Source organism: Melospiza georgiana, chromosome 5, assembly GCF_028018845.1.
Source record: "Melospiza georgiana isolate bMelGeo1 chromosome 5, bMelGeo1.pri, whole genome shotgun sequence".
Lineage (NCBI taxonomy): Eukaryota > Metazoa > Chordata > Aves > Passeriformes > Passerellidae > Melospiza > Melospiza georgiana.
In genome coordinates this window covers 60,033,529-60,156,633 of record NC_080434.1, presented here as the reverse complement: position 1 = coordinate 60,156,633, position 123,105 = coordinate 60,033,529, and the positions used below count along the sequence as shown (strand labels likewise).

The window sequence follows — 123,105 nt, the reverse complement described above, 5'->3', positions numbered from 1 at the left end:
GGAGTCTCTTGAGGTGTAGCTGCAATGAAAATGAACCTTTTGTTGAACCTCTGATGGGAGACAATGTCCCTAATGCAGTAGCAGAGGATACACCTGTTGGGCTGATGAAAAAATCTGAGTGTCTTTAGTCACTTTAAATTACTTTAACACTGGAGTAAAGTGAATTCTGCTGCATTTGAGGTGATGCTTTGTGCTGCATGTTCAGCCATTCACTGACTGACCACGAGCTATTTGGCTTCCATGTGGGAACAAATAAATTCTCCAGCCAGTTTTTGTGCCAGACCCTCATTTCTCAAAAGCAAGGACCAAAGCCCCAGTAGTGATTCTTTGCATGGATGCTCTGCTAATGGCATCAGAAGGCAAAGGAGGCATTGAAGTCACCCAACATCAGCTCCAGCCCTTCCACTGCTGGGCCTTTCAAAGCCTGGGCTTTGTAAAGAATCAGGGAAGAGAGTCCAGTGCACTAGGCCAGAGCAGCTGGAGTGCCCTGGAAAGCCAATGTCAAAATTTTGATCTTTCTGGTTCTATTCTGCTGCTGTTCCCCCTTGTTGCTGTGTGTTGGTGCTTGTCACATAGTCCAGCACCAGTGGCTGGGTTCCCTGCAGCTTGGTGCCAGAGCTGAGGTTTGTCCTGTGCCCTGCTCAGCTGTGTCTGCTTGTTTTGTTCCAGGGCTCACTGCTCACTCGTTTTCCTTAATTTTTTAATCTTGTTAATCAAGCCTGTTTCACAGTATCAGAAGCTGGATAGAGCTACTGATTCTAGCTCAGGTCCTCTCCAATGCAGTGTCCAATCCTGATATTAACATCTGTCTCTATCTCAAATTACAATATTCTTGAACAGTAAATATGTACATTGCAAATGCTGTTATTACCTTCCCGCTATCTGCTTTATGTTTTCCTTACTGAAATTTAACCCTCCCTACTTTTTGTCCATCTGTGGCATGGAGAATAGATTTTGCCTCTCCCTCTCTTTTCTTCTTACATCCCTGGCAGCTGAGACTGCTTTGTGTTTCCCTTCAGGCTCCTGCTGAACCCCCACAATGAGTTCAGCTTCTGTTTGTGTGGAGAGTGTGTCCCATGCTCGCTCTGAGCACAGAAATCCAGCTGATACCTTCCATAACAGCTGAGCTGAACCTGAGCATTACATCAGCCAGCTTTTAGCTGCCATATCCTGGTATGGAAATTCCCTCTTAAAAACAGGATGCCACTTCTGACCCAGGAGAGTTTGAATGTGCTGCAGGAACTAGATGCTTCCAATGGAACTGCCTGATTATTCCCAAGCCTGCACTCGTGCTGTATATACTGCTGCCAAAATGTAAAATCCTGTATTAGAGCTGCTTCAGTTCAATTTTTTTACCATCTGTTTCTGTGGTCAGTCAGGTTTGTTTTGAACTCCTGTCAGGTAGTGTATCCACAGCCTCCACCTTTCTCTGGCACCTGCCCAATATTACTGATTAAAAACACTGAGTGGCAATGGAGCATGAAGAGACCCCTGCAAAACCTTACTGCTGTGTGAGGATGAAATGGTGATAAATATTCCCCAAGCAGGATTTCACAAGAAGCTTTATCAGCTGCTCCAAGCAATTTTAATCTCTACTGTTTCCTTAGTTTGGAAAGATCACATGAAAGAGTATCAAAAGCCTCATAAAAGTCAACATATGTGATTATCTGCTGCTTCTCACCTTATGGTGTGCTGTGTTGAAGGGAAATGCACTGGTTTGAAATGATCTCACAAATTTATGCTGGCTTTCATTCATCATCACATTACTCTTCAAATGCTGAAAAGAACAAAACCCAAATCTGATTATGTGCCCAGAAAAACTGTGGAAGACTGCAGTTGGTTTGATCTATCATTTCCTTTTTCCCTTTTCCAAAGATTGCTCTTTTAAATCACAAGAATTCTGCTACCAACTTCATTAGCCACTTTTCAGAGTTTTCTGTTTTGGTGCCAAGGATAAGACCTAAGCTGAGTGAAAAATCTCACATCCCTCCATACTGATGTGTCAAGATCCCCATAAGTTCCCATGAGATTGCTGGTGGTATATTTGGTAGGGAGAATGGTGGGTTTGAACTGCTGTGTTCTGCCTTAGTGTGGGGTTTCTACAAAGAAGGGTGATATGAATAAGGTAAGAAGCTCTCATGGTGTGCAAAGCCCTGCTAATGTGCCTTTGATTACCTCTAGGGGTAAAAGGAGAACAGTGCCACCAGCACTGATGTTTTCCAAAGGCCCTCCAGCAGTAGAGGAGGTATGAGATAAATCTCTGAAGCATTTTGTGATGTCCTAAGTGCCCAGTGATGAGAAACAAGAAAGCCAAGTCAAAGTCAGCTACCATGACCCTCAAACACAGGGTAAGGGCTGTGGCTCTCCCTCTGTCCTGGTGCTTTGCTATCTCAGGGAGATGGAGTGGTGTGCAGCTCAGGCAGCATCCACAAGCACCTGAAATGTTCAGTGGAGGCACATTCCTACCTGTCCTTGCCTTGGATTTACAGGAACTACCTAATTTTTTTCTGGTCCTTAGGCTTTAGCTGGGATTGAACAGTTACTGCTTACCAATGGGCTCCTGATATTCTTTTCCTCCCAAATCTGACTAAAAGCCTCCCCATCCTGGAAAGCCGACAGACAAAGCTTCCCTTGTCAAGAGGGTTCTCATCTTCCTCAACAGCTCATGCAATGCCACCCCTTGGCTGAGGGTGACAAAGCCACCTTGGGAACATCGCCTGTGTGCTTCCCTGCAGGAAGCTTTTGGCTTCACCTGACCTTAGAGCAGAAGGCTCAGGATTCCCAAGTCCAGAGCAGCATCCCTACTGTTTTCTCCCCTGCCCTCTGTTGGCCAGCATCCCTTCCTGTGTCACTTGGCTGTCCTTGTGCTGCTTGGGTGCAGAGAACACATCTCCTGGGCAGGAGCCCTTCCATCACACCCATCTGAACCTTTCACCAGCCCCTGCTGCTTTTGCATTGCAGTGGTGACTGTAATTTGTTTTTTTGGCAAGCCATTTGTTCTTTTCTACAACAAAGAATGAATTTTTACTTGCTGGCAGGATACTGGAGCAGCACAACAAACCATCTTTTTTGTGGTGAAACCTGCTAGGAGCGGAAGCAGAGGAAGCCTGTGATGCATTAATTTCCTTTCTCCTTACCCTAGCAGGTAGAGTGAGCAACAAATCACTTTCTTCCAAATTACATTTTCAGTGGAGAACTGTAATAATAACTCTTCTTCATCACCTCTTTTCCTAGGCTAAATAGCTTAAAGTTCTTTCCTCTAGACTCTTCCTAATTTATCTGCATTGGTCCCAAAACTGGAAGCCATCCTCCTGCCACGGCTTCACAAAACCCTTCTGTTGGAACGAAACCAACAGTGGGATTCTTCCTTTCCATGTTTTGCTCCTATTGAAATACCTTATAGTTGATAAAGCAAATCTGTCATCAAGTTGTCTGTGTCAGCATAAAGTTTGGATGTTTCTCATGTAGCAGCGTGGCCAAATTGAACCAAGTCTGAGCTGGACTTTAAAAAGATTTAGATGGTAATTAATTTTATTTAAACACCTGAATAGTTTCATGAAACTGATCTCCTGTATATTCTGTTGAGATTGGCACTTCTTATTATTAAGGTGTAATAGCCATAAATATGGATTAATGGTTTGGCTTTGGGACCCTGACACCTTGATTACAGATAATCAAACATCACTTTATTCCAAGACCTGGAGCAGGCAGCTGAGGTGCAATATCAGCTCCACTTACAATGCCACTGTCTTGACATGAAATCCCTGATCCTGTGAAGGGGAGAGGAAAGCTGCAAGCTTTGCCCAATTTCCTTTGCACTTCAACAATCTTTACATTTACACTTCCAGCGAGGTGTCAAAGATCTGAATGTTATACTTTTGGATGAGAATTGAAATAAAACACTTCAGGCATGAAGTTAAATCCTTGAGCCTGAATTCTCAGTGAAATACCAGCAGACCACAAAGAATCAGAGACATACCTCACCCTGACAGGTTTTCTGTGCATTTAATGTATTTTTATACAGTGCTAATTTAGTGTAAAGACTCCAATCTTGTGAATAAAATAAAATGGAAAAAATAAAATTAAAAAAAAACATAATGAAAAAACCTAAAGGCAAAAACTTGTTAAAAAAAAAGAAACAAATTCCACACAAACAAAAAAAAAAAAAAAAAAAAAAAGAAAATGATAACAAAAAAGCAAACAAAAACCCATAAACAGCAAGAGCCAAAACAAACAAAAAACTCCACAAAACCCATCCCACACTAGGCAAATGATAGTAATTTCAAGGGCATTGCAATTTACAAAAATCTTCCAAATTATGTGGGGCAGCTCCTCAATTGTAGCTGACTTTTCCTAATTAAAACAAATTCAATTAGTAATTTCTAGGTTGCAAGTTGAAAGCACCATTTTAGCTTTCCCTTCAGTGCAGTAACATTTAAATATCCCTTTAATCTGAAGTAATTATTTAGGAAATACACTACAGATCATCCTGGGACACTCCTCTAGCAAACAACTGTCGCTGCTTAAAAGTTTGTGTCTGCTTGAAAGTGATGCACTTATGAAAACCTACACCTGAAATTCTATAACAGCTTTCACCTAAGCCACAGTCCTTTCTGCTTTGTGAAATGTGCAATAAATCCCTGTGCAAATGTAATATCACGCTTTCACATTTCAGTCAATAATCTCAAACCCAACAAATCTCAATTGAGCCTGACAGCAGCCCGTTCTCCCACAGTGGGACATGGGAGACTATTTCTGCTTAAGGAATCCATGGAATGAAGAGCAGAGAATCTAGCTCACCGACCCAAAATCTGACTCAGAGAGAGGAACAAGGCCAGAAGGACTTATAGTGCTGGTCCATCCTACAGAACAGCACTTGCCTGAGGCAAAGAAACTCTTTATTTACTTTAGATTTACTCATTGTGTTAGGCTTCACCAAGGGAATGTGCAGGGCCATTTCAGAGCAGGTCTCAGGATTACCCATTCTCTGGGGATAAACTTCAGGGCAGGTTCACCCCTGTCTGAGGCACCATGATTGATGCACACTGTGAGGTTTGAAAAACAAAAAGCTTTGAACGCCACTTTCTTTTCTTGGACCTCCAGGACATCTTTTTTATTAGTGGTAATTACTTGGAGGCTTTTGTCTGTAATCCTAAGAAGTGGAGATTTTTTCTCTAAAATAAATACATAAATTGCAGATTGCTGTACAATCAGATGACCCCAGGAGTTCCAGCCTTAGGAAATACAGCAAGCACAAGTGTTGAGAGACTGGAGTGCAAAAACAACCCTTGCCACCTTAACTAAACATTTTCTCCCAGGGTGAAATGCTCCTTTAGTGCAGAGAACCCACAGAAGAAATTTTGCATCATATTATCATATAATTATATGGGCTTATTAAGAGCAATCATGGTAAGAACTGAATACCTCCTAATTCCCAAGTCTGTAATGAGCAGGTTACAGAGCTGCCTGGGCTGTGCACAGCTTTCTTTCGAGGCAGCAATTAGAGCAGACCCAACTGGGAGCAGGGTTAGCTGACATGTGGCTTGCAGAACAATTTACTTTGACTGAACTGTTGTCACAAGTTGTTGAGTTTACAGTCACATGCAATTCTCTAGAGCTGGTAATAACCTGATAACACAGAGAACACTTTTTCTCTTTCCTTCTTTAATGCATATCTGAGGATTCAGAAATCTAAGTTTAAAGAATAATCTTCCTCTGTCCTGACCTTATGGTTTCTCTGTGTCTTTGAATGGTACAATTAGAAGTGAGAAGGCAGCTCTGCTCCAGGTCTGATGTACAATTAGACCAAATTTAGTATAGCAATATTAAAATGATTGTGCCACTTTGGTGAGGTAAAGTACACATTATTCATACCTAGCAGTGAAATTCTGGCTGGCAGCTGTGCTCCACTGCAGCTCCTCTGTCCATCTGGCAGGTGTCATTGTCTGTGCTAGAAAGCAAAGAGTAAAATTCAGGTTGGGTAGCTACTGAAAAAGCATCTTTTACTTTATTTTCATTTCATTTGAGCAACATTCTCCAAAACACATCAATGTGTATGTGTGTGCCATCCTAGGCATGGTTCTTTAGCATTAATGAATTCAGCTCTGCTCACATGCTCGGGGATGAGCACTGAAGGCATTTCCCTCTCTAGCAGGGGCATTTCTCATCTGGTGACTACAACTGTACTGAGTAGAGGCCAACACTGTGCTACAGTTTCAGGGAACACTTGAGGATATAACTGATGATCTGAAAACTTGGTTTGGGCAAGCACCATTTGCTTCTAGCAATATTCACCTGCAGAAGTTGAATGGGAGCATGAAAAAAATAACAGCACAGCAATCCTCTTGTGTTAAAGAGGGCAGTTTTTGTCTGTCCAGGTGTTTTGATAAACCAAATCTCTTCCATAAACTCTTAAGTAAGTTGTAGTTCAAATTTATTTGTTTTCAAGAAAAATCACAAAATGCAAATCAAATGCTTCTGTCTCAAAATCCAAACATAATACATCTCTAGCTTATAGAATTGATCAAAGATGTACTAACACTGTATGAAAAAAATGCTGTTTTTCACACATTCCTCAATGCAAACACTAAAGATTCCCTTAATTTCAGAGAGCTTTATTAGGAGGCTTTTTTACAAGAGTCAGAAAGAAATATAATGCTCATCTTTGTTTTCTTGTTCATGGTAACACACGGACAAGCCCTAAAGCCATGCAGATTGTTGTGCAGATTTAATTTGTACCTCAGGGAATTTCTTAACATCTTCATAGGTCTCACTCTGGATTGCTGCACCAGTGAACCAAGACAGTGAGAGATCAGAAAGGTGTCTCAGGCTGTTTTAATTGCAGGAGGGAGCTGAACATCTTTAATGGGATGCTGGCAAAGACTGGCACTGTTCAGCAGAGCCTGAAAAAGACCAGAGGGGATGGTGTCCTTCCTAACATCACATCAGCCCCAGTCCTGCCTTTAAAGACTCTCTTTCAGGGCCCTGCTATGTGTGACTCGCTGAGCCTCCCGAGGGTCTCCCAGGGCAGACAGTGCCCCCTTCCCCCCCATCCCATGGGAGATAAGAGCAACCTACTGCAAAGGACAGCGAGATAAGAAAACGAAAGTAACATGTGGAAAATGCATGTATTTTATGATTGGCGAATATTAAAATGAATATTATATGTGTTGTGTTAGAAAATAATGCTGTATTAATTTTCTCAAGTACTGTGTTAAATATAGCTTTAGGTTATAAAAATTGTTAAAATAGAAACTATGCTATGTAAGATGCTTTGTTTAACAGAAAGGGCTTGCAGCGAGATAGCAGCCACAGGACACCTAAATCTTTCAGAGAAAGGGAATTTATTGCCTTCTTATCAGAAGAAACGAACTTCTTCCTGCCTTGGAGGCACTGTTAGGATTAGGAGGAAGAAGTTGACACTGACCAGACAGAATCCTGTATTTGAATGGAATTTATGCATCATGTATGAAGTGTATGAATATGCAACAGGCTGTTGTTTTCAAGGGTTAATCCTTTGTTAGCAGGTGTCCTTTTTCGGGCCGTGCTGCCCAGAAAAGGTACCCGGACGTCCGTAACTCTTTGTTTCTATTGTCTCATATTGTCTTAATTCAATTTGTCCAAATTGTTATCACTCTAATTGTGTTACTATTTTTATAACCATTTTATTACTATTAAACTTTTATAATTTTAAAAACAAGTGATTGGCGGTTTTCACATGACAGCAACCATATTAATAATAAAAGCTACAAGACAAAGAGACTATTTACACAGAAAGGACCACGACGAAGTATCAGCCAGCTCTTCCCACCACACCATTTTTCCCTGCCCTGAAAGAGTGAGGCATCCCTTACTCCTGTACCTATCAGTGATGTGAGATGGTACCGAATCGGCCACCGTAAAAAATTAACCCTTCCCTGGCCGGAACGGGGGCACACATCCACTTTACTGCAGTCACTTTACTGCAGCCGTCCTCCTCCCTTGCTGGGCAAGGTTTCAGTGCTGGCAGCTGATGGAAACAAGGGAGCTTGAGCTGGACTGCCAGCGCTTGCTGTGGGGCTTCACACACATTCTCCTCGCCAGCCTGTGAGCCTCTTTTTAACACCCAGCCCCCCCTCTCAGTTTGTTTATTTCCTGCTACAAGGCCCTTCTAACACCTGAATAACCTCATTTAACCTAACGGGGTCCTGTTTAACCTGTGGGTTAACAGAAGGACCCACAGGGAAGAGTGAGGCCATCAGAGACAAGGACAGAGCCCTGGCACTCCAAGGAGCAGCTGCTTTCCCAAAGAACACCCTGTTTCACTGGCACCAGGGAAGGGGATAAAGGAGATAAAGGCAACGTCAATTAGTGTACAGACCGGGCTGTCAACAATTTCTCATTTCCAGACAGGACCACTTTTTCCAGAACATCTGGTATTGATACTAATCAGTTCTCCATCTTTGATTTTCCAATATTTTTTACTGTTTTACTGCTATCTCTTGCACAATTAATGCAGATTGTTTGTCCCCGTTTATGGCCGCCGTATGCTGGGAATGAGAGCTCTGAAGGCAGGCTCAGGGCAGCACAATCTGCTGCAGAGCGCGAGTGCAGCTGCTGGAGCTCGGCCAGGGGAGGCTCCTCTGGGCCCGTCCTGCTGCACTTGCTGCTGCCTCTTTCCCAGGCTCAGTAATATTCCTGAGGGCTCCAGTGGTCGGGGAGAACACTTGCACAAACACAAGCAAGTTCCCATAATCCCCACGGATTGTCAACAATTGAGAGACTGAGCTGGAATGTGATATCTGTAAAAGACTCCAGTGAGAAATTTTCCAGGTTTATGTGCTGCTCTATCCAGCAGTTGTTTGATGTCCAACTCAGAAATAAAAAACACCATTGTCACCAGAAATTCTTTTGATGAATATCTGAAAAATGCTTCTAGCAGGATCACCATTTCCTCTGATGTCTCTATTAAAAAAAAAAAAAAAAAATAAGGCAAGTTACTCAGAACACAAATTAAACTTCTTGTGACAAGAAGCCCAGTCAATTCCCAATGTTTATGCAAGTATTCTGTCCAGAAAAAAATAGTCTTTGCATCTGGGATGTATAATTTCCTGGCTGGTAACTGGTCTGTTTTCAAGCTACAGTACAGGAGATTTCCTGTACAGGCGATTTCAGTGTAACTGCAAAGCCACAGTGCCTGAATTAGAGTCTTGATTCCTTCTGTAACAGGGACTGCAGTCCTGCACAAGTGAAGGCAGCACCAGCTCTGCCTGTCTTAGATGCTTGACAAAGGCACAGGTGGAGCATTTGGCTTGCAATTTTTGGATATCAGACATCCCTTCTTCCTGTGGAACTTCTTTTTGATGCCCACTGGCAAATAAAGGGAAGCCCCTGCTTCAATCTTTTTTAGAGGTGTCCATACTTTTGCTTTGGCTATTGGCATCAGAGGCTTGGAGTTCTTGTCCCACTGTATGAAAAAATACCTTTATGTAGAACACAATTGTGTAAATAGAAATGGTTGGTTTGATTCTGAGAGCATGGAGGAGATCTCCCTGATCAATGAATGCCCCAAGGGATCAATATCCACCCAGCAGGGGGAATAGAGGGATGCTGAGTGATGAGGGCACAGCATGATATGGACTATGACATTGAGTAGAAATATCACATGAGTGCAAATAAAACTCAGATTTTTCCAGTCAGCCAAACTGAGGTAGTAAGAAAGTAGTGGCCATAGGAGATGAAACACCAAATAGCTAATTTTTGGTGGGTTTTTTGTCATGGCATAAGTACAACTGGGTTCATCCAGAAAAAGCTGGGAAAAGATTCCAGGCTGAAAAAAAAATATGTTTCTTTGCAACTGGAAATTGAAATAACTGTTTGGTAGGGTTTGTTTGCTTTTTGTTTTGTTTTGTTTTGTTTTGTTTTGTTTTGTTTTGTTTTGTTTTGTTTTGTTTAATGGCTTCAGTGTTCCTGTTACTCCAACACAGAGGAGGGAGGGTGTCATCTTCTGCCTTTAAGTGATGGTGAGCACAATGAACACTGAAAAACAAGACTATTGCAGCATGAACCAGTTGTCAGCTTGAGGATGGACTTTTCCTTTTTTTAAATCTTTCTCCAAACAGGTAATGGGAGAGGCTTCAGCATTGACATTTTCGTGGGGAAGAAGTAGTCCTTCCTGCTCAGGAAGAAATCCTGAGGAACTGCACGAGTGACACTTATTATTTTTTTTTCTTTTCTCTCTTTTAAGCATTGTTATTTCTGTGTCTTTAAGCAGCTTTGCACTGTGGATCACATCTCTTTTGAAACCTAGAGACTAAGTTATGTCTGAACATCAGTTAGAGAACCTGAGTCTTTATCAGCAAGACTCAAATCCCATTAGTATTACATTTTGCATAAAATATTCAGAATGAATTACATATATTTGTAGGGCAAAGGAGCTGTAAATTAGTAAATAGGAAAAAGAATGATGTGGGAAAGCATGGCCTGAAGTGTGTATCTGAGACTTGGGAAGTTATGCATAATGAATATGTAAGTGTGCTGCTGAATGTGGATAGTTTCTGTAGGTGGATGATGGAAAGTGCACAGCACTGATGTGTAAATAATGCACAATCCCTGAGTGACTCTGACCTGTTACTGATGAAACAGAGGAGAATGTGCTGGGAAGAGCCTGACAATAATGCTCAAAATCAGTCTCTGCAGGAACATCCACAGCTCCCAGCAGCCATTACAGAGGCAGAATGACAATTTGGGGATGTATTTTGATGATTCCTTCACCTCTCCTGCCCTCACTCATCACAAGGGGCTTCTTGCAATTCCATGGATGAGGGCTTCCTTTGCAGGATGTTCAAATAGTGAACTTTTCAGTTGCTGGAGGGAAAATTCACCTAACATGTGTGTCCTCTCTATGTGCAACTGAAAACAAGTATATGCACAGTCTAATTTATTTATAAAATTTCAGAAATGGGCATGTGCTGCTGTAGATGAATCTAAAAGAACAGCTGGCTCAAGCTAGATGCTGAGGATTGAAATACTAATTAATATTTTTCTAAAGGCTGTATCTCATACTGAAATTCACCCCAGGACTAAGGAAAAAGATATTCACAGCAAGAGGCTGAGCACTGCCAGTGTTTGTGTGCTATTGAAACTTCATTCAAAAGCAGCACAAAGTTACCCTGCGCTCTTCCTCTGCTTCCACATCCCTAAGTGGCTCTTTGCAATTGACCACAGTGTTTGTATCTGGAGCAAAACAATTGTAAATACAGAAGCCAGTAAGAAACTAGTGTTTTCTGCATGCTGACATTTTATCTACTGCCTCTCTGCTCTGGTAACTGCCTTGGTGCTGGCAGTGCAGGGACCCCAGGTAACTCTGCCCAGCAGGAACATGTAAAGTTGTGTCGTCTCCAAGAGGGGCCACATGCTGGGGAATCCTACATGCTAAAATAACCAGATCTTTTAAAATCTGGAGGAAATAAATCCTCTACATATTTTTTCAATTACAGAGGACAAGAAACCCCCTTTACCTTCTCTTTGGTTTCCACAAATTAACTGGAGGGGACCAAGTTGAAGGCCTGGGTGTTTCTCCAGTTGGCAGCACTGTTTTGGTCTTTATTTCAGCCTCTGAGGCACCAGGACTCCTGCTGTCCTGGCAAGTCACTCCAGAATAAAATCATGCTGTGGCTTTGGTAGCTTCCCATTGGGCTTTTTATTGCCCCACTGTGAAGTGTCCCTTCCTTGCTTGGGGAGCCCCAACAGCCTCTCTCTGTTTGTTAATAAGCTCAAAGGAAGATCTCTCCACAGAACCCAGAGCTTTGCCCCTGTCTGACATGCTGTCTAAAAAAATCGATAAAGGAATTAAATCTTTCAGGAGACACCTTAAATATTTGTGATATTTGTGCTTGAAGGTGATGTATCTTTGTCTCTGAATATGGAAAGCTAACTCCTGTCCAGTGCATTCAGAATGGATAAACAAGTTGTCATGCATAATTTTAATGGTGAAAATAACTTTCCATGGGTGACAGAATGAGGATAAATGCATTTAATATGAAATCCTTGTTTATATATGGACAGATAGGCTATATTTCTGATACATGGTGATGTATATTCTAAAGTGTTTTTAAGGATTTTATAGCTCCAGTTCTGCTTAAGAGAGAACTCACCAGACCATATGGAAACTCTCCCCTTCTTTGGGAAGTTTAATACATGGGCAGAAGAAGCAGCTGCTGAAGGCAGAGGCCTGACAGGGTCAGCAAACCCCGCCATGAGGCAGCCCCTGCCTGCTCTGCCTGCAAGAAGAGGAATTGCTGCTGTGGTGAGGGCTGGGGGGCCTGGCAGTGCGGGCAGGGCTGCTCTGGTGGGGCAGAGGCAGCTCTGCCCCATCCTCCCGTGGGGCTCATCAGGAGGGTTCAGCTCCCACGGCGAGGAAATGAAGTTCAGCTCTTTCTGCCCTGCCAGGAAAACTTGCTCCAGACCTGTCCTGTCGTGACCCATGTAACACTGAACCTCTGTGGAGGATGAGGCTGTGCTCTAACACGACACTCTGATCTCAGCTGAGCTTCTCTGATCTGGTGGGGGAAGAAAATAAAAGCATGGAAAAGGGAACGAAATATATTTGTTATCTTCTACCCTGATGTCAGTGGCCATGATAGCTGCACAGGTGCCATGCAGAAGGCAGCCTCTTCTCAATCAAAACACAACAAAAGGGAACAATTCTCAATGTCAACATTGTCATTTCATTTCTCATGGCTTTCCTACTATCTGAAGCGAAAGCCCAGCACTGCCAGAGGGCTCTTGAATGGTTTTGAGTAATATAAACAAGTATTCAGATGTGATTCTTCCTTTGCAAGCTGATCCCATCGTGTACTTACCTAAGCCATTCTCTGCTGGGGGTAGCTTGATGACACACTTCCAGCATAAGAATCACTAAACTAGATTTAGTCATGCATACTTGAGTCACAGTCTTGTGTTACTTAATTTAGTACAGGCCATTAAATATTTTTACCTCTGTATTGGGGTCAGGACAGGAGAGCTAATCAAGAGAGATTCACAGAGGCTTTATGTGTCATACAAAGCACTCAAGCTAATCTTCCACACTCAAACTTACTCCTCACCACACGTGACTGAGAGAAAAACCCACAGAGGTCACACATTTCATGTACATACATACGTATTTACATGTGAGTTTGCTAAGACAAGTGTGCATGTGTGCAAGGGAAATATTAAACATTAAAACCATCTTCATTTCAAAGCAAAGCATTTCAAGGTGAGAATAAAGATGTTCAAGGTCAGCCAGAGCAGAGGCACAGAATCCCCAGCCTGGTCTGACCTGAAGATGTTTTGTTGATACACCATGGAAGTATTGCAGTGGCACAAAATACTGCTTAGTTCAGCATTGCTACCTTGGAGCAGGATATGCTTGTTGGGGTTTCAAAGCACATGGTTTATTAATATGTTAAGAGATAGTTACATGGTGCAAACATCCTTGCTACACAGAGGCCCAAAGTAAAAAGACACATTTGGCATAATCATTTTGGAAATCTTAATCTATTTATCCTCTTTAGTATTCATCTTGTTAAACATGTACAGCACTAGATAAATTGGTGCTGCTTAAATATTTATCAAATGTCTCCCTGCATGTTTAAAGAGCAAGCAGGCAGCCAGTCATAAACATCAACATTTTTTTTATCATTATTCCAGGATCATCTACATTCCTTCTTTGCCCCTCAAAGGCTGAGCATCACAGCCAGCCCAGTGCCACAGAGCAGGGAGAAGGCAGGCAGGGACTGAGGGCTGTGCCAGAGGGGTGGGAGCAGGGCCTGGGACCCACTTGGGGCTGAGCCCCGGGTCCCTGGCACAGCAGAGCAATCCCTGAGTGGGGCTGCAGGGCTGGAGCTGTGCTCAGCCCCTTGCACAGTTCTTGCTGCTCTGCAGGGCTGGAGCTGTGCTCAGCCCCTTGCACAATTCCTGCTGCTCTGTGGGGCTGGAGCTGTGCTCAGCCTCTTGCTCAGTTCCCCATTGCTCTGTGGGGCTGCAGGGCTGGAGCTGTGCTCAGCCCCTTGCTCAGTTTCCTGAGGCTCTGTGGGGCTGGGGCTGTGCTCAGCCCCTTGCACAATTCCTGCTGCTCTGTGGGGCTGGGGCTGTGCTCAGCCCCTTGCACAATTCCTGCTGCTCTGTGGGGCTGGAGCTGTGCTCAGCCCTTTTCTCAGTTCCTGCTGCTCTGTGGGGCTGGAGCTGTGCTCAGCCCCTTGCTCAGTTCCCCACTGCTCTGTGCTCAGCCCCTTGCTCAGTTCCTGCTGCTCTGTGGGGCACCAAGCAAGCATTCCAGCACATTTCTATTCAGAACAAGTTTTGTTTACCCCCATGGTTCCAAATCTCACTCTGGCTTCAAGCTGTTGTATTATCACAACCTTTTTCTGCAAATAAGCATTAAAAACCTGGTTTGCATCACTATCAGGGAGCTTAAAAGCAGAAGGGAAAGAGGAGAACTGTTTTAATACGAATTACAAAATCATAGCAACAACCGTGAAGACAATCTGATCCCACCCCCTATTTCACTGGTGACTGGTACATTTCAGCAGTGCTGAAGTTTGTGCCAGGTGCATGCAAGGAATTGCAATTAGAATTTGCTTCCAGCCACGTTTCACACTGCACCAGTGCCAGCCCAGCACAAACATGCATTCCACTGCTAGAGGGAGAAATGGAAGCAGAGGGTCCTGGGCACACCAGGGCATGGCACAGACCTGGGCTCTGACACCAGTACTGGATGTCCCACAGCTTCCCTGGGCCCAGCCTGGTTTGTTTCAGCTGCATGAGTGATGACAGGACCAGAGCACAGCCAGGACATCCTGCACTGCAACAGCATCTCCCCCTGAGGAGCCATGCGCTGCACAAGCATCTTTGCTTCCCTTTTCAGACAAGGAAATCGGTGGAAAAGAGATTATAATAACTTTCTGCCATGTATGTATTAACAGCTGGCGAACCAACAAAATCAAACCTCTATGACTCCTAGTTTTGTGCTATTCCCACAAAACTGTGTTTAACTGTGCTCCACTTGCAGCCAAGAACACTGATGGTGCAGTATTCTTTTCATTGTGCACAACAGGACATTTAGTATCAATGGCTTAGTGACAATATTTGAAGTGGTTTCAAGTAGATTTTTTGGAGGCCCAATTCTGTACCTTCCAAAACTTTCCTTAATGATACAGATAAAGGAGTGGGGGGTGTCCTTGTTAAATATGCAACTGATGCCAATTTGAGAGACAACAGCAAGCATTTTGGAGACAGAATTATTCAAATTAGTCCTTAGAAACTGGGAAAGTTCTAAATTAAATATATGAAATCAAATAAGGCAAAGTGAAAAGGAGGAAAAAATCAAACACACACCCAAAAAACCCCCCAACCCTGAAAATACATGCCTTACCAGCAGTATTGCATAAGAGATTCTGGATATTGCAGGAACCAACACACACTGAGTATGTGCCTACCAAGAAGGCAGATTCACCAGTGCATGAAGAAAAGGCTCTTTATGATGTGGGATGTTGTTAGGATGCTTTCCTCTCAGCTGGAGTAGCATATTTACACAGGGGAGCTATATGTTTTAAAGGACACATGCAAATTAGAGGTCACAAGACAGAAATGACAACATGACTCTTAGGATAGCTTTGAAGAACTGGGCTTTGATCCAGAAACCAGAAGACCAGAGAAAGGACATGCTAACATGTTCCACTGCATGTTTCAGTATTCCAAATACTGTTGGAAAAAGGACAATCAATTATTCCCCATGTCCACTGAGGGAAGGATGAGCAGAAATTAACCTAATTTTCAGCAAAGAATATTTAGGTTAAATATTAGGAAAATTTTCTTATTATGAGCATAATGAAGTGTTGGAGCAGACTGCCTAAGGGACGTGGTGTGAGGCACTGCCTTCCATGGAGGTGCTAGAGTGCAAGTTGGACAAGTGCCTCAGGATGTTCTGGGAAGAGTTTGCAGCTGGGAGGGGGGACTGGGGACCCTTCCCATTCTGTTTCTCTACCCATGTGGCATTTCTCCTGTTGTGAGATCCACTGACCCAAGGAAATGTAATATTCTTGACACCACTATCTGTCCTAATAGTCATCTGGTCCTCACAGCAGCTTCTGGAGCAGGAGAGGCTACAAGTTTGCTCCAACTGATTAAACAACTCAGTTAATAAGCTGAATAAAAGTGCTCCAGACAAATTATTTTGGTCACAAATAAGTTCAAAATGACTTCATACTATGATCAAAGCACTGCTAAATCTGTGCTAAACCTCTTCCTGCCCACCAAAAAGAACTGACATTTTGCAGATTTGAAATACAGCAACTGAGGCAGCCTGGATACAAAGGTTAACCTAGACAGATTAATATGAGCTTGCATAAAGCTCTTAATGCTATTCCAAATGCTAATAGTGACTGACATTATAGGGTTTCCTGGAACTGATTTAGAAAGACAAGAATTGTTTGCAATAAAGTCTGTTTATCTTACAAGAAGAGCAAGAATTCCTTGACTACCCCGCAATTTAACCAATTATGATCTCATTTAACAGAAAATTCATTTCTAAACATGGCATTTATCTGTCTGATTTCCCAAGACACTGTACTGTACCATGCACTGCCCTTCAAACAGGGCTCCAGAAGCACTGCTGAAATATATGTTGGCAAAAAGCTGTGGAAAAAGCAAATTTTATTTTAACCATTTTATCAGGCAGTAAAGTGAATTGTTTCCTTGAGGTGAGAATGAGTGGGACAGACATTCCTAATGAGGGGTTTCAGATTCTCAATGTCTGTTCCACACCCTGGGGTGGACAGCTCCTGGTTAAGCAGTAAATGATCCTCAGTGCTCTTCAGCACACAGGTGCTCTATGGAGTTGCTTTTGAAGATTTTCAGCCATGCACATTTCTCCTTTTTATTTCAGTCAAACTCATAATTTTCCCTTCTCTTTTTTTTTTTTTTCTTTTTAGTGAAATAACACATGTGAGACTATTGTGAATCTGGCAAAGGCATAAGAGGAATTTCGAGAACCTCAGGGAGCTGAGCCATTTCACTGAGAATAATCTTAGCTCACAAATAGAACAGCAGTCCCTGGTAGTATTGCAAATCCTGCTTCAGCAGCAAAAATATCTTAGATTTTTTTTCCCCCTCTTAAAGAAAGAGAGGAAATAATATACTTTAAATATTTAAGTGTCTCTGCCAAGAACTTTAGACCAGATGATCCTTGAGGTTCCTTCCAATCTGGTATTCTAGGATTCTGTGATTTAGGCTTCCAGTTATGAAATACTATCTCCCCTCCTTCATCACAGAAGAACCTCAATATTAAAAAAGAAATTAAACTTCTCAGAAAAAAATCAAAATACAAGGTACTTACAGAAAATAAATATCAAAATGGCTATAATATAAACTAACTTAGGCTGGAAATTCAACTGGAAAAATTTTTTTAGTGTATGTGGTATTCTGTGTCATTAAGTACAAACTAATTACATTTGATGTATACCAGAATTCAAATTTGGCCAACAGCTGAACACACATTTATCTCTTCTTGTTGAGTTCAGAGTAAACTGTATTCATTCCCATCCAAGGGAATGTTTCCTAGTATTTCTTGGAATTTTCATAAATTCACATAGGCAGGAATTATTTTTGATGTGATCTCTCTGCTCTTTCTTTGCCAACTCTTGGGCAGAATTACTATGCACACTTTTTTATAACATTTTGCTGGATTTTGCTCTGTGCATTGAGATATTCTGCAAACTACTTAAATCCAATTACAAAACCACTGCACTGTGCATGTTTCATAATATGAAACAGCTGCTAAGGAAAGCTCAAAATACATCTCATGTGCACTTTTTAATTACATGCCTTTACTGTACCAACTCTCAGCTCATACACAATATATAAACTAATACATTTTACTGCAGTGAATTGTGGATTACTTTTTATAGGATGATTGCTTCTACAACTACAGCACAAATTGGGAATTTGTTTATTTCCATACTACAAATAGCAGAGGGTAACAGCTACAAATCTGAAAAAGCAAACATTCAAGCCTGTAAATGGCAAATGCTAGGAGGAGCAAGGTGCAACATAAATAGAGAAAGCTTAAACAAAACATGGTGAAAATTACTACTATTTGGACTCTAATTCCCTTGTAAGGTCTTTCTGTGGTTGCCTCATCAAATGGGCAGAAATAAATGCAGAGGAATTTAATGAAGTGTCCATGTAGAGAGAGAAATAGGAACAGGAGTTTGGAACCTAAGCTCTAAGCTATTAGACCCAAGTATCTGTAATTCAATGTACAGGGAATTAAAGAGCAGAAGGACTGCCCCAGTATCATTGAGGGTCAGATTTATAGATAAAGCATTAGAATAATAAATAATGGCTTCCAGATTTGTCAAAAGGCATTTTGCAGCTGTGGAGGATTTGCAGACTTCATATGCTGAAGGGAATACTGCTGCTTTCTAGTTGGAATTGGCACCAAAATCCTAATCTTTTATCTGTCATGTCCACTTTGGACCACTGAGTGTTCCAAGAACAGACCCTCTTTTTAAAAATTTGTTTCAGTTTCATTATTTAACATGTTTTTTCCTAATACATTATTAAGAAAAAAAAAAAAAAGAGAAAAACATAGAAATTCTACCTGGCAAGATTCAAGAATGGTGCTACACTACCATAATATCTTCAGTTTGTCAAAAGACAGGACTAAAATAACCTCATAAAGGTCAAATGGCACCACAAAGTGTTGGGCCAAGATGCAGAGGTCAGACTTGAAGACTGACTATCACCACTGAGTGGTACCACACCTAATTCTTTGGTATTGCCTGGTACTGTGGACCCACACACTGGTCATCACTATTGTGAGGCTGTTCAAAAGAGTGAAAAAGAAACAGGAAAATTAAATTAGACTACTGAGGTGAAGGCTAAAATTTTAGTCTTTAATGATGAGAGATGTCTGTTCAGACATTTCACAGTACACCAAAGTCTACTCTCATCTGACACCCAGGTACCTCTTCCCAGGAGTCTGCCACACCTGCTAGCTTAGTATTGAAACTAGTATAAATCTTCATGGATTTGTGTATGTTGTACATATGAATCACATGCAAGGTAATCAGAACAGTCCAATCAGGCTCAAAGGAAAAAAAAATAGGCATTAAGGAGCCTATGAAAAAACACCTGACCATTCCTTTCTTCACAAGATGCAGCACAGACCAAAGAGTGCCAGACTTCCTGCAGTCCCTTTTATGAAAGCAGGTGATGAGAAAACTCGATCAAAGTCAGTCTCTCAGTTTTGCTCAGGTTATGGATTATGTGTGCAATGTCTGTTTTCTGTGTATGTGGGGGCCTCTATTCCCAGGCCACAGGGTGCAGGGTGTGCTCAGGGGAATGACCTGCACCCCCAGACTGCACTGTTCCTTGAACTGTACCAGTCTGGAGACTCATGTGGAATCATGGAGGCAGAGACCAGACACCTGGGCACAGCTCAAACAAGATAACAGAGTGGATCACCCTGGTGCACCCACCAGCCCCACTGTGAGCAATGCAGGGAGCGAGGCTGCAGCAGGGCACAACCAGGAGGCAGAACTCTGTGGCTCTGGGAGCATGAGGCTGATTCCTGCTCTGCTGCCTGCACAAATACAGCTGTGTGCTACCTCAACTCAGGCCACATTTTAAGATTACGGATTAGCTTTAAAACAAAAAACCTCAGGTGTCCTCCAACATACATGTTCTCTGTTCTCCAAGGTTTAATGTTGCCATGAAATACTTACAAAATGAAAATCATTTGATGTTCTGATATGCAAAAAGACAAAGAAACAGGAATAAAGGGCAACTTTTCTCTTTTATATCTTACATGCTTCAACATTTGAAATACTTGACAATTTCTTGGTCTATAGCTTATTTCTTGGCTTATTTCTTGACAATTTCTTGGTCTACAGCTTAGCAGCAGGAAGGTAAAATACAGGAAATAAATTAATGTGAACATTAGGGAAAGAAAGAGCCAATCTTCACAAAATTCTAAAAATATCTTCCTAGGAAAGGAAAAAAAAATTAATTATTATATAGGAAAAAATGTCATTTTGCTTGGGTCATGTTATCATCAAGGCAGGAGTCTTTTCTCAGCCATAATGAATGGTTTTGTATCAAACTTGAGAAGACCAAGGAGGGAGATGGAGCTGTGAGGTGGCAAAGGGGAGAGGCTGCACCCCTGTTTTGTGTGATAACAGATTGTGGATAGTAGGCTGCTAACCCAGAGGTTTAGTGGGAACTGGGATCTTGGGATGGGGACAGAAATGTTGGGGGAATTTTTAAGAGTGGAGCTGAACACGCGGAGAGGGAGGGAAAAGTTCATCACCTAGACCATAAAACCTGGACAATCATAAAAATTGCTCTCTACTCACAATGGAAAAACCTTAGGGATCAGGTGCTCAGCACAACTCTGTGAAGGACTTTTAAAACCCCAGCCTTTACTATCCTGGTAATAAATTTACAGTGGAGATATAGTCTGTATCAGATAAATAGTTACACCTCATATAGTTCATTTGAGGAGACTTGCAGTAGGTGTAAAGTTAATAATAGAAACTGGAGCGAAGGGGCCCTGTCAGGTTAATCCTATGAAGTGTGTTGTTTATGAGCTTCCTACAACATGTTGTAGGTGGTGGTGTCATTCTCCCTGAAAACAATAAATGAATGCCTTCCTTTCTTGTGTTTTGTTGTGCTACAGATTATTTAATACTGATATTAAAAATAACCTTCTTCCAATCTTCTTTACTCACGTCAGACAGCATTTACTACAGAGCAAGCAGACAAAAGAAGGTCACTGCAGCAGCTAAGCTCCTGAGGTAGGATTACATATTGTGGAAAGCATGGGATAGTCACCCTGTGCTGAGGGGGCTCCTGCTTGTCAGAGAGTCACAAATGGAGATGAAAACCAATCTTCTTTTTCCTGAAAAGTGACTATCCAGATCAATGACTTTGCTTCTGTGATAGCGTTCACGTATGTACTTGGTTTAGCTGATTAAATATTTTTGTACTGTTCTGTTCCTACTGATATACAGATACCTTTATTGGATTCATAGTTTGTGTAAACAGCCTTTCTGGCTTCTGCCCAAGCAGTCCATCTCAAATCCTGGCTTTCAGAAGAAATTTATAAATGCATTCATTAAAAAAAACCAAAATAAGTGAGCCACAAGAGAGAAGAATCTGTCAGTTCTAATCTCCAGGTGCCCATGCCAGTAGCCTGAGGTGAGGTCACTGGCTGGGCTTGTGCTGTCCCACACACAGCTGCTGGCCACTTGCACCATCTGATGAACTTGTTAGCCAGGACTGAGCGTGGTGACTGTGTCTGTGGGACCCATCCCAGCTGAAGCCTGTATATCCCCCACAAGATTTCAGTGTATCACAAGAAAGAGCTGTACTGGTAGCAATGCTTAACAAGCAAGGAAATACCAGCATTGAGAACAGTCCTATGTCCCGTGGCAGTACCCCGACTTCTGAAGGGGAGGGAACCAAATTTGTGTGTTCATATTTGGTAAACAGGAGCATCCTCACTTAAAATCTCTTTATCAGGTGAAATTACACATATGCAGGAGGTTTGCAGGACTTCATCTGAAAGCATTCATCCAAAACCATAAGTTGCTTTCTAGCAAACTGAAATGCCATTGCTGATATGGCCATGTTGTCTTCTATCAGACAACTCATTACATCCAGCTCCCACAGCAAGAACCTTGGAGATGCTGACCAGGACCATTTGTCACCTGAGAAGTGTAAGGTGCTGGAGCTGGAACCAAAACCCGGAGTGGTAGTTGGCCATTTCAGCCCAACCTGTTACCAAACAGCATCAGAACCAAGTCAGGAACTTGAAAAGAATGTGAAAATGCAGACAAGAAGAGCATGGAATGAAACGGCAGAAAATCTTCACTTGCTGGAGCCAAAGACATTTTGGTTTTCTTTTGGGTTACTAATTTTGTTCTAGTGTCAAAAAGACATGTGCCTTTTCCATTTTTGTTTCAAGCATTCCTGACTTTGTAGTTTACCAGGATGCCAAGAGGCAAAGCTTGCAAGCAGAAATAAAACAGGGCAATGATGGAAAAACGGAGTGAGTCTGTATGGGGGTGTGGAGGAGCTCACAGAAGAAGATAGAAGCTCCAAGTACACGCATCATATAATCCCTGTCATTTTGTATTTTTGTTTAGCTGTGAAATCTGTTATAGCAACTACTACTGGTTTGTTTCCTCAGATGAAAAACAACAAATATAATTTTTGAGTTCCCTGACGAGTTGACATGCAGATTTATCACAGTCACAAGAAAGGGGCACAACAGAGAGTAATGGCAAGACATGTAGCTGACAAAACATCAACTCTCTGAAGGGATCCTAAAGTGATATAAATCTTCCATTCAAATGAAGGCAATCCTTACAGAAATCATACCCTAAAATGGCATGAATCAAAGGTTTACAATGAAATATCACACTGTTTTCTGAGCTTGAGAATTAATGTGAGTAACATTGTCCTTTTCATGTTTTTATTTTTCCTTGGGAGTAAGAAATTAAGCAAATACATGGCAGAGTATAGCACACAGCAATTGTAGTTTCCCATCATTTTTATGGATTCCAATAATTCTTTCAAATTTTGCATGCTTTGTGTCTAATACAGCAAGATGTTCCTCCTGCTTGCTCTAACTCAATTTTTCTTCTCTCACAGAGCCTGCAGAGCCTGGGTGAGGCTGGCTGCAGCCTTGAAGAGCTCACAGCTTGGAGTTCGGGTTGTGAACTCATCCAGCCTGTAATCCTTTAAGCCTTGCATCCCACAGAAGAATTAAGGATGAGGAAGGCTGCGGCTGTGGATGTCAGAGAGGAGAGAAAGGGTGAGTGTGGGGAGCTGGGCAGAAGGAGGCCATGGGCCATGCAGGTAGCTGGGCAGTGCTGCTGGCCAGCCTCTGCCAACTGGGAGGGCTGGCAGAACCCAAAGGGCTGAGCCAGGCCAGAGGGGAAGCGTGGTATTGAGGGGCAGGAGGAAGGGCAGAGCTAGGCAGGGCACACAGAGGACAGGGAAGGACTCAGGGGTGGTAACCCACGGAAAGCAGAGCAAAGTAGGCAGGCACTGGGCTAAAGGGTAGAGCTGGTTCAATTTTGGGATGCTGGCAGAATGCTGGCTGCTGTCACTCTGACAAGTTCTTGGCAAAGGGTGTATGTAAATCACATTTCTCCACAGCCCTGGTGCAGAGAAGGCATGCTGCTCCTCTCCCACACTTCCATGCACCCTTCTCTCCCTAAACAAACATCCAGATGAAACTCAACACAATATAAGAGGTCCTTATACCTTGTACTTTGTCCTTTTTCTTTTTTGGGAGGTGGAAAGTTTGCAGTTATGATTCAAGTCTCTTCAGGGAATACTATACCTAGCTGGACTCCAACTAATGAAAAAGGCTATTTATCTAATAGACCTTTAATCACAAGCTCTACTTAAAAATCAATTACATGATACAACCATTATAGTTAAGCTCTAAATCTCATGTGTCTTCCTGTTATCTGAGGATTTTCCTCTGAGATAACAGAGATGATTGATATGCAGCCAGATTTTCAAACGCTCACCACAGCGTATGGGTCAGGTTTTATTCTTCCAGCTGTTACTGTTTTGGATGCTTATCCAGCAGGTTTTCAGAGGCCTTATCATCTACTGTGCTGTGGTTTGAAAGAGTGCTTCCTATTTATATGAGCAATTAGGGTTCAGCTGCATCGGGAGCCTGACCTCAGCTCTGAGTGCTGACATAATTTAAAAGTTTTGGCCACAAAGAACAGAGCTAGAAGGCATTCTGATTAAATTTAGCCCAATCACCCTAAAAAGGCACAAAGGACCACAGATAGAAGATGATGCATTCCCTCAAGGACAAGTTTTCTCGATGTCTCTGAGCTTGCTAAGATTCCATCGTGTTTTCACACGTGGTGCCTCCTGAATGTGACTGCTCCACATGCAGGCAGTGCACAGACCAGCACATCCCTCACCGTGCCCACAGGAGCGTGGGCTGAGCCAGCCCAGGCACAGCTGGCATTTGGATGGCAGGGACACAGCAGGGAAAGGGCTGCACACTGGTGCAGTATTTCCCTCTTTACAGCTGTCTGCCTCTACCTGATGTGCAGTTAGCAGAGAAGAAACATCAAGGAAAGGTCAGCAGCTGCTCAGAGCAGTTTCAGGTCAGACACATGCTTGGGGCTGCCAGCAATGCAACGGGAGGCAGCTGAAGAGGTCATGCTTCCATTTGCCAGCTCACAGTGACCAGCTCTGACATCCTAACTAGGTGCTACTCAGACAACACACTTTCAGATATAAATTACCTTAACTCAATCACTTCCAGGCACCTTAGGCAAGTCCTTTATTTCAGGCTAGATCCCAATAGCACAGAGAAACTCAGAAATTGCTGGAAAGCTTTCTTATATTGATAGCAACATCCATGAAAATAAACAGGAGATCAGTCATACATGGATCATATAATCATAAAATAGGTGTTGGCTTAGCTCTAGTTTGCTGAAGAAATGCCTCCATTAGTAGTGTTGGTCTTGATTCAGGTTCAATTTTTGTCTGAAAGCCAGTATCTTTTTCCTGTTACTCTAGTTTCATGTCCTTGTTTATGCACACTACAGACATTTCTCATCCAGAAGTACTGTGGTAGCCTACCATAAATGGTAGAAATCACTTTTATCACTTGTTTCACATCACTTGTATAAATTAGTAACCCAAGAGAAAATCTAAATATCTTTGGCTCCAGCAAATGAAGATTTTTTTACAGCTTCATTCCACACTCTTCTCCTCTGCATTCCCACATTCTCTTTGAGCTCCTACAGACTATTCCATCCTTGCAGATATCTATCACTACAGCCATATGCCTTCACTCCGCATTTTAAAATCAGTCAGTGAGTCACTGAGGTCAGCAGGACTTGGCCTTTCTGGTTTAACTCTGAATGGAAGCAAGGGAATCAAACTCACCATATTGTCTCATTAACAGTGTTGGGCACTCACAGCCCATTATCTGGAGGGAATACTTTCTTCTATTTTGAGAAAGATTCATTCAAACCTTAAGACAGGCACTGAAATTCTCTTTGTCAGACTCACTAATTTAATACATTTGTCCATCAGTCAAGGTGTTCTGTTTTCCCCAAGACCCTTGTTGTTCCTCTTTGACATCTGGCTTAGGGTGCCTATGACAACTACAACAAGAACTTGGGAAAGAGCCTTTCTCTGAGCTCCGTACCGCTCCATTTTGGGCTGTGCCTTTACATATCCTCCTGCTGAACAAGCTAAGATTAGCTCTGTTCGGGATAACTGTTCTGTGTGCAGCCAGTGTAGCAACTTGTTCTTTGATGTGCATTGCTGGCAAATGCCCCGAGCTGAAATACAGGTAGAATTCAGCAACACGGAATACTGCCTGTGGGAAAACTGTTCGATGTTTAGCCAGGCTTCAATTAGCAATGCAGAGTGGTGCCATAGCTGTAGCCTTGATTTGTTTCTGCCTGCAAAAAGGAGACTGCCTTCTCCATCAGTTTTTTTTTACTGATTTCCAAGGAACCAGCATAACCTTGGATGTCCAGCAAAAATTCTTGCTTTGTCTTGCAATGCATTTGTGATGCTGAATAACAGAGGTTGTAGTAACAGAGGCAAGAATCATGTTCATGTTTTACTGCTGCAATAGAGGAACCACATTAATACACCAAAGTTGCAAATAAAAATCAAAAGCACAAACAAATCTGCACAAGGCAGAAGGAAAGCACAACAGCCTTTGAAAGTGTATATTACTGTATTGCAACCTGTAAGAAAAACACTTCTCATTTTACCAGTAAATCACTGGCCTTCGGGAACAGAGAACACTTAGGAACATAGATAACAGCCCTAAAGGAAATGCTAAACACATCAGGAAATCTTGAGAAGAGTAAAACAAGATTTATTTTTTTCAAAAGCTAACGGAGTAAGTCATCTTGATGCGGAAAGCAAACCCGTCTGATCTCGAAGGAACCCCAGAGGCACAGGCCAAGGGGAGATGGCCCGGCCATGCCCGGGGCGGTGAGGCGGGATGAGCCCCGGCCGGGGGTCCGGGAGTGGCGCAGCACCTTGCGGGCCGGAACAGGGCGGGAGCCGGCCCGGGATGCAACAGGTCCCCGACCGCAGGCTGTGGGCTCAGCCGGCTCCGCCGCACCGGCACACAGCCTATCCCAATCTGCACTCCGCTCGCCCAGCACATCCCGCCGGGGTTAAACCCCTCACGCTCCTCCTCTTCCTCCCCCCCACCATCCATCCCGGCCTGTCGGGGTGGTCCTGCAGCCCCGGCCCGGGGCAGAGCCCGCCCTCCGTAATCCATGCGCGGGCGGCACCGCCACCACGGCTGCCGCGGCGCTCTGAGGCGGAGCGGGCTGCGCTGTGCTGGCCGTGCCCCGCCGTCTCCGGCTCGCTGGCCCCTTTCGACCGGTGAGTGCTGCGGGCGGGCGCGTACGTGAGGAGGGGTCCCGGGCAGCTCCGGCGGGGCCGTGGGGGGCAGCAGGCGGGGATGAGGCTCCTCCGCCTTGTCCCGCTGCGGGCGGGAGGTCGTGGCCGGCAGAGCGCGGCTCCTTCCCTCCCGGGAGAGCGGTGGCGGGCGGGGGAGCTCCGTGAAGCCGAGCGACGGGGGGAGGCGGGTGGCCGTCGAGGGAGGCGGGTGCCCGAGGGAATGGGGCTGCCGGCGGGAAGGGCTCCCAGGGGGCTCAGCAGAGGCTGGGAGAGCGACCTGTGGGAGCGGCGGGATGGAGGCGCCCTGAGAGCGCGGGGTGAGGCGGGGACAGAGGAGCGGCCGGCGGGCAGGTCAGTGCTGCGGGGGGCTGGGGAGCGGATGGCGGGAGAGACGGGTTTGGCCGCGAGGAGGGGGCTGCGGCACGGCGGGGGATGCGGCCGGTCCGCGGGGAGCCAGGGCGGGTCCGCTCGCCGAGCCGAGCGGGGCGGCGGGCACGGGGTGCGCATTCGCTCCCGGGGGTCGTGTGAGGCGGCGGCGGCTGGGGAGAGGTCGGGGACAGCTGTGAGCTACCGGCGGATGAACGGAGGGGAGCGGCGGGAGCTGGGCGGGCAGAGCCCCAGAGATCTCCGGAGGGAGGGGAAGCCGCTCCACGGAAAGGAGGCGGAGGGCACCTGCCCGGGGCGAGGCGGGCGGTGGGGTCATCTGAGCCGCCTCGGGGAGGCGGACGGGGCTGTGCTGCCCTCGAAATCGGCTCATCAGGGGCGGGGGCTGGGGGAGCAGGGAGGCGACCCCCGGCCTGGGCTCTGCGGTGGATGCGAGCGGGGAGAGGGCCCGTGCGCTCCTGCGGGCTCCGCGCTCCGCACGGCAGCGCTGCGGCGGTGCCGCCCGCCTCGGAGCAGCTCCCTGAGGCGCTGCCGCCGCCGCTGCCCGCTGTGCATCTGGGCAGATCGTGCCCGCACACCCCGGCTGGCCGAGCGTCTCCTCGGCCGAGGTGAGCTCTGCAGTGAGCCGGGGGCCTCGTCCGAGAGCTGGGGAGAAGGGGCAGTGTGGTGGTAAACACGGGCTGTGTCTTCTGCACGGAGATGCAGATGCGCCGGTGTGAAACTACCACATCGGTCGGTATTCCAGCAGAGGCAGAGCTGCGGTGCCCGCGCTCCTCTGCAGTTTGCAGATAAGGACAGCCTGTTAGAGGAAGAGGTCTCTGAGTAATTGGAAAGAACGTGAAGGAAAGATTTGGTCTCCGCTACTAGTGGGAAACGTGCGTCGTGTTGCGGTACCTTGTTGTAGGGACACGTACACAGCGCTTATCAGTTCACACTTCCCAAAACCTGCCTGTTATGGGCTGGACTTACTGTGTTTTACAGTTTTCTGTGTGATGCTGGAAAGTAATTTAACAAAGAATGATCTATGGATTCTGGGGTAAATGCACCACTTAGAATCAAGTTAAATAAATTATTTGGTTAGTGAAAATGTACTTTAAATATTTATGCAGTCAGCTGAAAATCAGACCTGCTTATAATTGGGGAAAGGTATCTCACCTGGAATTTTTACTTTGGCTTGCAGGTGGCTGTGACTTGTAAAACAGAAGAATTTTTTGATGTTGCTTTTTTAGTTTATTATTTTGAAATTAGTAAGAAGCTGTTCAAAGCAAACTGGATTCTGAATATTCAAATTTTCCTGACCCAATCCAATATTTACTTAGTTGATTTGAACATATAGCAGGCAAGTCAGATGGGTACCAAGGCTTCCTTGTGTGGAAGATGCTATTTGTTTAGTTTCTCTCAGTGCTGCCAAGCTCTGTTCTGCAGTCCCTGGTGTTTATTATGTTTATCTGCTTCTCTGTCCTCCTATGGCAACAGGTTGTGATTGTTGGTAGGCCTAGGCAGATTTTGTAACAGAAAACTATACCTTTTTAACCTGCCAGTGTCTAACTTGGCTAACTGTGTTGAGTCTCTAGAGTGGGAAGGTGGTGGTGTGGGTTTGGTTGTTTTTTGGGGTTCTTTTTCCATACTTAGGAATTTCAGTCTGCCTGTAACTCTGTTTTGTGGCTGTTTTAATTTCACTTCTGGTGGTTGCTGGCATGGTGGACAGGGATTATGGACTTGGATTTTCAAATGTGTGATTGAAAAAATGTAACGAATGTACTCAGAACCTTTGTGTGGGCTTCCTATGGCCAACTGCACCTACCACCCTCGCAGCCCAGCCTGGTTCACTGCCAGCAGGTTCCCCCATTGAGCTTCAGCAGTGCAGCCCTGGCTGATTGAGTTTCAGTTCACAGGGTTCATCATGGTTGCATCGCTGCACTGCAGTGCTGGGTTTGCATGGATTGTGGTGCTAAACAGGAGGCCAGTGCCATTGGAACAAAGAGCTGCACATCATGCTGCCTCTGAGCTCTGTTACTCACAGCTGGTGTATCAGGGACGTTGCTGAACTAAAGCATCTAGCTCTCTCTCATCTTCTCGTGTTAAACTTAAAGCAGAGGTTGGTTTTGGAAAATACTTTTAGTGACAGGATAGCATTATCATCTCATATCTGAGATGATAATGCTGCTGTATATTTGAGTGATGACTTTTCCACAGGTAGTGTTTAAAAGCCCAGGAGTTATGCTTAGTGATTTGCACATATAGAATATTAGTGTCAGCCACAGAATAAAATGCAAAAGCTTGAGTCTCTTCCAAATGGACACTTGCAAACCACACACAATAATGAAAATCTTTTAATTTATTTTAACTTGTTAAGTACTTCACAGGGTGTGTAGTAATGAAATTGGTAGCTTGTTTGATAATTACTGTAAGCATTTGCAAGTTTCACACAGCTTCTCTTCATTCACTGTTTACTTGAACTTGAGGAGGGTTGTACTGGCAGTTGCTGTAACTCATTGACTGCAGTGATGCCACACTGTGTGTGAGGAAATGAGATGCCCACATGCTGCAATGAAGATTAGCATAAACTGCTGTTCAGTTCTCTGTATTTGTGTCACTCCTGTGTATGTCATTTCTGAAGTTCTCAGAATTACAGATTTCAGGGATAGATTTTACCTCTTTAATGCTGTTTGTCTAGCATATTTAACTACTAATAAGCTCCCAGCTAAGTTTCTTTTCAATATCAAGAAAAGGAGAAATGCTGGGAGCTTTTTACATCTGAGTTATTTTTAGGTAGGTTGAATACATATTAGATGCTCAGAGGCATCTTAAGTTACAGGTTTAATAGTGTTTCTGCAAGTTCCTGGTTATTATTATTAATGCAACCTTGAAAACATGAGTGTTTTATGTAGCATAGAGGAGAACTGGTGTCAGTCTGGAGGAACTGCCCAGTATAGATTGTACACGCCATGTTTACTGTGATATATTTGCCAGCAGAGGGAGAGGAAGAGAACATGGTCATAAGTCTGCAGATTTATTGATTTGCAGGAAACTCACTTGAATTTTATTAAAGCCTGACTGAAAACTGTGTAGAATTGGAAACTTGGGTTTTTCCACTGAACATTGTTAGTTTCGCAGTACAGGAAGTGTCTTTGCCATTTCAATAGTGTCCTTGTCTTAAAAATGCCCACTTGGTTAATGCATGACTACTTACTTCTAGAAGGTGTAGTGATTGTTTTCCTGTGTTGGGAGAACATTTTAAATACTTTATTTGCCTGTTTGTGTAATTAGATAGACTTTAAATTGTCTTTAATCTAAAATCTTGCAAAAAAAACCAGTTGTGTGTGTACTTTATCTTCTTCTGCTCTCACTCTCTAATACAACAGGACACTACAGAGAGCTTTGCTTTAAGACACCAGTTAGAGAAGTCATCAAGTCATCATCTTATCACTTTGATCTTTCTCAACCACACCTAACCTTTCACTGAAATGGATGCTTTTGCATCTGTTTCCTAAACTTTTGGAATCAAGGTTCAGCCACCATGTGTGAGCTTTTTCTCCTGACTCACTGAAGTGCTGCAACTTCAGTACTTCAGAAATCTCCAGAAAACTCAACCTGACTTAGAAAAATTGTTGAAATCTCTTTTTAAGGGGAAAAAAAAAAAACTGTTGCCTTTGAGTCCCTAAAATCAAGATCCAAACAAGGTTAAGGTGATAAAAAGTGGTTACCATTTAATGAAGGCCTCTCCAGGTGCACAGCACACTGACATGCATGCTGAAATTACATTGAAAATGTACATGTGATATAGGGCTTTTATGTGCTGTAGGGCTTTTACACTTTTACAAGTTTAGCAAATTAGCATAATTGACGAGAAGCCCCAAATAGAAATACAGTTAATGAAGTAATTCCCCTCTTGGTTTGACCCCTTCTGAAGCCCCTCCCCTCCTTGCTACTAGCTCTACCTGGTTTTGTATCTAAAACACGAGGAATTGTCTTGAGAGGGTGGCTCAGCCTTGATTGCCAGAAGAAGCAAGATCAGAACAGGCCTTCAGGAATTTGTGTATAGGAAAAGCACTGGAGTTAGCTGGGAAACTATACAGCTATACAATAATAGTCCACAGAGCTATGAAAGTATATGAGGAATACATGTAAAAACAAAGGTGATTTTGGCATCAGAACAGTAGTGTGTCAAACTTGCACAATTTTCACTGCTCTGCCATAAAGCAAAATAAATTTTTTTCACCTAGTTGTGGTCTTGCAATATTTTGTCCTGTAGGTCTCTCGAGGTTCAATAATAAACTGCAGCCTAAGCAGTTTTCACTTTTAGACCATTTCTGTGTTCAGCCTTATAGTAAGATGTGCAAAACTTCACTAAAAAGTATCTTCTAGGCTGAAGAAAACTAGTCTCAGTAAAAAATTAAAGGAGGAAAATGAATATTTTGGATTTGAACTCTTTTTTTCTTTCCTTAATCTTTAAGAGAACATTATTTTCCATGGTAATAGGTGTTCTAAATTAGTGTGTGCTTGTGTTGAGCATATTTCAGAAGGGTTGCTAACACAACCTTTCTCAATAAGGGTTGGATAATTGTGCTAATCATAGCATTATTACTATTTATTCTTCTTGGTTTTCATAAGCCATGAGGAAGAAAGATAGGTTTGAGTGTTCCCTCCTAACTCATTTGAACAGTGGAGAAACAACAGTCTCTAGGTCTTTGATCTGATCCTGTATTTCTTTGTTCCATGTTTTTCTTGACCTGTCCTCTGAGTGCAGCACTGACTACTAAACAAGCTTGCAATGTGTTTTTGACCTCTTGCAAAGTACTGGTTTCCAGAGAGGTAACTGGCATTTAACCAGAGACTGTAAAGCAGGGAGAGATTTAAGTCTCACCTTATTGCAGGTTTGAAGTGTCTTCAGCATCTCTTTGACCTGGAAGTACCTTGGAAGCCAAGGTGTTGGTGCAGCACTGGGCTGGCTGGAGCCATGAGGAGTTTGTGTATTTTGCTGTCTTTCTCACTGGTGAATGGTCCGAACACCAAGGTGGGGATGGAAAGCTTTTCCCTTGGGCAGTGCTGCTGGAAGGGGCAGCAGGTGCTGTGCAGCTGGTGCTCTCTGGGTGGGAGAGATGTCCTGCCAGGGGCAGTGAGCTCCACAGGGCCCTGCCAGGGCGCTCTGGGGATCGGCCAAGACCAGCCGGGCTGAGGGTGGGGAGGTCAGTGCTGTGCTCACTGGCACACCCATCAGGTGTGTGCAGCCTCCAGGACCAGAGAGTGGCAGCAGCCTCTCTGTTGCCTTTTATTGGGTTGGTTTTGGTCTGTTTCCTCAGACACTGCTGTTGCAGTGAAATCAAGGAGTCTTCCCTGGCTTCTTGTAGATGAAGACATGGTCACTTCTTTTGTTGGGAAGCCAGGAGTGTTTCTGTTACGTTTCTTAAGTAGTGGTAGATTAAGCTGATGTGATTTCATAGATTCAGAATATTCTTAAACATTTTTTACCATCCAAAGTCATCTTAATGACACTCAGCTTTAGCAAGCTGTAAATAAAAATTGTTTACTTCTCCAGTTCCTAAGGAGAGCTTTGAGATAGCTTGAATTAATAGAAAGTAATTGCTGATGCCCATTGTCATCTGTCAAGAGGGTGATGTCTCGTTGGTTTTGGATTTTAGTTTTGTTTTGGTAACTTTTCCGTGCTGTATAATTTTTTTCCTTATTCTTGGAAAACAGTTAAGAGTATCTAGTACTGAAGGTTTTGCTGAAAGGTGTAAATTCAAGAAATACAGGGTATGACTTGTAATAAGTGTCATCAACTACAGAACCATCAGGTGGTAATTAAATGCATTGTGTAATTGTTGTGGCATGACATATTGTACTTAGTCTGAAGCACAATTCATGCAATGCTCCTTTAGTTTTGTTTCCCTTGGAGCTGTATCAACGTTCTCTTTGTTTGTGAGAACTCACTGACCTGGAACTGTGCATAATTCTTTTTCCACCTCTTTCAAGTACAATGTATGTAGTATAACATTATTCACAAGCCTCAAAATGCTTTTCTTCCCTGTCCTGTCAGGCTCACTTTTGCAGCTGTTGATAGGTTCAGTTTCCACAGGAGGTTGCAGCTTGCCTTGCACTTTGCTGTTTGCTTGCACACGTGTTAATGAGCTGTTTCTTCTTTTTGCCAGAGATGTGCGCCGAGTCATTTTCATGAGAGGCTGCTGTTCCACTCTGAAGTAAAAATACATTGAAGATTTGCAGGTGTGAGAGTGCACCAGCACTGTCCTGGCTAGACAGCCACTCCTCAAGTGAATGTATTGAAGATTTCTAGACTTGGTTGGACAAATACCTCTACCTCCAGTTTTATGAATACTGCTCGCTATGGCTGTGGAACTCTGTCTGCTGCTGCTGCTGTTTTGTGGAAGTACAATTTCAGAGGTACAGCCTATATACAAACCACCTCCTGGAACTTTGGATTTTGGATTTGTACCAGCCAAGACCTATGATACAGGTGCATACCACGAACCAGGGGCAATAGGAATTTTGTTTAAAATAGTACATGCATTCCTGTACTTGGTGCAGCCAAATACTTTTCCTCAAGGTAAGTGGATAAACTACTTCTGTTTAAAATACAGATTTGTAATTGATGTTGTTATGTTGATTTGTTATATTGATACACCCTATCATTGATATCAAGGCCATAATCAGGAGGTAAAATAGATGAAGGGCTTTTTATGTAGCATGTGCTGCAGCTTGAAAATCTGTACAGTTGTGTATAAGAGAATATTTTTCTGCTAAGCATAATGGGGAGGAGGTTGTTAATGAAAATGAAGTGTTGGTGACCTTTCACAGAACTTTGCTTACATATCTCAGAGCTGTCACTGATGGGTTTGAGGCTTGTTTTCTTAACTGAAGCATCATGAGATAGAAGTATAGGATAAGCTGCTTTGTATTTACCATTAAATCCATTAGAGACAGCTGAATTTTTCACACTGTGATAAACAGTCACATGGTTATAATATCATAAGATTTAGCCCAGGAAATTTGAAATAAATTTCATTTGTTTCCATATATTTGCATCCATGGTCAAGTTTTATGTAAGAGCAGGTCTGTTACACAGCTGTGTGTAGTTTCTTGTTCCTTTGAAAGCTGTCAGGTTAAAACTTGAAACTGCACTTGTTTTAATGAGACTTTTTTTTCCCTTTGTTTCTTACTAAGCTGTCCCTTCTAAAGGAAAACTTAAGATGTTGGAGAAGTGTGTGCAACTTTATTGAGGTTGCATTGATTAAAAGATGCTTTTGGAAACTGTGGATTTGGTAGTTTTATCAACTTTTCAACATGCTTTTTGTTTCACTTAGCTCTTAAACGTGCTAATGCTTCTGCATAATGCTGGCATTTAAAATTGTATCAAGGTGAACCTTTAATTAGATATAAGAATGGCTTTGGTTAGAAACTGGTGATTTAGCTGCAACTGTGTATAAAAGGTGTTTCTATTATTTTGTAATACAGCTTTCAATTTAGAAATTTAAACTTTTATTAGTCTAATGGGTCACATATCTATATGATATCTGTGAACTGCTGTTTGCTTGGATTTTTGACATTTCTTCGTGCATCTCTGGCATAACTGTAGAAGAATGAGCTCAGCTGAACTTGAATGAATGAATTCTATTTAGGCAAAAGCTCAGAATCTGAGGGGTTAACCAACAGAATATTATTCTGCAATGGGCCAGAAAAAATGGCCTTTGTGAAAACAGGCCAGCAAAATGGCCTGTTTTCCTGCAGGATGTGTGTTTTGAGCAGATCTTGCACAAGGTGTAATGAGAGCAGTTGCATGAAGGTGACAGTAATCTCACTTTTAAGAGGCACTGTTTCCAGATACCTCTGCTTCTTTTGCCTCTTTCCTTCTGTTAAATGATCAGGTGAGCTGTTTGTGTCTCTGTGAGACCTGATGGTGAGGATTGCCATCTGCATTCAGCTCCTGGAGGCAGGCCTCTACTCTGCCTGAAGCTCTGCTTGGATATTTTGTTCTGTTACGCTTGTGGAAACTTGATTTCACTGAGACATTTACTGTCCCTTTATATTACCAAGAAGTTGTCTGTAGTCTTGTATATCAGAATTAATACCTGATGTCCTAAGCATGTGAATAATTAGTGAGTATAGACTTTATGGTCAAGGTTATTTTCTGGTGGGACTGCTCGTAGTAACTTCTACATCAAGTTGGTATTGTGACCTCCAGCATTAAAGAAGTAAAGAATTTGTTCTTAGCTTGTAAGCTTTGAACATCTCATACTTCTCCCTACTTGCTTGAAGATACTTTTTGCCAAATCAGGTGTTTTCAGAACTTTGCCTTTGCTATTTGCATTAAGTGAAGTCATGTTCCCATGGCCCCACATGCTGCACTGCAAAACACAGATTTGGCAGATCATGTCAGTTTGAGTCATACCATTTAATTGGCTAATCCCCATAATCTCTTTTGCCATATGCTGTTCTATTTTCACATTCACTGTATTAATGGTGCAGTTACATATTTAAAATGGGTGTTTTGTTTTGGTTTTTTAAAATTGAAATAGAGTTAATTCTGATTCAGAGGTGAAAATAAACATGATGACAAATGGGCACAGAAATCAAGCCTTTTGATGTTTCTATTTCAGACTTCATGGTTCTGGTGGGACTGGTGCTTCAGAACAGTTAGCTCCACGTTGATGTCCCAATCTATTGCATATAACCACAACATAGAGAAGTGTCATTTGTGTGTAAGCCTTGGCAGCAATCACTTAGACCTTTGATCTTGGTAGTCTTTGATTTTTTCCTAATGTTTGGGAGTACTCAATGTTCATTTTTCCAATGTGTTAGTACTCTTACCTGGGAGGAGAAGTGATAGGATTGTCTAATTGCATGTAGATACTCCTGCCTTTGTAAGTCATCTTCTGATAGTGCTCTGATGGGTAACATCCACAGTCCTTCAGTCCAAAGTATGCCTTTATACTTCATGCTTTTATGCTTTATATTGTATAAATATATACTATATATTTATATATATACGCTGTATAAATATATATAGTATATATTTATATATATACTATATGCCTTTATGCTTTATTATTGTGCTATGATAAAAAAAGATTTTAAGTAGATGAGAGTCTTTGGGAAGTGTTATTCTTAATGGCATGCTGCTAAGACTCAACAGTTGAAAGGAATCACTTAAAGGAAAAAATCAGTCAAGAAATATTTTGTGAGGTTTTTTTTTCTAGTTACATCTAGATAAGTAATTATTTATTCCCTTCTAAATTTGTTCATGCCATCAAGTTTGTGGAAATATAACTTTAATCTAGGTTTAGAATTAATAAGTAAGTTATGAATCAGATTAAATATAGTTCTCATGTAAAATACAGTAACAGAACCAGGGCAAGGAACTGTAAAGCCTTTAAGATTTTTTAAATTGCTGAATCTTTAAGACCAGCACTGGGCTCTTTGGATATGGCAAGGAACTAGCTCAGAAGAGGTGAATTAGGATATCTGATTGCAGTGCTTCAGTGAGTCTAAATAGATTCTGCTTTCAATTCCACCAGTCAAATATTTTTGTACTCATTACCAGATGATGCAGTGCTGTAAATGGGAATGAGTTAGCTCTTGTTCAGGGAAGCAGCCTCCACTTTGGTTAATGATACACTAGAGTGGAAAGGACTGGTCACTGGTTTGCTACCTGAGGCTCAGCGGGTGACTTTAATCTCAGTGTGCCTTTGTTCCTCCATGGTAATGATTGTGCTGCTACTCCTTTTGTTGAGGGCTGTTTAAGATAGAGGCATCGTTTTCCTTCTTGTTAATAACACCACTCAAAGAGATGATAATAGGAAAATTACAAGCTCCTTCTATCACTTAGCTAAGAAGGAGGACGTCTAACAAAACAGATAATCTGTTTTTCTTACATAAAAATTCTCAAACTGTAGCATTGATCTGTTGATAAAGTTGTCACTGCATGGTTGTGAGATGGTTCATGTCATCTGTTGTGCTGGAAACCATCAGATATGAACTTGGGATGGACAGGGCATGGTCAGTATGATGCTGTGGCTGCTGTGAATTATTATAGTTTTGTCCTTGTTCCCATGCAAACAGTTGTTAGTTGTAATAAGAGAATGTTAATCTGAGTTTCCAGTTGCCAGCAGAGTGTGCCCAGCAAATCTTTGGCTTCTCAACTTGTGTCTTGTAATAAAAATATGAAGCCTTCACAAAGGAAAGAAGCAGGGAATAAAGCTCCTGCTCCTATTTTTAGGAGAAATATGACAGAAACTTACAAGCCTGTTTACCTTACCCTACTGTGGCTGAACAAACTGCAGAAAAGTGTTACCAGTTACCTTACAGCTGCTTTTCTCCAGCTTCTGACTTTTCCTCTGGAAAAGCATTTCTGCTGAAGCAGGAGTTCAGCTTTGATGTAGAAGTCAACTGTTGAATGCAGGTACATTCTGGGCAAAAGACAGTGTGAAGAGTTAAATGTACTGTTTGCTGTGGGGAACAAAACCACGATGATTTTTAGACCTGGACTAAACCTCTCAGTTCTTTCTGACTGCAGAATCTTGCTTGCTGAACAGTTTTATCAGACTGATGATCAGAACTTGTCAGGTTCTGTGTCTGACCCCGTTTGGTCTTTTCCTCCTCATCTATTCAGCCTTTAAAGCAGCTGCAGATTGTGAAGTTCAGCAGGTTGGTCTTGTGTTATCTCAGTAATAAATCATATGAATGTATTCAGTAATTAAATTATTTCTAGATATTTTAAAGAAGAAACCTGTAACTTGATGTGAAAATAAACTGTATCTGTAGCTAGTATAGCTGTTACAGAAAATGCATATGCAAAACCCTTCTGTTTTGGGTAGGTTTGATGAGCTCCTAGAATACTGACTTTGTAAATCTATTGGCTGTGCTGAGGCTCTAAAGCAAGTAATCAAAACACTATCACCCCCTCACTTAAACTTAGTAAGGCAGAATTACTTTGTATGTGCTTGTGTCAGTCTTCTCTGCCTTCTGGAACTAATTCTTCAGTGCTCATTTTTATTTAGTTTCCTGTTAACAATAAGTCTTCCACAGCTCCCCTACAAGAGCAAATGTGTATGTCTGGATGTTGGAGCTAAGCCCAGTTATTTGTGCATGGTAGTGCCCTTTTAAACTTAAGATTTTTCCCAGGAATGTTGAGTATGTCTGCACAAGGTGAGAGGAATTTGAGAGGATTGTGGTCTGGCTCTGGCTCTGCAGGTGCTACATTCCAGCACCACAAGATTTTGCACAGGTACCTACAGCCATTATAACATTTCATAAAAACATAGTTTAGGATATCCTTTTTTCCAGTAGTGTGAAGACTCAGTTTTAGTTTGGATGTGATAAACTCCTTTTTTTGAGCTAGTGTTTGATAGCAACTCCCTTATGCAGGTGGGTTAGTTTTCTCAAAGCTTACGTCCTGAATCTGGGTTGGGAGCACAGGTGGAACTGGTGCAGGAACTGAGAAGAGCAATCTGCCCATTAGTAAGTTAGCTGTTGGATTGGCTCAGTTCTGTTGTCAAGTGACAGTCAGTGCCTTCCCCCCATCCCTCTGGTGTTTTTCCACAGCTGTGAGTGGAGCTGTGGTGTGAATTTAGAATAATGCCTTAAATGTGAATATGAAAAATGCAGGTGTGACAGGTGCGCTGCAAAATGCAGTGATAGGTGTGACAATGGTGGTGGGGATTTGGGATAACAGTGTTCCTTCAATTGGAAATACAGGTATACATTGAAAGAAATTTCTTGTATGCAATGTTGGAAATACTGGGGAAGATGGAGCAGCAGGAAGATATGAGATAACTCAGCCTCTTCTTTTCTCTGCCCACTCATATGCATTTAAGGAAATAGTGTTAAAAAAATCACTGCTCATTTTGTGTTGGGAAGTTAAGAGCTGCTCTGCTTGGTGACATGCCCATGTAAGTGAGGAGCAGTCTGAGAACATTTCTGAAGCAGATTTAAGGCTGGCTTTTTAATTTTCTTAGGCGTCAGAAGAGTAATTCTTTCCCCCCTGATTTATTCAGAATGGCAGAGTAACAGATTGCTTGTCGAAAGGACTTTCTGTGGGCAGGGAGGAGACAGGGGTTTTAGGGAGCAGAGGCTTATATAGATGATCTGCTGGAGGTTACCACAGAAAACTACAATTGCAAAGGTTAAGGCTTCTGTGATGCCTTCCTGCCCACTTCTTGTGGATTATGTAAGCAAGGAATCTCTTTTGCAGAGAGGCATTTTAGGGAAAATACGGAAGTAATTTGTTAATCAGTATAGCACAGTTGATAATTTGACATTCTTGTTTGTTATGTCTAGCTGGAATTCTTTCTCTACAGTATCCTCACTGCTTGCCCTGATCTGGTGTAATTCTGCCTGCCAGCTCTGCCTAGGAGGAAAAACATGCTTTGACAGCAATTGGAATCATCAGTTCAACTTTACAGTTTCAACACTTAGGACAGAAGGGAGAAACTGGAAAAAACAAACCTCAGGTAGAGCTTGAGGGCATTGGGTTACTTTCCATGGGAAGGGTACTTGAAAGTGGCATTAGCACAGATGGCTGTGGTAATTCCTGCAGGGTACCTCAAACAGCCATGCCTCTTGGAGTTTAATAATAATCAAAATTAAAGAGGCTTGTTGTGTGCTATTCAGCTCCTGCTTCCCCAATCTAAACTGCCTGCTCCCCATTCCATATGAGGCAGCCCCATGCTTTCTGTCTGTGGGAACATCTCTGGCCAGTGGGTTGGGCATGTTCTGTGTGGAGTACTGAGGAACTCAGGAAACCTGCTGATAGTTACAGCATGGACAATCCTTAAAGCTGTCCTGACCCTGTTCTGTTTGTGGGTGTTAGTGGGAGACACCAGGTATAGCCAGAGTGCTGATCAGCATTCCCTGCTTCAGCATACATACACACACACACACACACACACATATATGTATATACACATACATGTGTATATATATATCAGGGGATATGTTCTGGATGCAGCTAAATCCAGGGGTGCTGACTACAAGGAAGGGAGGGGTGTGAGTACAGCATGGTATTGTGAATGGACATGGCCTTGTTTGTTTGTCATACTAAGTACAGTCTTCATTGGTGGGGTTTGCATTTTATTTTTTTTTAAGCTGAGGTACTATGTTCTGGAAATTCATTTATTTATGTAATTAGCACTGTTGTACTTTTAGTACCACTAAAAGCATGATAGCTTGTGTGAGACTTGCAGAGCATACCTGCAGCACCTCCTGTAGTGAGGAGTGGGACAGAACAGGTTTTGGATCAGCTGCATTGTCTGGCACCGTGGATGGACCTCTTGGAAAATCACCAGCAGCTGCAGACATCTTGTGGGTTTTCAGGCAGCTCTGCTGAGGCACCATGTTTTTCCCAGCTCAGCAGTGGCCACTGCTGTGCTGTTCATCCTGCCTCTCCATTTAATTTTTACAGGCTTAGCTATCCACATAGTGCTGAACCTCATTCTCATTTCTAACTTACAGCTCTGGAACTGATGGGGAGAGAAGGGGAGGGGGAACATCACTGAATTTATTGGAATTATGTTTGCACAAGCTTCCAAGGGACTTCTCAGTTCTTTCATCATCTTGGCTGCTATGAAGCATTTGGAGTTAATCATATGAAATACTGTACAGAGACTGCCTGTTATTGGAAAGACAGTCATTTGAGCTCTCTTTTCTTTGTTACAGACCATCATAATAAGATAGCACAGCCTAGCACTATTATATTCCTCTGGTGATTTGCTTAGGTGGTTGTTCACAGAAAAATAAACCCCTAAGTCTTGTTCAGTGATGGCTGTTTCTTGAATGATGTCAGCTGAAGTAAGGACAGCTTGATGGATCTGTGCAAGGAATCTTTCCACCGTCCTGCTGGTCAATTTTCATTACACTGAAAATGACAATCAGTATTTTTTCCTCTCCCTTTTTCTCATTATTGTTTTTGCTTCTCAAGATGGTCTGTGTAACTTTCAGATTGTAACCAAAGCGGTGCCTTTTCCAAGTGAATATGCAACATTCAAAAGTTGCTGGAGCAAAATAAATGTGTAAATGTGAATTATACTTTTAACAGTATTGAAATTTTCCATATATGCTTTTCTTCTGCTTTTCCAAAAGTGAGTTATGTTAGAAGAGAAACCAGGTGCCACAAATGTCAGTCAGTGTAGTTTAAGCTGAATAATCTATCAGTATACACATTTTAGTGTAAGCCTGCCAGTTATAAAAAAGCCCCACAAACCTACTTTTACCTTTTTTTTCAATAAGCACATAAATTTCTTATCTAAAAACACTTGTGTGATTAAGTTATGACTTGTATTGCATCATAACAGAGTCAGGATCTTTCTTTTGACAGAAAATACACAAAATTATTTTATTTCGGTGAACTTAAAAATGTGATTACAGTTGTGAATGTGAATATTGCTACTACTATCAAATATTGCTACTACTATCAAATATTGCTTTGGCAGTTTAACTCAGCTGAGAGATACCTGTACCAAATAAATCCGAGCATCAGGCCTAATGAGCTCTCTTCAGAGTAGCAATCTGCTTTTGCTTTGATTTTTGAGTGCAGTGATGGTCTCTGTAGTACTTTGAAGCAATATGTATGCCCCAGTTATCAGACATATGTGGAAATTTGTGGCTCTTGCAGAAATGGGGAAGTGGAGAAAGGGAATTCTGAGGAGTCTCAGGGAAGGTGCCGGAATGCCAGTCACTGAGGTAATCTGGTCAGCAGGTCTCCAGCATGTCATTCTCAATTAATTATCTGTGTTCATATTTCTGAAATCCAAGTTATGCAAGAGAGGATTTTCTGTGCTTTCCTCAGTTTACAGCAACTCCTGAGGAGATAAAGGAAGAGGAAAAATGTTGTTCATACAGTCCAAATATTTCCAACTTTGATCACCAAATCCATTATGTGCACAATCCCAAGCTATGCAGAAGTTGCTGAGCCTGTGCAGCGTGCTAAAGCAGACAGACACACAGTGCACCCAGTAAATCTCTGCCTGTAATCTGCTGTAAATCCTTACCAGATGGTGCCTAGGGAGAACTTGAGGTAGCTACTGCAAGCAAAGCAAGTGGCAGAAAATAGCTGTCATGGCACAGTGTGCTACAGAAGTTTTGTTGCCTTCAGAAAAAGAGAGAATGTACTTTCTGTGTGGAAGACTTCTTCAAAGCTTTCAACTTCATTTTGTGTCTGCGTGATGCATGCAAATTCATTGCAGCCTCCTAAGGAAGGATTTTTCTAAAGGCTTCTGTTTCTTTTTTCTTCTTCCAAAACTTCAGCAAGAACAGAACTTCCTTTGTACCAAGGAACAACTGGAAAGCCTCTGCAAAGGTTGTTTTCAAAGGAGAAATCTTTCATTCCATGCATCCTGTAACGGTCGATACTGTGGCTGTTCCTTTTTTCTTCAAACCTTTTCCTTGGCCAGGCTCTTTAACCTTGTCTGGGAGTGTCAATGGAAAGCAGAATGTGCCTAAGGAGAAAATGTGACTGTGCTGAAGAGTAACCTCAAGTTTGGGGCAGCTGTGTGGTATGAGGATTTCCTGTGGAGTTTGGTCCTCCTACCTTCCATTTTTGGGAATTGGGGACCTTTTTCTTGTGTGTACACTAAGTTCATTAACTGTAACTTTTATCTGATCCACTGCTGTATAATTTATTTCTTCAATAGACTAGTGTTGTTTTCTGTTAGGAAGGGTGTAAAGAGAGTCTCCCTAATTTCACATTCCAGTTACCTTGGAAGCTTTGCTGCCATGCAGTTCCTTGTCTTCAGCAGGTCCACCATGCTTGGTCCTACCTGTGCTCTGGCTAAAGCTCTCCCTGTTAGGCCATTTCTAAGGCTTCAACCCTGCTCATAGCTTTTCATCTGCTCATTACCTCCTTCATATTGCATTTCTGTCTCTCATATCCCTGCACTGCATGCAGTGCAATCTAAGGTGCACTTCTAGGTCTGGTAGCTTGTCTTTGCAGTTTTGAATAAAGCAGAATGCGCTTTACAAATCTGCTTAGACGTTAAAAATGTATTTATTGTGTTTTTGCTTGTGTCATATTGTGTGTTGTTGAATTTTGTGACAGCCAGAGTGCTGTAGGACAACAATATGTAATTAAGGAATGCAGAGTCAGAGAATGGGAATAGACAGTGGTCATGTTGATGAGAGGAGACTGCATGCTGAAGGCATGAGGAGGGTGACAAGGCAGATTGCCATAGCAGATGACAGGTTAAAATACTTAAGCAATTTAGTATGTACTTGTTGGATTTTGAGGTCCATTCAAACAAATTTTTCTGGCATGGTGTAATAACAGGTAATAGGGCTTTATTTTGCACGTTAGTGATGAAGTACAGCAGTGAAGTTCCCTTCTTAATTGTCTTTTTCTCTTGTCCCAAAGACATGGTGATTTTTTGCTCATTATTTCTTTAATGCACATGAATAGGTGGTTGAACAGAGAATTTCCTTTCACCACCTCTGTGATGGAAATGGATGATGTTGTGTGTGGGCTACTGAAGCAAGGGGAGATCAGTGTGTTGCTCAGGAGTTGTGCTCAAAAGGAAGAGGGTCAGAATTGCCTCTTGAAAGGATCAAGAGGGTGGAAGCTGAACCAACCTGATGTTCCCAGTAACTCAATGGAAAGAAAAAAAAGTGAATTGTATATAGAGAGACTTTGCCTAAAAAGAGGGGGAGCAGTTGTCTAAGGAGGTTGGGTTTTTTTCTTAGTTCTCTTCTAAGCACAGGAGCTATGTTCCAGGGCTGTCCAAGGACAATACTGTGAAAAGGGGAGTGAAGCTTTTCAATCTGAAGCTGGAAAGGAATAGTCTGGACTATATGAGTGGATGCCTGGATTAGATTCCTTATCTGTGCACCACAGTCATCTCTTACTGTGTGGGAATTGGGAAGATCTCCTTGTCTGTGAGACTTCCCACCTGTCCTACAGAGTGAGTTTTCTTCCTGCTGTGCACAGAGGGGACAGAGCACACAGGGTGAGCAGAGTGAGTGTGCCAGCACCTCCCTCTCTGCAGTCACCAGCCTTGCATGATGGATCCTGCGCTGCCACCAGCATTGCTGAGCTCTCACCTCGCCCTGCAGAGGGGAGTGATGCTGTGGGATTGGGGACAGCAGCAGTGAGCAGAGCCCTCGTGGAGGCAGGGACAGTAAAGGGGACCACAGCTAACCTTGGATTACACCTAAAAGGAGACCTCTTCAGTGGGAGCCAAATCTGGCCATGGTAGAGGCTATGGCTTGAGCCTTTGGGGAAACAACCAAAGCCCCATTCAAGTCAAAGAAAGTATTTTAAAATGTCAGTAAACTGAACTTGCTGTAAAACTTGCTTTAAGATACCTAGAAGTTTTTTGTCTCTGGTAAGTCTGAAAGGCTTTCCTGGTTTTCTTGGCTTTGCAGGAGATGTTCATTAGTGTGACTCATAATTAAGAAAAAAACACAAGTCTGAAGTAATTTTAATTCATTAATGTCAGACTAATTGACCTATATTCAGAGAGGTTCTGAACTGTTCAATGTGTATGTAGTCCATTGACTATCTGTTATAGATAGACAAGAATGGACTGAAATACTGTTTTATGCATAGAATGAGATAAGAATAAAGTAGTTACTAATTGATCATTTGTATTATCTACATAATTCTCCCTGTTGTTTGGAAAAAAAATCTTATTGTAGTGCAATATGAATGCTTCAGTCATACTTCTTATTGGCTTGTTTGAAGACCTTTCTGAGTAGAAACCTAATATATTATATCATGTATAATTCTCTAATATATTATATTTGTGCACAAAAAGACATTAATTTCTGGCATAAATTGATTAATGCTGGAGTTGCACTACATCTGAACTGGCTCAGTGGAATTTTTTGAGTGAAGTGAAAGCATAGCATTCCCAAAGGTTTTACTCCAGCTATTTTCCTGTCACTAGATATGAAAAGCTTCCTTGCCAGAAGAATTTGTAATTAATTTATGTTGGTACTTAATTGCCAGACAGATTATTTTTAAATCTCTATTATTTTTGCTATCCCTTTCTGTAGAGCAGTTCTAAAAAGCACACTTAGTGATAACCTCATTTTCCTGCCAGAGTAATGAGGTATTGGACTATAGACACAGCACTCTTGCAGTGCAGGAGTTAGTGATTATGTTTTCTTAACTGGAGATCCTCAGAGGTTCTTCACAAATTGCATTGGTAAATTAAGAGTTCATCTGGCTAGTTAGATTTACTAGGGCAGATGGCATTTTGCATGTGTGATGAGAGCAGGAAGGATTCAGCAAAGCAATAATGTAATTAGCTGTGTAAATGAGCCTCACAAGGTAAATCTCTTTAACCCCAATGATAAAATGTGTTTTGTGCTAAAGCTGTGGATTACTGGTCCTGTGAAACAATGTGTACAGCTAGTCAAGCCAAGATTTCAGGAGTAATCCAGTTAATTTGGAAATACAGGACACTGCTTGTTATCACACCTTCCTAACATTTTCTGTTTGAAACAGAAGCAGGCCTCAGGATGGCACTTTGCCATAACATGAGAGAGAGTTGTGTGGAGTTACCTGAATTCAGTTGTAAATAAAAGCTTATTTGAATGCTGGAGATGAGATGTTCTAGCTAGGGAGGAAAGATGCTTCATAAAAGCAGACCAAAATCCCAGGCTGAATAAAACGTGAGTTGAGCTGTCTTTTCACCGTGCTGCCATGACCACTGTAGCCATATGTAGCTCCTGTTTACACAGTACCTGGCACAGGATGTTCCCATTTCACCCTTAAGCTCTGCAGCAGTAACTGTGATTATCATCAATGTGCAATAAAACCTGCAGAATCACAATGGCTGGGTTGCAAGGGACCTTTAAAGATCATCTGAGCAGGGAGGATTTTGTGCTGTGAATTCACCAAGGCCTGTTTGTGCCTGCAGGTATGAGTAGCTGCAGGTAATCTCACATTCAGTTCTAGCCCAAAATATTTTTATGGGAATATAACTTCCACTTTTCATTTGAAATGAATCAAATGAGGATATGTCTAACAGTGTTGATATAGGGAGCTATTGAAATAATAAATTCATGGTAAAGACTGGTCAATCACTGTGTGCTGCCTGGTTAGAAAAACACCCTGGAGCATCATGTTACTTCTGAAAAATCACTGCAAAGTAATCTAAGTAGGGAATCTTTATTCAGCAGGGCAGTCTCACATTCTGTAAAATTAAGGGGGAAAAATGGTCTGTAGCAGCCCTTGAGTAGTGCTGAAACCTGTGCTGTTCCTACTATTAAATTTACTCAAACCATGTGGGAACCTTTTGTAACAATTTTCAGGCTTTCTTGTTTATTAACCTAAAGATGTTTTACTTTCTGATGAGAGTCTCTAAATTCCAAAAAAGGTATGAAGTGCTATTTTCTGCATGAGTTTGTTATAGTGTATTCAGGTAGACTTGTGTCATTTTTTTGCTCACAGGCTATAAAATACAGAAACAGTATAAATAAAACTGTGAATCAGGAGCACTCTGAGCAATTTAGGCATATCACAAGAAATCAGAGCAAGTTTTGGGTTGATTTTTTAAGTATTGTCTCTTTTGCTTGCAAACCTGACTGGGCATGGCCCTGGGTGACCTGTGGGGGTCCCTCTGTCCTGAGCTGGGAGGTTGGACTGGATGATCTGAGGGCTCCCTTCTGTTCTCAGCTGCTCTGTTTCTCTGGAGTAGTTACTTTCATGTGCATAAAGTGTACCAGCAAAGGTCCATAAATCTGTGTGGGTGTGGCTGGGTGTTTATACAAGTATGTAAAACTTCATGTAACATGTTTGAGGGTTTGGGTTTTTTAATGTTTGACTTATTATGGGGACAGACACTCAACTAGGAGAATGGGTAAATGCCTTCAATTTTTATTTAACAGGAAAAGCTAGTATTTTTAATATTTTCTTGCACCAATTCTCAATAGTAGGAAATGTATCAAAGTACATTTTTGTCAATAATAAAATCTTGCTTTCTTTCATGCTTCCTGGCAGTGTTTTCACTACTGCACTAAATAATTTATAATGGGAAGTCATTATGATTGCAGGATAACTTTGGAATAATTCACACTCGAGGGGACCTTCAGACATAATCAAGTTCAATGTTTTACAAAGCAAGATGAACCTCAGAGTTAGGAGTAGCCTGGAGATGAGAGCAGGTTGCTGGGGGCTCTTCTGGTTGCCTTGAGAGCAGCATCAAGGAGAGTGATGCCACAGTCTTGGGCACTTGGCTCCTGCATCTGATCCTGCACACAGGCTGTGCTGCTTCATTCATGGAGAATCACAAAAGCTTTTCCTTTTTATTCCTTCCTATCACATTCTAATTGGAGCTGGACAGTTTCTCATCAGTGGCTGTCAAACAATGCTAAAGTTGAATCAATATGTTAACAAGAGAGTTGTTTTACCCCTTTTCCTGTGTGCTGAAAGCCATCTAGCTGCAAAAAAAAAATAAATTATTGTGTTTATTATTTCATGCAGCCATATTTCTTAAATTTATTTATGTGGCATAGAAGTCAGCAGGAAGAAAGAAATGTTACTTCTGCTGAAGAAGAAAAATTTGTCTAACAACCAGTGTGAATTACATCTTTGGGGTTTGTGAAGTTTTGCCTCACTTAGATTTGCATGTCCTTGTTACTGAAACTTTCAGAGGAGCACAGATGCTGCCTGGGATGGTTGCCATGCAGGGGGGACTCTGCTGGTCCCGGAGTGAGAGATGTTCCAGAGCTGCAGCAGTGATCACTTGTGTGTTGCCCATGCAGTGGTGTGTGCCTTTTCTTTCAGCAGCCTCATACTCCCAAGATGCAGAGTGTGAAAGGAATTGCAGGGATCATAACTCTTTTGTGCTTCCCAGGTGCTTATTCCGTGGATGTTTTAGTTCCATTTCTCTTACTGTGGGGTTCAGCCTTATCTTGTACTTTATGTATGGGCTTTCCAAACTGAGGTTGCCTCAGAATAGAGTCCTTGCTCACATACCACCAGCCCTCTGAGAGTTTTGGAATCTACTCCCTATGCAAGGAGTGATTTGTGGCTTGGCACTTCACTGATGTATTAACAGATTTTTGTTTTTTAATTGGCAGTCTTGCTGGCTGCAGCTCCCTTGCTGGGAGTACCTGCCTTAGAGTAGGAGTTGGTGCTTTGCTGTTGTGTGTTTTCTTTCCTTGGACAATTTTCTGTGAGGAGGTCTTCAGGATCTCTTCCATCAGTCAAGTCCATGTTCCCACTGTGGGGTGTTGAGGAGGGAGAGCTATGGACACTGCTTGCTTAGGGATTTGTTTTCCTGAGCCATGTGGGGGGTGAGAGGAGTGAGATCACAACCCCTGTGAACTCTCTGAACATACTTTATGAGTGCTACAATAAAGTCTGAGAGGCCTTGTACTTTTGGGAGGTGAACAGTCAGTTTTACACCTTCAGGTCCTTTATGGATCCCCAGTTAGGTAATTACTGGAGGTTTTTATCCTCCAGCTGGAGGTTGTTTATTAACTGTTAATTTGCACGTGGGGAGACTAAAAACAAGACAGTAATAGGATGAAGTCCACCTCTGTATGAGCATAGGGTGTAGAGTTCTTCCTTGAGCTGTTTGAGGTGTAGTGTTTGCCTTCCTGACGTGCTTCCTCCTCATCAGAGACCAGAAGTTTGGTCGGTTATTTCTCCTGAGCATGCAAACACTGTTGTTTTACACTGCCTGGCATGGAGCATGCCCAGGGCCACTGGTGGTTCTCTGAGGCAGAGGGTCTGCAGGGCTGTGCTGCCCCTCTCCTTCGAGTGCAGGGTGACACACAGGTGGCTGGGAGCCACAGTTCCCAACTTACCTTCCATAGGGTTGTCAAAACCTTGGTAACAGTCGGCTGGTGGTGTCCCAAAAAGGGGATCCATTTGTTGCAGCTGCCAGGGTTTACTGAAGGTGGCACTAGTTGTGTTAAATTCCTGCCTTTTTTTTGTGATTGCTGTAATTTTATATATTGTGAGTAAGTGAGAGTGAGTGTTGGACCAATGCACAGTAAATGCACATGTTAGGCTTTCTGATTTGTTTTGGTGGTGTTACATACTTCCTGTTGATCCAGGGATCAGAAAATAAAATACAGAAATAAAAAGTGGGGAAAGGATTGGGATAATGTCAGCAAGATAAGGATCTTCTTTGCACCCTTGAGTCAAGAAGTCATTATTGGCATGCTTGTTTTGCACATTATGAGTCTAATGCTGTGTATATCATATGTGTATTTATGCATGTATGTACTTGGCATAAACATGAAGCAAGACTGATACCCAAAACATTGTCCAGGTAATTGATACGTATGTGATAAACTTTAAATGATTTTATTGTACAGAGGAAGACCTCAGACAAACCTTCACTGTATTTTGGTAGCAACTGAGCTCATAAAACACTCAGTTGATTAGAAAAGTTGTTACTATACAGATTTATGGGGACACTTACATGCTTGCCTATGCTATTGATTGCTGTTCCTAATTTCATCTTGCCAACCTACCAGTAAAATTAATATTATTCTCTTTCCTCCGCTTTTATAAAATATGTTGTTTAAAACTGTGGAATATTCTTGCTTATTTTCAGATCTCATCAGAAAACTAGCACAGCAGCAGTTTGGAAATACACAGGGCGATTATCAAAAGGTAAATTGTCTGTGTGTATCTGCATAAAATAATGAAAATTATGACTTTGAAATTCGGGTTTTTTTTCCTAAACCAGGAGTTAGTGCTTTAAAAGTATATGAGCAGAATACAAATATGGATGTTTTTTAATAATAAGTAGGATGTTTTCCTGAAAAATGTGAGACCAGTTATAAAGAAAATTCCACAAGCCACTGTAAAGAGACTACTCGTAGTTAAAGATGACTTAAAAATTCCAGCTGTAATGGGATTGTTGCACAAAGACTGATGGCTCTTTGTATTGAAAAATCAGTTTGTATTTCAAAAACCTTAGGGAGAAACATTGCTGCTTAGCTCTCATGCAAATTTCACCTATTGTTTTCAAAAAGCTGAATTTTTATTCTAAATATACTGTTTATATATTAGCAAGAAGGAATGGAATGTGCATCTGAGTTTGGGCTGTTCTGGAGCAGTGTTCCACTTCTGGATCAGAAGCTGAGTTTCTGCAGTGGGAATTGATGTGCCCAGGCAATGGACAAGTTCATTCCTATGAGTGACTTGCTGCTGGTGCCCACAGTGTGGTGTGCCCATCAGCGCAGACACTGAGCTGTTGCTGGGACCAGGATGGCCTTACTGGTGCTTCTGGGTCTTCCCAGCAGCTCATGCCTGTTTCTCCAGTAGCTTGATAAGCTCTGCATGGCATCCTGGTCTGTGGGTTCTGTCGTTATGCTGCATCAAGTGACTCTTTCTGATCCCACCTGCTTGCTTGGTGGGACTCTAGAGTGGGGCAGCACAGATTGTTCCTGCATCCCCAGGGGAGAATGTAAGGGTAGGGCTTGGAGGGAGAGTCTGGGAACAAGAGCATCACTCTAGGTGGTATCCCTGACCACAAGCAGAGTATTTAGTAACTAGTACATAAGTCATGAGAAACCTGAGACCAGGCCTGTGTAGGGGATGTGATTAAAGAGTGGCAGTTAAAATAGAGGAGTGCTTAAGAAGCAGAACAGATACAGGACATTCATCAGTCCAAATTCTGATCTGAATATAGAGCAAAAACTTGAAACAAATTAGGAAAATGAAAATACATCAGGACAAGTAAGAGTGTGCTTCAGAAGACAGAAGCATCAGTGAAAATCAGCTGAGAAGCAGGCAGCATGGCTGTAGATGTGTCCCTGGAAGAATTTCCAATGGAGACAGGGAAGTGGGAATGTGGCTGAAGGGTGTGAATAAGTGGTTAGAAATGTTTTCCTGTGGTTCTGATCACTCAAATTCAGGAAGAATGAATTCAGACTAGGATGACTTCAGGAAGTGTCTGTTAGGGTGATCTGGGAAACTTGTGGATCTTCAAGTGAAACAGGAAGAGTTTGCTTAGCTTAGGAAAAGAGTTGAAAAGGGATGTGTTTACTCTGTTGAAATATATATGGAGAGGAAGCACAAGGAAGAAGGTTCTGCTTCTTGGGCAAAATACAGGGCTGGCACTGTAGCATGAGGGCTGAAGTGGATGTGTGAGGAGAACTCAGAACAGCCAAGAACTGAGAACAGCCCTTCAGTAGCAGGAACAGGAAATCTGCTTCCTCTGCTTATCCTGTTAAATTTCTGCTGTTGTTCCTTTGTATCATTTTTTAACCTATTTATAGAATGTGTCAGTGACCCAGGAGACCCTTCCCACTGCTGTGCTGTGTGTCCCAGTGCTCCCAGCTGGACTCCAACCATGAGCACTCCCCATGGCCTGCCAGGGGCAGCAGTGTGCCAGGCCAGCCAGCAGCTGAGCCGTGCCTGCTCAGGGCAGCCAGCTCACTGCTGTGCCACTGCTCTGCTTCTGCTGGGAGCTGCACGCCCGACATGCTCAAAATCATGCTTGGTACCAGATCAACAGGGGAGGGGGAGCACTAATCATCCTCCCATTGATACAGGGGAAAATGTGGTAGTCTGTTCAAAATGTGATTTTGAACATTTTAAGTAGTACTGTACAGTAGAGGTTTCAAAAGGATGTGTGTGATGCTGATTAAAGAATAGCTCAAACTTGAACATTTCTGATTCTCACACATCAGACTTTGGCCTGAGGGGGTCTTGCCATCTCCAGCTTGTCTGCTTTTCTTCCAGTTAGGAGAATGGGGAAAGCACTGTCAGCTGTGAATTTGGCAGGCAGAGATGAAGGGGAAAATAAAAGAAATTAATTTTCCATTGTGGGAGACAAAGGGGAAATTGAGTTCTTCTGAAATCCTGTCATTGACTTTTTAGTTTTCAGTGTTTTTCTGATTCTACAGATTAGAAAATAGGTAAGCACTGTTAAATAGATTTCTTCAGTCATTCTTGAATGTCTTTTTTTCTTTTGAATAGTTTAAATTGAACATCTACATGGTTAATTGAAAGGGAGAATTAATTTTGTGTGTAATGTGCTAAGATCCCAATTTGCTCCTGGAGCTACTAAAATAAAATAAGCACTGAGAAGAAAAAGTTAGTCAAGAATATCATATCAGTTATGACAGGTGGAATTCATGAAGAAATCACCAAACCAAAAATAATGTAATCTCTGGCCATCTGTGAGATATATTGGGAATTATATGGAATAAATGCTCAGTGCGGAAGTATCTGGTCTGTCATTGTTTTAAGATGGAAGTATTTGTTGGGCAAATCCTAGATTCCTTTCATTCACCAAGGAAACCAGAAAATAGCTGCTATGTATTTTATTGCAAATATTTTTTCCATAATTATTTAATGGTGCTTCTGTGCATTATTTTTCTTTAGTGGCTTGTTTGTTATTGTTTCTGTGTTGTTAACTGTTATGATCTAGTCATGGTTATTTATTCATTATTCATGGGATTTGTTTTTTGTGCATGCTGCCTGTGTGTTATACACATTCTCCATTTGTTTTGACTTCCACAGCCAGAAAATGTTGTCCTGACTCTTCAGGTAATGTCTTATGGTAGATGTACAGCTTTGAAAAGAAACTAACCTTGTCTGCACTGCTGTTAAAACACCGATAGCCATTTTTAATGTCACTTTAAATACTGTTTTTCCATCTAAACTATCTTAAAATAACATGCTGTCATTTAATTTTTGAAGTGTTCAGACACATAGAAAACAGTGATTCTTTTGCAAAATCCAGCCAAATTCTTCTTTTAAACTTGCACTTCATAGTCTTCAGAAGGAAGCACAGGTTTTAACAAGCAGTTAATAATAATAATTAAAAGAGTAGTTTCCATCCTACAATTGTTAATTAGGGCAGAAATTTGCAACTCTGCTTATGGTGGTAATTGCTGTGTTTGGCTGAGTTGGTAACTAGGGATTGTGAGGAAGGGCATCAGCAGAGCTGGAACTAGAGCATGATTGATATTTTGTGAGAAATTGTAACTTGTTTTACAGGACAGTTGTGCAGCCTCAATTTCATCCTTTTGCTGCCGAGTTGCCCTTGTGCTGGTGGATCTGTAAAACAGCAAAGGACTCAAAGTACTAGTGTGAGAATTAGTTCTCCTTCGATTGGGAAAGGAAAAGAGGAGACATATTTACCAGGGGAGGAGGACTCCTGGGGCATGCCCACGCTGTGCTGTCTCTGCGCACATTCACCTCCCTGGCCTGCTTTTGGCTGGGCTGTGTTTCCAGCAGAGGGAACAGCAAGGCCAGCTCACAGAGTGTCCCCTGGGGGCCACAATGCCTCGTGCAGGGCCCTGCCAGGGCTGCCTGGCCCAGCCTCTTGGTCCCAGGGCTCTGCCTGTGAAAGCAAGTCAGGGTATTGCCTTGCATCGTTCCCTTTCACTCCTGCCAGCTTTGGAAAGCATCCTTTTAGCTGCTGCTGCCTTGCTGTTTGGCAGCAGAATGAATGCCTTTACCTGAGAGATCTTAAAATCTGTCTGCTTCTGCATGTTTTCCAGTCCCTGAGCAGGTTTAAATTCAGCCCTTTGGAGTAACCCCTGCCATTGTAATCGATCATCCAGTGAAATACTTCCCTTTGGGGTGCAGATGAATTTTTCTACTCTTAGATGAATAAAATGGAGAAAAAATGAAGCCTCCTTTTCCCCCCTGATAAGATGTTGCTGTAGGTAGCCTTGCTGACATTTGTGGAGCCTTTTTGGAAACAGATGTGATAAACAGTATATTCATGGTCTGGGAATTCAGATGTGTTCATTTTTAACCTGTTTCCATTGCACTGATTCATATTTATTTTTTGTGAGCCTACTTCTCTCTTAGCACTCACTCTTGTAGTTTGCCTAGCTAATACTCTAGGAAAATAATTATTAGCTATCAGTATCTACAACAATATGTATCTTTTTGTTAGAAAAGTTGTCACTTATTGACAAAACATACCAATTCCATAACCTCAGTAACTCAGTAGATGGTTTAGTCTGTAGTTTGATTTTGAATTCTTTGCTCTGTGTTGATTGCAGTTACTGTGTGATACCTGCTGTTACCAATATTTTTGTCTGAATTACAGGCCATCTACTATGAAATCGGTTTTATAGTCTCCGCAGCCTTGGGATTGCTATTTATTTTGTTACTGCCTCTTGTGGGACTTTGCTTCTGTATGTGTCGTTGCTGTGACAACTGTGGTGGGGAAATGCATCAAAGACAGAAGAAAAATGCTGACTGTCAGAGGAGCTGTTTTGCAACATTTCTTTTTGTTGCTTCTTTAATAATAAGGCAAGTGTGATAAAGAGAACAATATGAACCTTGGTATAGCACTTATTTTGCAGTGTCATATGACAAATGATATTACTGTGTTAGCCTACAGGTGCAGAAATTATTGATTATTAAAGAAAATCTAACTGCATTACAAAAAATGCTGCCACTGTTGCTATCCACAGGTACTTAATTGAGCAGAACATAGGTGTGAAACAAACAAAAAATTATGTATGTATTGGACAAATGACACTTTTGCCAGTCTCAAAGCAGTAGTTGTAGAATGTTGCATTACACTTTTGAACATGAGAGACTGTACCCTGTGTTCAGCCCCCATCCCATAGAGAACCTGAGATATCACATGCTGCTGTGTTATTGATAGTGCTGGGGTGGTGAAAAAAGCAAGCAAGTGATTTCCTCCAGTAGTTGCTAAACTCCAGATATTGATACTAGTTCAAAACAATGGGTTTTCTTCTGGGTCCTGTGTTGTTTAAACCTTGCATGCACTCCCTGTAAATCCTGGAGTTTGGAGACATTTTTGCACTGTTGGTGTTAGGACTATACTCCTCTGCTGGGTATGTAATGGGTGGTGAGGAACTACAACCAGGATTTCTTCCTACTTTCAGAATACATTGTTTGTTTTCAGGCTTTCTGTTTTCCTTTAACTTCTTCATGTTTTCACCTGCCTACTATCCTTATTTTGTGATTATATTAAAGAAGAAAAAAGGTGTTTTGATCTATACAGTGTGACTGTTCAGTCATATGGGATGTACTTTGTCACTTTGCTGTAATCTAAATTGTTTTTTTTCTGTTACTGTGTATCATGACAAATGGTGACCTTGCTTATGCTCCAACAGGGGATGGGCTGATATCAGATATGGGAACATGCTCTTTTCTCCCCAACATCACTAACAAGCATGACCCTTAGGAATTTGAAAACTCAAAAACTGAATGGTGTAGGGTGATAAGTGCATCCCTGCCATGATGACAGGACAAAAATCCTTTATGGTTCAAGTGTGCCTTGAAGACAGTAAGTTATTAAATTACCACTCAACATGTTGAAACTGGAGGTTGGTCACAGAGCTTGCCAGCTGCCTTTCCACCACATTGCAGATGCTGTGTTGCAGCATGCTGCTTTCTGGCTATTATCACTGGGGAATGTTGCCTGTTAGTAGAAAAACTAAGATTGAGCCCCTTGTTGGTCTCTTTAACCTGTGCCTTTGCTGCCAGCTATCCTTGTGGGATTAAGCACAGCCAGCACACCCAAGTGATTCTTCCCGGGTCAGGACTGGCAGATCAGTGATCCCTAGTTATATGGTCTCCAGAACCAAGGAAATTGCCTCTTTAGTGTCTCCTTCCCCCCTCCCTTTCTTTATGAGACATCATGGTATAGCAGATGCTTATCCAAAGTGGGCGTTGTTGCCTGAAATCATTCTGAAGGTTGAGTAGAGATAATCTCATATGAGGACTCCCTGGTTAAGTCTCTAATGCTGTGAGTGATGTGCAAGGCAAGATAGAACTTTATAAGGCTAATATTACTGATCCCAGACTGACTGAGGGCTCAAGTCTCCAGTGTGCCAAAGAGAGGTTCTCCTGCCCTTCCTGGATCTTCTTTAACAAGTGACAAGGAGATGCTGTGTCTGTTTAAGCCCCTGTCAGGTTGCTTACTGCTGTGCTGTGACACAGAAGGACAGTCTTACTGCTAGCCATTGCCCCAGCAAAAAATACTGGAGGAAGCCTGAGGTTTACTTAAAACTGTTGCTGCATGTCTTGTACTGTACTCAGAAAGTATCCTTGTGAATTTTTGGGGAAATTTTATTACCTGCTTTTCTTCAAAGTTCCTATGCAATTTCAGCTTAGGTGGAAGGTTTACCTGTAATTCTTCCCAAAATCACACTTCTCAAGGACTGTGCCAGAGCTGAATATGTAATAATAATAACAACCAGATAATAGTGTAATAATAACAATAACCAGAAGAGTTTAGTCCTGTGTGAGTAAAATGCTTATGGATACTTGCAGACAGAGGCAAAGGAATGAAAACTTGAATGATCTCTGTCAATACAGGGTTACATCGAGATGTGCAATGAAATTACTAAGGCAGACCCTGTTATAGTTTGGGTATAATTTAAGTTCATGAAGCATGGGAGACCTTCTTTGGGAATAGGTGTCCCAAACCCCTGCCAAGAGACTGGAATGCTACAGACTCCTTTACCCTGAGCTGTGCTGCTTCAGAAGATGCATTTGGCAAGGCTGGCATCCCACAGACAGAATTTCTAGGGGGTGGATTTCTTCAGGATTACTATCTCAGTGTATGTTCTCCAGCTTCTCCCTCTCTCCTAGTGCACCAGATATTCTGGGATTCTCTCATTGAGCCATTCTTTTTATTTTTCTTTTTTTTTTTTGTTTTTTTTTTTTGTTTTTTTTTTTTTTTTTTTTTTTGTATTCCTGTCCTTGATAAGGAAAAACGGTTTCAAACTGTCTTTCCTTGGGTGGGAGAGGCAGGTTAAATGCCCAGTGGGGAGAGTATTGGTAGGGGAAAGACCCTGACTGTGGAGCTTGCAATGGACTGTGCATCTAGGCAACAGCTCTAGAAAACTCCAGGAGTGTGGGGATGGGTTTCCTTGTGTGTCAGGATGCAAGTTCACACTGACATACGTGTGCTCTTAATGCAGATTTTAGAATATCTCAGCCAGTAGATTTTAATCACGATGAACATTTCTTCTCACTTTTCCACTGATGTAGTGCTCTGGTAATTAGAACAAGATTTTAGACTAAGCTTACTGGAGTGGTGTGTACAGGAAGTGTAAGTTTGGGGATTTTTCTTTCAATTTAAAAAAAAGGCTTCAACTGGATCTGCTTTCTGCAGGTGGGGCTTAAGTGAGAAGTTCACTTTCCTCAAGGAGGAGTATAAGAAAGAAGTCAGAAAACCTGTGATTATATATGCAGTTGTTTATCTTGATAAGCCTTTAGGGTGTCATTTTCCAGAACATACACTTTCTGTTTGAAATATTTCTGTATAGATTTAGTTAAAAATACATGCAGTTTTTTTGGTAGTTCACAGCTTTTATACATGACTGTTTCCCTACAAAGTAGGATTCTATTGCTAAAGAGCAGAGGATGTAGAAATAATCTATCAAATACCTAGCTAAGTAGATTTGGTATTCCAGAGTTATGTAAACAATTACATTATTTTCTTCAAATGTTAACTGAAAGTTTAGGGACAGAGACCTGCTATTAGATTTTACTCACTAGTCATCTGCAAGCTTAGGCAAGGATGCTTTCTCTGGGAAAGAAATGTAATTTCAGTACATTTTTGTACATTATAAAGGCAAGGGAGGAACGTTTGATTTTTAAGAAAGCATAAATTGTGATACCAAATTTGCTGGTGATAGAAAATCTCCTGGTTATTGCATAGAAAAACACATAGTCAGTTTTATGTGCCTCCAAGAGGGCTTGTGTTATAACCTCTTTTTTTGAAGTAATGGATGTTCAGGAAAGCCAAGTCTGGAGGAAGGAAGTGGTGTTTGGCATCTTGGCAGGTTCCTCATCCAGCTTCACATTTGTCCTCTTGGCTTTGTAGGGTTGGTAATACACATTGTTCAATACTATAGTATCTGAATTGTTCAGTCAATAAAATCTGAAAGAATTGGTGGAAAAGTTGATACAGAAATCTGTCAGTTATTTTTTAAAATTCTTTATCTGGTAGTGAGGAAGGGGGCTATTCTTCCAATATGTGAATGAGCTCAAGGTTTCTATTTTGTGACTTGAAATTTTTTGCAAGCTCAGCTAAAGGAAAAGCTTGCAACTTGGTTTAGTAACATTTGTATGCATCTGTGAAACCTGGCAAGAAACTTGAGAGTGGAATATTGGACTCCTGAAGAATTGTTAAAACAATTTTCTTAACCTGTGACAGAAGTGGCATGTCCTTTTTATTGCTGCTCTATGACTTTCTCTTCATGGCTGCTTATTGAATGTTGACTGAAGGCTCAGTTACATAAAAATAGATTTTTCCTCTCATGTTGTATGTTTGTTTAGTTACAGTCAGAGTATAGTCAGAGTACCTTGGCTGCTTGAAGTATCTATCTTGTTTTCTCCCACTCTTTCCATTTAGGAAGCTGAAGAGAAAGATGTGCTGAGATCTTACAAAGTACTGTTTTGTTAGCTCCAATTGACCTTTCTGATCTCTGAGCATAGAATCCAAAGGATAAAAATGCTGTCTGTCTAAAGAATGAGGATGTGGTCATAAACTCTGAGCCTCAGAGCAATATACATGTTTGCTTTTCCTAATACCTTGAGATTGTTTGTCTTCTGATTAACAAAGAAAATCTAAAAATATTTTGATAGCAATTGCCATCACAGAGTGAAAAGAAATAATATATTGCCTGTATTCAAAATTAAACTGTTTACTATGCTTGTCATAGAATTATAGAATGGTTTCAATTGAAAGTTACTCAGTTCCTTGGTATTTAGACATTCTGAGTTCTCAGTCCTGGAGAATGGTGGTAATAGTGTCTGCTTGAGTGTTGGTCATAGTGGCAATTTGCTGTAGGTTAAGTAGGAGGATAAATGTGTCCCTTTGTTCCTTAGTGACTTTTGGGAGGTTAATTAACAGCCAGTTTTGAAGACAAAACTGTGAAATTTTGAGTAGAGAAGCTACCACTTTATGTCAGTCTCTGTTGTCCTGTCATGAATATTTTTGGATATGGAAAGTAATGGTAATACAGGAATCCTAATAGATCTGACCTGTAGCATATAGTCCTTCCATTTCTCCCTGTGAGCTGCTTTGAAATTGAAATTAGAATTTTCTAATTGAAATTAGAATTTTCCCTCAGAAAGTATTTTTCAGAGCAACAAATCCTTGCATATGTGACCAGTTTTATCAGGAGAACAAGCCTTTACATTGTTTGGAAAAGCAACATAAAGATGAAGGTTTGGTATTGATTCACTAAAGAAGGAGATGAGCATCATAAATCAGAGTGATGAACAATGAAGAGTGATCAAATATAAAATAATCATCAGTGCTGACAAGAAGTCTAGCTCATTTTCCACCTTTTGTTTCAGTATCAGGAAATGCATTATTTTAGCATTAATATGGAATATTTGTGTGCTTTTGAAAGATCCATGCAATTATGTAAATAAATTGTATTATTATGAATAAACCTTGCTGAAGTTATCATATGAAAAATACTGCTTTTCACAGTTAACTGGCAAGCATTTGTTTACAGCTGTGTCAAGGTTAATGCTACTTGTAAAAGACCCAATGTTTCTGAGTCTCATACAACTTACTTAGGCTATATACACATTTTCTGACAGCACCCATGCAAATGGATTAATAGTTGTACATTAATAACTCCAGAAGATTTTGTTCTTTTTTATTAATTAGTAATGCAATATTGGCCCTTTTGGCTCAGTGTTACAGTCTGCTTCATGGTGTATGTGAGAACCTGTAGTAGTTTAGGAAGACCTTTCTTTCCTTTGATAATACTGACTTTTTTTTTGCTGTAATTTTTTTTATTCTGTCTTATGTTAGACTATGCACTTACACTAACAAATATCTGTTATCTCTATTTTTTGTAGTGTTGGAGTGCTCTGTGCATATGCTGCCAACCAGCATTTAACTAACCAAGTCCGAGGAGCAAAGAAACTGGTTAACAGTAATTTTAAAGATCTGAAAATTTTCCTTAACGACACTCCAGCGGTAAAGAACTTTTTCTTTATGGGGAATGAGGCTGGGAGGGAAGAGGTGTAAATGAGAAATACTGAAGAAAATAATTCTCTCTTTCTGTATACCAGCAGTATTTTCTTTATTTTTGTATGTCAGTCTCACTAAGTAGAATAAATGGTGCAAGGTAAGATGTTTTCACACAGCAGTCAGTGCTTGAGAGTTACCCTGGTGGATCAGCATTGCTTGAACAACTCCTGAGCTGCATTTTGGGAGTTAGCTGCTGTGATGCTTGTAGGCCCTTTTCCTCCTACTGAACTAGTGTAGATCACAAGCAGAGGATAAATAATTTGGAAAAAAAAAAGGTTTTAAAAGAAAAGCATTAAAAATGTATGACATGAAAACTTTGATTCCTTGTTGCTCTTTCTTGTTTCCTTGTATTTTGGGCATAGTTTTGTGGGCTTTGGGACAGAGCCACAATAACTTCTTTTCCAGGAATATTTTGGACTGTTTCTTCTGTAAACCAAAGTCACACTGTATCATACTGAACAGGAAAGTGTCTTTTCTTTCAAATTTTCCTTAGAGTTCCATAAGCAGTCCTCTGCATATCTTGTTTTGTGTTGGAAAAAAAAAAGCTAGATAGGAAGAGTTGTAGACAATGTGCAATTTCAATTCTTAGTGAATTTACAGGGGGCACAAAACATCTGTCATTTCTATTACCTTCATTAGTTTCAATAATTTGAATTCTATTTTATTAATCTGTTTTACTTGCATGTGACTGATACATTAGAAATAGGTGAAATTCATGCAGTTATGTGGAATCCACAAGTGTGGTAGCATCCCAGTCACAGTAATTCTGGGGTGCTTTTCTGCTCACCAGGGCTGTGTGAGAACAGGAGACATCTTGGGAGAGGCCTCAAATGTGTTCCTACCTGAAGTTTTTCCCCAGATTTTTTTGTGTGTGGTGTTGTGACAAGTGGGTGCTGGAGGTATATGGCAAGAAGTGGAGATCATGCCAATCAACAATCCCTCTTGAAACAGAGTGCTTTTGGTCAGTCTGGAGCTGATGCTGGGCCCAGAAGGATCAGTGCAGTCACATCAGAAACCACCAGGGTCCCCTTGACAGTGTTCTGACAGTCAGGAACTTCAGGGGAGAAAATCTGTTATGTAGAAGTAATTACTTGAATAGAGGAAAAGAAAATAGATACTAGATAAAATGTTAATAAAAACACTTAGTAATTAAATTTAAAAGTGTCAGGACTTGAACACTTCTGCCTGAGGTTAGTCAAAGTCTCACTTAGTAGTTTTTTAGTTTCAGAGTGGTATTATTACCTTTTCTTTTTTAGACTTGGTGTTAATGCAGTCATCAGCTGTATCTCATGAGTTATTTTGTCAGACAAGGTGCATGAGTATCATGTATGCACACACATTTGTAAGAATTTCTTGAGGAAAGGGGAAGAGCTACAATTTTTAGAAAAAAGTTCTAAAGTTTAATTGTCTGTAAAGCTCTGAAATTTGAACTGATGTCCTTGACTCATCAGTATGAGGTGTGTACAGCACATAAGAGGATTTGAAAAAGAAGTCCTGTGTTAAGAGTTCATGTCACAGGAGATTTGCAGACTGTGAGTATTGAGCAATAACACCATTAGTCATACAGAATCACCTTTGTCTGGGACATTGCTGGAGACAATGCAAAACCTTTGAGACCTGTATCCCTGCTAAATTTTATTTCTTTGGTTAACCTAGGTAGACCAAAATAATAAATAAGCAAAAATATACCTACAGCCTTCTCAGTAAGAAACTCAATTTTTTTCTCCTGTTAGAAGAAGGAGATCCACTCCTCACTTTGTCATTTAATTAGATTCACTGATCAATAGGATCAGTGTTTCGAGGGTGGATTTTTTTGTCTTTTTTTATTTCACAGAAAGTTTGAGACTGCAAGCCAGATATACTTTGTACACATTTGAATCATGCTTAAAATTGGAAATCCATTTCTCAAGTGTTTTAACCATTACACCACTTTAGCTTGATTGGGGTAGAATTCATTATTTTAAGCATGCAGAAATCAATAATTTCTTTTCAAAGTTAGTCATTTTTCCACTTGGGATGGTTCTTTACTAGCTTTTTCTCCAAACCCAGGACTTGGTGGTAATTGAGGTGCTGTTCTACATTGTTATGGTGTTTTGGTAGAGCTCAGGTCGAGACTGGGCCAAATCCACCTGGAGGTGAGGAAAACTACTTGTGTTCAGACAGAGCAGCTGACTCCTTTCCACAAGAGAAGCTCTGAGAGGCTGCCCAAACACAAATCCATTCTCTTGGTGAATTGTTTCAAAACTGCCACCACATCAATGCCATGCCTTTCCATGAAGGAGGAACTCATGCCAGAGAAAATCAAGTAACAGAGTTGAAGACATGGAAAAAACCTTATTGGCCTGACTGACTTGAAGCCTCCCTAGGGCCACTGTGGCTGCTAGTTGATATTTTTGAGCTGAATCATTGAGCACAGAGCTGTTCCAGTTAAGTGGATGTCCCAGTCAAACACCTCCTTTATGTGCAGTTCTGTTAGGCAAGTAAAATACTTGGTTAGTTGAAAACAGTAGAAGGCCAGTGTTTGGAGGGGTTTGCACACTTTGGTTGTTTCAGAGTGACTATTTGACACATTCAAAAGTGTTACTTTTTTCATTTATTTTAATAGTTTTTTAATAATTTTCTTCTCAGCAAATTGATTACTTGGTGAACCAGTACAACACAACTAAGGATAAAGCATTGTCTGACCTAAATAGTAAGTATTTTTATTTAAAGGGGATTAGCAATGTATATTTAAAAGCTTCAATAGGATAATGTAATTAGCTCATAGTGCAAAGTGAAATTTCATTTATGAGAATATAGTTTTCAAATAGAAGTGCTGTTCTCAGTGGTAAATGAGACTAAAATCCTTTTCACATAATATGTCTCAGAGCTGGTATAATGCATAGTATTTCCCAAAATAAAAGTATTTTATTAAATTATTGTCCAGTAAGTCAGGCTAATATTTTGTTTTCCTTTTCAGTTTTGTAATATTTTGGAATATTTGTCCTCAGGTCTTAAAATTGGAGCCAAATATCAAGGAACAGAGCTACTAGCAGTGGTGATAGTTCCAGTGAGAGAGATCTCTGTTTATTTTTCTTGTTCTACCTTTGTCCTCTGTTCAGCTAGGAGTTGAGTTATAAGCTTATCTTCTTTCTAAAGCTGCTTAATGTATTTGCCATTTCAGAACAAGCAGTTGAAGAGCAGGAGATAAAATTTGAATTAGAGCTGCTGCACTTTCCCCTTCAGCACAGTTACAATATTAGGCATCATGTTTCAAGCTCTCAGTAAACAAAAACAACCAGAAAACTGACTGGGATTTTTTTGTAATTTAAGATTCACTTTCCAAAATTCCTAGTAGAAGGAGCTGGCCATAATCAGTACACACAATGATTCAAGGTGCATTGTGTGCCAGGTGTTTATAAAGGCATACAGGTTTCATTGTTGGATTGAGGGATTGTTGCTGGGATCAAACTGTGCAGCTGTGGCATTGTGCCACTTATAATAAATTGATTCTCATGTCCAGAATCTCTGCTTCTGTGTAGGTTTAAAATGTATATTACAAGTAGTTTTCAATTCAGCCAGCTTTGCATACCCTGAGGTTAATATGTCTTGTCTATGTGAGGCTTTATTGCACATTGAATATGCCTGTAAAAGTAGTGGTAGCAGTAGGTAAGTAGTCTTCCTACTTAATTCTCAGCAGAAGCACTCTGGTCTAAAAAATAGATGTAATCTTTAAGTCTATGATAATAATAACAGTAATAATAAAAAAATTGATGTTTGTATTTCAAGTATTAGCTTGAAGCTTCCCAGCACTCCAAACTGAAATTTCAAATTAAATGTTTATTTGTTCTCAAGACAAATTTATAATGTTAGTTAACAGATCCTACAGGGTCTGTGATGAGAGAATCATCAAATAAAGACAGCTTTTATTTTCTTGAAATATCAGAATAAAGTGTGTGATGCCTGGGTACAGAAGGACTTTTTCCTAAGGGAATCAACAGTAGTAGGAATCTCCAGAGAACTGCAGATGAGTTCAGTTTGCCTACCTTAAGGAAATGTGGAAAAATGTTTAATATTTGGTAGAAGTTCTCAACCCTAGCCAGACGTGATAGTGCTGACAGGAAGGGACGCTTCTGTACCAGGCAGTGTTCCCATCTCATCAAAAGGAAAACAACTGAAAAATCAGTTTACTGTGATCTGATAATGGAGAGGTCCTGGTGCTTACCTAAAGGATGTGTCACATCAGAGTGTTTCACCCAGCTCTGCTCAGTGTTTCTCTGTTGCTTTGCTGCAGCAAGGTTCATTTGTTTGTGGGCAGGGACACTGGAGGGGCTGGAGGTGGGAGGAGCTGGGGCTGTGGTGTCCATGCTGGATGTTCTGCATGAGGTACAGGGGCTTAATGAGCTTAAGGGATTGCAGCAGGGCTGGCTTGGGGGTGACCTTGATGCTGCTGGACACGTGAGGAACAGGGGAAAGGAAAAGAACCCACTTCCTAGTTTCTCTTGCAATGTGACAGCATAGTGTGTAGTGAAAGACTGTGCCACAAAATTCCTGTCCAGATGCTCGACCACTTGAAGATAAATTGTGGAAAAAACCCTTCCCAAAAAAGTAGTAAATGCAGTGAAATACACATTGTGGAATTTGTTGAAACTTATGTGCCTTTACCCATGTGGTCAAGTGTTCATGAATATTTTCCACCATATTTTGATTTACTTCTTTCATTTATGAACTATAGCTAGCTAAAGCAGAATTGTGTCTCTGCATTACCTTCTGTCACTTAAGTTCTGACTGTCAGGCCTTAGAAAAATTTCAAAAATTTGTGTATATTTATTTAGATGTATATGTATATATGAATGAAATTGTACTTATATGTAAACATACATATATATATAAACACATAATACATGTATTTGTTAAGTAAAGAGTCTGATAGCAGGTAGTTTAGAAGACAGTTGAAATTGAGCTAGTGTATGATGTGTTGGTTATCTTTATCTCTCCGTATTACAGATGTTGGACCTGTGCTTGGAAGCAGAGTTCAAGAACAGCTGGGAAAAGAAGTGCGTCCTGCACTTGATGCAGCTCTGACAATGGCAGGAGGTAAAGATGTACATGTTGTTGCATAATAATATTCTGTTGCCATGGTAAAACAGACACAGCATGGGATGGCTTTGTGCAGTACCATGAGTCAACTTACCATTCTTCTGCATGCCTGGATATTTCTTTTAAACAGAGGATTTCACACATCTTAAGATTAATAAATACATTTAAAATTTAAATCAAAATTTATGTGCTATTGTTGATACTTAGTTTTGGCAGTCATTGAGTAGGGATGAAATCTGAATTTCCTGCTCCAAGTTGCTGTCCCTTTCTGCTGAATATAAGGGAAACTAGGAAAACTGTCCTTTTAGAGTTGCATTATTATTATAGCCATAAGTATTTTCAGATTAGTCAGGGATTTTTTCCTGTACACTGCCAAGATTATTATGAGAGTGTTAGCCAGCATTTCTTCATTATATCTTTGAGTTTGGCATTGCTCATTATAAGTTCTTTCTCTTTTTAGAGAAAATATTCCTTTATTATTTTTCCATTTAAGGCTTCTTTTTTCATGAATCAGATACAGCTTACAAAGCAAAGGGAAGGCATCTATGGACTTGAGTCACTTTGGTTTTGGTTGGTTTTTTTTTAACCCATGAATTCTCTCTCATTCACTTGTCATCATTCTCCTTTTCTTTTGCTTTATTTCTCTTATTTTTCTTGAAGTCAAAGTGGAAAGGGCTATCAAAGGTAAAAAGCACAATAAAACCTTATGTGGTGTGAAGTGCACTTTGTTTTTGTAACTTTGTGTATTCTTAGTTGTGTCTGTGTGGTTCTTTGTTTACCAAACACCTGCTCAGTGTTTGGGATTATTTTGATTTTCTTTTGGTTGGTGTGATTGGGATGGAATATAAAGCCAGGCAGTGTGGAACACTCACTAATGCTTGGCTGATGCAACTTGATCTCCTTACCTTTCAGCTTGCAGCCATATGATTTGTGAGTTGGATTGTAAGGAAAATACTGAGAACACAATTTGATTGATATGAGCTTTTAGTTTCTAGTGACCAAGTGTTAAAGTTCTTTACTGAATCCACTGAGAAGGGAGAGGTAGGGAAACAGTAGAAAAGAGGGAAGTGGATGAAATACCAATAAAAGTAACCTGAGCACATTATTTGCTCTGTGTAGAAAAGCATACGTGATATATTTTTATTTGCAAGAAGTACATGTTCTGTGCTAGAATTTTCTGTGCTAGGATGTTTTCTGGGAAGGAGGCAGTAATTAAATCAGTATTTTTAAGATGATCCTATGATTTATGCATGTACACTTTCTCTTCATGTCTGTACCTATAGGCTTTCTAACAAAAGTTGTTTGTTTTTTTTTTTCTAAATTCACATCCTTGCAGCCATCAGAGAAACAAAGGAAGCACTAGAAAATGTGAGTGTCTCTGTAGAGGTTTTGCAGGAGGGAACAGAGAGACTTCATGCAAACCTGACAGATGTTAAAATGCACCTGAGCAACACCCTCAATGACTCTGCGTGCAATGCGGCTCAGGCTGCCTCAACCTGCAACATCATCAGGAATTCATTAGCTCAGCTGAACATCAATGCCAATTTTAGTGGGGTAAGATCTTTTAATAATATTTTTCAGACTCTCAGAGTGAGAATAAGCCCAGTAGTGGGTCTGACATTGAATAAGCCCAGTAGTATGTCTGCCATTCAGTGGCTTGGTGTGTGCTGTCACTTGTGAGATAAGTGACCTTCCATTTTTCTGTGTTTCTAGGTAATTCCAGTCACTCTTTTAGTCTTCTGTGTAGAAAAGGATAAAATGTGTGTCAAGCAGCTGTGTTAAATTGCTGCTCTGGGCTGTGAAATAATCTGCCCTCCCAGAAATGCTGGGGGTTAAGCTTTGCAAAGGTTTCACAAGTGTTTAGGAAGATTCTCCTAAAGATCACTTTAGTTTCTTTACTCTCTCTCCTAACTTTGAAATATTTACTGAATTTGCAAAACTGCTACTTCTATGTGACTCAGGCATGTTTTTCCTTCCCAGTTGCCAGGTGTGAGCTCACAGCTTGCAAAGATCAATGATGTCCTTAAAATAGACCTTTCTAGTCTGGTTCAGAAGGTATGTTTCTTGACAGATTTTTAAACTCTTAATGAATAAACTGGGATATGTGTATCACTTGACTCCCCTTGGTTTCTCAAGCAGAATTCTTTTGTTGCCACCTCAACCTGCTTCATGGTTGAATATCTCCCATTTTTGGCCAGGATTTAACATGTGAAAGTATGAATGCAGTGCTTTGTCTCTCCAGGATAATACAAATCTAAAATCTTTCACAAGTTGTCTGCTTGAAAGAACAGTCCTTGATAATGAAAAGACAGAAATGTGGATCCAGTAGCATGCTCTCTACTTTTTGGTTCAAACTAAAGAAATAAAAAAAATCCATGGTCTCTGAATTAGTCTTATTGTATTCTGGCTATCTTGAAATATTTATTTCAAATTCTTTATGTGCATACATCTAGTGCAATGGACCAAGTGTAATGGCTATTAGTAATTTTGCAAAACTTTACACAAAAAACCCATGATTTTCACCTAGGAAAAGAATGGCTTAGTTTGAGAGGTTGAAAAATCTAGGAATCTGAAAACATGTGCTAGGAGCAGAAGGCACTTTCTGAAACCAAAGGCTGTGTGTAGGGGTTGAGGCCCCTTGCTGCTTCTGCATGATCAGGCTTACAGGGAGTAAGGCTTCCTGTGTCCACTGCAGTGGTTTGTCCTTCCTGACAACTGAGCTGCTGAGCTTGGTCCCCACAGTGTGGGCCCCTTCTTTCCCCTTCTCACTGAAGAAGGCATTGCAATCTCATTAGAGGCAGTTGGATTTCACTGTTTGTAATATGGATTTTGTGTTTGGAAGGCCTGAACTTGGAAACAGGAGGTGTTAGGCTGGTGCAGAGTAACTCCTTTCACTTTGTGAATCTTCATATGTGTGTTTTTGGCTTTTAGATGAGCTATAAGATCTGACAGGCAGCAAAGTTTGAGATCTGTGACTGATTCATGTGTATTTAAACATAGAATTTTTTTTTTCCCCAGGGAATATTCTGGAGACCAAACTATAGCTGAAATATATTTAGAGTTTTGCTTTTACCTTTTCTAATATGCAGTGATAAGACCATGTTTTTCTTAGTATGACCATGTACATTTCAGTATGTGTATACTTTTGATCTTTTGATCCTTAAATAAAAGGAAAAAAACCTGCCAACAATTTGACAAGGAGAAATATGCCATAATTTTTAATGTATTTTTCTTAGGGTTATGCAGCATTTAATGATACTCCAGACTTGGTAGTGAATCAAACCAGGAACATTTTATCAGGTGAGAACAAACTATCTTTTCGCTTTGCTTAATGTTTTTATTTTCTTTTATTGGTAACATAATTTTTTTGCTAAATATCATTAAAAATGAAAATGTGAAATTGTACAATTTTTTAAAATTTGGTGCCAGAGGAAAAAAACACAGAAAGTACTTTTGTGATGATGACAACTCTGAATTAAATCTAAAAATAGACCATGTGGTATTTTATTGAGGAGTTTCATCTGTTAGGCTTTTTACTGCTCAAGTAATGAGAAATCTTGTGATCCTCACTTCACACTGATGCTTTATTTGGTTGAAAAACTAATTTTCTTTGACCAGTGTGTTTGTGACATACTTGGGAGTGTGATGTTAGGAAAGCTGACCCCCTCCTGCTGCTGAATTAAAATGTGGTAGATGGTGAAGTGAAAGTCAAATACGCCTTTAGGATAACTGAAATGGTGTCTCAGTTGTTTTGTTACTTAGGCTTTACACTTTTTGCTCTTTGCCTGTACCTGTATGGTAGTATAGCATATGTTTACTAATCTGTTCTAATTTTTATTCTTGCATTGTGGACCTGTTCTGCATTATATATAAACAGCTGTTCCTTGTAAGTTGTTCTGGTTTGTTTTTTTCTCTTCCCCTCCTGGGCAAAATGTAGCACAGTGTACCTACAAGCATAGTGTACTGTGTGAACTTGCCTGTAATGAGCCAGTTTTCTAAAACTGATATTATACTTTTCATTAGGAAATCTAGGGCAGCCTTACTCATTTTCCATATCTGAGATGGGTAAACACAGACAAAACATCATAATTTATCTATTTATAAATTGTTGGGGCTTTGTTTGTATAAAACCTGAATTTGAGTTAAAATTTGCATTTATCTGTAAACTTCTAAAACAGCTGTGATTTATTACATGGTTGAATTTGAGGAGTAATCATCAAACAGACAAAGGCTTGTCCAGTTGTGTTTTGAGAAAGAAGAAAGTATTGCCTACCCCAAAATTACAACCTGTAGTTACACATCCTGCTTTTTTCAAGTATGTTTCCAGTTGAAGGAAGGGAAGAGCATAGAGGAACTGCATTTTACACAGAGACAATATGAATAATAAGTGAATTAATCATGTCTTTGTATATCTAAATAATGTCTATCTAAACTGTAAGTAGAAGGCAGCATTTTAGGTCATAATCTGAGGGGAAAATAGCTTAATGGATTGTTACCTCAGGAGTGTTGCTGACTAATTGGAATGAGTTCATTTAAGTAATCTCTTTTAATAAGATTGAAAATAACTAGTATAGATTCTCAATATAGGCAGTCCAATTTCTGTGTTGTATTCCCAAGACATGGAGTTTAAATAGATTCTGTTCTTCTCTTTTGTAAACTTGGAGGCTAATTGTCTTGCTCAGTGTTGGCATTTGCAATATTGCACGAAAAGCAAGATTTAGGTTGGCTAGATAAAAAGTGACACTTTCATTATAATGAGAGGAAGGAGGAAGATCTCTGGCTCAATGTCTGCATCTTGAATCATTAAACTGAATGCTAAAACACAGTGTGCATTTTGAAATGCTGTTGTGCTACTTCAAAGCTTGATGCTTTTGTTGCCTGCTTGTGTTTTCCTCACACTTGTCTTCATGGCTTGCTTGTTTCATGTGGCAAATGGCTTAATAACATTTTATAATGCATAAATGGAATGTGAATTTCCTCTAAGAATCTGTAACAGTGAAATATGTTTGTTCTTTTAGACATCAAAAGTGTGCTGGAATCCATTGGTTCAAACATTACTACCTTCACAAGAGCACTCCCTGTTCAGAAGATTTTGGCAGATTTGATGGTGCATCTTACACAGAGTGAGGCATATGTTCAAGATTATTTTCCACTAGTGGAGCAGTATGATTTCTACAGGTACGTACAAGAAGTAAGGCAGGACTGAAGTGCTACCTGTTGTTAATACTTTGTATCATTTTAATGTTCTGTAAAGGAAAGTAAATGGGTAAATGATGAACACAGTGAAAGAAAGATGTATAAAGCAGTTGTTTGTAACTGGCATTTTGATAAAAGCAAGAGGCACAGCTAATCAATAACTGGATTGTATAATCAGTTAGTGGATCACAAACCACCTCTTGTTTCACCACAGATCAAGATGTGGTTTCTGCTCTGTAGCCCTTCAGGTCTTTTCCAGGAAGGATAGATACAGGTGGATGTCAAAGACACAGCACCCAAACGAACTGATTATTCCATAATGCCAGGGTGACCTTTTATCTAGGTCTTGTTCCCATTGAGTCTCTGGTGAATTGTGAGGGCAGAGGACCAGAAAGGCCTTGGAGCCAATCCATTGTTACTGCACCTTTTGTACTGCAGAGCAGGAGTGGGAGGGATTCTGCTTCACACCTTGTAAATCCTCGTGCACCTGTGCTTCTCCCTGCTGGCCTTTGTGATTGAATGTACCTTGAGAAAAACATCCTTCTTGAGACTTTTTGTTTCTTACAGTTGAGTAACCTCATATTTTGACTTGTAAAACTTTTCATTTCATACGATCTTTGTCCAGATTTACTCATCTCTGTCCACAAGCTCATTAAATTCTCCCTACAGTTTATTTGATACTTTGGTTGACTTTATAATCAATATTTGTTTCTGTGTTTGTGCCATAATTGATTTCACTACTACAGAATGTGTGTTGCTGGCTTTAATGCAGTGATAAATAAAAGTGAACAGAAAACTGAACTTTTAGAACCTTGCTTAGAATCTTACCTTTAGCCCATTTCTTATCTGACTGTTTTTGTGGTGAGCCCTAATTTGACAAATTTATTGATATTTTCATTGAAGCTCATACTGCATTTAATCAAATATATTGTTTTATTCTGCTACAGGAGAATATATCTCATCTGTATGGCATTTAAAAACCTGGTTTGTCAAACCTAACCTAACAGTTCCTCAAGTACAAATGACACCAATAAAGCCTGTAGTTGCCCAAATTATTTTCTATCTATTCCTTTCTTAATTACAGGTGCATTATTTGTAGTTCTTAATAGGTATCCTTTTATAAATATGCCTGTCAGCATTTATATTTTTCTTTTTATTGTCCGTACATGTTCATTGCAATAATTCTTTTACAGATTTTTCTCTACAAAAGTACAGGGAAGAGAAAAGGGAACTTTAAAAATAAAAGCTGAAGAAGTGACGACAGAAGGGAGAAATTAGTGCAGAGGGCATTGGGAGAGTAAGAAAGGATAGATGTGTAATGTTTAATAAATGGCTATGCTCCAAATACCTGGACACATAAAACTGTTAGATGATGTAATTGATAAAAATGAAAGTTCATTTCCTATCCAAGATTTTTCTCCTGATCAAGTTTCATTAGCTGTTCCATACATTGAAAGCAGTCCAGCCCAGACACATAAAGCTTAGGTTTTTACAGCCTTAAATATATTTATTTACAACTACAAGCCTAGCACAGTGTGCAAAATTGTTAATAAGTCTCACAGTAAGAGCAACTTTGTACTTCATGACCAATGGCTAGTCCACATTCACAAGTTTCTCCATTTACTAATGAATAAATTGCTGATGAACATCTGCTTTGAGTAATTGTTCACCTGCATTACCTGGGGAACACCTTGTTCTGTGTTCCCCAGTCCTTCAGTAGCAGCTGAGTGCAATCCAGTGCCTGTGTGCTGGCCCAAAATATGTGCTAGTGTAGCAGATATGTGTATCTTTGCTGGCACTGGTTGCTCAGACAGAACCACAAATGGGGCATTGGAGAATATAGTATTGCATGATGTCTCCTGAAGGTCTCAGTGTGTTCTTCATGTGAAAATAACCAAGAATTTATCTTTTATTCCTTAGATGGCTGGGTTGTCTCATTCTTTGCTGCATGTTGGTCCTGATTCTGGTCTTTTATTACCTTGGATTGCTGTGTGGCACCTGTGGGTATGATAAACATGCTTCTCCAACAACCAGAGGCTGTATCTCCAACACTGGAGGAAACTTTCTTATGGCGTAAGTTCCACTTACCAGGGAAAGAGAAAATAAAGGTAGAAAGTTGGTTTGGTTGAGTTTTGAAGGACGTAGATATGAAAATTTGGTTTGTGACCTAAGTGTATGTGTTGAGAATAGAAATAAATACTGATCTCACTCACTCAGATTGGGGGACTTGGGGATTTGGAGTTTTTCTTTCATTGAGGATCACAGCTGAAGGATAAAACCTCTGAATTGACCGTTATAAGGCAAGTTCTGTGGCCAGTGAATTTCTGTGCAAGTCCCTTTGGAAAATGAAAAAATGAGAGAATTCATAACTTTCTAGTAGACTTGGAACATTTGTTCAGTTTCAAAAAAAGTCATGCTAGGAGACAGGGAATACTTCACCTTCTGAGAGTATTTCTGGATGTTTTAGGTTGAAAAGTGCCTAGGAGGGGTTTAATGTCATTTCTGCTGGGTGCAGCAGAAGATTGCATCTGAAAGTCTAAAACTTTTTTGAGAGCACAAGAGAGTTGAATTTAAAAAAGAAATTTGTATGGTATTTTGTCTCTTAAATATAATTCTTAAAACAGTGTGCATGCCCAATGCTAATGTGAGGTTTCAAATGCATTTTAGCTGAAGACTTTACAGGGCTGAAACATTTAAGATGTTTCAGAGGGCAAGAACATATTTGGAAAACAGAACTATTTTAACCATCAATCAGTTTTCATATTTCTGTATAGCTGCTGTTAGCTTCACTGTTGCTCCAAGTATGTGTGTATATATATGTGTGTGTACACAATGTGTTCTTATAAAGCAAAAACTTACTCAGCTTTTTTTTCAGTGGTGTTGGATTCAGTTTTCTTTTCTCCTGGGTGCTGATGATTGTAGTGGTGCTCACTTTTGTCACAGGTGGAAATGTAGAAAAATTGGTCTGTGAGCCCTTTGAAGATAAAAATTTATTCAAGGTGAGATTAATCACGTTATTAAACAATTAATAGAATCCCCACGAGTCCCAAAGGTCTTGTCCTTTGTTCTGTATGGCATATCATTCACTTGAAGTGAATTTGGATCTGGTTTTACTTCCTCCTTACAAACCAAATAGAGACATTCATCCTTTCTTGGTTTAATTTGCTTTGCAGTGTTAATACTGCATGCATGTCTTCCTTTGGAGACAGATTTTTCTGATTCAGTTGTTCCTTGGTGATGGGGAGCTTTAATATTCATTTTATGCTCCAAAGAGTTTGAAGTCACTGGTTTTGCTTGTATTTTCCTTAGTGGGTGATAAGCTTAGGTGTGTTAAAAGACCACATATGAATAAATACATAAAGAAACTTGGAATTATAGTAACATTACTGAATTTTGTCTTCTAGGTTTTGGATACACCTTACTTACTAAATAAGCACTGGAAAAACTATCTTGCTGGCATCATCTTTAAAAACCCGAATGTTAACTTGACTTTTGAAAAAGTGTACAGGTATTAGAGTTATGATTAAGATTTAATTCAGTTATATTTACCTATTTTTTATTTCATTCAATTTATGCATACTGGTTTTGTGGTATCTTCTGTGCTTTGTATTTCGAGCACATCAAAATATTGCACATGTTCCAGAAACATTCTGATTCTAGTGATTCTCAAGCAAAACCAATTTGTTCCTATGTATGAGTTACTAGAGATAGTCAGCATACTACTGTATGACAATATTAGTCAAGCTAATTGATAAAATACTTTGCATCTTTCAGAAATTGTTAATCACTTCTCATGTTGACTGAGCTTCAATAAATATAGTCAGTATTTTGTTTTCTAAGGGATTGATTTTCTTAGAATAAGAAAACATTGTTAATCATTCTGTTAATACTTGGTCTTCAAGGTGGTTTTTAGGCTGATCTGTGTATTTGTATTCTTTCAGTGATTGCAAGGAAAACAAAGGAATTTATACTTCCCTTCACCTAGAATATCTGTTTAATATCAATGAGCTTTTAAATATTAGTATGGTAAGTAAAGAAACTGAATGAGTGCATGATTCTGAAGGATGTTGGCTCTTGAAACACCATATAGCATGTCTGGGTTTTTTATGGGATTTTGGGTTTTACATACAAAACATCCTACAGGGAGGGAAGAGCTGCCCAAGCTAATCTGAAGGAAAGAAGTTGATTTACAAATAAGATATTTTTTACCAGTCTCAGTGGGTCAGGGAAGATTTTCTGATGTGCTTTTTTATGTGCTGATAATAACATTTGTTTTAACTTTGAAACTTGTGTGTAAGGTTGGATTCTATCTTCCAAAGACTGCTTATGGTGCTCAGTAACAGTTTTCTTTTTATATAAAAAACCCCTGTGTGGGTGTGTTATCCTCTGATTCCAGTCAGGTTTATGTTGATCCAGGATATTGTGTACCTTGGTTCTAAGAATTGCTCTGGTTTGGTTGGAAGTAGTTGGGGTAAAATAGTATTTAGAGAAGTCTCATCCAGTCCTGTGTCTGTCCTGGCCACAGCTGAGATACTGACTTCTCTAGGTTTCCTTACTGAGGGCCAGGGGTACAACTTGACATTCTTAAAGGATAACATGTCCTGGAGGGATGTTAGTTAAAGCAGAATAGAAGTCAAGTAATCTGTTGATATGAAAGAGACAAAGGCAGGTTAGAACTTGGCCTGGTGGATTCTTTTCAAATTCATTGAATTAAACTGATGTGAGCAAAAAAATCAATGTGTGCTTCTTCATGGAAATGAGGAGTCAGCAAAAGGACAGGATGCTTTGGGCAGGGGCTGTAGAAAATGTGTTCTGGTTGCAAACTACTTTTGTACTTTCTTTTGTTTCTTTCTCAGTATACAGAAGATGTAGCACTTAAAATTGAACATATTCAGATAAACCTCAGCAAAATCATTCTGCTGGATGATATTGGGAAGGAGAATCTTCTGAATTTCAGCTCTTCAGGAATAGATGGGATAGACTTTTCAGCATATTTGACAGAGGTGAGACTGTATTCAACTACAGACATGACTGGGACAAAACATATAATAAAATGTTTGTTTACCAATGGACAAAACAGCAAAATCTGCTTATGTGTGAAACACTATGTTTTGAGGGTTCATACAAGCTGGGGAAAAAAGCACTTAAGAAGTTCAAGTTAATAAAAAATTAGAGAGTAGACAAGAGTAGGTGATATAGTTAAGTGCAAACTGTCTGTAAGTAAAATAACACCATAATCCTTTTCTTACTGCTCACATCTTGTTTCAGATCAATAAAAGTGTTACCAAGGTTGATCTTCTCTCATTTGCTAATGATTTAGAAGCAAGAGCAGATCAGCTGGTAAGTCCAATTCAACAATATAATAATACATAAAATACATAATTTATATACCTTATGAGTATAAATACATAGCAAGGTGGACTTTATGTGGGAGAATTTTTGTACTTCAAACATTTACTCACGTGCTGCAATGTCATGTAAGGAAAAATATTGAAGAACAGCAGGACCTGTATTTTAAATGTTGCTAATTATTGATTTTTGTGTATTCTTTCATGCTTTGAAAATGTATTTTCTTAAATTCCACTCTTTGCTTGGGCAGTGAGGGGAATGCTCCATTTCAGTATTTCCTATTACATTTTAGGGTCCCAGTTGGAAAAAAAAATTGGTTAGATGCAAAATGAATACTGTGGCAGCTTGTAAGGACTGTAATGAGAACTGGAGCTCCATTGTGGAGGGAAAATGCACAAAGGAAACTCTTATCTGAAAGGCTTTTTGAATGCAGAACAGTGGTCAGAGGGTATTGCTACAACATTGCCCACCAATGAATCTGCAGGTGGCCCAGATCTGTGTTGGCAGTGACTGTTCAGCTGATCTGTTTGTTGTGCATACCCAGGTCAGGTCATGCTCACTTTTCAGAATGAGGGTCATGGTTTGGATGAGCCCAAGACAGATTTCCTGCACTGCAGTGCAGGAGGAAGAGTTTATGTTGCACATGTGCAATTGCTTGGATCACTGAGGGATGATCAGAGTGAGACCACCTTGTTGGGAATATATCAGATATCCATCCCTCCTCAAGGAGGAGGCTCCTGCTGTGTTTGCTCTATGTCTTGCATCATTCAGTCATGCTTGTTGCTGGTTTTTTTGTTGGGTGAAGGGTTTTCCTGCCACTCATGCACTCATGTCAAGGTTAGACAGCTCTGGGTTTGAGTGAGAGCTGGGGTTCTTCAAACATAGTTCCATAAAGGAAAGTGCATTGTGCTGGTAGGTCGCTTTCACTGTTTTTTGTCGAAGACTCTTAAGGAAGAATCAGACTTAAGAATAGATCAGGCAGAGTAATTTCTTCATATAAAAGAAAGAATTGTGTAAGTAAGTAAATGTGTTCACTGTTACAGTGGATTTTTTATTTCTTCCTTTAGCTGCTATCTCGTGTAATCTGTGAGATGTCTTGTTAAAAGAGGCCAAAACCCCAATAATAGAATGTTAGATTACTTTAAAAAATGGTACTGATTTCCAATGATATTTTATGATTTCAGTTTTTTTACTAGTGATAGCTCTTAGAACCAATCAAAAAAAAACCTAAAAACTTATGGAATTAATTAATTTTGAGTGTCTAGTTTGCATCTTTTGGCACCTAACACAAAACTGAATGTAGCGTTTTAGACTGAAGGTAGCAAATTGAATAAAACCTGGATCAAGCCAAAGGGTCAGAGTGTGGAGGAGGAAGCAATACAACCAACATGTGGTGTTAGGTAAAGGAATTCACTCAGTTCAGGAGATGAAGCATCCTGAAACTGCTCAGTGACCCAGCTGAGTGCTCACATGAACACTTCACAGGAAGCAAACACATCTCTGAGCACTGAGGTCTGCCATTGTTACACATCCAAAATGGAGTTAGCAGTGTGTATGCAGGGAACCAAATGGTTTTGCCACGAAAAGGAAATGGAAAATAAATTTTTATCTTAGAGTAAAACCAAATTTTATAGTATTTTACGATGGGCATGAGCTCCAGACAAGCATTTGGACTTAAAAATCAGAGCAGAAACTCACATCTTCTGGCTGAAAGGTGGGAGCCACAAAAATAGGAAATACTCTTCACAGGTGCCTTTCCAAGTGACTGGCTGACAATACTTAGAATTCTGTGCCCTCACAAAGCAGAGGGTGCCTCAGGGTGATGTCCACATTTCCAAAACAAAAGCAAGTAGCCATGACTGGGAGGTGCTTGTCCCAGCTGGGGTGCAGTGCTGCAGGGTTCTTGCAGTCAAGTTTCTGGTGAGTTCAAGGGAGATGTGCTCACTCTTCTGTATTTAAAATTACTTAGTGCATCATGTGACAATTCTCTTCAGTTAAATCTGTCCTGATAATGTTATAGCCAGATAAGCAGGGTAGTATATTTGGTTTGGTTGCTGAGGATTGAATTATTAATACAGTGATTTTTTTTTTTCCCACCCCTTCTTGTGTTGAGGAATTCAGTTTGTCATACCCCATTTTTAGCATGAGCTGTTCTGGAGTGGATGTGTAACTTTCATTGTTTTTTGCTTTGTTGGAAAGCTTTGAGGTTATTGAACAATAGTGCATAATTGCATTTTTTGCAGCCAAAAGGAGCCCTGGAAAACGCCTTAAAAGGACACGCAAACAACATTCGAATGATTCATAACCAGCAAGTTGTTCCACTGGAGCAAGCTATGGTAAAACATTAAAGCAATACTGAAACATACTTGTAGAAAATGCAAATCTCTAAATATCTTAAAGAGGTTAGGAAGCTGGACTTCTGTAAGCACAGGTTGTGTCAATGAAAAGTAATCTGTCTGTCTGAAGTATATGTTTAATAAGTTAGGAAGTTTTTTTTTACTTAAAATGCTGCTGTTTTATAATGCTGCCTAAATGAATGGCCTTTTCCCTATTTTTTCTATACCTATTTGTGATTATATATGAATAGAAGAAGAAGCAGGGGAGAACCTTACAAAACTCTTAACCCTAAAGCCCCCATAACCACTCATTTTCTTTTTTTGCTTGTCAGTGGTCTTCAGTAATAAAAGCTATTATCACTTTGACACTATTTCTTGGAGTTAGCAATCACCTAACAGTATTGGAATTGGAGACTGCTGGGAGTAGAATGTAGAGCCAAAGTTTTTTTTATTGATGCTGTGAAAGATGCAAAAGAGCTGCATCTGCCTGATTTTGACACAGTCTTGTGTAGTGACAAGCTGTGACTCTCCTGCATGTTAGGTGTTGCTTTTTCCTCCACACATCATGAAGACTTTTAGTTTATCCTAGCATCAGATATTGTGTGTCTGTATCACTTGCAGAAAAAACTAGGTCTTCTGGTCCACTCTGATTCTATGCTGTTCTTTCCTAATTAACTCCTAATTATTCTCATCTCTTTTTTCTTTTACAAAACTGACTGTCAAGAAATATGTTAAAGCTAGGGTAAGTGCTTTTTCCCTTCAGAAATTGCACAGTATAGAATTCTCTGAACATTTGGGTCTGAGTTTTAACTGTTCCATCTTCAGTCTTACTTAATTTATTATAGCATCTAACTTTAGTTAAATCACTGCTGTTGGTGAAGTACTGATTCAATGATTAAACCCACAATGTATTAATTTTGATGCAGCTGTTGTTACTGTTGTATACACTGTGATATGTAATACTAATATCAAAATAATCTGTAGGAGATCAAAGCATGAATATAAACTTAAAAAACAGGTGGGCTCTTACCTATAATAAGTACTTGAAGCTTTTTTCTCCCCTCCTTTCCAATAGAGCACTTTAAATCAGAGCATTAGGTTACTCAAGAGGACATCATCTGAACTTATGGTAAGCTTTTCTTTCTGGCAACAGGAACATTTTTGTGTTTTAAATCGTTCTGCCACATATGCAGGGCATATATTTTCAACAGAGTTTTCTTCTATTTCTAGGTGTTCCATTATTGCAAGAGATTTGTAATGCACTGAGGAAGTAATAAGGATTTAGATCTCTCTCCTGTGTAAAGGAGTATAAAAAAAAAGGAAATTTGAGATTGTTTTGGGAGTATGAATTGTAACCTGAACGTTCAGGTGATAAAATAGGCTTCAGTGCCAGTCTGTATAGTGTGTTATTAACTTTCCTCAGAATGTAGGGATTTCTTTTCTAGAATCCTTGAAAGCAAAACCTGGAGGGAACAACCACAAAACACAATGCAAAAGTACAACTGACATAAGAGAGCTGTGTGATTCACATCCTTAACCAGCTTTTGTTCCATGCCCAGCTCCCACTGGGATCTGTTTCTTTAGGTTTTACTCGTTGTGTTCCTGCTTCTGCACCATCAGCCTTGCTCTGCGGTGCTGGATCTGTAGAGAGGCTTTTCCAGGGCAGCTCACATTTCCCCTCTCAGTAGTGCCTGCACCACAGTGAGACCAGCTGTCTTCACTCTGCCAGAGAGTGAGCAGCAGGATGATTGCTTTCCTGGAAGGAAAGCTTTCAGCCACCAGCCTGCCTTGGCTCTGGTAGCAAGAATACAGCCACCCTGTAGCACAGTCATAGTCTCAGCAGCTTTATGGGCCATACCTACCTTAGTGCTTCTCATTACAGTTTTCACCCATCCACAGCAGCAGAGCAGCTAGGTATCTGTTAGAATCTGTTACTTGAAACTGGGTCAGGAGGGAAGAAGCCATGATGTAAAGTGTTGAAAAGATAGGGATGATGTTTGACTCTAAAGTATATTTAAGAAACATCTCTATGTGTTCAGGCTCTGTGTACACTGTCCTTTGTGTGTGTTCTGTGAGAGAATTTATGGGGGTGTGAAAAAATATCTCAGTCCTTCAGGTAGTTGGAGGCATATTCTGGCTGTACAGAGTCCTAATTCAGTCATTAAGAGTTGTTGTGATGGTACATGGCCCACTGTTTTCTTCCTGTGCACTTTGTGTGTCTGTACTGTATATATATATACAGACATTGATTTAAGGAAAGAGAGTGGAAGATAAAACCTATCCTAATATATAAATTAGTTATGTAGGTTCCAGGAAAAGATGCCACATCATAACCACTGACTCATCCTTTTTCACAATGAGACAATATTGAGATGATCATGAGTCCTTAGGCAGGCTCATGTTCTGTCTGTAATTGCAATTTTGTCAGGTTTTGACAAGACAGTGACACTGGTTTATCAAGAGAGGAGGTTCCTGGCAGTGGCCGTAGAGCCATTGCAACAGCCTGAAGGGGATTTGTTTGTTTATATTAAACACCATCTCTTCCTGTCCAGGTTAAGGTGAAAAATGTCATTAGTGCTGTTAATGCTGCCCAGGATCTCATAAATAACAATGCTTCTCAAGTTATTGTCCAGGTAAGCTCCATTTGATCAAAGTACATTTATTTATGATGTCACAGAGCTAGAGGTTAATTTGCTTTTGTTCTTTTTGATCTTGTCCTAGGAGACAAAAAAGTACATGGATACCATAATTGGCTACTTTGAGCAGTACACTGAGTGGGTCAAGGAGTCGGTAAGGCGCGTTTACTTCATTGAGAGAAGCTGTGTTTAAAAATAAGAAAGCTAAATAGTATTAGTAATAAAATCAATAATAATAATAATAATAATAATTTTATTTTGATAGTGTGTTTTATTGTTTCAGGTTTTAATACATTTTTTCTTACTGTGAGTGGGAAAATCAGTCTCCTATACTTTTGTTGCATTTACAGAATGAAATGATGAGTTATGTTTGTTGGAATGAAGTGCAAATTTAACAGTATCACTTTCAGGGCTAGCCTGAAATCTACCATTTTTGCCAGTACTTCACTCAACCTGACCCTGCATAGTTCAAACTGATGTCGTTAGCATCTTGTTTTATTTTTCTCTCTTCAGCTGCAGCCTTTGAGAAAGTAAGCTGATGTTTAAAAGACTTTCAGTTAATAGCATATCCTACTGTTATTTATTTTGAATTTGGATAGAGTAAGACATAATAATTTAGTAAACTGTAACTTAAGGAAGTTTAGAGATTATTATTTTATTCTGTTAGGTACTTAAAACTGTAATTTAATTTTTTTCAGATCTCAATGGAAGTAGCAGCATGCAAGCCTATTGCCAATGTGATAGATACAGCAGTAGATATTTTTTTATGCAGCTATATAGCTGATTCTGTGGTAAGAAACATTTTTTTACTCAGAATTTGGGCATCAAGGGAAACCTCTGTCAACATACATCTGCGTTTAATTATTCTGGCTCGACTATTCTGAAGATAATAAATTATCACACAAAAAGTTATGCAAGGACAATGTTCTGATCTGGATCAAGTCCAAAGTCCACAAGGCTGGACTTTCTGGATTTTCAGTAAACTTAAGCTTCTATTAGCAAGAATTCTGTAAAATTAACTGACTCTGAAGCACATTGAAATGGAAAATAGAAAAGCATAAAGACATGAAGCTTCATTTGGAAATGTTGCTAACTTACAAAGGTGAGGTGTGGGCAGGAAGTAAGTAGAAAATACCAAGGAAAAACTTTTTTAGGTATCTTTCCTGAAATCTAGAAAACCTGAACAAGTTTTTATTACTAGACTTGTAGCAGACAGATCTTGATTAATTTCTGTATGTTGGGGACATGGAGCATGACTTGTAGCAGGATAGAAGGGAAATACTGCCTTTTTTATCTTGCCAAAAGGACTTGGAAAGATGACAGCATGTATTAAAAGTAAAGTAAGACCCACGTGCCTGGAAGGTACCTAAAATGCCTCCTAAACTATTACTTAGCTTTATGGCACTTTAATCAGATCCTAATCCCACTAACAACAATATATGTAATCAGCCAAAGCCAAAACACTCTGGTCTTGGTAATGCTTAACTGTGAAATGTTAAGTTTTGGCAATGCTTAACCATGAAAACCTCCCAATCTGTGTTATACTCATTGATTAGTTCAGACATTACAGAGCTTCTCTTCTCCTCTGTGGAACCATTACTCCTCTGGTGAGAGATGGACCATGATTCCCCTGATGATAGAACTTAGCTGAGTCACTTGGAAGTCAAAAAATGCCTCCAGCCAATACAAATCAAATTTGAAAAATCATCATTTTAACACCAGGTGGTAACTCAGTTCAACTGTATAATAATGAAATTAGTTACACAAACAGGGCCGCAGTTTGCAAGTTATGAAGCACCTTAAAAAAGTGCTGGAAACTCCTGACAAAAACTGCAAGAACTAATTTCTGCTGTGTTCTTTTGGTAACAATGGTTAGAATATCAAGCAGGAGTTTGGTACTTTACAGATTAGTTTTCTCCATGACCTTTTTTCCTTGATTTTTCTATTGCTTTTATTCCAGAATACCTTCTGGTTTGGTTTGGGAGGCTCTTCAATGTTTCTAATTCCTGCCATAATTTTTGCTGTAAAACTCTCTAAATACTATCGTAGGATGGATACAGAGGATGTTTATGATGAGTAAGTATATATTCCAAAACAAACTAAATGGCAAATGGATTAAAATGTTTTTTCTAGTGTTTCATGTGAGGGCTGTGTAATTGTTAAACCTGTGCTCCCAGATTAGAACTGCATGTTCATATGTAATGCTGCAGGTTTGGGTCAGTGCCTGCAAAGTGCTTCCTGCAGGGGGCCTTTGGTAGCCTTGACTTGCCATGAATGCAGATAGTGCTGGCTCTGACTTTGAGAGTCTTATGCCAGAATGAGGTCTTTAGAGCTTTCTCAGCAGCATTTATATAAATAAGCTCCAAATGTGCAAGTTATTAGCTTTGCTAAGTAACCTGTTAAAGTGAATTGTGCCTGATTTGTAGTCTCCTTTAATTAATTATTTGCTTTCTTGCTGTCTTAGTTATTCCTAACCAGTCTTTCCTTTTTCAATTGCAGTTCCTCTGTCTCAGGGACTTGGCATTTTACTTTATGATAACTATTCTTACGTATTTTCCTGTCAGTTTTTTACTGTTTTCTTTTCTACTCCTTGTTTTGCTCATTGTTCAGTTAGCCTGTGCACTGCATTTCTCCCATTTCACAGTGGTTGTTTTTCATTGCACATTCACAAGTCAGTAGAGCAGAAAACAGGCATGTACAGCTGAAATTACTCACTTATTAGAGTCTAGTTAATTACTCCTGCTTTTCTGTGTTTTTTAGTTTCAAAAATATACCCATGAAAATGTAAGACTTTTGCTGATATTTATTGAAATTATTTTATTAATATGGGAGGGTTTATATTTTTAATGTAACTTGTTACTTCAAAAGAGGTAACATGTTCTGTTTCTCCAGACTTGATTTATTATATTAGAGTCTCCAACTCAACAAGAATAGAAAAATATTTAATTGATTTTTGGAGAATATGAAAATAGTATAAACTATAAAATTATAATTATATCATAACTATTGAATGTTACAAAGAAAAAGTTATATTCTATTGTAAAGACACAGTTTATCTTTGCATATAATACCATCATCCATGTACATGTCTTAGAAGCCATATTGTACATAGTGCATCTTATAGTTAACATGGTTTTTCTTGGTGTATTTATTTTATTACAGTATGGAAAATGGTAATAATGGTTATCATAAAGAGCATTTATATGGTATACACAATCCTGTTTTTACAAGGTAAACCAAGTCTGAAACTGCATGCCTTCATGTGTCCTTACTTCAGCTTCTCTTTTAATCACATTTCCAATTTTCTCCATGCTTTAGAGTGAATCTCTGAATTCTCTGGGGGTTTTTTTGCATGATTATTCACTATAGCAAATGCAGTATAATGTATATTTCTCATATATTCTTTACTTAACACCAGGCATAGAAGTACTTTCCTGCAATTTAACAAAGTAATTGGTAAATTTGATCTTAAAATCCATGTAATCAGGTATTTAGTCAGCACAGTGGTTGGTCCTAAATTGACAAACCTATTAAAATGCTCTGATATCAGATGAAAGTGATAGGATGGAAATGCATCCTGAGTAGTTTTATTTTGTAAATGGTGAGAACAGATCTCCTGTGTAAAAGGCAAGTGTTCCAGGTATGCAGGAAGCATGAGCATAGAAAATGGGTGTCTGTGCATGGGTAGGACTAGAATGTAGGAGAAGCTCAGGTTATGTTCAAAAAAAGGAGGATGTTGGAGTTAATTTCTGCCTCTGCAGCTTCTGTGCTGTAAAACATGAGCTAGCTGTAAGACTCAGTTTCCAGGAGGATAATACTCTATATCCCACAACTTCCTTATTTAGTTTTGCAAAATTTGCAAGTTGCTTAAGAACAGTTTAAATTTATTATTAAAATCTGTAGCTCACTGTGCCTGCCTTTGCAATTTCATTACTGAAGGTATAGGCTGAGTGTTTGTAGCACTATGCTTTAAATAACAGGTGAATAGAGGGAGCTCAAAATTTGGGTCTTGAAGAGTTCATGGTTACATCTGATGATGATTATGATAATGAGGATGGCTATTACTATTATTTGGGACTGTATTTTACAATAATTATTTACTGACCAAATCTGCATTCCCTATCTCCTTCTGAAGGAAGTCTTTAGATAAGAATATTTTTAGTGATATTTATGATCACAATTGTTATGGTCTGCTCTGCAGCTTAAGGGTGCTTACTCCCCACATTAACTGATGAGGAGTTTAAGTCCAAAAAAATCTCCATTGGCATATCTAAGGACTTTCCATATTTTACATAAGAGAAAATTAATAATTTCCCAGGCCTTAGAATTCCTTTTCAGATCTTTGCGTCTTTAATATGACTTCTAATATTCTTGAGGTTCATAGCATGTTTTCTTAAAATATTTCAGTCATTGATAAATAGTTTAATTCAGCATTGCTGAACAACCTCAAAATTACTAGCATAAAATGATCTTTTACACAAAGATCCACTAGTTCAATCCTGACTTATTTTGATAAAATGCTAAAATTTAAAGATTCAGTTTGATGCAGTGCTGTCTTCTGATGTGCTAATTTGAGGTAATTTGAAAAACTGCTAATTATGGCATACATGCTTTGAATTTCTCAGTGTGGCATTCCCATATGAATAAAATCAAATTTCAGCATACTCTTTGCTTTTATGGTATCCTTGATTTTTCTCATTTCCTGCAAATTATTTTTGGATATACTTTGAAAGACATTACTTTGATTAGATCTCTGTACACCTCTACTTTTGCAGGTTTAAGGAGTGCCATAGGGTTGGGCTTGGGGTTTTTTTATCCTTCAAAATCAGCTGGATAATTTTGCTGAAAAGAGATGCAAATATTTTTATAACAGTAAGATATCTAAGTACAAGTAAGAGCTACATGAGGTATATATGTCTCACACAGATATTTTTAGACACATGTCAAAGACACAAATAACCTCAAATGCAGCCACCATTTTTGTGAGAGCAAAACATGAGGCTGGATTAAATTTACAAAAGAGGGGTGTTGAATGGGCAATCCAAGTATTTATTTCTACAATGAAAGAAAAATAACCTGAGAGGCTGGTGGAGAAAACCATGAATCTATTTCCTCTGGATTGAAAAATACTTGATTAAATGAGTAAAGCACTGAGATTATCTTAGGCCAGCTGAGCTTGTCTCACCCAAGTTAGACACAGTATTTCTGTTCCATTTGTGGACAAAAGAAAATAATGGGTTTATTTAATGTGTTTTTTATTCTTTTTCTCGTGTAGCTCTGTGGAACAGTGGTAGCACATACTGGAAATGTTGAGGGGTAAGTAATAAATCAATTCTAGACCTATTACTACTTTACTGTTTTAGGAAGGCTGCTCTGATTGCTGTAACAGGAGTATGCTGTAAGGTCTAAACCCAAGAAAAGTTATTCAGTCATATTGATGTTTGTATTAAAATATATCCCTTCATTGTGTTTAAATTAGATAGAAATTCAGTCTTTATAAATTTTTTCCTGAATTGTTTTTTGTTCTTATTTCCAGGCTATATAAATGAGGCTCAAGACTCTTCCATGGGAGTACATCATTGTTCTTCCAAGGGTGTTGGCATTTCCATTCATCTGACAGATCCTGAGCCACTTGTTTTATGTCAGCTGTACTGTAAATCCCAAATGTACTATTGAATGTTATGCCATAAACTACTGTACAGAATATTTTGTGATCAGAGCACTGCCTCTCAAATACCACTGTTCAAGGCTTGGATTAAAATGTTTTTTTGGTTTTTTACTTTTTTTACACTGGGCTTTCTACCTTACATCACAGTATGTAAATTAATTAGATTAACAGCCTTTGCCTAGCAATTCTCTTAAAGTTGTTCAAGTTCTTATCTTAAATTGTTGATTTGTGTTAAATACAGTACATACACGTTTACATAAAAATACATTTTGTATACCAGAGACTTTTGTATATACATTTTTCTTAAAACTTCTAAGTGTTTAGTTAAGATTTTAATATTGTATAATATTCTTCACAAATGAATTTACCAGCATGATCAGTGTTGCTATTTGGTGCTCTTGAATGACTACATTGGACTAAATTTGGATTGTAATGGGGTCCACAGTGTCTCTTTGTGTGTCTGAGAAGCTCAGTTGCAGTTTTGTCAGTTTTGTTTTCTCCCTCTATTATTTTCTTTTTTTTTTTCTTTTCCTAATTATTTAATATTTAGTGGGTTTTGCTGTATAGACCTGAAAGGGACTTTTCAGAGAAGTTTAAAAACAAACTTTGGGTGGGAGGGTTGGGGGTGTGTGGGATGCATAATATAGTGAAAAGGCTAAGCTTTCTAGAGTTCAGTAGTACTCAAAAAGAGCATGAGGGATGTCCTATGTTGGCAGTTTTTGGAATGCTTTACATTCTCTAACTTCCTTTTCTTCTTTCACACCCACTTCTGTAATGTCCTTAATAGTATCACTGTGACTCTTTTGGAGGCAGTGGTAGTATTTTTGCTAAATAATACTATGCTGTGATTTACAATATTGAAATTCAAGTCTTTTAGCAATTGGAGTTAACATTTGTACTGTTAGAGTTATTTCACCGAATTTAGGCAAATGGTTGAATTGCTGAATTAGTTAACAGTAGACTTTATCTACAAGGCCAAAACTGTTACCAGTGTAAAACCTTCTGGCAGGTGAAGTAGTCAATATACTGATCTAAAATAGTATCTCTTCATCTATCAGTATTGTTAACTTTGTTTCAAACAGGGTTCATTGTCTTGAAGTAGAGATAATCCTGTACATCATTATTATAACTTTAAAGAAATGCTGAAAAATGATACCAGTCTCTAATCTGGAATAACCTTAAATTTTTCATTTTTATGTTATAAATGGAAACATTTCTAATTGACAGTATGTAGCATATGTGTATATGTAATGTTCAGAATTGCAGATTTTTAAAAGTTTCTATTTTTAATTTGAGAAAATATTCCCAGTTCATTTAAATAAAACAGATCTTGCTTAACTACCTTATGCTTGGTTCTCCCTTGTTTTGTTGCAGAGCCATCTCTCAGAAGAGCTGCACAGAGTTAAAAATCTTATGAGAGTGAATTTTTTTACCCTGATTAAAAATCTTTGCTACATTTGACTTTTACAGCAGGAAGGACTGGAAGAACTTTGACTCTGGGTGAGGGAGCTTCCAGCTTCCACCAAGAATGTGAATTATGCAAAGGTGGTAGCATTCAGGCTATGAGCTGTGCAGGATACCTGTTTCTGTATGGCACTGGCAGCAGAATTAAACATTTGCTAGTTCTTCAGCTCTCACAGTTCACTGCTGGCATCCTAACTTACCTTGTTAAAGCTCAGTTGTTTTCTACTGATATGAGAGATCACAAACTGTTCAATCTGAAGCACAAGCAGACAGGACTGAATTGTCAGATTAGAATGAGCCAAACACTTGGTGGGAACATAGCAGCTGTAGCACATAAATATATTTGAGACCAAGCTTTGATATTTCTCCTTATCCTTGTGGTTTATTTGTTCTCATGATTAGAATTGAAAAACTTTGAGAACAAGAGATCTGAAACTGGTATAAATTAACTTTTTAATTGCTTTGGACTTTTCAGCAAATCTAAAAATTCTTAGTGCAGTTGTGTATAACAAAGTGTAAACAATACATTTTTTTGTCAAATATTAGGAGGCATTCAAGTGCATGCAGTAGGGATTTGAGGTGGGTAACAAAATTCCTCTGGCTGGCTGGCAGTAGGGTGAGAAGACTCCCCAGAAAACAATGGAAGAGTGAATGGTAAATGCCATTGTTGCCCTAAGACTTGGCTGGAGCCACACCACTGTGCCTGGAAGGAGAGAGGAGAACTAATGGAAAGAAGCTAGAGATGAGGTTTCTGCTAAAAAATGTTATTAAAATAGCTGTGGAGAGGAAATGAAAAGAAATCAAGGTTATTCTCTCTGTCAAATGGTATTTAGCCATGGGAAACTGATGGCACACTGACTGGAAGAGCAAGGTTAGGATACCCAGAATGGCTGTTCGGGTGGCTGCTTGTTCAAGCGGGCAGCTTTCAGGTTATCCGGGCTGCCACTCTTGTCCCTCTTCTATTAATGAAGCTTTTGTTGCTGTTGATGATGTTCTGCTTTGCCATCTGTGTTAAAAGGAATGGTTTTGCCTCAGTATTTTGTTTAGCACTACCTAGTGAGTGACTAAATACACAAACTGCTGTTCTGTTCCATTACGTATGGCCAGTCTCAAACCCCGGGTTTGCAGCAGCCCACAGTTACTGCAGCATTCCTGAACAATCCAATAGCCCTTTCCAGGAGCTGTCAGATCAGGCTGGCTGTAGCAGAGATGTCTTTGGAAGAAGTGCCTAGTGGGGGTCTCACTACCCAGAAAAGTACTGTGGATTGCCACAGCAGGAGAGGGATTTTTCCTCATGGCCTTTTGAATGCTAAGGGAGTTACAGTGATTTTTCTTCCTTAGCTCTGTTTTTAGTTAGTGCAACAGAAACTGCTAGGACAGGATTCTACACTCTACAGTATTTCTGTCATCCTGCCTTTGTTTTACAGCATTTTTACAGCTCACTTGTTAACAACAGGAAAATATCTATTTAAAAAAAGAAAGTGATGAAGTGCAAATACCTGTCTGACATGCTCTGTAGTCTGTTCCCTGCTGCTGAGAACTGTGATAAGTTATTCTGCTGCCTTGCTATGTTGGCTAAAAGTGACTGGTGATGTGAAAATGATCATAAAACTTCCAGATGTTTGGTATTTTTTTTAGACTGGTAATATCTTATTTTGCTTAAGCTTTATTTCTTTTCTGTGTGTACGTACGTGGCTCAAAGAATGTGCAGCTGATCCTTCCATGCATCCCCAGTGCATGTCATGTGTGGACAAAAGGAAGAGCTAAAGTTGCATGCTTACTGTGACAATCTGCAGAAAGCCCATCCCACAAATCAGCTTTTTTACCAGGACACTTACACTACCAGGACATTTATAATCATCCAGATGCAGAGATTGCTTTGGTACTTACATCTTTTTTTTACTTTGATATCATCTTACAAGCTCTAGCATGAAGACGGCTATAAAGCAGCTGGAAAATGGAAAATATTTGTTAAAAATCAAATATGACATGTTCATCCTGCATAGGAATGTGCTTCTCAGTTATACAACTGTTCTGTGTTTTAACTGCATTTACAAGACTTGTCTTGTTACCTTCTTGGGACTTCACACTCCCAAGGTTATTTCACACTCCTTCAGGCTATAAATTATGGGCATTTGCCTACTGAAGTGTGATTTATTATTTTCATAAAAAAGCCCAACCCTTATATCCCGTGTTTAGCTGGAAAGAGGCTTCTTTGTGCCCCAAGACTTTAAATTGTGAGCAGCCATTTACTCCATTTACTCACTGCTTTTACTTCTTTGGATCGTGCTGTTCAAGGATCTCGGTTCCCTCCTCTCACCATGAAGAGTTTTGCTCTCCTTTTCCTAGTTGTGATCTGTGGCATGGGAGGACTGGGACAGAAGCTGAAGCCAAAGAAAAGAAGCAACGGTGAAGAAATCAAATTTCGGACTAAAACCAAAGATGTTTGCACAATAACCACGAGTGGCGATGTCGAGGAGATGAAACTTAGAATTGAATGCAAAAGCCAAGGCTTGTCCTACTGGTGTGAATTCAGTGGCAAGCCATCAGTCTGTCGTGCTTTCAGAAATAACCCAAAGATTTACTGGAATCAGATCGCAGCAGAGCTCAGAAAGGTCCCGCATGCTTGCGAACCCATGGAAGTGTTGAAGACCACCATGTGCCAAAAGGCTCCCCCAGAGGCTCTCATGAGGCAAATAGCTGCTGGTATGGAGCCAGAAGAGATAGCAGACCAGGAAAAATCAGTCCAGAAAGCCTCCATTCCTATGAGAGCAGCAGGGCAAAACTCTGACCCAGCCCAGCGTGGTCAAGGGTCTGAAATTGAAACAGAAGCAATGAAGCTGGCACGGGAACACTGCTGGGAATCTCTGCATGGTGTCTGCTCCTACATCATTGGCATCCTTAGGGGCTAAGGGTTTACTTCAGGTAAAACTAATCTGGAAGCACAGCAGAATATCCCTGAGAGTAATTCTGTTCTATAATTTTTTTTATTTATTTTGGGAGTCTCCAGGTTGTGGACAGCGAGGTGCTAAGCTCACTTGCTAAAATCTAGCATTACAAGGCTTTTGGGGGCTGAAATTTTGGGAGCTTAAATTTCCAGTGGTCCATATTGGTTCAGGACTCCTGTAAAACCTCCTGTGAGGTCTTCAGTATGTACTGACGTGTTTGCCCTATCTGTTATTAATCTATGGTATTTCAGTTCTAACTGTTTGAATTGGGCTGATTTTTGCCTTCTGTCACTCCTTTCCTCTTGTGCTGCCTTCTGGATTTACACCAGGGAAGTACAATAACTAATAAATGCATCATATCCAGCCAACTGCCTCAGTTAGAACAAAGTGCATTCAGAGGCTGAGGGAATAAAGCTTATTCATCAAAACTGCTGGTTACTAATGAAATATTTTAATCTAAAATATTAGTTCATAAATCCCTTGCAGAAAACCCAAGTGGACTGTCTTGGTTTGTGAGTCTGTTACTGTAGAGCAATAGGGGATCACATGCAGGCTCTTGTTTGGTAAGTCTCAGGTTTTCAGCCAGCATTTAAAAAGGCAAAGCCCTTTATTGCAGAAGTGATTGGTTTTATATCCACTTCTGTTCCAGCTCAGAGAGAAAGCCAGGAGCTGATAAGTGGACTTGGCAAACTTGTGAGAAATGGGAATATGTGCAGTGTGAGCTGGCAAGTGTTTAGGCTGCTAATGATAATTTATGCCTAATACAGCAAAGTGACTAATTTTCTTTTTTTTTTTTTTGTTTTGTTTTGCAGAGCAGTGGTATTACAGCTGAAGAAGGGTCCTTGCTGCATTGTAATAATTTAGGCATAAGAATTTTGGTTAAAATCAGTGATTTCTATAAATCTCCTAGCTGTTTCCTTTTTAGAGAAAAAAATGAAACTTTTTAACAGCTCTGAAAAATTCACAAAACTGGAGTGACTGTGCTTAAAGTGTAAGGATGAACTAACTGCCCTTTGGTTTGTGACACACCTGAGTGTGATGCATTTATGTAACCTAGGATCTGCTTGACCTTGTGTATGTTTTTGTGTGCATTGACTTGCTTCAGTTTGTTAGAGATGAAAGCTGTTAATGATGATACACTTAGTGCAAACAATAAAAATGAGATTTTTTGAAAAGTTACTTGGTGTGCTTTCTTGAAATTTTAACAGGTGCTTTTTGCTTATAGTCACAGTATTTGACACTTGTTTCTTAAGAGATTGTTGGTAGAATGTGTAAGAGAAATGAGGGGTCTGAGTCACTGCTTTCCCACTGTGAAAAAGTTTACATGAATATTAATACTTTCAATGTTATGAGGTTTATATTGCAATAATGATTTTTGGCCAGCAGGAAAAAAGACCTGTTGAAATCAGAGAGTAATGTAAGAATATATTTTTGAACATAGCAGATGGAAAGTGTTCACCAGTGATGCATCTGCAGAGTTCAGTGTTACCAGGACCTGTTAGTGGTACTATTAATGTTTGGTTTCAGTAGATATTCTGAAAAGTAACTTACCTGGCAGCTTGGGCACTTGCCTAAATCTCCTAAAAAAACAAAATGAGATCTAATGGCCTTTGGTCATATTACAACGCAGTCATGTTCAGATTATTATTTAACAATGATTCCTTTTGTTCCCAAGTGAGTTTGACAGCAGGGATGTGCCTGGAAATTCTTCATACTGTAGAATTTAACAGTGCTCTGTGTTTGCCTTGCAATGTTTCTGCAAGGTATTGTTGACTGAAGTACTTCTGCGGCTTTACTCAGATTTGTAATTTTCACTACACAATTCCAGATCATGATTGTCCAATCATTAAACTTTATGCCTTGTACCAAAAACTTGAAATCAATTTCTTTCACCTAACCTCTTGATAAATATGGAAAAGAATAGCAAGTCATGAACACAGGATCAGAGCAGGAGGTTGTATGTACAAGGCAGAAATATAATTTGAATGCAGATAAAATGTGTAAGCTGTGTTTTTCTCTGCCATTAATGCAATGTGGTTAACTTTCTTTTGTGATCTCAGTTACCATTGCCAGGCTCTTGTGCTGTGAGTAAAAAATGTAGTAGTACACCTACTCACCTAATTCCGTCATAGAAATTAATATAATTGTCTGATTTGCAAACACACACAATGCATCAAAGTGACACTAGGGAACTGTTTGCAATGTTGAGGGGAGGAGAGGGTTTTCTTGAGGTGTGCTTTTAAATATTTTTAAACTCCCGTTACATATGATGTAAAATCCACTCTGCAGAGTGAGTATTTTGCAGTACTATCCACAGCAGGAATGACTTCAAAAATGAGACAGTGACTTGCATTGGGAGAAATCTGGGACAACTGGTCACCCACCATACTGTTAGTGGGAGAAAAGAAGAGGTTTCACCTGTTCACCAAAAGAACATTTTCCCCTTCGTGCCATCTTCCCTTTGTGTACATAGTGAGCTCAGGAGGCAGCAGAGTTGTCTGTCACTTTGTAGAACTGTTGATATAATCTAAAATTTGTGGCCCTCACTAATTGTGCTCAGCAGAGGACAATGTCACACCCCAGCACACTGTTTGCCAGGGAGCTTGTGTGTCATTTCAGTAGAGCAGGGCTCTGCTGCAAAGGGCTCCTGTAGTCTGCTGCCTAGAATGACCACCTGAAATTTCACTGTTGAAAGCAGAAATTCAAGTCTTGCACCAAAGGCTTCCCTTTAACCAAATGCTTTCTGTAACATGCTCAGGACCATAGTTGAACACCACCTTTTAGAAAGAGGTGAAGGTGATGCATGCCATGGATTGCATTTCATTGACAATGCTATGCAAGCCTCAGCAAATCACTTAAATATAATGATCTTGTTTCAAAATGTTTAAAAATTGGATGTTAACTGAAATACCCCACTTCAGTGTAAGAGCACTGTGACTGTATTGTCTACATTGCCATGTAATTGTGTTTAGCACCAGAAATGTATAATCATGACATTTCAGTTTCCTTCTGAGTATGAAAGTTCTATTCATTAATGAAAGGATGAATTGAGAAGTGTTTGTGGTGAGTTTAGTGCAATCTTTGGGTGCCTCATGAAAGAATTCATGAAATTGCTGTTTAATTCCTTTTAGGTGAACTAGTTAGTGCTGTATATGTAAGTACCTCAGGAAATCCATTCAAATGGAGGTGGAATTGTGTTTATTTTCCTGACAGAGGAGCAGCAGGCAAAAAAGTTTGTCTGGATTCCTGCAGGTGGGGAGACCATTGATACCTAGGCCTGCTATTTCTGCTGTTTATTCAGTGCAATATAAGGTATCCACCTGCCTCAGAGTCCTCATGTTCAGGTTTCCAGGGAAGCATCCCAAGTACTTGCTACTTTGATAATGGAAGCCTCCAAATAAAAAAGCAAAATCAAGCCTTTGGAGAACCTGTGTATGCAAGGATGTGTGTTTGACACACTAAGTTAAGATCCAAAAAAGACTGGAGTGAGTGTAATGGAGAGCTGTCCAGATGGTCAGGACTGGAGCACCCTCCTGTGAGAAAAGGCCAAGGGAATGGGTTTGTTCAGCCTGAAGACTTGGGGAGGAACTTAATAGCCAACCCTCAATCCATGTGAGAAAGCTACAGAGAATACAGAGCCAGGCTCTTCACTGATGTGTGTGATAGGAGGAGAGATGCTGGTCAAAAATTCATAGGGGTGAGGTTCTGATTAAGTGAAAGGGACAACATTAAGAGGATAAATGCAGATTCCTCAGAGCTGCTCTGGAATCTCCATCTGTGGAGCTTTTCAAGTCCAGCTGGACAAAGTTTAAAGCAGCATACTCTGAGTTGATGTCAGCTATGCAGTAGTGCACTCTGGTGTTTTCTGAGAAAATTGTTTAGGTGTGTTCTCTGGTCATTCTTGCATTGTAATTGCAAGCATTAGGTTTTGCATTCTTGATTTTTCAGTAGATGTCAGAGTTTATATGACATGGATTTAAGGCACAGATACCTCTCACAAAAGGACAAGGGAAAAACTAAAATTTCCCCAAAGTTTCCCACTGCTGTTCCTGCTTCTGTAGAAGCTTTGTGTTTGTCTCTTCTTTTCTGTTTCTCTTGCTGTTGCTTTTCCTGGTCTCTGCTTTCTTCTTGGAAGCCAGGCACACCACAGATTTTTTTTGAATTCTCTGCTTTTCTTCTTGCAAATGAGAATTGTTCTAATCAGACTTCACAGATCATTTTACAGTGGCAAAAAGTTATGTGGTGCATACATAGAAGTGGTATATACAAGAACAGGAGTAAGAACTCAGAGTGAAGGAGGTGCAGTCAGTAGATGACAGGACATTGATATTATCTCACAGACATGTTGTTTACTTTCCCATCTTGAATACAAATTAAACTGCTTGAATGACAGGCAGGAGGCCAGGCCTGGATTTCCAGAGCAGCTATGCTGCTGTATGTACAGAGCAAGAATAAATTAGGCAGATGTGTGATGTGGAGAGGAAGTTGGTGCTCCCCTCCCTGCCCTCCTCAGCAGGTTGTGGAAGTGTTTGTGTAATCCCTGCTCACCACAGCCCCCCTCCCACGGGGGCTCCTGCTGCCCCAGGGCTCACAATGGCCGTAGTCAGGCAGGGAAACAGAGGTGTCCTTTGAGATTCTGCTGGCTGCAGATGTAAATACCCTGCATTGCTCTGTCACTGCTGCTGCGACCCCTAAAAATTAATGTGCTGGTGCTGACATTGGTCGCCCCTTTATTTGTCTTACTGGTGTAACATGAGGGCACTCCAACAAATGCAGCCGTAATGAAGTGAGGAATGTGCCTAGGGGCTAGGCTAGGAGCTCCACAAGGAAGGAAATGGTGAGAAAAATTCAGGCTCTGACCTCTCCATTTCCTCTGCCAAACAGCCCAGCAGGAGGGCAGGAGTGCTGCCCCCATCCTCCCCTCTCACCCCACTCCAACGTGGGTGCTCTCAGAGAGACACTGAGAAGACCCCCTGTTTCTTACACTCCAGAAATTTACAATGGCTTTAGTACAAATCTCCCATCTGAATGCAGCAGTGTTTCTCTGGTTTAGTTAAGCTTATACTTAATTAAAACCATTACTCTTCACTTCTTTCCGTTCATTACCTTGAATATAATGATTTGGAGAAGGAACAAAAAGCTGATAAGGAGAGGAACAAAAATAATATTTAAAACCTAGTGGTTTTATATTTTAAAAAAGCTTTGTACAAATACTAAGCAGCTAGTCTGGAGTAGCTGGCTCAACAGAGAACACAATGATGGGTTAACAGGAAAGGGCCTTTGATGATGCCAAGGTTTCACTGATTATTCCAAAAGTAAAATTTACAAGTGTCTATATGGCAAGAAGACAGCAATGAATAAAGTGGCTTTTACCCTTTATGTAATACTTAAATAAATTATGGTTTAAATTATTTTGTGAGATAATTTCATGAGTTTTGTTGACCTTCAAAAATCTCTTTTTGTCTTTTCAGAAGCTGTCCAAATGTTGCAGTTTTTATTCTTGACCCGTCTCACCACAGCAGTGGGTCAGCCATTGAGCCCTGTTCAGGTGTAGACCATACAGAACACTTCAGTCAGCAGCTTGACCTACTTTGGAGCAGTTTTAGACTTTTAGTGGTGCTGAAATGAGGCAGGTCTAAGGGTACTTTGCTGAGCTCAGCTACACTGTAAAATACCATTGTCAAAAGGAATTGGGTAGCTCCATTTATTTTCAGATCTGAGGTGAAATCCTGACCTAGCACCCCTGTTCACCAGTAAACCACATCCCCAAGGGCCACATGACATGGCTTTTGAACACTTTCAGGGGTGGTGATCCCACCACTTCCCTGGGCAGTCTGTACCTGTACTGTCTGTACCTGTACCTGACCAACCTTTCAGTGAAGAAATTTTTCCCATATCCAATCTAAACCTGTGGCAGAACTTGTGGCTATGACCTCCTGTTCTGTCACTTGTTACCTGGGAGCAGAGGCCACCCTCACCTGGCTACCACCTCCTTTCATGGAGTTCTAAAGAGTGATAAGGACTCCCCTGAGCCTCCTTTCCTCCACACTAAACACTCCCACCTTCCTCAGCTGCTCCTCGTGGAACTTCTGCTCCAGACCCTTCCCCAGCTCCACTGCTCATCTCTGGACATGCTCCAGCCCCTCAGCATCTTCCTTGCAGTGCGGGGCCCCAAACTGAGCACAGGATTTGAGGTGTGGCCTCACCAGTGCCCAGGACAGGGGACAATCACTGCCCTGGTCCTGTTGGCCAGATTATTTCTGAAACAAACCAGGTCAAACTTGGCCACCTGGGCACAGCTGGCTCGTGTTCAGTCACTGTCACCAGCACCCCCAGGTCCTTTTCCATCAGGCAGCTTTCCAGCCACTCTGCCCCAGCCTGTGGCACTGCCTGGGATTGTTGTGACCAAGGGCAGGACCTGGCACCTGGCCCTGTTGAACCTCATAAAACTGAGCTCAGCCCCCTGATCCAGCCTGTCCAGATCCCTCTGCAGAACCTGCAGTCGTTTGGCCTTGGTCATTTGTCATCAATCATACCCATATAGCACTCACTATCTAGTAATTAAAGATTGTTTTAAACAGTTTATGACTCAGTTTCTGAAGGCTGAGGATGGACAAAGTGGGAAGTGGATATGGGAATGCTGTTCTTTAACAGGTACAGCCCTCAGCCCTGTTCCCAACCAGCGGGTTTGTTAACTCAGGTCCTCTTTACCCACTGCAGGAGAAAAGTCCCTGAATTCCCTGCTGGCATGAAGCAGGACATCGATGTGAGATTCCTCTACACAGAAGAACAAATAGAATTAAAAATGAGTAAAAGGACACTTGGTCCATTCATCTGATATCAGAGGGGAAAGTGGTAATTTAAACTGGAATTGAAATTGCAATGCTGCACCTTCAGCAGTGATATTCTGATGCAGTGCTTTTCACTCATTTTCATAAAAGTTCTGGCTGAAAAGGACTGAATTATTCCTAAATACTCATAAAAAATCCTAAATATTTAGAATATTTCTAGCTCTCTGCAAAACCATTAGAAATGTATTAATACCTAATGTTTAGGATTATTAATTTCTTGTCTGTTGATGGTCTCCACATGGAGGAGCTGTAGAGTTAGAAATGATCCAAGAGATGTCATGTCCTCTAAGTTAACTGAGCAACCCCCAAATCTATCATAAATGTTGAGGTATGTGCATCCTTTCAGCTTTTGCTGACCCTGACAAGTTGCATTAAAACTCAGAAAGATGGATGAGGAAACTTATTTACTTTTTTTTCTTTGGCTTCTATTCTATTCTATTCATACCTGAACCTGCTGAGATCACTAAAATGAGAATGGCAAATAAGATTTTTCCACTTCCTTGTCCTTTCTTTGTGCTCTCAGAGGCTGTGTCAGATGTGGAAGTGCTGGGAGCTGCCAGCCCACACAGCAGCTGTGAAATGCAGACTCTGTGGTCTTTATTCTGCCTTGCTGAGCTTCCAGCAGGAGTTTTCAGAGCCCCTTCCAGATGTGAGCTCTGGAGCCTTGCAGCTTATACTGGGTTTCAGGGATGACCCAAGGATCATGGAGGATGAACTTCATGGCTAATCCTGCCAGTGGTCAGGTCACATTTTGGAGCTGACCTGCCTTGTGGAGGGATAGCTTGTGTTAGCCCAAGGCCACTTTTTCTATGGAGCTGAAATAGCTTCTTCAAAAGAAGAAGGAATAATCTAACTCAGTCAAATAGTTGTTACAACTGTGACTGCACCTTCCTGTTGTCTTTGCTGGGATAATGCTGGGGTTTAGGAGCCAAGGCAGTGTCAATGCAGCATTTTTTAGTGACAGAAAAGCTCTGGGAGTGAACCCTGTGTTGGTTCCTTTTCGCCTGGAATCCACTGAAATAAAAATTCCTGTTATTTATTTGCAGGATTTATGTCTCTGTGATGGGTGAGCCCAGGCATCAGTGAAGCCTCCCACAGCCACTCACTCTCCTTCTCCAGTGGGATGGGGGAGAGAACTGGGAGAGAAATAGAGAGGGAGGAATGTGGGCAGAGGTAAATACATTATAATAAGTGAAGGGAAAGGGGAGAAACAACAGCAAGTGATGCAAAGACATTTTCTTTACACCTCCCCCAAGCAGGCTGGTGCCCACTGAGTCTCAAGCTGGGTTACTCTGGAGGGACAAGCCCCAGTTTGACTGCTGTGGGCAGTGACCTGCAGCATGGAACATCCCTGGGGTCAGCTCTCCTGCCCTGGCCCTGGCACACCCCTTGAGAAAGGGGGCACAGTGGGACACAGAGAGGGCCCTTGTGCTGCTCAGTGACAGCAAAAACACGGGCATGCTGTTGGCACTGCTCTAGTCACTCACTGAAACACAGCACCATATGGGCTGCTATAAAAAGCTGCATCCCTCCCAGCCAGACCCAGCACAGTCTCCTACACCACCAAGTCCCTGGTTTTCCTCTCCTCTTTCCTGGTTTCCTTTTCCTGGAACAATTTCTTGGTTCCTGTTTCCATTTTCCCACTGTACTTAAAAAGTGTGCATGGAATGCATGTTTATTCCATAGCAAGTGCTAGAAGCATCTTGCTGTGCTTGGAACCAGTCCTAAAATTATAAGGCAGTGATAAACTCAAGAGAGTTTATGCAGTATGGTTTCTTAGTCAAGGTGGAACCATCCATTCTTCCCTCTCCACACAGAATACACAACAGTTTTTTCAAAAAATTCACAAATAAAATCACTAATATTGATGACCATAAAAGAAAGAAAGAATTTGTTCAATGCCTATTACATTATAGATATAATATAATATAATATAATATAATATAATATAATATAATATAATATAATATAATATAATATAATATAATATAATATAATATAATATAATATAATATAATATAATATAATATAATATAATATAATATAATATAATATAATATTATATTATATTATATTATATTATGTTATATTATATTATATTATATTATGTTATATTATATTATATTATGTTATATTATGTTATATTATGTTATACATTACATTACATTACATTACATTATATTAATTATATATGTGCACATACATATTTATTGATACAGCTTAATTTATTTACAGACTTAAGCTATATAGAAAGGGTCATGAGAGTAGATGAAGACCAGAGTTATCACTGATATAATTACCAGAGTTTTGAAAGTCCATGTATTGTGACCAGGACTGCATTAGAGTAAAACTAGAAAGGAAATCCAAGTGCCTTTGATTTCTGAAAGTAAAAGGTTCAGATCACATGTGGTTTACAGATCAGACACAACCTCAGAAGAAGTTGTCAGCAGCTATGGAAGAATGTCTCTCTGTTTTACCACATCTTGGCCTGTACACACTCTGTCTTCAACTCCATTAATGTTGATCCTTGTGTCACTTTGCAACAACTTCACAGTGTGGAAGAATTTCACCACTGATCTAGTCAGTATTTGAAATGTTCCATACTTCCTTTGCTGATCTTGGTTCCCTTCACCTAGGCAGGATCAATTAGTATTCCTGCTGTGTCTACACAAAGTAATTCAGTACTGACCAGTGCATACATCAGAAAAAATCCCAAAACAAATACCTAAGTAATTTAAATTTCCCACTAAGAAAAATAAATCTTACCTTTATGAGAAGCTGGATTGTAACTAGAAGAGGGCTGAATCTCATTTCTTACCTTCATCCTCCTGAAGTAACTCTACAAGTATTGCCTTAATGCAAAAATGTTTTTCTGCTTTTCAGCTGGAAGCACATGGGCATCTTTTCCCTGCAGTGCTGTACAGAGAGCTCAGGCTCTCATCACAGCTGGAAGGGGCTGCAGCAGCACCAGGCTCAGGGCTTGGCGGGAGCAGGACAATCCCTTGTGTTCTACTGATGCTGTCTGATGATTTCATGCAATGTTTCCATTTCTGCCTTCTCACAAGTGCATGACTTGCAATTACCCTGAGCCGACTAAAGTCAGTCAATAATTTACTGTGGCATCTTGTCATTTTACTCACTTCACCTCATCTCTCTGTAAGAGTTCCATCCTTTGTCTGATTTTGTATTTCTGATCAGACAGAGAGGCTCTTGCAGTGCTCTAAGCTGTGGAACTCTTAGCAGAGCAAGACAGCAATCAGTTTTTTCCCCTGGCTGCCAAACCAACTTGAGCCTGTCCTGAATATCATGAATCTGTGCTAATATATCTAGCAGCCAACCTGCTCAAATAAAACCACAGGACTTTGAAATGACTGTTCTTGGAGAATGTTTAGCTGTGCTTAAGGTAGAGATGTGATTAACTTGTATTAGAGCCAAAAGTAAATGAAAATATACAAATTCAGGTTTTCAGGTGAGTCCTTCCAGATATTGGAAAGATCACTATCAAACACATTTCAGTCTAATAGCCTTTTATTTCATGTTATTTTTATTATGAGATTTTTTTCTTTCTATATAAAATGTATCCCCTGTATTCTGTGAAAGATAAATCCTCAGAAGAAGAAAAAAACAGTTCTGGGTTTTTTACCTATCAAATACCATCTCTTATTTGGTGATCCTGCAGCATTATCAGAAACAATCAAAATCTTAGGCTCTGCTTAGATTTGAATATATTTACCACCAACTCTTGTGTCTTGTATACCAACAATCATTCTTATCATGGCATCAGCATTTAAGGTCCTGTATAGAAGAGGATAATCATGTTTATTTAATGGCAAATATTTATACTTCTTTGAATTGTTTCAATGTCAAGCAAACTTTTTTAAGGTCAGTCTGACATACTTCCACGATAAAATTAAGGGAGAGGAGACATCTCAAATTTTCCTTGTATGAATTCAGACGGCCGCCTCCTGCCAAGGCAAAACCCTTTGTAAGCTCCATTTAGCATCAAAATTTTGGGTGTTCTTTAATGTGCAGGTTTTTTTCTCTGTATTATCTCATTAAACAAGAGGAATTTCCTCACTATTTCAGAAACATTCCTAATGACCATCACGGGCTTGGATCTGCTTGAATGAGTCAAACCCAGCTGTGTTTTTGTGGAAACCCCGCTGTCCTTGCCTGCAGAGACAGAGCAGTGCTCTGCAGGTCTGGGAGCGAGCTCTGCCTGCTCCAGCAGGGTCAGAGAGCAGCTCAGTGACAGATCAGCCACTGCTGAGTGCACACAGGAGCTGGGAGCAGAACCTTGGTGGCAACAAATGCCAGGATCTCTAAATCAGAACGCTGCCAGGATAATGCATCACGTAAATAAAGAAGCACCACAAGTAAAAACTACTGACTTCATAGATGAAGCAGGTAAACAGTAATACTGGGCTTAAAAATGATGGATAAAATTATTAAGCTGCTAATTTCACATAGAGATAGCCACTATATGAAGCAGCAGCTTTCACTCAATTTATTAATGTCTGAGGAATTTAGTTCTTAAATGTAAATGTGAGCCTCTGCATGAACTGGAGTTTGCTATAAAATAACCTTACTATTTAATCTTGTAAATTGCTCTTTTTTAATTAGCTTAAATTATAAAACAATCATTTGATTTCTGTTGTTCTTTGATTTACTTACAGTTAATACTTGTTTGAATTAACTAGTGTTTGTTTCTTTTTATTTGGGTTTCATGATATTAGTTTTCATATGGGTGCTGTTCTGCCAAATTCAGTTGTCAGTTTTGGCCAGCTTGTGAAATAACTGGATGGTGCTAAAGTCTCAATGAAGAGAGGCATCTCAATGATGCCTTTAAAAAATATTTATTTAACTAGTATGAATTTAATCCCAGGTCAGAAGTAACTGAAAATTGTTAACTGATGAGTTTGCTTTTACTTCTTTCAAGTAACTGTGCCTCCATGTAGAATAATTAATTAGCAGACCTCAATGCACTGAGACCATCACTACATTTTAAATTAAACAGCCCCTTCCAGAGAAAGGCCAGTAGGCCATGGAATCATTTTCTGACGTGTTGGGCACAGGCAGGGAGATGCAGAAGAGCTGGTGAAGGTGTCTCTGCCTGTGAGACAAGTATTTTATTGCTGTGTGACAGGGCTGCAGCACTCAGGGCTGATAGCTCACTGCCTTTGGTTACTCCTCAGCTCACAGAGTCGAGCAGGAAATGGAGTTTCAGCTCCTTACCTGAAGCTTGTTCACCAGGGATGGGAGAGCCAGAGAGCAGCCCTCAGTCCTTGTTCACCCAGGGATGGGAGAGCCAGAGAGCAGCCCCCAGTCCTTGTTCACCCAGGGATGGGAGAGCCAGAGAGCAGCCCCCAGTCCTTGTTCACCCAGGGATGGGAGAGCCAGAGAGCAGCCATCAGAGCAGCCCTCAGTCCTTGTTCACCAGGGATGGGAGAGCCAGAGAGCAGCCCTCAGTCCTTGATCACCCAGGGATGGGAGAGCCAGAGAGCAGCCCTCAGTCCTTGTTCACCCAGGGATGGGAGTGCCAGAGAGCAGCCCTCAGAGCAGCCCTCAGTCCCTGCACACAGTGACTGCTCGGGGGGCAGAGCTGGGGCCGCCACTCCTGTCCATGATCACACTTGGTCCTTCAGCAGGAATTCCTGCAGAAGTGATGGCACCTACAGCCAGGGCCTGCTGTGTTTGCTCAGTGAACAGCACCAGAACTGGCTGCTTGGTTTTAATCACAGCCAGAATTCCATATTGATGATGCGTGTGCCTAGACACCACAAATTGTTTGAGTGCTTGTATTGAATTGAATTGACAGAATTGATGGACCTTAATTTGAAATGTAAGCAGCTCTTCACATCACTGATCCTGGGTCTGTTTTAATTCATTCTGCCTGAGCATTTGCACAGAGAAAAACATCTTGTTGCCACACTGATGACTGACAAATGGCTGATATTCTATGGAACCTTATTTTTAGATGGTCAAAGGAGTCCAATCAACCATTTACTATTCACAAATAAATATTATAAATATAAATTTTATAAATATAATACATATAATATAATACATATAATATATATAATATAATATAATATAATATAATATAATATAATATAATCTAATATAATATAATATAATATAATATAATATAATATATATAGTATATATAATATATATTATATAATATATATAATATATATAATATATATTATATAAAAATATAAATTTTATATACAAAAGTTTTACTGTTTGTTTATAAAATTTAGTTTTTATTCTGTGAGGAAAAAGCTATGAATGAACAGGAGCCTCTTGATGTCACAGGGAAGACACCACATGAAACTGCAGTTTGCAAATAATGCACCACTGCAACTAATAGTATAAATGATAATAATTTCCTATATAAAAAATACATATATGTGGATAATATTTAAGCAGCAATAAGAACTAGCTGAGAAAATACTGTGCTTCTTCCACACCAATGAATCGTAACATAATAATAAGCATGAAACCTCTTCTTCTCTTTGCTTAAACAGCAGAATTTAATTATTGATTTAATTATAACAGTTCTGATGAAAAACTAAAGATGCTAATTACCTGTCTGAAATTTGAGACAAAAGGCACAGGAGTATCTCTGGTCTGAGATTTTCCATACAGAATTTACACTGGGATTTGAGTGTCTATGTTTGTAATTCTCAATGACTACATTTATTTGCCAGTGTTGCCAATTTTTTCCCATGCCTTTTTATTTTAATAACTAAACAGCTTTCCATAAGTTTTACCTTGCCAAATTGGCTGTTCAGCTTTGCCATTTGTTGCATGGATCAAATTGTCTTTTGATGAATTGTCTGCACTGTTTGTTCTGGGGCAAATCTGTGCATGCAGTTTACAAGCAAACAGCATTTCAGCCCAGCAAAGGGCACAGCTAAGGGGTATTTTAAGATCTGCATGACAGAAAGGACAAAATGCTTTTTTGGAAATGATATTATAAACAGGTTTTTGCATCAACTTTTTTGTTGGCAATTAGCTACTAATTAAGCATCTAAGAAATTGAGCTCATAATTTAATTTTGTGTACTTTCTTTTAAAGATGAAAATTGAAGGAAGTGGCTGTTCTGATCGCCTGATAGCACAGCTCCCAGAAGGATTTCTGAGGTACAGGATGAATGTGTACTACATGCCAGGTAAGTAGGAGACATCCACAAAACATCTGTTATTATCTAATACAACCAAACAAAAAAGGTATTCTGAGGGCATAGCAATAAAACTCCCTGATGTCCAGACCAACCTCCATAGGCTGAGGCTGCTTTTTATGCACCTAAATATGTAAATCTTGGTTTCCTGAGATTTTTAAATCATCTAAGCAGGTCAGGCAGGAGCTCCAGCTGGCTCAGACAGATTATCTCAAAGATGATGGTGCCCATGTCAACAAACACCTGACTGCAGAACTCTAGAGAAGCTCCTGCACACCACAGATGGGAAGAGCTGACATGTCCAGCTTGCCACAACCTCAGGGAGGGAGCACCAAAGGAACAGAAAGCAGATTTTCACTTTTGCAGCCTTTTCTCCAGCTGTCTTCCCCCATTTTTGTGAAGTAGGGTCATATGTCCCATTGACATTGAGCAGCTGAACTAACACTGACATTGAAACTTATTTTGCTTGTCAAAGCCATCAAAACAGGGAATTTTGAAAGTGATGAATGGTGGAGTGCTTAAATATTTTCAATACCTTGTGGTTAATTTCACCAATAAATGGCATTTTGTAAATGCAGACAAAAAAATTGTTGCAACATCACCTGCAAGAACTTTCCCTTTCCAGGTGAAGAACATCTGGCATCTCCTAGTGAATATCTCTGAGAAAGTGTGTGACAGAGCTGGAACAGGAACAAATAGCTCCTTCCTGTAAATCAGTGCTTGGTCACATTTCCCATGGTTCTTCAATACTTGTAACCTCCCTCTCTTACCTGTCTGGACACATAGTTCAGCTGCAGTAGGAAGGTGGTTTGGTGAGGTTTTTGGCTTGCTGAGGGTTTTGGCTTTGGCAGTTTGGTGAGGGTTTTGGCTTTGGCAGTCTCTTGCCAAAAGAGCAGCTTGCTCAAAGCTCTCATAGCTGAACCTATACCCTCATCTGCCAATATTTTAATTTATATGTTTATTTGTGTTTGCCCAAGTAATCAGGCATGTTAAAACTGCACCTAAATTAGTACCAGAACGTGAGTTTAGCATGGCCCTTTGGTTTTATGCTGTCCCCAGGGTAATTAGCCCTGATGAGAGGCTCATTAGCTGCAGCACACAGCCACACTAATGCAGCTGCAGTTTTGAGGATCCCACAATATACTAAATGCTTCAGATGGTGCTGTGCCTACTGTGGGGTATTGGTTTAGGATTCCTGGGCATGACAATGTCTGCCTTACTTACCTCTTGCATTGTCCTACTTCTCTGATTCCATTCCACCACACATTATTATTTATTTTCTGATCCCTGAGTCATCCCTGCCCCTAATTCATCATCCCTTGCCAGTGTTAACTACAAATCTTTCACATTTAGTGGACTCTTGCAAATAGTTTCATACATACTCATGCCAATCAAAAGTGTGCAGGGCATGTAATGGCTGAACTCAATCAAAAAGCAGACATGTCTTGGGAGATAGCTCTGATATACAGATCAAACTCTTTGGTTTTCAAGTAAATGCATCCCATTCTCTGCATTTCTGTCCTGCATGAGTTGCAGAATTGCACTCTCTCTTCCTAATTTTTGTTTGTGATTTTTTAAAGAAAGTTAGCAGTCTCCTCATTGCCAAACCAGTCTAGACAATGCCTTGCCTATAGCCCTGTCCCTTCATATAATTCTATTTACACTGGATGGGAAAGAACCAAAGATGAATGCCTGTCTATATCTTACACCAGTTTCTGCTTTTCTCTCTTCTTGCAACCTTCTTTTATTCTGATATTCCCCAAGCACGTACAACAAATGCCTTACATTTCTTCAATAAACCTGAAGCAACCAAGCTACAAAGAGGGACTCCTCTCTCCAGCTCTGAATGTGTTTTTAGATTTATCTAATGCTTTTTCTTTCAATCTGGTCCCATAATGATGTAACACACACCTTTCACACACAAAAGTTGGCAGAGAGGGGGGAACATAGACCATTGCTGTGCAGCTGAACCTTAGACCTGTCTGTCACTAATTTTGCAGGAGTTTGAATTTGTTTCTGAGTTTCATGCTTATGGACACTGTCCTAAATGCAGTCATACAATCAGAGAATCCTAGAATAGTTTGGATTGGAAGGGACCTTTAAATGCCATCTAGCTCCAGCCCCCTGCCATGGACAGGGAACCTTCCCCTGGACCAGTTTGCTCAGAGCCCATCCAGCCTGGCCTTGAACATTCCCAGGGATGGGAAGTCCACAACCTCTCAGGTTAATCTATCCAGTGTCTTACCACCCTTATAAAAAACTTCCTTCCTCCTATTTTATCTAATCCCAATCTCTGTCAGTTTAAAGCCATCACCCCTTGTCCTGTTATTGCATGCTCTGTACAAAGTGCCTCCCTGGCTCTCTTGTAGATCCCCTCTAGGCACTGAAGGGCTGCTGGAAAATCTCTGGAGCCTTCTCTTCTCCAGCTGACTCTCCTGCCCCAGCCTGTGCTCTCAGGAGAGCGGCTCTCTGATAAACTTAGTGGCCCTCCTCTGGACTGGTATTCCTTACTACTCAAATAGTTCCTTATTTTGGGTGTTTGAAGTTCTTCAGTGCCAGTTTTTGTGACACGGGGTAACAAAAAGTTCAAAAGGTAACTTTGAAATGCTTTGTGGAATTGTTTTCATTATCATTATCAAATTCTGCTAAGCACAATGACAGTGCAACATGTTGAGGGCATTGCAGGACGCATCCCTCAATAGCTGGTAAAAGAGAAGCTCATGATCTGATAAAGTTCTTATCATTGTTCAAGAGCAGGGAAGGACTTGGCCAAAGGAACACCCAAATTACGCAAGCTCACCTTGCCGCCCCCATAGCCAGGTGCTTTTTTTGTGCAGGGAATGAGGACTGGCACTGTTCCAGGGAGGTGTGTCAGAGGCGGGTGAGCATGGCCCTGCAGAGCCCTGTTGCGCTGTAACAATCCCTGTGGAGCCCCGAAGGCGTGTCCCTGCCTTTATAAACACCCGCAGCTCCTGCAGCAGCTCCGGCTCTTCTGCAGGAGGGAATCGCACCGGGAGCTGTGCCTGGGTGTCCCAGCCCCTGCAAGGTATGCGCTGCACTCACCTTCCCTTTGCCCTGCCCCACCTGCAGCAGGAGGGCACTGGGAAATCCCGATCCATTTGATGCTGTGTTTGCTGTGCTTGCAATGGAACTGTGAGTGCCTCATGAGGGTCCCAAAGAGGGGTTCATGGAAGGAAGATTTGGGTATGACACAGGGCATGAAGCAAATCGAGTGAGAACTAAGTACAGCCTGCTCATAGAAGCTGCTACCTGTCCATTCTGCTTTCTAAATTCATTTACATTAATTTAGATTATTTAGATATTTAGATTATTTCAATATTTGCAGATAACTGAATGCTGTGTTTGCTGTGCTTGCAACAGAACCATGAGTGCCACATGAGGTTCCCAAAGGAGGGGTCCATGGAAGGAAGATTTGGGTATGGCACAGGGCATGAAGCAAGTCTAGTGAAAACTAAGTACAGCCTGCTCATAGAAGCTGCTACCTGTGTGTTCTGCTTTCTAAATTCATTTACATTAATTTAGATTATTTAGATATTTAGATTACTTAGATATTTAGATTATTTCAATATTTGCCGATAACTGAATGCTGAAATAGATTCTTTGTTAGCCTGGCTGCACATTCATTTTTGCTTTCTAACACAAAAACCTGGCTACAGAGATAACTATGATGGAAACATCTTAAAAATACATTTAGGATTTTGATCATCAAAATACCAGGTTTAAGCCCTTCTTTCATCCTGAAAGCTGTTTTATAAAGGCAAACACCTACAGAAATAAGCATGCTCTGTGCAGATGCAGGGATCACCTTGACAATAATTTGCTAACTAGCTAAATTTCAGAACTGAAGTTGCACATTTATGCCTGAAATTTGGTGGCTTTAAGCACGGCCCAGTACTCTGCAGGTTATCTTCGACAGCAAAAAGGTAGTTCTCTTTGTCTAGCAGTCAAGGTGGAAAAGAATGCATCAAGAGTTACTTTTTGCTGTCTGGAAAGACAACCATAACCAACGAAGACAACAAATTTTTTTTCAGAGCAAATTTAAATACTGGCATAACCAGTGAATTACAAAGATTTTCAGGATGCCTACAAAATAGTTTGCCTCAACTTGAACCCAACAGTTTCCTTTCTGTCCGGGATATTTTTGAAGAATAGCCAGAGGTTGGAGTCAAAAATGCTTATGAGTCATTTCACAACATAGGAGATTGTGGGAACAACTGCTTTATTGTTATAATTTAAGATATCCATCTGAGATTGACAAATCCAAAGTCCAAATTTCTTCTCTGACTGACTGCAGAAAAGATTTTAATTAAGGTACTTCAGTCACTGGGCTGTAGCATGCCCTGGCAGTGACTCTTCTGTTCCCCATTGCACAGATAAAGTAACTGAAAGTTACTCCACAGCCTCTCACAAGGGTAATTCATAATGGTATTTAAACCAGGTATTGTTTACACAAAGGACAGATCATTTTGCTGATAACATCACTTTAATAGGTACCAAAGTGCAGTGCAATGCCATGTTTGAAAAAACTTCAACTGTCAAATGTAATATAGCATTAAGTGAAAAGGTTTTTTATTGTCTTGTTTTTTTTTTTTTTTTGAAGGAAGATACCAGGCAGGACAGAGACCATGAGGATCAAAAGCTTTGGACTCCTTTGTGTGTTGATGCTGGTCTCCCAGATGCTCCTGGCCAACTGTGAAAGGCAGAAGGAAAGAAAAAAGGGAAGACAAGGCATAGAACATGGTGGAAAAAAACAAAAGGAATCTAAACAAGGAAATGAAAAGGGGCAGAAATCAAAAGGAGGAAAATCATCTCCTAAAGGCAAGTTTGAAACCAAGGAAAATGCTGAGTGCACGTGGTCAGTGCTGGACACAAACGCTGTTACTGTGCAGGTGCGGTGCAGGCAGGGGGACAGTGAGTTCTGGTGTGAGTTCTCTGGAGACCCTTCTGGCTGTGCACAGTATGCAGCAAACCAGAAATCCTACTGGAGACAAGTCTCCCGATCCCTCAAGAAGCAGAAGCAGATTTGTCAAGACCCCAAAAGTGTACTAAAATCCAAATTATGCAGGAAAGGCCCACGAAGTGCTCACCTCAGGCTGACTCACTCAAGCCTGCTAACAGCAGAGGGTCCTGCCAGAGAGAACACAATGCATCACACCAAAGAAGTTGTTCAGGCTCCAGCAGATGCCTCTGTGACTGAAAAAAGGCTGGAACAGAGTCCTCAAGACTGTGTGGAAGATGTAGATTACATTGACCAGAAAAAGGTGGCTGAGGAATACTGTCCAGAAGGTTTGCTTTCCTTCTGCAACTTTTTTATCACAATGGTCCAAGACAAGCGATGCTGAGGAGGTGTTTCTAAAGCTCTAAATCAGGAAAGTCTGGTCTCTTTTAAGTTACTGAAAACCATCCCAGATATTATTCTTATGTTTTATAGTGTATATAAGCAAGAAGGAATATATTTTTCTGATTTTGTATATACACAACAGACTACCACATTTGAAGATGTTATAGATGCTATGTGCCCACAGATTGCTTCCCAATGGATGTGTTACCAGTGGATGTTACATGCTCTGTGCAGAAGTGTATCAGTCATCTCCTTGGCCCTCTGTGAGCTGTGCTAGCCAAAGGGATGAATTCAGTGCCATGCACTTCTTGGTAATGTACCATGCTTTCGACCTAAAAAATATTAAGAGAAATAAACTTTGAAATACATTAAAAGTATTTCCTCCCTCTCTCTGTGTTTTACTAGATTTTTCTATAAGTGAAATATATCTTAGTTAAAGAATGAGTTTCCAGAATATCTATGTGAAGTGTTGTTTAAAAGTAGTTTTAAAAACACTTCTGCAGCTTTGCAGACTTCAGCTTTTGATAGCGAGCTACATTATCATTAGATTTTCACCATTGTAGTAATGAAGGGCAACAAAATTTTCTGACTTGTCAATAAGTGTGAAAATCTTCTGTTTTTAATCTCACCAAAGGATGTCAAAACACTTTGACAGCACCAATTCCCTCTTTTCTCCTACTGTCTGAAGCACATTGTACCAACTTTCTGGTAGGTAAACAGGGGCTAGAATGAGTTATACAGGTTGTACACAGGCCCAGGACTGGATCCCTTACTCAGCAAATAAAGAGCTCATATTCAACACTGCCTGCAGGGTTTTTTGAAATTCTATATTATTTTATTTTTTCTGTATGGAGGACACTAATATTTATCTGTTCATTAAACTTCATCTGTGTTGAAGATGAAGTCTAATGAAAAAACCCAAACAAGCAAACAAACAAAAACCCACAACATAAAAACCCGCCACAAAATTCCAAGAACAAAGATTTTAAAAAATGTAAAGCTAAATAATGACAACTGATCTTTGCTAATTTTTGAAAATTCAGCTGGAAGAACTGTAAGATACTTATGCTTTTCTTGAATACCGCTTACACTTTTCTTGTGGATCTGAGCACAGAAGTATGGTCTTTGCTAGTGATCCACTTGAGGAAACTTGAAATTTTTATGAAAAACAATTTCCCTGATAATTTCTAACAAATTAAACTAGGATTTCTGTCTCTTGAGAAAATTTCCTTCTGTTAATATGTCATTGCTAGAATAGTTTTAAGACGGGTAGCAATGAGTTGAATGTGGGATGCTGCTATTAGTCAGACAAACTGCATTTGAGAAGGATTCAGATGTATTTCACCAAGTAAAAATGACAAAAAAAAGAGATTCTTCTTACCAAACTTGTTGTCTCTGCATGCCCAGTGGAAACACTGCCTGTTACCAGGCCATGCAGGATAAATTTGGTTGGACTGGTGCCCACCAAAAGCAAAATTCCAGTAAAAAGGGGCATTAACACTAACACCTGGGAGGCTCAAGACAAAGCCATTTTGGTGCCAAGAAAGGTGGGAAAACAGCTACCAGCTCTTTATTATTAAAGGAGATACATAAATGCTGAAAGGGCTGGCAAATTGCAGCTGCTAGACACTTTGTGCCTTCACATTAGGAGATGATTGAGATTAGAAAGTCAAAAATGCAGAGGAAGTATCAGGAGCTTTATTTGGCCCAAGCAATCACACACTACAGTAATTAATTATTAATGCCTGCTCTGGTATCCAGACACCTTTCTATTAGCTCCAGATTATAACCAGAGCACTGGGAAGGCCTGACTTAAGAGGCTTACTTGCTCCAGATATTTTGGAAAACACCCAATCCTACCTCTCCTCAGCTGCTGCTACTCTGGGCAGCACTGAGTGAGGACTTTGTTGCCTGAAGCACATCACTCTGCTCACAGAAGGCACTGCTCTCCCTGTGGCTGCCAGCCAGCCAGGCACACTGGGCCACTGACACATCCCAGAGCAAATTCCAGCCGGGATTCCAGAGCTGTGAGCTCCATCTCCATGTGCAGGGCTGTCAGCACCTGGACCCACGTGCTGGAGCTGCACGTTCCTCTCCAGGGATGCTTTACATTTTTTCTGCCTCATCTTCTCGTTTCCATTCAGGGCCAGCTTTTATCTCCACGTGTGGCCCTTTGCAGGAGGAAAACATGCTCATTCTCAGCAGCTCATGGGTGCATTTCACCTTCAATGCAAGCAGTTGTGCAAGGACAGTGTGGAGCACCAGCAGAAAAAGGAGATCTCTGTGCAGCCTTTTTCCTCAGAAGGTGGGCTATGGTGAGAGTGAACATCTCAAAACTGTCCCAGCCAAAGTATGGAATTTGGAATTTTTTACCTCCAGGAGAGTGTAGTTTTGAATGTTTTTCAGAAGGGTACATTTCAGGGTCTGAAGCAAATATATCTGGGGTCTAACTTCATCACAGCCTGTTCTATAATTGTACTGACCACAACTCTGTGGCTAAGAGGGTCTAAGGCCTCATTGCAGCTACCAAGCCCTGTGTTTGTTCAGGCAACATCCACAAAGCAATCACTTGACTGCAATCACATATGAGTCTTTCCTTGGGGCATTTAGAGAGTGACTGAAGTCAGTATGACTTTGGTGATTGTGGAGTCAAGCTAGTTAACATCCATAAAACATCTCCTGGTATTGTTCACCTTAGAACCTCTGCTCGTTATGCGAAAGTTCACAGCTGAGATCAATTCCCTGACTCTTTGTCCCAGGTGCACCAGCTGTCCTTGTGTCAGAACTTCATGTTTGAAGGACTTGATGGTGGTGACTTTTCTAACACGTTTTCTAGCAGGGCAGGCAGGACTGCAGGGAAGGAGAACAATGAATGGGTTTGAATTCTGAGTGCATGGTCCAAGCCCTCATACTGAAAACCTACAGTCTCAGCCTTCTTAGTGTTAATGTGACTTATGGAAAAATCATCCCTATTTCACACCTGGGGAAATAAAGTACAGGAAGGCTGGATGACCTTGACAATCATGGGAAGAATATCAGAGGCTGATCAGCTACCAGACAGAGGTCTGGAGTTCCTGTGGTTCCTTTCTCCCATCTTCATAATTAGACCATTCTGCACAAGAACTGCATGGATTTGCTCTTGAAGCTATCCAGCTAACTTCTAGATATTTTAAAGTAATTAGAAGTATCTTGGTGAAAAATTAAATTACTTTCTCTGCAATATAGTTTGTTTTCCAGACAACCCTGGGTGTTATAATTTGAATATTTACTTGGGAAGAAAGAGCTTTTGAAGAGAGGAAACTCATTTTATCTTCAGAGATGAAGCTTCAGGGAGTTTCTCTTCTAGATGATGCATGTTCTTTTTAGATAGACTCAACCCCCACATACTCCTGCAAATTCTTAAACTCTCCTCAAACTTAGGAGAGTCAAAAGATCAATTTTATTTTTAAAAGAGAAGAGGCAAATTTGGAATTTTTCCAACAGTTATCTCCTATAGTTACCAACCTATATGATGGTTTTATCTGGAAAAAGTTACATATTTCTTTGTATTCACTAGGAAATGGGAAGACATTGTTAATGTCAGGCAAATAGCTCTGGAAATGCAGCACTTCTTAAGAATCTGTAAAATTGCAGCTCCTTCAAAGTTTTATTCATTACTATTTACTGCAGTGTATTTTATGCCCACTTTCATGCACCATTTCATTTGAATGAGTTTCCAATCCTTTTGCAAGGTCCTTTATTCATTTGTCACTGTGGAACAGGTCAGATTGTGTATCTGATCTCCAAAGCTGCCTGAAGGAAAACGGAACTGAGTGACTCAGCCTTGCTGCTCCCAGGAGTTCCCACCCTCCTCTTCCCCCAGGGCCCCAGTGGGTATTTCCACCTGATCTCACCTCACCTGGAGCTGGCCAACCCTGGTGGGGACTGTGCTCAGACAGGACACATTCCACACTGCCATGCTCCCTGTGCACACAGAGCTGAACCTGGAGGATAAATTCCCCTCCCTTTTCCACTTTTGCCTTGCTTTTTTCTGATGCTGCCTGGAGCAAGGCAGCTCAACACTTGCTGGTTGCTGCTGCACCTCGCTCGTGCCTTTGCTGGGTTTGCATTCCAATTCAATATATTATACAGGTTGTTCCTCCAGGCTATTCCAACAATGATGCCACAACAGGAATTGATCAAAAGGGAAAATCCAGCTTCAAGGATGGGAAATTCAGCAGGTTCCAGCCTGCAGGTGTTTCTTGCAGTCTTGTCACTTGGATGATGCTCCTGACAGGAGCATGCATGTCCTCTGCCTGTTATCACATAAATTCTGCAAATCCTGGGGCATTTCTGTGTTCTAACATCCTGGAACTTCTTTCTGCTCCCTCCTCGGCCGAGCAGGGGAACTCTGAACCCTGGCTGCAGTCATCACCTCTCTTCAAAGAGCCAGAGAGGAGAAGGCAGCATGCAAGGCTCCTAGGAGGGTTAGGGTTATCAGGCACTGGGCGCCCAGAGGGCTCAGACTGCACCTGTGTGTCCCTCCTGCTCCTTCCACTGCTGAGACTACAGATACACAATATATGGTCACAGATAAAGAGAGGGCACTGGCCATGTCATACAGCTTTTACCTGTGTGCAGAGCTTTGTAACAGGAAAGGATGTGTTAGGGCCCAGCTTATCTCTTAAACGAGGATTCACACACAAGGGATTTCTTTGGAAACATACTGTTATCCACGTAAAGTATCTGTTTTATTTAGCCACCAGTTTCTTCCAAATTTGCTCATCAACCCCCCTGGAAATACCTGTTTTTTAAAGAAGTGATAGTGAGTAAGTGGAAGAACAGTGAAATGTTCCCATCAAGCCAAAGTTACTGCCTGCCTTGGCCCCAGATCATACCAGGCCCCACGTGGAAATGATAAACTTAATTAACCCAAAGCTCCCAGTGGAACATGTAGGTCTCACACTGATTTCCAGGCAACAAACAGACACATCAAAGGGACTTTGTTATATAATGGGAGCCTGTGACATGTTCAAACCATCCACCAGTGTGCACATACAAGTACTCTGTGGTGTTTTGTGTATGCCAAGGAAGAGAGTTGCTCCAGCCAGCCAGAGCCTTTGATGTTAAAAGTAGTCTTAAAATGAAGGAATTACCTTATTATCTGTAACAGGAATGTGTTCTGTACATCCATAATATGTGCGCTAATTATATGTAATAGGTGTGCTTAGATAATAGAATATAATTTAAATAATTTAAGTTACCTTTACATCTTTTGCCTGAAGGTGCTGTGGTCCCTAGAGTCACCCTAGAGGTGGTGTGGTTCCCTGAAAGATCTTGCACTTCTTTTGGGCTATTCCACAGCAGCTGAATTCCTACAGATGCACATGCCATGGCAGCTCTGTTCCCACTGCTTGCTCAGAGCCTGCAGCCCTCAGGGATGGCAGGGAGGCCTCCAGGTAGGTGTTAAACTCAGAAGTGCAGAACATTCCTCACTTACACGTGCCAATGGCACAGAAGAGAGCTAAGGAGTAAGCTCAGAGCAGCTGGATCACTAGGGATGCTGGATAATGTGCAGTTCCAGAGGAAATATTGTCTCCAAAGGAACGGGGACACTTGGGCTGCCCGTGCCGGTGCAGGTGGGGCGTTGGGGTGCACAGCCCCAGCTGGGTCAGGGATCAGCTGCTGCCTGTGGGGGTCTCCAGAGCTCCCAGGCCATCTCCCTGCCAGGGAGGGCTCTGCCTGGTGACGGCCTGGCCAAGGCCCAGAGAGGAATTGCACTCTGCTGCCCAAGCTCTTCTCGGAATTTCCATCAGATGCAGCTTCCTTCCCTGCCCTAAACTGCTTCGTGCTCTGACTGTCAATGCTCTGGTGTGGCTCATCTCACATAGGCAGGGGGCTGGAAGAATATTTACAAGTCCCCCAGGTCTGAAGGAGAATCAGTAATTAAGGCAATTTTCAACAGTTATTTACAGAGACGATATTTAAAAAAAAAATTAAAAATGATGGTTTAAAAACAAGAGCAGAAAAATTTATGTTTTCAGAGAGGCAGATTAAATATTAACAATTAGAAACGCGGTTTTCTTATCCAGTAGTTTTATCTTGAACATTCTTTCATATAAATGTTTCATTTATACCACAATCCACAGAATCCTATGAAAATGTGAATATCTTTACCCTCACAGTGTGAGTAAGGCTTAAAAACATAAATTGAGTCTGCACTAGCAGTTCAAAAGCCAAACTCCAAATACAAAGAGCCTCCTACTTATTATTACCTTAAAAATTGTTTTCTTACCTTATTTCATAATGGTGACCCACAATTTCTGAGTGCTTTACACTCTGAGGAGAGAGATACCAGGCAATCAAATGTCAGCAGTACTAGTAGAAATTACAGAATTAGTAGACATTTGTAAAGTTGACCTTTTCAAAATAGAGGAGCAAAAATGTACCTGCAAAAGAAATGTTCAGAAGTGATCACATGAGATTCTGTGGGGGTGATTCTTAGTGGAATAAAAGTGTAATTCACAGAAAGCAGAGATTGCTAATGGAGGAGCTTGTGATCCCACATGCATGGTTCATCTGAATTCACCCCATACTTGCTCTTGTAACAGGTCTGGAATACAGCTGACATTTCCATTGTGTGTTGGCTTCACCCTCAGGAAGCATAGAAAGGTTATCTGGAGATTAAAACTCTCTTACTTTCCTTATAGCACCGGTCTGCATATCACACTTCCTATCTCCTGAATGCTGAGTTTGACTTCTCTTTGCATTTCTATTCCTTGAGTGGCCTTGTGTTCTCCTGCTGAGCTCCACCCATTTACCAGAGCACTGTTTTCAAGGACATTTATTTGTCTATTCAGTGCTGAGGAAGCTCCTCTGGACTTGCATAAGCACAGCTCAGAAGTAACTTTGGGTATAATTTAGGATTAATTTTATCTTTTGAAATAGCTACTGTAATTTACTATGGATGAGTAAGTCAGAGGAGGCCAAATAATTAGGGGCTTGCAAATAGAATTAATTGAAAAATTGAAAACAGGATCAAAGGAGAAAATAGCAGAGGCACAATCAGTGTCTATCCCTCAACAGCTCTCTTTTCACACTCTCATGTCATGGATTTTAGGCCATGTCTTTTAGGCTTTTTCATGAATACAAGGCACAGCTGCTGCAGGAGTTCAGCACACACTCCAGCCCATATGACCCCACCAGAGGTACTGTACCTGCCCAGGGAACCATGGTGTGCCCAAAAGTATCCAAATGTGTTCATTCTGGCTGGTTTTGTGACTGGGACACCCAGTTACAATGGAGTGTTGTTCCCACTCTTAGGCTGGGGGCTCACAATGTTTCCTGATGATGGGACACTATTGATGCTGGGTGAACCCCAGCTGGGGAATAAAGGGCTTTGACTCTATGGTTTCAGAAGGCTGAACAAAAGTTTTATTAAGCTATACTATATTATAATACGTTACTATACTATACCATACTAAAGAAAAACCTGTGACCTTTTCAGACAGTCACAACACAATTTTGACTTAATTGGTCAATCAATCTAAAATATCTGTCACCAGTGCCTAATTAAGAAACCACTTTTGGTAAACAATTTTCATAACAGATTCTGAATGTGCCAAACAACAGATGCAGTAAGTGAAGATAAGAATAGTTTTTCTTCTTCTCTGAGCTTTCTCACTTCTTTCAACAGGAAAAATCCTGGGGAAGTTGCACCTGCTGCTCTCTGTGAGGAGAGCTGCAGCCACAGGATGTTCTTAAGGGTGTTACTCACCTTAGCCCAAAGTTCAATTAATCATTGGCAGTGAGCTAGTTTAATCCAGTGGCTGCTATCACAGTATTCCTCCTAATTTAAATGCAGGAGGAAACAAACTTCACTGTTTGCAGCAACACTTGAAATGTTGGCTTTCTTTAGGCTGTTCTCACTAGTTTAAATGTTCTTGTTACTGCAACCAACTATGACAAGCTGCTGCTCATCAGAGTCACCTCAGATTTCATCCACCAATCACAGGTGTGCAAGAGACCACAACATGTCTGATGTTTGTAAGAAGCATCTTTGAGGCTAGCCAATTTCATGGTCCTATTTTTCTCTCCTTTATTTGGAGTGGTGGTGTTTCACAAATGCCTCTGGATCTCAGAAGTCTATCAACATGCCCTAAAACTTGACCTCTGAACTCTTAATGGCATAAGAAAAGATATTTTGATGGAATCTGGGAGTCTCTGGGTTTGACCCATCAGATGATGAGCTGGAGGGAGCTGTATTGTGTTCCAGAGCTCTGATGGAGGCTAAGTTCTCTTTCTGTTTAGTCATATGGTACTAAGTCACCAGACAGACAGACATACTGCTGGTGCACAGCAAACAACAAACAACAGGCACAATCTGGGCAGTGCACCACAGGGCAGACCACTCAGGAGCTTCAGGGGCTCCAGACTGGAGTTATGAAAGAAACCTCTTTTGAAAATCATTGTAGAAAAACCATTTCCAATGCTCCTTTTGTGCCCGTTTGATTTATTGCACATTGGATATGCATCTATCTGGCAACAAGAGCAATGCTTTCTTTGCTCTTTCCAGAATCCAGTTTGCTTCGCTGAGATTTAAGGAGATGTCTCACTGTGAGGCTAATAGGAAGTGAAGTCTGATGAAGATAGCATTACTAGTAGGTAAAGTTCAGTTTGGAACAATTTGGGAAATTCATGTGCCTCTTTTGTGGTCAGCATCTCAAAATCCATGATCAATGGATGCAACAAATGAAATAAGCCAATGATCCCAGTCACCACTGTGTGCCGACTTTTAAAATGCTTGTCCAAAAACTACAATTGTCTGCACAATTAAAAAAGTTTCATATCTTCTACATTCACATTTAAATTACTGAAATCTGTATCTTGCAAGAAATAACATTCTTGACCTCACTGTTTCTTTGGATTTCTAGACTACACCAACAGCTCTGCAGTATCCATCCTACCTTGAAGGCAAAACCCCACATTCCAAGGAAGGTCCCAGAGATGGAGGTTGATCCCTTTCATACAACTTACAGCTGAACTTTTCCTGTGCTTCCACTGCACAGAAGACAAGAATTCAAGTTAAATGCTGTTGGAGTACACCACAGTTTTCACAAAGCTGTACATACAAAATATTGGCTTTCACCCAAATTTTTGGAAAATTCAAAGAGCAGTAATAATAGAACAATAGACTCAAGCAGTGGTACCTGGTGCTAAACATTGCATTTAATGGCCATTCATAGGAAGAGGTGGCTCAAATGTGTAATGAAATATTCAAACAGTCACACCTAAGAGTTCAGTTTAGTCAAAAGCCTGCAGTTATTCACTGCTCTTTCATTCTCTGTCATCTGTTAATGAAGGAAGTTCCTCAGGACATGAGGGACGTGTTTGACTGCGTATAACCAAATATTTGCTGTGCTCAGTTACCAGCAGCAGTACAGAGTACTCTAACAGGGCAAGATGTTGGTGCTCTGGATCAGCAGGAGCAAGAGCTGGGAGAGGAATGAGATGGGAAATAATGAGCAGCAGCAGAGCAATGGCAATGGTTATGCTGAGCAGTGTTGCAGAAGGCAATGGACAGGTTGCACGGGCTCAGCTCACCAGCAGCCCTGCACAGGCACTCCCATCCCATCTGAGGATGTTGAATACTTCTTTTGGTAGTAACAGCAGGGACCTGTTACAATAAAAACTATAAAGACGGGGGAAAGAGAAACGTGTTGCAGCATGATTTTCCTTTGGGGAAATAAACCATAAGACCAATGTGCGTGGCCTCGCCTGAACTTCACCTGTTTTTCCATCAAGAAATGTAGTCCTGGATTTCTCCAAGGGCTGCATCATTCACCCAGGATTCTGGACACCTTGTAGCTTAAACATAGCTGAGGGACACTGCAATGCCAAGTATATGAATGTATTTTGGACAGACTTGTGTCACTTCACATGCTGCCTGCAACCACAGTTGTTACCTAGAGGAAATGGAGAGAGCAGAGACAAACTGCAGCAGCTCTAGGAGTGTGTGACACCAGTGCCAATCTTATCTGTGCTTCTTGCAGTTTATACATGTGCCTTTGATGTGTGCCATTGTCCAAGGTCCTATAGGTCACAGATTGAGTTTCTGTTACTGCTGTGTTATTTCATTGAAAGACTTACCCTAAGTAACCCTATGGCTTGCAAGCAGCATACTTTCCACAGAACCTGCTGATTGCAGGAAATTTAAAAAATTAAAACTGAAGCTGACATGTCAAAATCCAATATTAATCAGCTTTTGCTTGCTTAATTCTATAGCCATGAAAAGAGCCTTTACCTGAGGCTATCTTGTGTATTTTATAGGCAGGAACATCACATGAAACAATATTTCTACATGGAACAGTTTGTTCTGTTTCAGTAGGTAACAAAAGCTGTGGTTTTGTTAAGATCTGTGTTAAGATACTATATCCATGACAGGGAAATACATAATTACAAAATTAAAGGTTCTTTGCTATGCTAGTCCATCATCATTATTAGTAATGTGTGTAAATTACCAATAAATATGTATTATTTCATTCAAGCAATGATTTTGATTTAAATTCGCTGCATTTTCTGAGCATCCCAAAACATGTGGGTGTTTGGAGGGCTTTGCTGGCTGTTAAGTGTGGAAGTGGTCAGAGAAGCTGGCCAATCCCCCTCTCCTCTGGCTGCACCTTCAGCTGCAGGGTGCAGGGTGAAACCTCTCAGACATTACAATATTTTTACCAAGTGCTGACTTTTCTGGGCAATCAAGAATCCTGGCAATCACACAGGGAATGAAAATTCACCACTGCCAATGATGCATCATATTTCTTCCCTTGTCCTACTGCTCTTTTTTCTGGGAAATGCTGGGTCTCCAGTGTCAGGGTCTCCTATCCAGCCTCTGGGAGCTTTTCCCTGCAGTGGTTCTTGTTTCCTCTTCCCCAGGTTTGGGCTGCTGTGCAGGCCCAGGGAATGGCTGATGTCCTCCTTCTCTGGGGAGTCTCCCACTGTCAGCACTGCCCTTTGCAGGGGTGTTCCTCAGCAATCCTGGCATGCCATGGATTGCGACTGTAGGACAGTCAGGGTGTTCAAGGCTCACATGCATGGGCTGGGCTCTTTCCTGCCTGGAATCAGAACTGGGGACAAAGCAGCTCAAAGGGCTGGGCTCTGGCTCAGTAATGATTAACTGGAATATCCCTGTCAGTGCTAACCAGGCTGTAACTGAACGCAGGTAACCACAACACTCTTATCTCTGGGTAGGGATGTTTTGCAACAATGAACAGGATTCGTTGACCTGCAGGTGCCTGTGAGCTCAGGGGACAGCCCAGGCTTTGATATTCAGTACAACTCACCCTCTGCTGAAAACCACACAGGCAGTGATATGTGAATAATTTCCTATTCATTTTTAATTTACTACATCAGGCTTCATCATGTCAAGTCGTGACCACAGTAACCTTCCCTGAACTAATTGAAGATTATGTCAGGGAAAAGAGTGAAAGGCAATTTTAGAGAGGCACACTGGTATGTTTCTGCAGTGGGACTGTATCATTTTTGACATTGTAATTAAAAAGCAGTTACATTTAAACTGGTATGATTTGTCATGCTGCACATCCCGAGATCATCCCAATCATCTCCCAATAAATTATCTCTGCTCCTTTGAGACAATATTGAGAGACAGTGAACACAAACAGTCCAAACCAAAAGGACATTAAATATTAAGTGATTTTGCTCCTTTTCTTTGAAATGTAGATCATCTCTTTTTGTCTTCAAAGTTCAATCATATTCCACAGTCCATGCTTACTCATGGACATCTCTGTTGTACTGGAGAACTGAGTGAAAATGGCATAAACGGGAAAAAGGTGTAGAGTTGTGGCCAAAGGGAACACTTACAGGACACAAGTGTGGCCCTTGAGCAGGGTTGGGAAGTTAAAGGTGACTGCAGAGCATCATCAGGTCTACAGCTGTGACTCCATGATTTTCTGTGTTTCAACTCAGTATTCAAACTAGGAACTAACTCAGACATAAAGCGGTCTTTAATTTCCCAGCATTACTGTTTTTCTCCTGGTAAATTGAGACAGAGAAATGCTGATGCTAGTGAAATCTTTTAGGCTCTAAGGAAAGCTAAGAAGTAAAGCTTGATCCATATAATTTGTACTTGCAGGTATATTTCTGTGTACAATTCTTTCTCTCAAGGAAGATGGAGCGACAAAAGCTCCGGATTAGGAAAAATATCAACTTGTTATAGTTCTCTTAAACTAGAATGTCTGGGCTAATAATTAAAGAGAAAGGTTATTTTGCAATCAATTAACCATGGTCAAATGATAAGAGGGTACTCTGGGGTAAGTTGGAAAAAAAGAAATCTTGCCTCCTATAATGTGTTAATTGATGCCATGATGTCACATTATGAATGATAATGTGTGAAATAGATCAAATGAAAGACATACTTGGAAGAGAGGTTCCCTGAAACATCCCTGACCCCAAGTATTTTAACTTCAATGTCCACCCACTCCTGCTGGTTATTGTGGCAATAACTGGGTTGGTTTTACACGGCAGAGAACCACTTAAACTGGGCTGGTTTCACATGGCCTCTCAACTTTGCCCCAGCAAACTTGTGAACACTTTCTGTAATCATTTTATTATAACTCATAAAGCACAGTAAAAGTAGGGAGTGCATTTCAGCTCAGCTGTGTCAGTCAACAGGCCACAGGAAATACAAGATAAATCTTTGCACTAAAAGAATATTAAAGAATGGGAGAGGGTAAAGAAAAAAGACAGATTCTAGCAAATGTATCATCCTGAAATGTTTACAAAGGTTGATCTCTCTATTTCACCAGGAAAAGAGCAGGAGAAGTGCCTGGATTAAGAATTCCTGTCAGGAGGAAAAAGCTGCCCTTCCCCACAGAAGAAATTATCTTTAACACAGGATACAAGAGGAAGTTGTTAACACCTGAGTGTAATCACGGAATGAATCATGGAATGGCCTGAACTGGAAGTGACCTCAATGATCATCTAATTCCAGCTGCCATGCCAGGACAGGGACACCTTTCACTAGCCCAGAGCCCTGCCCAACCAGGCCAATACAGCAAACTAGAAATTAATTTCAGTAAAGGTGGAACAGCCTGTGGTGAAAAGTGCTTCACTACCTCATGTTATCAGAGAGCATGAGAGCAGAGCTGCTCTGCACAACTTGTGTTACCTGGAGCACAATTTGAGGATGAAATAGAGGCATGACACAGGATGAAACTAAATAGCTGTAATATCCATAACAACACTTTAGACATTATGATAACCATTAGGAT

The 123,105-nt window shown here is 40.5% G+C and overlaps 3 protein-coding genes across 10 annotated transcripts; all 3 read left to right on the top strand.

The window, feature by feature from the left end:
• The first annotated feature begins 26,301 nt into the window (after positions 1 to 26,301).
• On the top strand, positions 26,302 to 87,372 carry PROM1 (prominin 1). 8 transcript variants are annotated; one of them, XR_009114428.1, is made up of 28 exons: positions 26,302 to 26,433; positions 32,988 to 33,400; positions 49,359 to 49,417; positions 52,280 to 52,306; positions 53,826 to 54,031; positions 59,588 to 59,708; positions 62,391 to 62,454; positions 64,749 to 64,838; positions 66,178 to 66,395; positions 66,822 to 66,896; positions 68,078 to 68,141; positions 69,860 to 70,019; positions 71,958 to 72,110; positions 72,913 to 73,036; positions 73,442 to 73,545; positions 73,979 to 74,063; positions 74,894 to 75,040; positions 75,306 to 75,377; positions 77,630 to 77,722; positions 78,447 to 78,464; positions 78,798 to 78,851; positions 80,275 to 80,355; positions 80,444 to 80,512; positions 81,057 to 81,149; positions 82,319 to 82,434; positions 82,858 to 83,589; positions 85,634 to 85,674; positions 85,895 to 87,372. XR_009114428.1 is itself a non-coding variant. In XM_058024029.1 (27 exons), exons 2-26 carry the CDS (start codon positions 33,181 to 33,183, stop codon positions 85,650 to 85,652), a joined length of 2,532 nt encoding a protein of 843 aa, XP_057880012.1. In that variant the 5' UTR covers positions 26,303 to 26,433; positions 32,988 to 33,180; the 3' UTR covers positions 85,653 to 85,674; positions 85,895 to 87,372. The 8 variants fall into 8 exon arrangements, 3 of the variants coding, with proteins under 3 accessions (XP_057880012.1, XP_057880013.1, XP_057880014.1); XR_009114429.1 differs by lacking the exon at positions 26,302 to 26,433 and adding an exon at positions 27,425 to 27,443; XR_009114431.1 differs by lacking the exon at positions 52,280 to 52,306.
• A 2,378-nt stretch (positions 87,373 to 89,750) lies between these two features.
• FGFBP2 (fibroblast growth factor binding protein 2) lies at positions 89,751 to 91,595 on the top strand. The gene is made up of 2 exons (XM_058024033.1): positions 89,751 to 90,415; positions 91,251 to 91,595. Exon 1 carries the CDS (start codon positions 89,812 to 89,814, stop codon positions 90,400 to 90,402), a length of 591 nt encoding a protein of 196 aa, XP_057880016.1. The 5' UTR covers positions 89,751 to 89,811; the 3' UTR covers positions 90,403 to 90,415; positions 91,251 to 91,595.
• A 15,874-nt stretch (positions 91,596 to 107,469) lies between these two features.
• Positions 107,470 to 110,081, top strand: FGFBP1 (fibroblast growth factor binding protein 1). Its single transcript, XM_058024937.1, has 2 exons — positions 107,470 to 107,524; positions 109,100 to 110,081. Exon 2 carries the CDS (start codon positions 109,125 to 109,127, stop codon positions 109,839 to 109,841), a length of 717 nt encoding a protein of 238 aa, XP_057880920.1. The 5' UTR covers positions 107,470 to 107,524; positions 109,100 to 109,124; the 3' UTR covers positions 109,842 to 110,081.
• Positions 110,082 to 123,105: the final 13,024 nt, after the last annotated feature.

Bases quoted from the DNA above. Each gene is read 5' to 3' on its own strand.
- FGFBP1 (XM_058024937.1), top strand. From the start codon at position 109,125: ATGAGGATCAAAAGCTTTGGACTCCTTTGTGTGTTGATGCTGGTCTCC.
- PROM1 (XM_058024029.1), top strand. From the start codon at position 33,181: ATGGCTGTGGAACTCTGTCTGCTGCTGCTGCTGTTTTGTGGAAGTACA. The intron at 59,709-62,390 runs GTAAAGAACTTT...TTTTCTTCTCAG, and splicing joins TCCTTAACGACACTCCAGCG to CAAATTGATTACTTGGTGAA. The intron at 70,020-71,957 runs GTACGTACAAGA...TTTATTCCTTAG, and splicing joins GAGCAGTATGATTTCTACAG to ATGGCTGGGTTGTCTCATTC.
- FGFBP2 (XM_058024033.1), top strand. From the start codon at position 89,812: ATGAAGAGTTTTGCTCTCCTTTTCCTAGTTGTGATCTGTGGCATGGGA.